Here is a 144,179-nt window from a genome sequence, read left to right on the forward strand (position 1 = left end):
CAACTTATATCAGCTTCACTACTCAGTGCAACCCCACTACCATCATATTACTCAGATCGTGCTAGTGAGTAAGATATTCCCTTGTCCACCTGGAGTAGGTCCTCGCCGACTAAGAAGTTGACCTGTTGCTTCTTCAAGTAGCAGGGGCCCATGTCTCGAAGCTACAAGTTACAATTTACAAGTGGTTGTCTGTCTAATATGACAAGTTGGAAAGAGACTTCCGCTTGTAACTTGTAGCATTCAGTTTCGAGAAATGGGTCCCAGGTCTCAGTAAAAAAACAACCTATATCGACTCGGCCACCAGTGGGCCTTGTCGTTTTTTTTTTCTTGTATGATATCTATTTCAGTTTATAACCTATATATGAGCTTCAGTACTCAGTGCAACCCCACTACCATAATATTACTCAGATCGTGCTAGTGAGTAAGATATTCCCTTGTCCACCTGGAGTAGGTCCTCGCCGACTAAGAAGTTGACCTTCTGGCGGCCCGGCCGCTGCGGGGGCACCGTGATGCTGTGCATCTTCTGAAGGTGCTTCTTCCAGTAGACCCGAGTAAAAACAATCTATATGAGTTTCTACTCAGTGCAACCCCACTACCATAATATTACTCAGATCGTGCTAGTGAGTAAGATATTCCCTTGTCCACCTGGAGTAGGTCCTCGCCGACTAAGAAGTTGACCTTCTGGCGGCCCGGCCGCTGCAGGGCACGGTGACGCTGTGCATCTTCTGAAGGTGCTTCTTCCAGTAGACCCGAGTAAAAACAATCTATATGAGTTTCTACTCAGTGCAACCCCACTACCATCATATTACTCAGATCGTGCTAGTGAGTAAGATATTCCCTTGTCCACCTGGAGTAGGTCCTCGCCGACTAAGAAGTTGACCTTCTGTAGCGGCCTCGGCTACGCAAGTGGTTGTCTGTCTAATATGACAAGGGGCACGCTTGTGATCAGTTTCGAGAAATGGGTGCATCTATTCGACTCGGCCACCAGTGGGCCTTGTCGTTTTTTTTTTTTCTTGTATGATATCCAGTAACCTATATATGAGCTTCAGTAGTCAGTGCAACCCCACTACCATAATATTACTCAGATCGTGCGAGTGAGTAAGATATTCCCTTGTCCACCTGGAGCAGGTCCTCGCCGACTAAGAAGTTGACCTTCTGGCGGCCCGGCCTCTGCGGGGGCACCGTGATGCTGTGCATCTTCTGAAGGTGCTTCTTCCAGTAACAGCGGCGAGTAAAGCAGGAGTGGCAGACTTCGCATTCGAACCTGGAACAGTTTCATGATTATTCCCTCTAGTCTTACCGCGTAGTTTTACCAGTTGAACGACTGGGAATTTTCTTCCTAATAGACTTACTGATAGTAAGGGCTAGGCAATAGGTAGGTTAGGTTTGTTAAGTACCTATAGACGCCCGAAGGGCAAACAATCTAGAAATAGGAGCCCCGGCGCCGCAGCGGGTCTCCGTCGAAACAGTTGTCGCGTCTGGTTTCGTACAAAAAAGCAAAGTCTTACAATCAGTAAGTCTATTGGGAAGAAAATTCCCAATGGTTCAACTGGTAGAACTTCGCGGTAAGACTACAGGGAATAGGTCTTCACTTCATGATGCTATTAGGTTTTGTCAGCGGCTTCGCTGACGTTGAATTCGAAAATTGCGTCAAATCGTCGCTCCGTCGTGCCGTGAAAGACGGACAAACGGACGGAGGAATAAGGATTAGCTCCCTTGTTCCACGGTAGAACCAAGTTTGAAAACTGGTTTTGTATGAGGAAAAATAATTCTTCTTAGCTAACTGGGTCATGAAATAGGATTTTTTTTCTTCGTAGAAAACCATTATTTTTTGCAGTTTTCTACGAAGAATATTTTTTCTTCTTTGCTTACCCGGTTATGAAATAGATTTTTTTTCCTCGTAGAAAACCATTATTGTATGCAGTTTTCTACGAAGATTTTTTTTTTACTTAGCTTTTACCCGATTATGAAATGGGTTTATTTTTTCTCATAGAAGCATATAAGTAATAGAGAATTTCATAAAGAAAAAAATTCGTAGAAAACTGCATACAATAATGGTCTCCTATGAGAAAAAAAAATCCCAGTTAACACCTGGTAAGCTGAAAAGAAAAAAATCTTCATAGAAAACTGCAATAAATAAAGGTTTACTACTAGGAAGAAAAATGCCATTTCATGACCCAGTTAGCTAAGAAGAATTATTTTTCCTCATACACAATCAGTTATCAAACTTGGTTATCTACGAGGAACAAGGGGATTAGCCAAATGCATTCAGGGCCGTCGCGAGGCAATGTGTTCTCGTGGTAAACTCCCAATGTGTTGCCTCGGCCGAGGCACGTCTACATAGCAAGTAATGTCGATGAATGTGAATGTAAGGTCAGGCTCCACACTTTTTTTCATTACGTTTTATAAATTAAATGGCCAATATCTCAAAAACCACCCCTTTTAATTTTGGCGTTGGTTTAAGACACCCTGTATACATATTGTGTTATGAAAATTACACAGTAAATAAAAATCATTTTTTTGAATTTACCGTTTAACATCGTTGTGGCTGTCCATATGTCTCCTAAGCTTCGTCTTGTCGAAGAACCGCCGTTGGCACTGACCGCACTGGTGCGGGCGCGCGCGGTCGTGCAGGCGACGCACATGTGACACCAGGTTTGAGGATGTGTGGAACGTTCGCGCGCATTGCGTGCATTGGTATTGCTTCACGCCTGAGGAAGAAAGACGAGTAGAGCAAGATTAAGGGCCAGTTGCATCAACCACATTTGACAGACGGTTCCCCTTTGGTTTGGCATAATTCTACAATCGAGAATTAATTTTGGCATAATCTATATTGGCATAATTCACCTTTCGCATAATCTTTTATGGCATAGTATAGTTACGCATAATTTGTCTAGGCATATTTTTGTTTGTCCTAATATATTTCATGCATAAAGGTTATTAGCCGAATGGTTTTTATGCATAAACAATTTCTGCATAACATGGTTTAGTCGAAATTTACCACGCAGAATTTTTATCATAGGTAATACTACTTATGGTAATGTTGCAGTTCTAACCTAACCAAACCGACTCTCTTGACAGCATTTAGTATGGGTGGATATTCTGATTTTAAGAAATATGCCAAATACAATTATGCGAATTAATTTTATTCATAAAAATAATCGGACAACACAACACAGAAAACAAACAGACGTGCGAACTTATTTTCGGACAAAGTAATATTCGTATTATTTTAGATTATGACAAATAAGTTTCCTGCCAAATTAGCATTAGGCGAAAATCGATTATGCGAAGTCTGTTATGCGAAAATCGCTTCGGACAATTAAAGTTATGCCAAATACAGGGAACCCTTGACAGACACATAATCGTCACGCATCAGACGACTATGGAACTTCCCATAAATTAAAATTTAACGAACGATTTAACGGTGACAGACAGTGATGCAACTGGCCCTAAGAGTTCCAGAACTCCCATAAAATTTTCATTACGGCTAAGACCATTAAAAACTCTGTATAAGGGTCACATGCACCATCGAAAATGGCTTCATAAAGGCTTTAAAAACGCTTTCATAAAGGTTTCGTTCGATTAACCGGTTTAGAACAAAATAAACCGGTTTATTCCGCAGCATGGATAGGTAATACTGTTCTGACCAAACAAAAAAAACGCTGCGTGAACGTAGGTATTTACGCGGCGCGGCGCCGGTGCGTTTCGCCACTCGTCGAAAAAACCGGTTTATTTCGGTTAAAATAAAGTTCTCATAACGGTCGCGTTCTTTACAAAGTTCGGAGTAAAATCGAAACAAACCGGTTTTAACCGGTAAAAAATAAACCGGTTCCGAGCCTTGTTAGTATGGTAATTTAGATTGACACGTGAGTAAAAGGGGGGAGGCGCGTGCCTATAGGGGGGGTTAGTACTCACCGGCATGTATACGCAGGTGTTTGACCAGGTCGTGTCGGTGCCAGGTCTTGTAGTCACAGTGAGCGCAGTGGTGGAGGGGGGGTAAATGTGATCGCACGTGGGTGTAATGCGAGCCGCGGTGGGCAAACACTTTGCCGCATATCTGTAAAGAAAAGCTGGATATGTAAAATGTTACTACGTAGTGCAAAATGTTTTTTCCTTCTTATTTTGACAGAATCACACACGATCATGCATTTATTTATTTTCCCCTCACTAGCTCGGAAACACGTGTTTTGTCCTTTAATACCAGCGGGTAAAAACGCATTTTATCCACTAGTGGGTAAAATAATTTGACCTTGAATAAAGTCAAATTAACTGCTTTAAAATTGATAAAAGTAGGTGAATCTAGTAATAAAGATGATTTACCACCTGTGAAACTACTGGAAGCAATGATAAACGCATTTTTTGCGTTGTAGTTTCCTCGCTGTAGTGAGGGGAAAAGTTTTGTGTTACACTCGGGGGCAAATGTATTTTACTTCTCGTGTGTTAACAAACTCGCAAGCTCAGGATTCTATTCTCGAACCACTCGCTTCGCTCGTGGTTCAACTATAGAATCCCTTCACTTGCTCGTTTTTCAATTCCACACTCGGCGTTAAAATATAACTTTGCCCCCTTGTATAACAAATAACTATTATTTATTTTTCCGGTCCCAGGTTCGAATCCCGGTAAGGGCATTTATTTGTCACAGATATTTGTTCCTGGGTCATGGATGTTTTCTATGTATACAGCGCGTAAACGTAATAAGGGCGATAAATGAAACCAGGCATATATGTAATTCAATATTGTTATCATTAATTAAGAGGTGTTTGTGAGTTACTCTTAATTCTCACCTCATAGAGAATTTTTGAAAAAATTCCCAGCAGCAATGTACTGTAAACGTGGTTGCGATGACAATCAATGACAACTGTCAACGAGCGTTTAACGTGAGTGTGTTTGCATTACGTTGCGGGCCGAATTAATTTGTATGGATAAAAAAAATATTTCAATTTTAAGTAAAAGTTATCCAATTCCATTGTTTATGTCCTATACTCACCACCCTTAAGAGGTTCGCCCGTATTAGGTTTACACCCTGTATAAGTATTTGTATATTATGTATATCGTTGTCTGAGTACCTGCAACACAAGCCTTCTTGAGCTTACCATGGGGCTCAGTCAATCTGTGTATGAATGTCCTATAATATTTATTTATTTATTTATCTATTTCTTACTACATTTGTATTCGAAATCCGCAAAATATGTGATACGCACACACTTATGACTCTACAAGTAAGTTCTACCTTCCTGCATATCCAGTAGAAAAAGCTGGTTAGTGGTGGTTTTGATTAAAATAATTAGGTCTGTGTCTGTAAATGCCCATACCGGGATTCGAACCCAGGACCGTCGGCTTAGCAGACAAGGTCATACAGTAGACCATACTGCCAAACTGGAATGAACTGTCGCCTGCGGTATTTTCAGACCGATACAACCTTCAGTGCTTCAAGAGGACACCCATTTTAAAGGCCGGCAACACATCTCCAACACTTAGTGTTTCGGGTGTTTATGGGCGGCAGTGATCGCTTACCATCAGAAGACCTGTCTGCTCGTTTGGATCCTATTTCATAAAAAGGGACTCCAGGCACTATTTTTAACCCCCGACGCAAAAACGACGGGGTGTTATAAGTTTGACGAGTCTGTCTGTCTGTGACATCGCAGCTCCCGAACGGTTGAACCGATTTGAATTTAGTTTTTTTGTCTGAAAGCTGAGTTAGTCGGGAGTGTTCTTAGCCATGTTTCATAAAAATCGGTCTACTATGTCGCAGTCAGGGTTCAAAATTTTAATTTTTTATCATCGCACCGCTCGCCATCGACAGGTCGCTCATCCACCTTGCAGCCTAAATGGTCGCGCACCGTGCGGTTTCAGAGGAATTTCCTACCGCGGACGGCGCGGACGCTTCGGCTGTGGAATGAGTTCCCTGCCGAGGTATCCCCAATGAACTACAGTAAAGGAGTGTACAAGTTTCTAATGCGTCGGCAACGAGCATGTGACACCCCTTAAGTTGTTACTATAGATTTCGCCTCACCTCGCACATCCAAGGGTCTTCCGGATGCTTCGCCAGCCTGTGAGTGTCGCTCTCCTCTTTCGAGTCGAACTTGATCTCGCAAGCGACACACCACAGCCGCCTGAACTTGAACTTCTTAGGTCTTCGTCCGACTGTTTTCTTGTATGTCCGCTTGCATTGCTTGAAGTCGAATTCAATAGGTGGAACAGGATCTGTAAATGCCTATACCGGGATTCGAACCCAGGACCGTCGGATTAGCAGGTCAGGAAGTCCACTTTTCATCATCGCGCCGCTCGCCATCGACAGGCCTCATCCACCTTGCAACCTAAATGGTCGCGCACCGTGCGGTTTCAGAGGAATTTCCTCCCGCGGACGCTTCGGCTGTGGAATGAGTTCCCTGCCGAGGTATTCCCGATGAACTACAGCAAAGGAGTGTACCTACAAGTTTCTAATGGGTCGGCAACGAGCATGTGACACCCCTTGAGTTGTTACTATAGATTTCGCCTCACCTCGCACATCCAAGGGTCTTCCGGATGCTTCGCCAACCTGTGAGCGTCGCTCTCCTCCTTCGAGTCAAACTTGATCTCGCAAGCGACACACCACAGACGCCAGAACTTGAACTTCTTAGGTCTTCGTCCGACTGTTTTCTTGTATGTCCGCTTGTATTGCTTGATGTCGAATTCAATAGGTGGAACAGGATCTGTAAATGCCTATACCGGGATTCGAACCCAGGACCGTCGGATTAGCAAAAAAAAAAAAAAAATCAAAAATCAAAATAATTTATTCAGCAAATAGGCCACAGGGGCACTTTTACACGTCACATGTACATAGGTATTTAAAAAAATATTTAAAATTGAGTTGAAATTACAATTGATACTATTATATACTAATTCTAAGTTCTAACTAAAGTTAACTCTATACAATTAATTAGAGATGTAGAAGGTCTCTAAATGTCGAATTACAACCAAGAACTACACTAAATTTTAATATAAAAAGTACAAATACAAAAAAAAAAAAAGTCTAAAATTACTTTAGAGGTGCAAATGATTCTAAATGTCACAACTAAAAATAAAATGTATATCTACTTAATCTAATTCTCCTTAGAGATGTATATGGTCTCCATGAGTCAAAATCATATATTTAAAATATTCACTAAAAGAAAGGAAACAAACGACAACCGAACAAAGTGTCCTAATTTAATAAAAATTAGAATTAAAGTTACTAAGTTATAACAGCCCCAGTAAGCTTAAACAGACCGGTCTTCACAGACGGCACCCGTTCACGAGTATGACGCGTATCTCAGCCATCGCCTCCCTCAACCTTTATTCGGGCAGGTCAGGAAGTCCACTTTTCATCATCGCACCGCTCGCCATCGACAGGTCGCTCATCCACCTTGCAACCTAAATGGTCGCGCACCGTGCGGTTTCAGAGGAATTTCCTCCCGCGGACGCTTCGGCTGTGGAATGAGTTCCCTGCCGAGGTATTCCCGATGAACTACTGTAAAGGAGTGTTACTGACCTACAAGTTTCTAATGGGTCTGCAACGCGCATGTGACACCCCTTGAGTTGTTACTATAGATTTCGCCTCACCTCGCACATCCAAGGGTCTTCCGGATGCTTCGCCAACCTGTGAGCGTCGCTCTCCTCCTTCGAGTCAAACTTGATCTCGCAAGCGACACACCACAGACGCCAGAACTTGAACTTCTTAGGTCTTCGTCCGACTGTTTTCTTGTATGTCCGCTTGTATTGCTTGATGTCGAATTCAATAGGTGGAACAGGATCTGTAAATGCCTATACCGGGATTCGAACCCAGGACCGTCGGATTAGCAGGTCAGGAAGTCCACTTTTCATCATCGCACCGCTCGCCATCGACAGGTCGCTCATCCACCTTGCAACCTAAATGGTCGCGCACCGTGCGGTTTCAGAGGAATTTCCTCCCGCGGACGCTTCGGAGGTATTCCCGATGAACTACAGTAAAGGACCTACAAATTTCTAATGGGTCGGCAGCGCGCATGTGACACCCCTTGAGTTAGTTACTTTGGATTTCGCCTCACCTCGCACATCCAAGGGTCTTCCGGGTGCTTCGCCAGCCTGTGAGCGTCGCTCTCCTCCTTCGAGTCGAACTTGATCTCGCAAGCGACGCACCACAGACGCCTGAACTTGAACTTCTTAGGTCTTCGACCGACTGTTTTCATCCACCTTGCAACCTAAATGGTCGCGCACCGTGCGGTTTCAGAAGAATTTCCTCCCGCGGGCGGACGCTTCGGCTGTGGAATGAGTTCCTGCCGAGGTATTCCCGATGAACTACTGTAAAGGAGTGTACCTACAAGTTTATAATGGGTCGGCAACGAGCATGTGACACCCCTTAAGTTGTTACTATAGATTTCGCCTCACCTCGCACATCCAAGGGTCTTCCGGATGCTTCGCCAGCCTGTGAGCGTCGCTCTCCTCCTTCGAGTCAAACTTGATCTCGCAAGCGACACACCACAGCCGCCTGAACTTGAACTTCTTAGGTCTTCGACCGACTGTTTTCTTGTATGTCCGCTTGCTGGGCTTGATTTCCGGTTCGCTGGGTGGGTCTGGATCTGGGTCAAAATCTGGGGCTGGGTCTGGGTCTAATTCTGGATCCGGACTGCAAGTGAAGAGATTTCTTATATTGCATATTGAGAGTCAGAGTATGGTACGCCAAATTCTGGCTGATTGTAATGTTACAAAATATAGGTCCAGAAATATATTACTACGCGCCACGTATCATGTGTAACACGTAGTGTTGTGAATTTAAGCTTCGAGATCGAGACGTAAACTACCAAACTCGAGTCGCGACTTCTGATTCTTGAAGCCTCGAACCTTAAAGCCTCGACCATAATTATAAGCCTCAACTTATTAAGTTCGCGTTTACGAGCACAGAAGCCTCGAGTCTTTAGGCCTCAAGCTTTAAAGCTTCCTAAGCTTTGAAGGTTTAAGTCTATGGATGGTTTTAGTGTCACGGACGGATGTTGTCGTCCGCGCGGACCCCTCCGCGTCGAAAAGCTCCCTGAAAAACATTAGTCCAGTGCGCGGATCGCTCCGTTGGACGGTCCACGTGACACTAAAACCAGCCTATAAGGTTTGTAACTTAAGTCTTTATAGTTTTTAAGCCTGAGGTCGACAGAAGTAAAAAACAGGCCAAGAGCGAGATGAACTCGCCCACTGCGGATTTTGTACTTTTTAGTATCCTGGTGCCGTAGCCGAATCGCATTTATGCGACGCGAAACGAAAACGAATCGACGAGCGTTTCGTTTCGCGAGCGTTTGTGCCATTTGGCTACGTACCCTGATATACATGAGATACAACTCATACAACCTGGTGACGTGACCGGATGGATGAACATCGGAGTCTTAGTAATAAAGTCGCGTTTTTACACTTTGTGTACGGAGCCCTAAAAACTACCACACCGGACACCGTCAAATTAAGGGTTTATAAATAAACACATAATAAGGTACAGAGGGGCAAATCTCGACTGGGGGGCCAATTCAACTGGTCAATTTTTTCCATGTTTTACAATGTTTGCATTATTAAAGTGTCCACCGATTATATATAATAGGCTTGTTCAGTGGATACATGTAGAACTCAACATCATAGTCTAATAGTGGGAAAAATAGATCAGTCACAATTGCCTCCCAGTCGAGATTTGCCTATAACGCTCGTTGTTTGAGCTCTTAACGCTTGACTCAGGCCTTCGAGGTTCGGGAGCTTAAGCTCTCTATGCAGCCCGAGTCAACCTCCTGCCTGCGCGTATTTTTATTTGGAACTATATTTTTACCCCATACATACCGCCGGTTTATGTCCTATGGGTAGGCCAAATGTAGGCACAAGGGTAAAGGCTTACTCTTAAGAGCTCATAAAAAGCTTAACCGCCTTATTCATAAACGTACTCTAAAGTTATCAAGCCGATAAAGTTCGTTTGTCCTGATCTATCACACCAATACGTCGGAAAGGGACAAACGAACTTTATCGGCTTGATAACTTTAAAATACGTTTATGAATAAGGGGGTAAGTCGTTAGGTTCTGAAGCGTTTTTGAGGTCTAACCTTTGACGCTTGAGTCTTCAAAGCTTGAACCTTCAAGGTTTGCAAGTCTAAAAAAAGGTTTAAAAGTCTTCAAGGCTAGTCTTTTAACAACACTTTGATATAGTCAAGTTGTGAAATCCTTTGGTTCTGTTAATCTGTTCTGTAGGTGAAAAACATAAGAAAGTCACTTGTTGTATGTGTGAGTGACGTGTTCGAATAGAGAAAAAATTAAAAAAAATTTAAAAAAATTACAAAAAAATTAAAAATTGTTTATTCAGTTTCAGTAATCTTTTACAATGTACAAAGGTCGGTGTCTCTTTTTAAGGTATCAAATACCTGTGTTAAGAGGCACCGCTCTTCCTTAGTTGGTTATAGATATATTAGTAACAATAGGTATAGAATTTATTACAAAACTTTATAGCATAATAAGAAATAGATAGAATTAACAACTTTAGTTAACAACAAAAAGTTACTTCCTTAGTTTAAGCTTAAAACAGTAGGTACAATGAGAAAAATGAACATAAAAATTGAACATAAAATTATATATGCAGTGTGTGTGTGTGGCTGTGTGTGTGTGTGTGTGTGTGTGTGGTGCGTGCGTGCGTGCGTGCGTGTGTGTGTGTGTGTGTGTGCAAGAGAACAGGTATTTAAAATTACTAACACAAACAAAACAAACGCTCCTTTTTGCTGTGTACTTATACTTAACACAGCAAGGGGGAGTGTACAAGTTTCTAATGGGGTGGCAACGCGCATGTGACACTCTTTGAGTTGCAGGCGTTCATAGGTTACGGTGACCGCTTTCCATCAGGCGGACCGTATGCTTGTTTGCCACCGACGTAGTATATAAAAAAAAACGCCTATTCGAACACATCACTCACACATACAACAGGTGACTTTCTTAAGTTTTCACCTATAAAGTGCTTTATTTTTTGTCTGGCAAAGGCATGACATTCACCTCTCATTGTTCACTAGCCTAACCGAAGTGAGGATCGTTTATGCTCCGTGGCAAATGAAACTTAACTGGATCTGTTGCACCGATACGAAAGAGCGATAGAGACCACTATAATACGCCACCACAGTATGATAAAGAGTACTATCGTACCGTATAGCCACTCCCGCTTCCTGCTAAAAGTGCCGCCCACCCGCTCTCGGTTATCTCACAGTTAGTGATGTCAAGAACGCGACCAGTCGACCAAAAAACTTATCTTGAAACATTTACGAAAGTTTCATGGTACGCGTTTAAATTTATGAAACGAGATTAAACAATTGTGTACAAAGTATGGAACGCGCCTTTTCATTACATGTGAAAATTTGATTTCAGATTCAGATTCAGATTCAATAGTTTATTCATGGTAAAACATAAATTATTTACACGAGCTTAATTGCGTAGGAACGCGCCTCTTACATAAAAAAATCGCCATTTTCCGAGGTGTGACGCCACGGAACGAGGACGATTATCATCACTTCGGTAAGGTTGGCTATAGGTACATTTTTTCACCTTATTACAATTTGAAAAAGGGCAGCTCTTTTTCAGAATTTCAGAAATTGGGACCCAAGATTAGTGACAGTTGTTAACAAAATTAACTCGATGTCAGTTTTGTGACGACAATTAAGAATAAAATTTGTCTAAAAACCAACTTTTTTCATGTTCTAAATGTAGATTCTTGCTTATAGTTTACGTAATTAACACAAAAGCAACATTTTTATTGAAATTTAATGTTTAATTGTCGTCACAAAACTGACATCGAGTTAATTTTTGTTAATCACTAATTTTAGATCCCAATTTTTGAAAATGCCCTTATTATATAAATTTAAAAGGGATGGATAATCTACCTAGGGCACGAAATACTGCTTACTTTTGCTCCCAGCAGGAAAATGGAAAAATTCACAACTCCGGCAGGACTCAAACCTGCGACCTATGGCTGTTAATGCTGGAGGTGTGAATTTTTCCATTTTTCCTTTAATTTAAAAATATATCGCTCGTAGACGTTTCTGCACGAAAAAAATAAAACTAAAGACAGAGGATAAGGTAAACAACAAATCAGAATTAGAATATAATTTAATAAATATTTACATTCATTTACATTCATTACAATAGTCAAGTCAATATGACACAATTAACTGTTAGTCATATCGATGGAGTGATCTAACATTTAGATGAATTGAAGATATATTATATAAACAAAGTCAATTATACATATAGGAAGATTTTATTAATACATGTATCATACACATAGATATGTTATATTATTGGGTATAGAGACCTTATTATCGATGGCGCTTACGTCCCGTGGCGTCATACCTCTTTGTACCTACACGAACATCGCTTATAATGCCGTAAAGGCGCCATCGATAATGTCCCTTTACCCAGATAATTCATACTAATATCAAGGACGATTATAAAGGACCAGCAGAGTCCATACTAAACACCGTACCCCGTTGGCAGCCGTAAATAAATCTTATTGGTAGTTGTCGAAAACCCGCTTTATCCATAAAGTGTTGGCGCGACGTCAAGTGGGTGATAGGCGTACGAGCAAGTACGCGTTGGATGGTCGACTACTATGCGCGGCGGTTTTTACGCGTACTTAGACCGTTTTCACATTATCCGATCCGATATCGGATGTCGGAAGGATTTCAATAGAAACAATCCAAGATGGCGCCTGTAATGTATGGATTATCGGTCCGATATCCGATATCGGATCGGATAATGTGAAAACGCACTTACGGTGACACATAATCGAAAAAGGTCGTCGAGCCATAAGTACGCATACTTGCTCGTATCGTACGTCTATCGCCCACTTCAGACTGCGTTTCGATCGGCGTTTAGCGTCAATGATTATCAGCTCGGCTTCATGGCTTTACGAACCTTAAGCTCGGACCATCGAATATGAAACTTATAAACTTCTTTGTACACAAGGATATAAAGAAGTTTATAACCAGGTGCTCCATGAAACCATTGCACCAATCTGTCGCCAGCACCGCTACACTTCAACGGCCAAGTCACGTCAAGTATAAAATTATAAATGGGAAAGTGTGTGTGTCTGTTTGTTTGTCCATCTTTCACGGCAAAACGGAGCGACGTATTGACGTGATTTTTTAAGTGGAGATAGTTGAAGGGATGGAAAGTGACATAGGCTACTTTTTGTCTCTTTTTATATCCCCCACTTCCTTATAATGGAGGATGGAAGTTTGTGGAGAGATTTTCGAATTTAACGCGATCGAAGCCGCGGGCAAAGGCTAGTTAACTATAATAATAAAGAAATCGCAGTAAGGAACTTTATGTAGATTTCATTACTTTTTAGAGATAAACAAGCAGCTCCATCGAGACGGCTATTTTTTACAGAATGTTTTTGGTGGGATATACATAGGCATAGGTATATAACACTAACAAGGTATCTATTGTCTTAGTCCGTTTTCACATTATCCGATCCGATATCGGATGTCGGAAGGATTTCATTGGAAAAAATCCAAGATAGCGCCTGTAATGTATGGGGTATCAGTCCTACATCCGATATCGGATCGGATAATGTGAAAACGCATTAAATTTAGTCTCATTAATTATTAATTATGTCAGAGTTTAGGTTTATACGAGTACCAAACGAGTAGTATACGAGTAGAAAATATATTACCAAAACAATACAAACTATCATTAATTTATTATAAAAACGTAATCCAAAGTGCCACACCTAGTCGGCCAGTGCATGGCCTACGCTGCCGATGGTCAGGGTGCTCGGAGTGACATACAAGAAACGATGAACAATTGAGATGCATGGGCGCAGTCGAAACCAGCTCGCCCCTTCAGCCGTGTCCCGTTGAAAATCGGAAAGATTCTTTTCCTTAGCACATTTAATGTTTACAAATTGGATTCGCCTTCTGTCACCTAAACTGGTAAATTTATGTATGAGGTCATTGGTCATACAATTATTAATTTATACCGTTATTAATTCTGTATCTCTACTCGCATTGCTACTGCGATTCTAAAATATTTAATATCCATATTATGAATATTCAATAAATCATACAATGACATTTGTGATGTGACATGGATGTCAGATGTAACATCTGTTGGCACCAAGAATCTTATATACCATGGATATTGCGTGCCGAACATTACGTTGAAGCCAGAAAATTTGACCTTGAATTACGTCACGCCGGTCTTGCATCTCTTTCTTTAGGGTGTCCATGATTAAGCATACATTAGGGATATCCCGCGGAATTTGACGTATTACGTTTATACGACTGATTAATTTTGTAACTTATTAAATTCAAATCCGATCAATCGTTTTATCACGAAAGTGAACATCCATCCTCACAAACTCAAAAAGTAAGGTACATTAGGGCAATTCCGAAAGTCGTCTAATTAGGAAAGTCGCATAGAAATCACCATTATTTCCGTCATATCAAGATTCCCCTTTCGGAATTATCTGAACATTTCTGTCATTCGGAATTACTCTAATGCACCTTACTAATTTGTCAACCGCCAATAAGGTCCATTTCTACACCACTCTGCAGTTACTTTGCCTTACGCCACAAAATACGGTACAGTTTTTACCAGTGGTAAACTACTGGGATTTTTTTTTCAGAACCGTTCCAGAATAAGAGCGTGGTGAGTGTTGCAATACGAGGCTTAAAATATAACTTTTCTTTTACTAACTGACACCTGTATTTATTAAAAAATGTTTCAGTCACTTTAAACCATCACAACAATATTTTGGTAGAACTACTGGGAAAACTAATTTAACTAGTCAACTACCAAACCAGGTGGTTTGGTAGTTAACAATGTGGGAAAAATCCCCGTAGTTAGGGCTGGTAAAACTTGGTGGTAACTAGTGGGAATAGTCCCAGAAATATAAGGGAAGTATTTCGTCACTACTTTTCAAAAATCTCGTATCTCATGCTTCTCCTCAAAGTTAAAACACAGTAAGTCTATATGCATTCCATACATACTACTACATTTTCTTTTAATTGACAGAAGAAGATACAAGTTTTTTTCAAAGTAATAATTTTTTCATTGGGGAAATAATGAAATACTAGGACGTTTTACAACAGTATCTTTATTTTTAAGCGCCGCCCGTGTTTTGTATGTTTATTCCACGATATCTCCGTCGTCACTGGACCGATTTTAAAAATTTCTTTCTTCCTTTCAGTGCCATAATCTTCAGGCTTAAAGTGCAAAGCTGCAAATTGTCGAACGCTCTGAAATCTTTCCCTTTATCGGCAAAATTGACAGCCAAAGCTGTCTCCTTGCTTCATCTTTTGGAACACTGAAATGTTTAATATTATTCATGTTAATTTGTAAAGACACGAACAATAAATTTGGTATTATATACTGTGATATGAATTATGAACATAGAAACCGTACCAAGTTGATAGATTTAGCTCCATGCATGAAAAAAGATTGGTCACCCTAGTCGTAAAACCACACATAGCATTATTTTTCTTTAAAGGTCATATTTATCGTTCTAAACCTATTCGCGGGAATTTTGATATCATTTGAGACAATGAAAACAATATAATGATTAGAACTAACCAAGATTACAAGCAAAATAGAAGAAAATTGATTACCAGTGAGGTTTATGAACATTTTAGTAAAATAAGTACTTACTTGTGAAATCTTATGTCGGATTTCGGTTTCCATTTACTTCCACAATGCTGCACTATGCAATACATTGCGCATAACTTAAGGAAACCGACGAAAAATGTTTATATCACAAAAGAAAACTCTGAATTGGTGAATTACTTTTGACAATTCTGACATATCGGGCATATTTCTTTATTATTAGTGTTCCCATAGTACGCAGGAGGTAAATACCGGAGAAATAAGGTTTTTGCTTGAGTGCTTTTTTGTATAATACAAAGAAAACTAAGTCAATTTGATTGAAGAATGTTTTATACGTTTCTTTTTAGTAACTAATCTGGCAATACATCACAGTGTCGGAAAGAGATAGAACATAGGAGTAAAGGTGAATGAACCTGGCTTCAACTTATTGGTCGGCACGCAATATCCATGGTATATAAGATTCTTGGTTGGCACAATGATTGCGTTTTGTTGAACGTATTTGAGCTCAACATATAGGTTTATTATCACTAAGTATAATATATTAATGAACAACGAAACGGATGTGACATTTTCCTAGTCCACCAACGTCATCTAGGCATTTTATTTGGCAATAATTAGACAACATGCGAACAAACTTAGCCAGCGAAGCGATCACAACTACGTCGAGGCCGACCAAAAAATATAATTTGTAAAAATTGTGTTTTGAGCCAATATTTTGATATTAAAATAAAGTTTTTTGATAGTTATTCATAGTATAATATAAAAACAAGTAAAAATATGTGTGAAAATATGTTTTTTTCCACTCCCGGGTTACGAAACAACGCCATCTAGTTTTAAAGCAAAAACTAAGCTTTTTTCAGGGGTACGCTTTTTTGTATGGGCTATATCAGTCTAGTATTAAATGGTCCTTGCTAATATTATAAATGGGAAAGTGTGTGTCTGTTTGTTCGACCGTCTTTCACGGCAAAACGGAGCGATGGATTGACGTGATTTTTTAAAGGGAGATAGTTGAATGGATGGAGAGTGACATATGCTACTTTTTGTCTCTTTCTAACGCGAGCGAAGCCGAAGGCAAAAGCTAGTATATTATTATAATACTAACTTTGAAACTATAATGTAATGCATGACCTCAATTAGACCTAACTCAATTAGAATCTAAATAATAATAGATTAACAGTTTTGTTTGTAAAATTCTATAAAAAATTACTGAAATAAACAGAAATAGACGCACTGAGAAAGGATTTTTCTAAATTCACCTTCTAAGGGGGTGAAATGGGGGTCCAAAGATTGAATTAGTTTAGCTAGTTAGGTATACATAGGGGCAGAAATACAAGAAACTTATGGTTGGTTATAAATGATTATAATTATATGTTACCTATGTTAGTATGTAAATATATGTGGTATTGCATTCTAAAGAGTCCTTAATTTCTGGTGTAATAAGGACGTTTTCATCTTAAATTTCAACTGAAATTCGTCCTTATTGCAAATGAACGACAAGGACTCTTCTGGCACAGAATATAATAATTGCGTCTTAGTTATCTGACAATAAATTATTCTTTATTTAATTTGATTAGTTAGACAACATTTGACATTTACTGTATACATCAATCTGTATTATTCATGGCCTGTTCACAAGCTTTTTCTAACCACCCTAGCACAGTCTTCTCCCCCACACTTAACGTATTCAAAAACATCTTCTTACATACCGGCCAGCACTCATTATTCACCTCCAAATTATACTTAATTGTCTTACTTCTCCTCGACTCTCCGTTAACCTTCTTACAGTTAGTAACATCAACTAGATCTACTATATATTGTTTTTTATCTGACCAATTTAAACCCCAGAATTTATTGAAGCAGTATTTTCTGTCTTTATCTTTGACTATATCGCATCGTCGCTTTGAGCTTTTTCTACATAAGCTTGAAGAACATGGCGGTCCCATTTTTCTTTCTTTTCTAGTTTCGAAGCCAACTTTTACGCCTTTTATACGTTTCTGACTTAAATACGCTCTACCGGATTCTCTAGCTTTCTTTTTTTTATTAGTTTCCCAGTTAGAAGCGTCTGCGGAGCCCTTTTTAGATCTCTTCTTTGGTGTTTTTTCTAAGACTGAGGCGCCAGGTATTCTGTCGGTTGAAGGTATACTTGGGGTGAAACTGTTCCCAATGTTGACGTACATAGTTTGATTGTTTTCTGTGTAGATATATTCGTGAGCTGTCTGGGGTGGTTTCCGATTTTTTGTTCTAAAAGAAAAATTGAAAACGTTTAAAATTTTAATCATCATGTAGGTAATTATAATTAAATATAATATAATATACAAAATTACAATGAAATGTACATCTAAAACCCTTTAACAGCCAAAGACGACATTTTGGTCACAGCTCAATATCAAATAACTTTCTCAATATGGACTAAGAGCCCAGAGCCCCCAGACCTTCCTCATTTTCTCAAGGATGAAATTTTGGGATAAAGTGGAGTTCGTATCGGCGTTTAATGTCTGCATATAGGCAACTTGACTGTACTTAAAATAAAGTATTTTATACCATCCACGAAATAAAGCATCAGATAATAATAAGAAAAACAGTGACAGGAGTTATTTTTAACTCCAATATATCCATACTAATATTATAAATGGGAAAGTGTGTGTGTCTGTTTGTTTGTCCGTCTTTCACGGCAAAACGGAGCGACGAATTGACGTGATTTTTTAAGTGGAGATAGTTGACGGGATGGAGAGTGGCATAGGCTATTTTTTGTGTCTTTCTAACGCTAGCGAAGCCGCTAGTATTTTATAAATTAGATAGAAATAAATAAAGTAAATCAGTTGACCGTGACGTCACTCAATTCGCAATCATATTAATTCCATATTAAAGCATAGTTAACATAGTATTGGCACGCGTTTAGCGACGAATAAAAAATATATTTAAAAATTAAAAAAACTGATAATCACATCTTAATTTTAATACGTTGATAACTTTATATTAGAAATTTGGTTGATGTAACTTTTTGCGTTTGTAAGTTATTGATGATGGACGTTGACCGGCGAAAATGCACTGTGAACAAATACGTGAAAAATCCCCTTGGTCTGGGTCAATGATTGCTAAATTGTTGAATTTCCAGAAAACTACTAGGCAATAATTATTGCCCAAATCATTATTTCATTAAAGGATAATTAAATAATAGTGGCAAAATACTCTCCTTGCGGTCCACACGGAATCAACAGACAAAAAAGATGGATGAAAATCTTGTTCAGAGGATGATGAATACTATTTTCAGAAAAGTCCGTAATTTTGTGCATAAACATACTGAATGATTGAAATATATGTGACACGCTATAAATTAATAAACGATCTTTTATATTCTGCAATAAAAAATATTGTTTACATTTTCTTTTCATTTAAAAATTAAATTCCTCCCATCGCGTACCTACCAATTCTAAATTAACTATGCTTTAGCAAGTCCTTCAAAATCGTTTTGACAGTTCTTAAAAAGAAGCTGATTTGAGCTAGGAGGAAAGTAGCCTATTACCTAGTTCGGCCCATCGGCCATTACCTCAAAGTTTCATCCTTGAGAATTTGAGGAAGGTCTGGCAGCAACGGTCAAGGTCTCTTAGTTAACAAGAGTGATATGAGTAGCGTACAAAGGTTTCATAAAATACAAATAACAAATCGGATGGAAACATGGACTTACCACTTAAAAATACGACTGGCAACTTCGCAAGATCGTATCTCTGCAAGTTATGCATTCGCATAAGCAACTTTAAGACACATGCAAATAGGTCTCAAAATTGTAACAAACGCAAAAGCTTAGTACGAGCTTGCGAGAGTTACCAGTCTGTATTATTCATTCCTCTTCAAGTTCACTTTTTTTTTAATTCATTTGATAATAATATTAAAATTAGACACCAATCTCTCCAATTTAAAAAATATTTTAACATAACTGCAGATATACGACCTTACGATAATAACAGATTTTTTTTAATTAAATAGGTATAGATTGTGGCATTAATTGGAAGGATGGAATTGACATGTAACAGGGTGTGCCCACGGAACGACAAATTTGCTCGGCGACTTTTTGTCGGTCACATCAAGTCTATGGGATAGTATGAAAGTGGACAGACCAGCAAGTGTGCGCACTCTCATACTAGCTCATAGACTAGATGTGAACGACAAAAAAGTCGCCGAGCAACTTTGTCGCCCGTGGGTGCGCACCCTAAGTCATTGTGAATCTGCTGTGTCCACACTGAGCGAGGCATGGTCGCAAGACAACTTCCTCGCGCGGTAAAAATGCTCTAAAGGCCGAGCAACCTGCCTCGACATGCCTCGCTATGTGTGGACATGGCTAATGACACAATCTACAGGAAAACTAAGTTTATGCAAGACACTACTGTATGTATAGTGATGAAAATATTTTTAACCCCCGACGCAAAAACGACGGAGGGTTATACTTTTGACGTGTCTGTCTGTCTGTGTGTGTCTGTCTCTGGCATCGTAGCTCCTGAACGGACGAATCAATTTAGATTTAGTTTTTTTTTGGCTGAAAGCTGAGTTAGTCGGGAGTGTTTTTAGCCATGTTTCATGAAAATTGGTCCACTATGTCGCGGTTGGGGGTTTTTTTCGAAATTTTAATGTTGTGGTTAGGTTATTCTCTTGGTAATTGTTTCAAAGGATGTTTACAATGCGAAGGTGCTGTACTCATGCGACAATTATATATGTCTTAACAAGTAATCAACAGTAAAGATAGCATTAAATATGTAAACATAATCAAATAAAGTATATATATTGTGAATATTGAATATTCTCCCAAGTTAATATATCCATATGTTTTTTGTTTTTATAGATTTTTGCTTTTTTATTGAGGAACGTACAACTTTATAAATCAGTCATGGATGGACTGTCAGCAGGACCAGCAATCAAAGGATGTGGGTTCATGTCTCACATGTCCCACGCTGGCCAGAGTCGATCACTGTTGATTTTTTCATTCCCAAGTCACAATTTTTTAAGTTTGAAGGACCTTATTTTGGAACAAACAGAACAAATAACAACAAAACCTCACCTATCTTCCTTCTCCTTCTTCATTTTAACCCTCCTACTCTTCCGTTCCTCCTTGACCCAATCATCGTCCCGCTCGACCTTCACGTCGGTGTTGACAAGCGTCTGAGCGTGCGGGTGGAGCGTGTGATGCGAGGACAGACAGGTGGATTTGAAGGAGTGGGCGATGGTGAGGTGCGTGAGGCAGGCCGGGCAGATGTGAGACGGGAGGGCTGGTTCGTTGAGTAACTGAAATAAGTATAGTTTTAAATACCAATGAACATGAAGTTTGTTATAATAAGATATGACGGGGTCAATTGCCAAACAGTGTATTGCCACTAAATTCATAAAATCACAATACAAAACAATCTTTTTTTAATGGAGAACCAAACAGTGCATTGCCGAAGCCAAAAATTCATAAAATCACAATACAAAACAATCTATTTGAGAGTTTTTTACTGGTCTATTTTGAGAATAGTATCCAATTTTATTATTTATTTATTATTATTTATTTTTTTTATCTTATTATTATTATTTATGAATGGGCTTACTCTTGTGTTTATTTTGACCACAGACTAGCAGGCAGGTATTAAAAGCTGGAAAGACTAGAGGCCTATGATGGAGTGAGCTCGCCCAGAAGATGCCTGTTCACCCTTGATTTGAAGGTTAAACATATCATAAAATATAATTATTATGGAAGACAATAGTGTTTTATATACTAACAAACAGTATAACTCTCTGGGTAATATCTGTAAAATAAATTACTTACTAAAGAAAAGAAAAGAAAAATAACTAACATTTTTCTAATTAGATAGAAAATTTTGATATAACAATCAGGAAAGGGAAAACTTAAGTCTTATTAGGATCCAATTAGTCAGGTATTGGCAATTCAAACATGTATATATTTAAAGGATGAATAATACCTGCCCGTGTGGTGACGGGTTAAGCATTTCACCACCCCCTTTCTTCCAGTGGGTGTCGTAGAAGGCGACTATGGGATATGGGTTAAATTGTGGCGTAGGCGAGAGGCTGGCAGCCTGTCACTGCAATGTCACAGTTTCGTTTTCTTTCAACCCCTTATTTGCCAAGAGTGGCACTGAAGTTTTAGTAGTTTCATGTGTTCTGCCTACCCTTTTATGGGATACAGGCGTGATTGTATGTGTGTATGAGTGATGTGAATAATAATTTGTTCTACTTACTCTTATGCCAGTACAATATTCTATTTGTTCAATGATACCAGTCCCTTCGACAAATAGGGCTTGCATGGATTCGCCTTGTGCTAAACATATTCTACAAGCCGTATCGTTTCTCAGAACATTTTCCATAGTTAATGCTAGGCTATTGTCCATTTTATCTTAGGAGTTAAGAATTAGTAGCTATTAAAGAGTAAATCATGAGTAATTATTTAAAAGCAATAAAAACATTGACAAATACGTGTTGAATTGAATGACATGTTGATATTGACAGTTAACCGGTGTTGTTAGTAAAAAAAAAGTTTTTTTTTAAACTCAGTTACATCTAATTCACACGATCCAACTTATTGTCCTATAAAATACTGCAAATGCTAAAGATTGCCGTTAGAAAAGAAAAGCAATATAGTAAGTGGTAGTAAATAGGTTGAATCGTCAAGTAACTTCACGACAAAAAATATGTATCTTATTTTCGCAAAAGTCGACCACACCTCAAACCACAAACTTGGCTTTGCTTCTCTGTCACACTTCAAAAGATCTACGTAAGTGCGACAGAGAGCAAACACTGCGTTTATATTCTGCCGTAAGCCCTCTGTTTCAGACAAACGAAAAACTAAGTAATTTTATTATGATTTTTTTGTGTTTTATAAGAATTTTTTCATACTTACATGCCTGTTTTTAATTTATTATTTGAATTACATGTCAGTATTGTCACTATTATATAATAATAATCAGTTAGTTGTCTATAATTACTCTTCTCGTTCCATACTTGTTCTGCTCTGTCATTGGTCATCTATTTTCAAGATGAGGTGATTAAGCCAATAACAAGCGTTTAAATTCAGATCTATGGTCAAACTGATCAAAGAGAACAAACCTCATTGGATTTTTAAACGAGAATATTCCACAGCACGCGCCATTTTACGTGTGGCAAGAATACTCGATGCCAGAAAAAATTAAAAAGGTTCTTTCATGAAGTTGCGTCACCCACATGTTCTGTCTGAAGTGAATTAAACCAGAAATAAATTGAATAGTTGCTAATAAATTACTAAAAATGTTGTGCGCTACGCGGGTGGTCGGCCGAAAGGCTTTGGAGTGTTCTGGCATTGGTACGGACTTCTACACACAGAGGAATTTCAGCACAATTCTGAAAAGTGTAAGTGACCATTTTTATTTCTAAAACGAAAGAAAGTCGCTTGTCATTACTCTTAAAATGTCAATTTAATATTCCCTAAAATATTTTTGTTGAGTTCTTTATTATTCCTTGTTATTTTCCATCGTATTTCAACCGGTCTACGGGGGGCACATGGAGTGCGTTTAAAAGTTCAATTTCAGTTAATATTTCCTTTATTTTCTATTATTTCAGAGCGCAGCCCCTACAGTGCCTATTTATCAGCGACATGTACAGTACAGAAACAAGTAAGTTCCCCTACTTTTATCTGTATCGTAATAATTTCATCATAACCTAACAAATTCCGTTCGACCTTTGTATACTAGTCATAAATCGAATTTATCGAATGCGGCTCACTTAATGCACTTAATTTCTTCAATTGCGCCATATTTTTGTAAACTTAACATGAAAGTACTTGAACCATTGCCAGGATTTTCAGGGTGGCAGATGTACTTCAAACCTAGAGATACCAGACAAGACTACACTATGTCTCTATTACTTTCTAAATAAGAATATTGGCAACATAGTAATATAAATTCACTTCATATGTATAGCATGTCACTATAAATAATAAGTGCTTGACTGTTGGTTGTGTGATGGATTGTCCAGTATTGAAATGGCCGATGCTCGAGTTTGTTTGGTTGCGACACAGCAAGTAATTGGCAACTGTATTTGTACAAACCAAACATCTGTTAAATGGATTGGTTCCTAGCTGGTTATGACTTTGAAAACAGTCAAAGTACATGAGCATCCTAAGAGGAACTGTCAGTCAGATATTTGAATTGGAAACTATTGCAGTCAACTGCAAATGATCAAAGGTTTTCTTTAAGTAAGGCTTCATTAGATATTTGTTTTTTTTTTGTACATTTAACACTTCAGTTCTTTGTACATGGAACAGTCTCAAAAAATACTGACCAGTGACATCATATTTTGGAATTTAGCTCATTTCCAATAAGAAAATACTTGTATTAGAATGTCGATATCTAACGGATTCAGTGTGGCACAGGTCATTTGACCATATACTGTACAGGTATGGCTAGACATGAGAATTTAATATTTTTATTACTTATTTTATTTATTTATAATTACAAGATAATTTTTATTATTTTTGAATGGTTAATTGGATAGTTTAGGGACCATTCTCACTCAAGAGACGCATGTCCTGAGGCGCGAAACGGACGTCCGCGCCACGCCGCCTCAGTACATTTTGTATAATGTCGCCTGGGGGTGCGTCTTATGTCTTTCCTATACAAAATGTACTGAGGAGACGTTTTTTAAATTACATTCAGGTGGCGTGGCGCGGACGTCCGTTCCGCGCCTCAGGACATGCGTCTCTTGTGTGGGGATGATCCCTTACATTGATAACTGACCAATCCTCAGTTAAAAAATATTCATGTCAAATTTAGATTTTATTGTCACAAAACTGACATTGAAATGAGTACATAAAACTAAGAGTTTTAGAGATCCAAAAAACAGAGGGATATTTCGTTTTATCCAAAAGTTTTTTGTAATTATAAGTCAAAATACACTACAGTTATTTATTGTTTAAGAAAGCTTAATATGTCTGAAACCCGCTAAAAGTGGAACTGTGAGAGCAGTTTCAAACTATGTCTGATCCAAATCTGATCCAAACCCGTAAAAATAAAATATAAGGTCCGTAGTAGCTGTTAAATTATTTATATGACAATTTAAGCATCAGATAAGTCAAATAGACCATATTTTCACAGGTTCTGATCGGACGTATTGCGAAATAAATAATAAATAAATAAATATTGGGTACACCTTACACAGATCAACTTAGCCCCAAACTAAGCAAAGCTTGTACTATGGGTGCTAAGCGAAAATATATATACTTAAATACATAAATACATACTTATATACATAGAAAACATCCATGACTCAGAAACAAATATCTGTGCTCATCACACAAATAAATGCCCTTACCGCGATTCGAGCCCAGGACCGCGGCTTAGCAGGCAGGGTCACTACCGACTAAGCCAGACCGGTCGTAAATATCCCTAAATCACATGTTCAAGTCACAATTTTATCCACAGATCCGATGGCGTCCGCGGCGCTGTTATTGGCATCGATCTGGGAACCACCAACTCTTGTGTGGCAGTCATGGAGGGCAAGACTCCCAAGGTATGTTCGCTTTTTATTTAAGGCAATTGCAAATAATTTGCATATTAGATATCTTCATATTGAGTCATCAACACCATCATATTGGTATAATGTTCTAAGAGTCAGGCGCATAACATATTAAGCCGCGTATCGACTGCGCGCGGCAGCCGCGCGAGCCATGTTCGACCGCGCCAAACCTGCGTTTTGGTGCGCGAGCCAATTTAAAGCTCAACATTTTCATATAGCGCGGCAGCGGCGCGCGGCAGGCGATCCGTGAACAAACATTCATTTAGGTCCGTCCCAATTGCGCACGCACAACACACTGACGCTCCTTTGCCGCGCCACCAAAAACCGACACGAACTGGTTCGCCGCGCGGCACGTTCGAGCGCGCCAATGTTCAAGCTGCCGCGCGCGGCGGACCCGTCCCCATATTGCGCGGCTGCCGCGCCAGCCAATGTTCGATGGTTTGCCGCGCGCAGTCGATACGCGGCTTTAGGCTTTATGGTGTCATTGAAAAAAATTGTGTTTAGTGTTTATAATTAAGTCAAAGACAATTAAAGCCGCCCAAGAGCGTCACTGGCCACGCTCAAGGTCGTCTGTCTAATTTGACTTATTGCAAACAGAATTTATTTTTTAAGAGAGCCTCCCTAAAAAAGGAATATCTAGTTTACGCGGTGTTATAAGTTTGACGTGTCTGTCTGTCTGTCTGTGTGTGTGTCTGTGGCATCGTAGCTCCCGGATAAACCGATTTAGATTTAGTTTTTTGTCTGAAAGCTGTGTTAGTGGGGAGTGTTCTTAGCCATGTTTCATGAAAATCGGTCTACTATGTCGCGGTCGGAGGTCTTTCAAAATTTTAATTTTGTGGTTAGGTTATTTTTAACAACTGCTGGCTTAACCGATTTATATAGCTTTTGCCCGCGGCTTCGCCCGCCTTAAATTCGAATACTGCGGAATGCTCCATAGAAACTTCCACCCCCCATTTTAGACAAGTGGGGGGTTAGAAAGAGACAAAAAGTAGCCTATGTGACTTTCCATCCCTTCAACTATTTCCACTTAAAAAATCAGGTCAAGCGTCGGAATCATGCCGTGAAAGACAGACAAAAAACAGACACACACTTTCCCCATTTATAATATTAGTATGGATACCAAATTTTATCATCATATCATTCTTTATTGCAACCCTGTTCATTTAACTTTAACTTTCTAGTGCTAGCAATCATGGATATAATAGGAATCAGCTATCAGCTGCTAGTGCATCAAATAATATAATAATATAATATAATAAATAATAGGTGAAACTATAGGAAGAGTTTTAAGGGTTCCTATAGTCCCTAAAATCAAAAACAATGCCTAAAAACAACCAGGGGCCTATTGCATAACAATTTACAACTCATATTACAAGCGGTAGTCCCCCTCCAATTCATTTTATAAGAAAGAGAGTTCCACTTGTAATACAAGTTGTAAATTGTTATGCAATAGGCCCCAGATTAATAAATAACCATATTTTAAACGCGAAAATACTAAAACATATTTATTTTTTGTATTTGTAAAAAAGCGCAGTTCCTGCCGGCGACTATTTAAATTTATTTTGACATTGGATTTGACCCACGTCATATCAACTGTCAAACAAGAAACTGGCGGCGCCACTGTACACGCAACCTAATACCATGTCTAATTTCGTCAGCCCTCTAACGTACTCCATGGCGCAGTGTAAACCATGGCGCGTAAAAAATCTCCAAGCGCTACCGATCCGAGTTCGATCCCCGCCGGCCGCTCGTCTTTTTCCATTTATTCCGCACCGACGATCAGCGTCCGCGCCTTGTGCGCGGTACGCTCTTGCAGCGGTGCTAGACAAACGCGCGGAACCAGCTAGTCGCGGCCCTGTGGTCGCAGGCTTTCCTAGATACCGTGCTACATTTTTTTTACTTAAAAAAAAAAAGGTTTTGTCACTTTAAAAAAAAACTTTCAAAGACATCAAGTTTGTTTTTATATTACTATAATTTATTGAAATTTTGTTTTCCTTTACTTTGTTACACAATTATTTAACATTTGTTTATAAATATTTAGTAAAAAATTTAATTCAAGGTTTTTTTTTTAATGTTAAAATAATGACGTAAATATTTATTCAGTTATTTTTCTTTTGATTAAATACTTTGTAATGCAAATATAAATTATTTTTTAAATATTTTGCCAATTTGTTTCAACGAGGTTTTTTTTTTGTTTTCCTTTTTACTTATATTCAACAGATTGTAGTACATAACATGAAATAAAACTGCAACCGCTTTTTTTTTCTTATTTCTAAATAAATGGTCGATATATCTCTTGTTCTTATTCTGATTATTTTAGCACTATTCAATAATAATAGTAGGCTATATTTTTATATTTTGGCAAAGTCACGCCCGATTAAATAAATTACGTGCTTTTTAATAAATTGTTCCTATCAGATGATATATTTTATTTTTTATCTCTTAAGTAACAGAGAGACCGATAAAATATTGCGTGTGACTGATGGATGTAGGTTACTATGCTATGTTATCTTTATCTGTAAAGTTGTAAAAAAAAACTTTGGACTTGGTAGTTTGTCGTGGGAATGTTTCCAAATATGATATTATGATTTTTTTATGGAGTCGAAATTGACCGTTTCCAAAAGTGAAAGTTTTTATTAACTTTCTAATTTTCTTTAACTTCATCAGTACTCATTTACATAAGACATATTGACCGGGATATAGACCGTGATTACCTTTTTGATTTTTGTCGAGCTCCCGATATTTCGACGCAGTTGCATGCATCATGATCACGGAAAACAAACAACACAAATCAACAAAAATGAAATAGGTAATCACGGTCTATATCCCGGTCAGTATAACTCTAATGAAAATAACCGTGAATCATTGAAAACTATCATTTACATAATTAAGTACAAGTTATACTGTTAACTCACGTATTTTGAACCTTGTGTAACTGTAGTTAATGTTACGAAAATTAACCGATTCAAGATATTAGTTACTGTTTTTTATTACTAATTTCATAAGTATTGGGTTGGTAAGAAAGTAATGAGCGATCGATTGAATTCCATATAAAATTTTTGAGAGAGTTCTAGAATCTTCTATGGTCGAAAGTATATAAAGGGCGAGTCGCACAGTTTCTCGTCAGTCATTCACTAGCTGTCGCCGAGCTAATATAAGGAAGAAAATGGACGAATTAAAAGTGCATGTAAGGCATTGCTTACTATATGAATTTCAGTCTGGCCATTCAGCCGCCGAAGCAGTGCGTAATATATGTCAGCGTGTTGATCCTGAAGTTGTGTCTGAGGCCACGGCGAAACGATGGTTCCAGCGGTTTCGTAGTGGCGACTTTTCATTATCAGATCAACCTAAGTCTGGTCGACCGGTGAAGATTGATGTAGCCATATTAAAAACCTTAATTGAAGGAGATCCGAGGCTAACGAGTCGTACTCTTATTACCGAGTTAGGCTGCTCTCATGTCACCATAGAAACACATTTACACGATTTGGGAAAAAACTACAAATACAGTGTTTGGATACCGCACGAACTTGATAGACATCAACTAAACCGCCGTGCCGATATCTGCATACAACTTCTGTCTTTTCGCCGCACATTCAACTGGTTGGACCATCTTATCACTGGAGATGAAAAATGGGTCTTATATATAAATCACACACGCAAACGTCAGTGGCTAGCTCCAAATGAAAAAGCCTCACCCGAAAAAAGTTATGCTGTCCGTTTGGTGGGATATTCATGGTATTATTCACTGGGAACTCCTACCAAGTGGAATGACTGTTACCGCATCAGTATACTGTAATCAGCTTGAAAATTTAAACCAAAAAATCTGTCAGAATCGTCCACAGCATGCTAAAGTTTTTTTCTTACACGACAATGCTCGCCCACACATTGCAAAAGTGACTCGGCTAAAGCTATTGGAGCTAGGTTGGAAAGTGATACCTCATCCACCGTACTCTCCAGACTTGGCACCTACGGATTACGCATTGTTCAGATCGCTAAGCAATGCCTTGAATGAAAAAAAGTTCGATGATCAAGTCCATCTACGACAGTACATAGCTGAGTTTTTTAAATCTAAACCTAAGAACTTCTTCGCCGATGCTATTCATTCTTTACCAGAACGATGGAGACAAGTAGTAGATAACGAAGGCCGTTATATTTTTGATAAATGATTAAAATAATAAATTAAATAATAATTACAATATTGGTTATGATTCGCTCATTACTTTCTTACCAACCCAATACCTACAATTGTGAGAAATTCTAAAAATTTGGTAACTCCACAAACATTTTGGGTAACGCCAGAGATGTGAAAAGCAAACAGACAACAACATTCCCTATAACAGTTTGAGTATTCTATTTGTAAGTAGAATTCAATTACAATTTAAAACCCCCTCCACAGGTGGTGGAGAACAGCGAAGGCTCGCGCACCACCCCCTCCCACGTGGCTTTCACCAAAGAAGGCGAGCGACTCGTTGGTATGCCCGCCAAACGTCAGGCCGTCACCAACAGCGGCAACACCTTCTACGCTACCAAACGTCTTATTGGCAGGCGGTTCGATGACCCCGAAGTCCAAAAAGATATGAAGAATCTGTCTTACAAGGTTGTGAAGGCATCTAATGGAGACGCGTGGGTCCAAGGTGGGTTTTATATGGTATTGTCTTATACTAGTAATGTTACAAGAGGTAACCAACAGTGGCAATACCTTCTACGCTACCAAACGTCTAATTGGCAGAAGGGTCGATGACCCTGAAGTCCAAAAAATATGAAGAATCTGTCTTACAAAGTTGTGAAGGCTTCCAATGGAGATGCGTGGGTCCAAGGTAAGGATAAACTTGGTGTATTTTCTTGCTAGGCCGTTTATCAGGCCGTCACCAACAGTGGCAACACCTACGCTACCAAATCTGATTGGCAGATGGTTTGATGACCCCAAAGTCCAAAAATATATGAAGAAACTGTCTTACAAAGTTGTGAGGGCTTCCCATGGAGACGCGTGGGTCCAAGGTGTAAAAGTGCCCCTGTGGCCTATTTGCTGAATAAATTATTTTGATTTTTGATTTTGATTCAAGGTAAGGGTAAACTTGGTTCATTTTCTTGCTAGCTAAGTATCAGGCCGTCACCAACAGCGGCAACACCTTCTACACTACCAAACGTCTAATTGGCAGAGGGTTTGATGACCCCAAGTCCAAAAAGATATGAAATAAATTATTTTTCTCAAACATGGTGTGAAATATTGATGTTATGTGCCTTATAATTGGCAGCGAAGTATGACGTTGCAGGTGCGGCTAGGACGATTGATAGATAATGGAATTTCATACAAACCTTGCAGGCCAAGGCCGGCAGTCTTCTTTTTTAATTTCCAAACACAGATAATTGTGACATAACATCCAGGTATTTAGCCAATTAAAAAAAAACTATAAGGGGCTTTATAGACGTGCCGACTGCAACTGGTACGGGCCCTAGACAATATTTGATTTTGGGTGCGTTTTCATACAAAAAAAAATTTTTTCGTTTTTTTTTTGAATTTTTTTTTTACTTTTTGTTTTTTTATAAGCGTATACGGGGCATCAAAGGGGAACGAAATTTTGCGCTACGACGCACCGTTTAGGAGATACAGCCATCCAAAGTTACTATTTTCAGTAGACTTTATTTCATACCATGTTTGAGAAAAGCACTATACATACCTCGGCGGGAAATGGGGTTGCCCGCCTCAGACCTATCCGGCCTCGCATCGCTCGGCCGTCTATATGTCTTCGGCCGGCAACCCCCTTTGTCCCGGCCTCTGTAGTAATGTACTATTACCAGGTTGTAAATGGAGATGATGGCTCTATAGATTTCAAGTTAAGTTTTGTCATGTTAATAGTGTATTATTTGTCATGGTTACCAAGGCTGGCTGGGGCTGGCTCCTATTGGTCAGCATTCAGGTCACGTCAGCATTATACAAAATACAAATTAAGTATAAGATTTTCATGAAACATTACTTCTATTTGCAGGAACCGACGGCAAAGTGTACTCTCCCAGCCAGATCGGTGCCTTCGTCCTTGTGAAGATGAAGGAAACCGCCGAAGCTTACCTGAACACTAGCGTCAAAAACGCCGTCATCACCGTACCAGCTTACTTCAACGATTCGCAACGACAGGCCACTAAAGACGCTGGTACGTTAACTGTATAGAAGACAAAACTATCGTTAGAGGTAGATAAATAGCCGAGTAATACCTCGGAAAATGACAAACAGCCGGGTCCATAACTCCATACAGAGAGCAATTTATTTGCGCGGCAAATGTTCAATGTAAACTCAAAACGGACGTGTGTTGCCTCGGCCGAGACACCTCTACACTCAATTTTTGGGCATTTTCAGCCCCCCCCCCCCCCCCCCCCCAATTAGCGTAAGTTGTTAACAAAAATTGACTCACTGTCAGTTTTGTGACGATAATTAAGCATGAAATTTCAATAAAAATATTGTTTTCGTGTGATTGTTCATTCAGTATGTGAAAAAGCATTTTGTATTTTGAAGTGGAAGAAAATGCAAAATACGTGTACTAAAAAGTATTTCAAATAAAATACAAAATTGTTTTTGATCAAAGTATTTAAAATACCAAATACAAAATAGGTATTTTGTATTTCTATTTGAAATGCTTTTATTTTAAAATTCTGAAAATGCCCGTGTACCTGAATGACATTAATTATAATAAAAATAGTCGTATGGAAATATGGCAAATACAACAAACGATTATCCGCCAAGACGAGTCAATTTACTTTGTCCAAAAATTACATTTGCATGATTTTTACGCTATCTAGCATCTTTTTACATGCTTCAAGTAAATTTAGTTGATTAATGAAAACATGGTTGGTTACAGGTCAGATCTCGGGCCTGAACGTGCTGCGAGTGATCAACGAGCCCACAGCGGCTGCGCTTGGCTTACGGCATGGACAAGACAGACGACAAAATGTAAGTGTACCATATCTGTGTAACATGATGTTCAATATAAATGAAATTATATATTTATTCGGAGACCATATTCTTAAATCCGTAACGCGGGCTTCGTCAGGTGGACACAAACCTCCAAACCTTCCAAAGTGAACCTTCAAATCAAGGGTGAACAGGCATCTTCTGGTCGAGCTCACTCCATCGCAGGCCACGTCTTTGCCTTTGGCTAGTCTGTGGCGCAGAGCAAGCCCATTTATAACAATAAAAAAAACACCCTGCAATGTCACCATCACCTTACATCATGTAAACAGTGATTTATGAAATAAATATTTTTTTTAATGTACAAGTTTCTAATGGGGTGGCAACGCGCATGTGACACTGTTTGAGTTGCAGGCGTCCATAGGTTACGGTGACCGCTTTCCATCAGGCGGATCGTATGCTTGTTTGCCACCGACGTAGTATAAATACCCTGCAAGTCGCCAGTGTCGCCACCAACAGGTGCAATGTTCATTATTTCAGGACATCTCTTTAAATTAGATGACATTTGATATAACTTTTCTTCTTCCTCATGTTAATTTTATTTGCCTCAACTTTATGAACCCTTGGATCTTCTTTGGCAACGAATCGTAGGATTTCACGTAGCCACTAGTTTTCGATAGCAACTGGTATCTGACCTTTTAAATAAATTTCAGCATTTTCATACTTAATAAATTAATTAATCAGTGTGAGAGATCCTTAAGAATAACATTCAAGTTAGTGTCAAGTAATTGACGGCACATGTCTAAACAAATAACATTAGGAAACGGTAAAGGCTCACGTGATGATGTGCAAGTTGCGGAAACTTTCCAAAAATATCTTAAATTTCTTGAAAAATTCACGAAACTTTCACGAAAAATAAAGAGTATTTAAATTTATGAAATGGAAAGTTTCCATCCATACAATTGTCCATACAAAGTATGGAAAGTTTCCGAAGTTTTCCTATTTGAAAATTTCAGAATTTTGGAAACTTTCCGTCGGTACTCGCACGTGTTCAGTAATTATTTTTATTTTTTTAATAACTGTAGAGTTAAGACGCTAGTTTCTTAGAGAAATTAATTGTATTTGACCCAAAGAACCTTCCCTTACAGTTAACGGAATTCAATAAAATCACCGTGTTGTTTTTCTATGTCCTAAGGCGCCCCATAGGTGCATAGGGCGTCCACAAGATCCTTCCACGCCTTTCTATCTTGAGCCACCGCCTTGGCCTCGTTCCAGCTCAATCCATATTCCCTCGTTCTCAACGCTCCGCCTCCAAGTGTGCGTTTGCGGGCTCGCTTTCACCACCGTGAAACCACCGTGTAGGCGTGTATTATACCCACAGACCAACCCCTATAGACATCTATTACAAGACGACTCGCGGTCGCCAGCCTTCCTCGTATTTGCACTGATATAAGCGCGGGCGCTCGCCGTGTCCGATCAGTATCGACCAAGTAACAGACCCGAAAGCAGCGCGTGTTTTTCGCACAAAAAAATTGGAAAAGGGTATTTTGATGCCTTAAAGATGTCCACCTGTAGTGTGAAATGGTGTGGAAAGGTAACAAGAAGCTCAAATTTAAAAACAGACGGCATTACATTCCACAAATAAGTCATATTTATAATTTATTCAGAGCCGGCATAGGTCAACTTACACTGGCCACTTACGCGTCAGTAGAGGGACAGTCATACTTCTGTCCCTTTTCATCTGGCGCGACTGCCCGCCGTCCTTGAAACGGCCAATCACAGCGCGCTTAACACATTCCCCGCCCGCTCCTCGCACCCCAAACACTGGTGACTCGTATCGCGAACCAAATATACAAGACTGCCACTCTATAGGAGGTTCTCTGTGATTATACCTAATTTATTTTATTTCTTTCCACAGTATCGCTGTATACGACTTGGGCGGTGGCACCTTCGATATCTCCGTACTGGAGATCCAGAAGGGAGTGTTCGAAGTGAAGTCCACCAACGGAGACACGCTCCTTGGCGGTGAAGATTTCGACAACGTCATCGTCAACTTCCTTGTTGACGAGTTCAAACGTGACGTAAGTTTTTTTTTTTTCTAAAAAAGAGAGGCCACATGCTTAATTAGCACAGATTCAGAATCACTATTAAATTTTGAAAAACCCCCGACCGCGACATAGTAGACCGATTTTCATGAAACATGGCTAAGAACACTCCCGACCAACTCGGCTTTCAAACAAAAGAAAACTAAATCTAAATCGGTTCATCCGTTCGGGAGCTACGATGGCACAGACAGACACGTCAAACTTATAACACCCCGTCGTTTTGGCGTCGAGGGTTAAAAACGGGACTTAATTGCGTAAAAATTACGTTTATATTTAACCCGACGTTTCCGTACGGGGGTAGTCTACCCTTTCGGGTGTCCCAAATTCTGAAAATGCCCTGATGATTCAGAGTAGAAACTAGGTTTTGAATTTTTTTCCTGCAAACGCCCTAGTGTTTTGTGTGGTAAAGAATACCTCTTTACCACTTTTAAGGCCATTATCTCTTTTTTTTCATTCCAAAACAACGAATACGTCAAAATGAATATCAGTTTCTGTTTCAAACAACAATAAATTTATTGAATGATAAACTTTCATAATCCTTACAGCAAGGCATCAACCTGCGGAAGGATGCAATGGCCATGCAGCGACTAAAGGAAGCCGCTGAGAAGGCCAAGATCGAACTGTCCGGATCTCTACAGACCGACATCAATCTGCCATACCTCACGATGGACGCCTCTGGACCTAAACACATGAACCTTAAAGTAAGTTTAGAAGGCTGGTTTTTTGGTGGCAAAGATTAAATCAAACTAATATGAAGGAAGCGGCTGAGAAAGCCAAGATCGAACTGTCCGGGTCTACAGACCGCCATACCTCACGATATACGCGTCCGGACCTAAACACATGAACCTTAAGGTAAGATAGCTAGAGTATAGATGAAAATTAATAAAGGAGGCAGCCAAGTAAGCTAAGTTCGAGCTGTCCGGGTCTCTACAGACCGACATCAACCTGCCGTACCTCACGGTGGACGCCTCCAGACCTAAACGCATGAACCTTAAGGTGAGTTCTGGGCAATGCACACCGGGTAGGCAGAGCACATGAACCTGCTCAAGATCAGTGTTAGTCTTCGCAATTAAAGGTTTGAAAGAAAACAAAATGAATGAGAGATAACAGAGAGAGAGAGTAAGGGCCCATGTAGACGGTACGAGAACTCGCATACGAGTTTTATTACATTGCGGTATTTGATGGCTGTGCAAAATTGTATATACCCTCAACAGAATGTAACTAAAATCGCATGCGAGTTCGCACACCGTCTAAATTAGGCTTATGGCATGCTTACAAAAATCTACCAAGGTAATCTCATGAAGGATTATGTTGTGGGTTCTCGGAAAACGATATATATGTACGCTTTAGATTTCAAGCTAGCTATGAATTAGCTCAGTCTTTTTCAATATGTCATTTTGTTTCTACTCTTTAACAAAATCTGTACTCAAACAAATGAATGCACTGTGTTTTAGGCTCTCAAACTGTCACCATACGTTTGATTGTTATGTAACAGTGCTATAGAAATACGGGACAAAACCATCTACTCAAGTATTTATATTTGAGTAGATCAAAAGATATTCGTAACAAATATAATAATAAATATATTTGGGGGAAGGTGCAATGCTCTTATCGTTCTGGAAACATCTTAAATCACTCTCAACTAATCTGATCTTGCTATTGAATGAAAAAAAAAATATTTGGGTGAATTTATAGAGAAAAGTAGTCGAAATAAATGGTGTTACATATTTGACTGCTATATTTGGATATTGGATTGTTAAACACTGCTGAGCGCCATCTATTTCAGCTGCCATACCTGGGGCCCGTTTCTCGAAAGGTACAAGCCTTGTATTACAAGTGTGTTTCCATGACAACCCATACGATTTGACAGTTCGCGCACTTGTAATATAAGGCTTGTACCAGTTGGGCCATTTTTTCAAAGTTGTCCACCCCACTTTTTTTTTGGATTTGGAATTTTTTATGTGGTTTCCACTCAGAATCGCGAGCTCTTTCAATTCTAATGGGAGAAAAAAAGTGTCCCAAGGTTTTTTTCCCATTCCGTTACCATTTTTCCATACATTTTGTATGGCGGTAACGGAATGGAAGGTTCGAAAAAATGTATGGAAATCTTGGGACATTTTTTTTTCCCCTATCAGGATCGAAAGAGCTCGCGATTCTGAGTATTAATCGCGTAAAAAATACCCATGTTACAAAAAAAGTGGGGTGGACAACTTTGAAAAAAATGCCCCAGTTGTACCTTTCGAGTAACGGGCCACAGGGGCCCATTTCTCAAAGCTACTAGTTACAATTTACAAGTGTTAGTCAATGTCTAATATGACAAGTTGGAAAGAGACTTGAGAAATGGGCCCTTGTCCTACCATTTTCTCTTCTAGTAGAGAATGATTTTCACAGACTAAAACCAAAGAGGATTATAGAGAGTTACTGTCAAAGTAAAATGTGTAATCACAGTGCATAGACTGCCATCTCTCGACACAGGCTTAAAACTTTTGAACCTCAGTTTTGACAATTTGGCCCATATTGTTAGCTTGATATGTGTTAAAATGTCAAATATTAATATTAGCGCCGTCTAGCCGAGCATTCTCCAAAGGTGTAACGCCATCTAGGCCACCGTACCTTTTTCTCTAGGGCTTTGAGGTACGTTTTTTTCTTACTATATCCGTCTATACGGAGTAACATATGTCTATGTTTGACGACCGGTCTGGCGCAGTCGGTAGTGACCCTGCCTGCTACGCCACGGTCCCGGGTTCGAATCCCGGTAAGGGCATTTATTTGTGTGATGAGCACAGATATTTGTTCCCGAGTCATGGTCGTCATGGATGTTTTCTATGTATATAAGTATTTATATATTATATATATCGTTGTCTGAGTACCCACAACACAAGCCTTCCTGAGCTTACCGTGGGCCTCAGTCAATCTGTGTAAGAATGTCCTTTTTTTTTTTATACTACGTCGGTGGCAATCAAGCATACGGTCCGCCTGATGGAAAGCGGTCACCGTAACCTATGAACGCATGCAACGCAAACAGTGTCACATGCGCGTTGCCACCCCATTAGAAACTTGTACATTCCCTTTTGCTGTGTTAAGTACACAGCAAAAAGGAGTGTACAAGTTCCAAGGAGGGTTCGGGTTGCCGACGACTCTAAAGGACAATATAGTGCTATTTGGCTGCGGTCTTCTATAAGGCGGAGGTACTACCCCAGTTGGGCTCTGCTCTAGATTCGAGCGAGACGATATCCGCTGTGCTGTGCCCTACCACACAAAGCGGAATATCATTCGCTATGCCCTACCTCCTACAGTAATAGTCCTATAATATTTATTTATTTATTATTTATATGTCTTTGCTAAAACTAAAAATATTAATTTTTCTTACAGATGACCCGGTCAAAGTTGGAGTCTCTAGTGGGTGACCTGATCAAGCGAACGATCGCGCCGTGCCAGAAGGCTCTGCAGGATGCTGAAGTACAGCGGTCCGATATCGGAGAAGTGCTGCTCGTCGGAGGCATGACTAGAATGCCCAAGGTATGGCCAAATAAGCTACTAAAATTACTTAATTCAGATAGAAATTGAAAGTTGGCAACTATTTCGATGTCTACAAGGTATATAAAACCTAGTATCTTCAAGATCATATAAAATCTCATAATGTCATAGGGCTCATCCATTAATTACATCACACCTAGACAGGGGGGGGGGAGGGGTTCCACAAAATGTGACGTATTGTGACAGAGGGGAGGAAGGAGTTCCATGTTTGTGAGTCACATACAAAATATTTGCAAAATGTCATTTAAAAAAAAATCCAAAACATAAAAGAGTGGAGTGGATCCAAAATTCTTGGACGGGGACAGAAAAAGTTTTAATTTTTTTTTAATATCGTTGATTTTCAAATTTGGCTTCTACGTTTTTACGCACACTAACATACTAAATAAGTAAGTTAGTTAATTAGTCAAATAAAATAAAAGCTTTTAAAAAGTTACTTTAAAAGTGTTTTTGTGATATTTACCTTCCTAAACTAAGAATCTGAATGTGACGTCACAATAGGGGGGGGGTGTAGTTTAGTAGGACGACGTGTGACAAGGGGGGAGGGAGGGGTAAAAAAATCATGAAATTGGTGTGACGTAATTAATGGATGAGCCCATGGAGGTTTGACATCTAAAATAACAATTGCACGGCGGGGCTGTCAAAGTCACTGCCATCAACGTAACCATGCTACAGAATAAGAGCGTATAGTCTGACCAAAAAAAATAGAAATTAAAAAGATTCAACTTCATAGTGTTGTCCCGTTTTCTCACACAGTCATATTGGTTTGAATGGGATGACACTAGGCACTTTCGCAATGAACTTCTCCATGATGGTCAGTGTCTATAAGCGATAGATATAGTTGTTGATTTGCACCAAATGCACAAAGCTGATGGCACTCCCACTTGGCTGTCTAGGCTGTCATTCAGACTGGTGCTAGAGTAACTTGGGATATATTCACCGGTCGCGCCTTTGTTCTTTCGGATTATTCTCCCCAATACAACCAATATGTACAGCTTTACTAAGGATATGAGTCCTCAAACCGAGAATTCTCAACTCTTGTTATGCATCTTAGTTTTCCTCTTTTTGAGCAAAAAAAGGCAGATTTTCGCTTTTCGTAGTTAGGTTTACAGCTTGCGACAAAGAGTGTTAAAAGACAATCTTGTGAGTGTGCACGAGAAAACGTCCACTTTGTCGATCGCTATAAAGCCGCTTTGTCAGTTTATATTTATAATATAAAGATACAAGTCAATCTTACCTTAATGGTAACCGACAAAGTGGGACGTTTTACTAAACACACTCACCTTTGTGTTTCTGTTACTTCCACACGACAATGACAGTTACCTTTAGAAGTAGATGATTGGCCTTTTGCTACGGTTGCTTAGGTCATTATTTTGACCTATTAATGTCATTTTAAAGAAGAATAGATAGCAATTTCGGTTTGAAACTGTCTTTTTTTACTACAGTACTAACAATCTCTTTCACTGGCAGGTGCAATCAACAGTGCAAGAGATCTTCGGTCGCGCGCCCTCCCGCGCCGTCAACCCCGACGAGGCGGTCGCCGTCGGCGCCGCCGTGCAGGGCGGAGTGTTGGCCGGTGACGTCACCGACATCCTCCTGCTGGATGTTACCCCGCTGTCGCTCGGCATTGAGACCCTCGGAGGAGTCTTCACCAAGCTTATCACTAGGAATACCACCATCCCCACTAAGAAGAGCCAAGTGTTCTCTACTGGTGAGTTACAACATGCGAGATAGCTTGTGTACTAGTCTGAAATGTCACCGACATCCTGCTGCTGAATATTACTCCATTGCTCGGCATTGAGACCCGCGGAGGAGTCTTCACCGAGCTTATCACTAGGAATACCACTATCCCGACTAAGAAGAGTCAAGTGTTCTCTACCGGTGAGTTACAACATGCTAGATAGGTTGTGTACTAGTCTGAGATGTCGCCAACATCCTGCTGCTGAATGTTACTCTGCTGTCGCTCGGCATTGAGACCCTCGGAGGAGTGTTCACTAAGCTGATCACTAGGAATACTACCATCCCGACTAAGAAGAGTAAAGTGTTCTCTACCGGTGAGTTACAACATGCTAGATAGGTTGTGTACTAGTCTGAGATGTCGCCAACATCCTGCTGCTGAATGTTACTCTGCTGTCGCTCGGCATTGAGACCCTCGGAGGAGTGTTCACTAAGCTGATCACTAGGAATACTACCATCCCGACTAAGAAGAGTCAAGTGTTCTCTACCGGTGAGTTACAACATGCTAGATAGGTTGTGTATTAGTAAGAAATGATACCGATATCCTGCTACTGGATGTTACCCCGCCACAGAGAACCTCCTATAGAGTAGCAGTCTTGTATATTTTGTTCGCGATACGAGTCACCAGTGTTTGGGGTGCGAGGAGCGGGCGGGGAATGTGTTAAGCGCGCTGTGATTGGCCGTTTCAAGGACGGCGGGCAGTCGCGCCAGATGAAAAGGGACAGAAGTATGACTGTCCCTCTACTGACGCGTAAGTGGCCAATGTAAGTTGACCTATGCCGGCTCTGAATAAATTATAAATATGACTTATTTGTGGAATGTAATGCCGTCTGTTTTTAAATTTGAGCTTCTTGTTACCTTTCCACACCATTTCACACTACAGGTGGACATCTTTAAGGCATCAAAATACCCTTTTCCAATTTTTTAGTGCGAAAAACACGCGCTGCTTTCGGGTCTGTTACTTGGTCGATACTGATCGGGCACGGCGAGCGCCCGCGCTTATATCAGTGAAAATACTAGGAAGGCTGGCGACCGCGAGTCGTCTTGTAATAGACTAGCTTTTACCCGCGGCTTCGCCCGCGTAATAAAAGTATTCTTATTGAAACGTTTACAAAAAATAAGATTTTCATTTGGATCCGTAGGTTTCTTTGTAGGTACATCTGTCCGCGATTATTTCGATTAAGGTAAAGCGGGGCAATTCTCGACTGGGGGGCCATAGTAACTGATCTATTTGCTGTACGGTCCGGTTTTGGACTGTACCTTACACCTATTGTTTTTAAAGAAATTTTTGCAATGATTGTAGAATTGTTACACAGCGACCACAGCGTAGGTAGTAGGTACGAATATGTATGTATTTTACCTATATTAATATTTTTACTGGGGAAACTTCATACAACCCACATAGCCAGTATCTCGACGCTATGGTCGGTAGGGTAAAAAGTACTTCCTTGCATTATCGCTTACAATTTTTTCCATTTTGCTTATACTTATTGCAAACGTAAACATATAAAAGGCAAGCAAACAACGATCTTCTTACAGCACATTGAATGTAATAGTTATTACGGATGCAGGATACTCGCCGAACTGAGCCACCTGCATTTTACACTGCCTCGATATCGATTGCCGACCGATTATTCCGACCCCAATCCCTATTCTTATCCCCGTCCCTATCTCTATCTTTGTCCCCGTCCCTATCTCTATCTTTGTCCCCGTCCCCGTTCCCGTCTCTGTCCCCGTCCCTCCCCTATCCCTATCCCCGTCCCCGTCCCCTATTTTTATCCCTATTTCTATCCCTATCCCTATCCCTATTTCTATCCCTATCCCTATCCATATCCCTATCCCTATCCCTGTGAAGTTTCGAATAAAATAGTCAAACTAATCTTGTTTCCCCATACAAACTTTGAACCCCCATTTCACCCTTTTAAGAGGAGAAATTTGAAAAATTCTTTCTTAGTGCTCCTCTACGCCATATAAGGAACCTATGTGCCAAATTTGAAATCTCTAGGACCAGCGGTTTCGGCTGTGTGTTGATATATCAATCAGTCAGTCAATATCTTCTTTTATATATTTAAACCCCATTGCACCACAACAGGGGAGAAGGTATTTCACTTCCGCCTCGTTAGATTTTAAAAACGTTGTATTTATCGTGATCAGCGACTCGATAAAGCATAAAAACGATACCCATATTGATTTTTTGACTTTATCACCCCCTTTTCACCCTTTTAGGGGTTAAATTTTCAAAAAACCTGAAACACGTATTCAGTCATATGTCTTAAGGAATCTTCCTGTGAAGTTTCGAATAAAATAGTCAAACTAATCTTGTTTCCCCATACAAACTTTGAACCCCCATTTGACCCCCTTAGGAGGTGAATTTTGGAAAATCCTTTCTTAGTGCTCCTCTACACCATATAAGGAACTTACGTGGCAAATTTGAAATCTCTAGAACCAGCGGTTTCGGCTGTGTGTTGATATGTCAGTCAGTCAGTCAATATCTTCTTTTATATATTTTTTTGATATTTAAACTAGGGCTCTGGATATTCGGTACTACCCGCCGATCCGTGCGCCCGGCCCCTTAGCCCCGGCGGTGCTAAGCGTCCGAACTACCCGAACCCGCCGAAGTCCGTTCCCGTGTAGTGCCGTTCGCGCGTGTAGTGCCGAATCGGCGTTCGGGGCCGGACGGCCGGACGCACGGACTTCGGCACCGTTCGGGTATTGAACACACGAGGCGGCCGGCGGACCGATCGACTTATTGCCGTGCCGGTTTGTATTTAAAAAATAGGTGAAATTTAATAATTTAGCGAACGAATACGAATTGGTTTTATACATACTCGTTTTATTTGAATCAATAACGTGTTAACTATATTTTTTGCACTTGTTCCCGTTACGTTATAGGCTACTCGTACAGATTAGATAATAATTATGATGATATGTATTCAATACAAATATTACAAACGTATTCCATATAGGTCCATAATTCGCCAGGAACACTAGTCTACTGTTTTATTTCAATAAAGTTGCTTAAGACAATTGCGAAAAGTAGAGTTTAATGGACTTTATTTGTCTCTAGGTTAACTAATAGAAGTCTAAACAGGGTATTGGTTTGTGTGAAAAATACTATATTAGTTCTATTACTTACTTGATTGTTTTATGATATTCATGGTGCTTTACTAACTATCTATAGGGACCATACCACCTATAGGTACTTACTACATATATGTACACATGTTGACAAATATACTTCAAAATATTGTCTTCGGTTACCGCGACAGTTACTCATGCAATTTATTATAGTTATATCTATGTCTCATAGTTTTAAAATAAATAAATAAATATTGGGGACATTACACAGATCGACTTAGCCCCAAACTAAGCAAAGCGTGTACTATAGGTGCTAAGCGACGATATACATACATACTTAAATAGATAAATACATAACTATGGAAACGGATTATATCACGTATACTGAATTTACAATTCACCCCGACGTTTCGAACACTTTACAGCGTCCGTGGTCAACGGGTGACACCCATAATTAATTGTAAATTCATTACTTATAGGCGATATAATCCATTTTATTTCATAAATATCCTTCAAATTAAGGAAATTTATTTGAACTATCGAGTTATTAGTTTTTATCTAAAAAGTTAGTAGAATTAACGTCGCATGAGAAGACAAAGGTAATAATGACTTGTGGGCGGCACAATAACCAATACCCGTGGTGATTTTTTTTTACTGATAATAATGACACTCAAACCTCACACCCGGCATCCCTTTGACATGGACAAACCTTTTGTTTGAAAAGTTCTAGATGTAGCCGCGCTGTTTTACAAATACCTAGTTAAGAATGGTATTTTTTTTTGTTATTTTGGAGTGAACTACTTTGAAGTGAATATGTATCCATAGTCCTGGTTCTTAACTTGAGCTAGTCGGATAGGGTGTGACAAAAAGCATGAGACTTGACATGTATATAGATAACTTGCAAACACTTAACAGAAAAAAATAAAAGTACGCAGACGCCGAGGTGTCAATGTTTCCCCTCTTTTCCCTCATTTTTATATCACTATTTTCAGTTTTTTTATATTGTCATGAAAACCGTGAAAGCTATAATCACAATATTTAGGAAAAATATATTCTCCATAAAATTCCCTTCAATACTGTCTGTTAAGGTATAGCTTTAACTCATCATTTTAAAATTATGCTTAAGTCCCCCGCATAATATTTGTGTTTAACTACTAGTGGGATGAGTATTGGTAGCACTACCGTCTGTTAGTAATATACTTTAAATGGAAATATTGTAGAGAATTTCATGGTACTTCTCCTAAACATCTTTCTGGTAAGTACCTACTCGTAATATTTACATACCAAAACCTTTAATACCTACCTTTAATAGTTTTCGTGAAAATTTAAAAAGCTAAAAATGGGAGATAATAGTGGGGGAAGAGATTGACTCCTCAGCGTGTTTCTACTTCTATTTATCCTTATGAACGTCAAAGCTATGTGCATACCAACTTTCATGCTTTCTAATATATATAATTAATAATGCCGAAAATGGAAAACATGGAAAAAATCGAGTAGTTAAAATTTGTCCCCCAGTCACAATTGCTCCGCTGTCCCTTTCTCATTTTAGTTATTAAGGTTTTATCATTTTTGGTTCTCATATTCGCTTGAACCAAGAACGCGAACGATCATCAAGCATCACCATAGGTCGAGAACGGATCGGACCCGCGGGTTTTTAGAGTCCGTCGATCCGGACGCACGGACTACACGGGTACCCGGACCTTAATTACACGGTCCCTAATTACCCGTTCCAAACGGGCCAGAAATCCGGATTCGTGTAACACGGGAACGGATACCCGGCAACGGGTACACGAAACACGGACGCGACCGGGAGCCCTAATTTAAACCCCATTGCACCACAACAGGGGAGAAGGTATTTCACTTCCGCCTCGTTAGATTTTAAAAACGTTGTATTTATCGTGATCAGCGACCCGATAAACCATAAAAACGATACCCATATTGATTTTTTGACTTTATCACCCCCTTTTCACCCTTTTAGGGGTTACATTTTCAAAAAACCTGAAACACGTATTCAGTCATATGTCTTAAGGAATCTTCCTGTGAAGTTTCGAATAAAATAGTCAAACTAATCTTGTTTCCCCATACAAACTTTGAACCCCCATTTGACCCCCTTAGGAGGTGAATTTTGAAAAATCCTTTCTTAGTGCTCCTCTACACTATATAAGGAACCTACGTGCCAAATTTGAAATCTCTAGGACCAGCGGTTTCGGCTGTGCGTTGATATGTCAGTCAGTCAGTCAGCTTCTTCTTTTATATATTTAGATGTATATAGGGGTTGGTCTGTGTACCCTGTTGTCGCTTGGCATTGAGACCCTCGGAGGAGTGTTCACCGAGCTTATCACTAGGAATACCACCATCCTGACTAAAAAGATTCAAGTTTTCTCCACTGGTGAGGTTCTGGATACGTGTATAGTATAGTGTGATATTGATATCACAGACTTCCAATGTTGTGATATTATGATAGTAGAAAATATTTGATATAAATAAATAAAAATTAAAGACATGTTGAAAATTACGGCTGAATTTATATGCTTCGATATCTCGCATAGTGTAAACTCCTTTTGGACTTTATGCCATTTTTTTTTTTCAAAGTTGTCTACCCCACTTTCGTTTGGATTTGTAATTTTTTATGTGGTTTTCACTCAGAATCGTGAGCTCTTTCAATCCTAAAAGGAGAAAAAAAGGGTCCCAAGGTTTTTTCCATTCCGTTACCATTTTTTCATACATTTTGTATGGCGGTAACGGAATGGAAGGTTTGAAAAATGTATGGAAATCTTGGGACATTTTTTTTCTCCTATCAGGATCTCGATTCTGAGTATGAAGCGCGAAAAAAAACCCACGTTACAAAAAAAGTGGGGTGGACAACTTTGAAAAAAATGGCCCATATAATAAAATTCTAACACAATATTCCCTTTTCCAGCGGCCGACGGTCAAACCCAAGTGGAGATCAAGGTACACCAGGGCGAGCGCGAGATGGCGGCCGACAACAAGCTGCTCGGGCAGTTCTCGCTCGTCGGCATCCCGCCCGCGCCCAGGGGCGTGCCCCAGGTCGAGGTCACCTTCGACATCGACGCCAACGGCATCGTGCACGTCTCCGCCAGGGACAAGGGCACCGGCAAGGAGCAACAGAGTATGTACTGGCTTATCTATTTGTTGTAGTCCTAAGCGACAACCCACACTCAGGCGACGCATGTCTTAAGACGCGGAACGGACGTCAGCTCCACGCCGCCCGAATGTAATATAAAAAACGAAGGAAGGACGAAAACGGGCCTCCAGGCGACGCGTCGCTTGGTGCCTGTGTGTGGATAGTCCCCTAAGGCATCCCCAGAGGTGCAAAGGGCCTTCACCAGCTCGCGCCACACCTTCCTATCTCAGCCGCTCGTAGCTCATTTTCGAAGGATCGCTTCCATGAGTGAACCAGGCGCCCAGAGCCACGGCTTGCATTTTGCAGACAAAAGCAATGCTTGCGTTATTTCTTTCTTACAACAACAACAACTTACATACAATACAGTTCTGTCGCGTGTAGCTTAGTTTTTTTTATATTCAAAAGTATTGAAAACGACCAAGGACTGACTCTGCTCTGCACGTCCGGCCCATTTCTCGAAGCTACAAGTTACAATTTACAAGCAGTAGTCAATGGGCCCGTTTCTCGAAAGATACAAGCCTTGTATTACAAGTGCGCGAACTGTCAAATCGTATGGGTTGTCATGGAAACACACTTGTAATACAAGGCTTGTACCTCTCGAGAAATGGGCCCAATGTCTAATATGACAAGTTGGAAATAGACTTTCGCTTGTAACTTGTAACTTTCAGTTTTGAGAAATGGGCCCAAAAAGTAATTGTGGTGAATAGGCATAGCCAACGTGACAATGACAAGCGTTTACGTTGTGTCACAGACCAACCCCTATAGACATCTATTACAAGACGACTCGCGGTCGCCAGCCTTCCTAGTATTTGCACTGATATAAGCGCGGGCGCTCGCCGTGCCCGATCAGTATCGACCAAGTAACAGACCCGAAAGCAGCGCGTGTTTTTCGCACAAAAAAATTGGAAAAGGGTATTTTGATGCCTTAAAGATGTCCACCTGTAGTGTGAAATGGTGTGGAAAGGTAACAAGAAGCTCAAATTTAAAAACAGACGGCATTACATTCCACAAATAAGTCATATTTATAATTTATTCAGAGCCGGCATAGGTCAACTTACATTGGCCACTTACGCGTCAGTAGAGGGACAGTCATACTTCTGTCCCTTTTCATCTGGCGCGACTGCCCGCCGTCCTTGAAACGGCCAATCACAGCGCGCTTAACACATTCCCCGCCCGCTCCTCGCACCCCAAACACTGGTGACTCGTATCGCGAACCAAATATACAAGACTGCCACTCTATAGGAGGTTCTCTGTGCGTTGTGTAGAGAACAAAACGCAACTGACTCATCGTATAGGGGGTAATGTGGTCTTGCATGCAGCCAAAGCAAAGAAAAACATTGAGACAAAACCGAGGGGTTACTGGTGAAACCCGATAAATTGAGATAATTTGTCCTTGAAATAACAACATCATACACATAGTTCGAATTTCAAAAACCAGTTTGTTCAACTTATCCGGTTTCACCAGTAAACCCTCGAATCTCTCCATATTTTTAATCATATACCGAAACAGTTGCACTGAGCAAACCAATGTCTGTCTCATCTGGCAGTCTAGGTTGTCAAAGACTGGTGCTAGAGTAACTTGGGATATATTCACCGGTTGAGCTTGTGTTCTTCTGGATTATTCTCCCCAATACAAACATTAAATTTCAATTATTTAGGTCCAAACAAAAAAGTCGCGAGGCAATTTCCTCGTAATTCTTAAGATTGCGTTTTCACTTAGTGTTCTGAACAGTTCTGAGCGAGCATTCGTTCTTTCGTGCACCTATAAAAGTATAGAAGAAAAGTGATTTCATCTGCGCCCTGGAAGGCGATTTTTGAATCTAATACGGCATTATGTCACTAAAATACCGGTTCAAAACGGTGACTTGCTTATTATTTTCAGTGACAATTTTCTGAATTTGGCTTTAAAGTGCGATTATTTTTACACTTCGGCCGGTTCAACATATCTCATGTGTATTACTCGACTTTCCAAATTTTTTTTTAAATCTGTAACATAACCACAGAACTATATTTAGATAGAAGAAACAAGTTCATCTATTTGTATAGGGGCCGAGCGTGTCAAATTTTGTACTGAAGTTGTTTCTTGCCTGTAATTTTAAATATGTCTCAGGCTCTTGATTGTTCATAATTTTTGTGTTGTTGCAATTGAATATCACGTAACGAGGCATTTTTTATGTTTTGATTGACTTCAACTTACAAAAATTGACGCCCGAAAGCTGCAAGCTGCGATTAAAGACGGACAACTCAGTGGATTTCACTGAGTTCATTTGACACGCTAAGTAGATACGTTTGCTTGATCTATGGTATATATGACATCTGTGATTTGGGGCCGTCCATAAATTACGTCATTCTAAATTAGGGGGGGGTTTGGTCTGCGGATGACGGTAAATGATTGATGGGGGGGTGTTTCGAAATTGACGTCATTCTTATTTATAGTTTATTTTTCACGTACAAAAAGATTATTTCTAAAAAGAAATTTCTTCCAGCACACCTAGTAAGTGAGACTGCAAATGTGAGAGGCGGCTAAGGCGCATACAATACTAAAATAACTCATAATAAACATACATAAGTAATGCAACATAGATGTACACAAATACAGTAATAACTACAGATAAAATACTCTAACAATAATATTACATATAATACTAGCTGCCCGCCCCGGCTTCGCCCGTGGTACTTAAATGTATTATACATATAAACCTTCTTTAAGAATCAGTCTATCTATTTAAAAAAACCGCATCGAAATCCGTTGCGTAGTTTTAAAGATCTAAGCATACATAGGGACAGACAGCGAAAGCGACTTTGTTTTATACTATGTATTTATATTATATTATAAGTAGTTATATTATATCAATAATTATTGCCAAAGTAAAAATAATCAAAGATGATTCTATAACCAAGTGTTTTAATCATATAATACCCTATTTTTCTCAAATCTGCAATGTTTTATTTAGTCAAACTGGTAATGACGTCAATTTTGGGAGAAGGGGGGGGTCATTAAGATATGACGATAGGATGATTATAGGGGGGGTCTAAAATCTGAAAAAATCGATGACGTAATTTATGGACAGCCCCTTTTAACATTAATTTTCCCACCAGTCGTGATCCAGTCATCGGGCGGTCTCTCCAAGGACGAGATCGAGAACATGGTGAAGGCCGCCGAGCAGTTCGCGGCCGCGGACAAGGGCCGCCGCGAGCGCGTGGAGGCCGCCAACCAGGCCGAGGGCGTGCTCCACGACACCGAGACCAAGATGGACGAGTACAAGAGCCAGCTGCCTCAGGACGAGGTGAGTGCTGCAGCAGTAACTCAGCGGGCTGTCTGTACGAGGACGAGCGCGTGGAGGCCGCCAACCAGGCCGAGGGCGTGCTCCACGACACCGAGACCAAGATGGACGAGTACAAGAGCCAGCTGCCCCAGGACGAGGTGAGTGCTGCAGCAGTAACTCAGCGGGCTGTCTGTACGAGGACGAGCGCGTGGAGGCCGCCAACCAGGCCGAGGGCGTGCTCCACGACACCGAGACCAAGATGGACGAGTACAAGAGCCAGCTGCCCCAGGACGAGGTGAGTGCTGCAGCAGTAACTCAGCGGGCTGTCTGTACGAGGACGAGCGCGTGGAGGCCGCCAACCAGGCCGAGGGCGTGCTCCACGACACCGAGACCAAGATGGACGAGTACAAGAGCCAGCTGCCCCAGGACGAGGTGAGTGCTGCAGCAGTAACTCAGCGGGCTGTCTGTACGAGGACGAGCGCGTGGAGGCCGCCAACCAGGCCGAGGGCGTGCTCCACGACACCGAGACCAAGATGGACGAGTACAAGAGCCAGCTGCCCCAGGACGAGGTGAGTGCTGCAGCAGTAACTCAGCGGGCTGTCTGTACGAGGACGAGCGCGTGGAGGCCGCCAACCAGGCCGAGGGCGTGCTCCACGACACCGAGACCAAGATGGACGAGTACAAGAGCCAGCTGCCCCAGGACGAGGTGAGTGCTGCAGCAGTAACTCAGCGGGCTGTCTGTACGAGGACGAGCGCGTGGAGGCCGCCAACCAGGCCGAGGGCGTGCTCCACGACACCGAGACCAAGATGGACGAGTACAAGAGCCAGCTGCCCCAGGACGAGGTGAGTGCTGCAGCAGTAACTCAGCGGGCTGTCTGTACGAGGACGAGCGCGTGGAGGCCGCCAACCAGGCCGAGGGCGTGCTCCACGACACCGAGACCAAGATGGACGAGTACAAGAGCCAGCTGCCCCAGGACGAGGTGAGTGCTGCAGCAGTAACTCAGCGGGCTGTCTGTACGAGGACGAGCGCGTGGAGGCCGCCAACCAGGCCGAGGGCGTGCTCCACGACACCGAGACCAAGATGGACGAGTACAAGAGCCAGCTGCCCCAGGACGAGGTGAGTGCTGCAGCAGTAACTCAGCGGGCTGTCTGTACGAGGACGAGCGCGTGGAGGCCGCCAACCAGGCCGAGGGCGTGCTCCACGACACCGAGACCAAGATGGACGAGTACAAGAGCCAGCTGCCCCAGGACGAGGTGAGTGCTGCAGCAGTAACTCAGCGGGCTGTCTGTACGAGGACGAGCGCGTGGAGGCCGCCAACCAGGCCGAGGGCGTGCTCCACGACACCGAGACCAAGATGGACGAGTACAAGAGCCAGCTGCCCCAGGACGAGGTGAGTGCTGCAGCAGTAACTCAGCGGGCTGTCTGTACGAGGACGAGCGCGTGGAGGCCGCCAACCAGGCCGAGGGCGTGCTCCACGACACCGAGACCAAGATGGACGAGTACAAGAGCCAGCTGCCCCAGGACGAGGTGAGTGCTGCAGCAGTAACTCAGCGGGCTGTCTGTACGAGGACGAGCGCGTGGAGGCCGCCAACCAGGCCGAGGGCGTGCTCCACGACACCGAGACCAAGATGGACGAGTACAAGAGCCAGCTGCCCCAGGACGAGGTGAGTGCTGCAGCAGTAACTCAGCGGGCTGTCTGTACGAGGACGAGCGCGTGGAGGCCGCCAACCAGGCCGAGGGCGTGCTCCACGACACCGAGACCAAGATGGACGAGTACAAGAGCCAGCTGCCCCAGGACGAGGTGAGTGCTGCAGCAGTAACTCAGCGGGCTGTCTGTACGAGGACGAGCGCGTGGAGGCCGCCAACCAGGCCGAGGGCGTGCTCCACGACACCGAGACCAAGATGGACGAGTACAAGAGCCAGCTGCCCCAGGACGAGGTGAGTGCTGCAGCAGTAACTCAGCGGGCTGTCTGTACGAGGACGAGCGCGTGGAGGCCGCCAACCAGGCCGAGGGCGTGCTCCACGACACCGAGACCAAGATGGACGAGTACAAGAGCCAGCTGCCCCAGGACGAGGTGAGTGCTGCAGCAGTAACTCAGCGGGCTGTCTGTACGAGGACGAGCGCGTGGAGGCCGCCAACCAGGCCGAGGGCGTGCTCCACGACACCGAGACCAAGATGGACGAGTACAAGAGCCAGCTGCCCCAGGACGAGGTGAGTGCTGCAGCAGTAACTCAGCGGGCTGTCTGTACGAGGACGAGCGCGTGGAGGCCGCCAACCAGGCCGAGGGCGTGCTCCACGACACCGAGACCAAGATGGACGAGTACAAGAGCCAGCTGCCCCAGGACGAGGTGAGTGCTGCAGCAGTAACTCAGCGGGCTGTCTGTACGAGGACGAGCGCGTGGAGGCCGCCAACCAGGCCGAGGGCGTGCTCCACGACACCGAGACCAAGATGGACGAGTACAAGAGCCAGCTGCCTCAGGACGAAGTGAGTGTTATGAAATAACGTAAACACTTCACCCTTTTGATTATCATAAATAGGGTTGCACCAAAAACGGTTTTTTTTCTGGCTTTGAAAAAAAACCGTGAAAAAAAAAGTTTTTTTTTCTGGAGTATGTTTTTTTCTAAAGTACGAAATCTCAAAGCAATTATCTTTTATACGGTTTTTTAGACTTAATGTTAACTATTAAACGAATTTAATGAAATAATTTTAATTTCTGGTCTTAAAATGTATGTCAACTCAAAAACGTAACGATCAAAGTTAACATTTTATTGCAAAATGCATGTAGGATAACACATTATTGCGTATCAGCATCCTTTATTTAACATGAACGACAAATGCACACGTCTAAGCCGTCTGTACGCATTCGTACTGGCGGTAAAGCTGTGTGCTAGAACATGTGGAGTATACAATAAACTCACTATGCTTGTGCATTGTGGGGAAACCAACACCTACAAATGTCAACTATATTTAATGATGTCTATGGAATTTGTATTTATCATTTTCATAAAATTGTGCACAAGTTCCGTTGCCGACGACACAAAGTACAATAGACGGAACGTTGTGACGAAGGGACCTGTTGTCGATGGCGCTTACGGCGTTATGAACGATGTTCGTATACAAATGCGACGCCGCGGGACGTAAGCGCCACCGACAATAAGGTCCCTTTACCCATATAACGTCACATTTAGTCCCTTATTTGTTTAAAGTCCACACAGCACAAGAAAACAAGAAAATTGTCGCTATACGCATTTCCAATAAAAAAATATGACCATAGACATCAGCATTTGACAAAATGCTGAGGGGAGACCTTTTCAGTGACGTTAATATCAATACCTATTATTGTGCATCATAGACATAAGGAATTTTGTTAACGTCCTGAATAAAATTATTTTCTTTCTTCTTTCTTTCTTTCTTTTGCCTCGAAAGTTGCATATCTTTACGAGCAATTTTCTCTCTAACACTTTACAGCATTCGTGGTCAACGGGTGACTTGTAAATTCATTATACGCGATTTATTTCATGAGTAACTGTCGCGGTAACCGAAGACAATGTCGTCGCTACTTTTAAAAAAACTTGTATCTTCGTCTGTCAATGAAAAGAAAATTGTAGTAAGTATGTATGGAATGCATATAGACTTACTGCGTTTTAAATTTGAGGAGCAGCGTGAGATACGAGATTTTTTCAAAGTAGATACGATATTCTGCTGGAAAACATTAACAAAATGTCAGTAACCATCGAAATGTTCTCAATATGAATGATGTGTCTATAATTCCAGTGCGACAAGCTCCGTGAAGAGATCGCCAAGCTGCGTGAGCTCCTAGCCAACAAGGACAGCGCAGACCCTGAAGCTATCCGCACCGCCACCGGAACCCTGCAGCAAGCCAGTCTGAAACTCTTCGAGCAGGCCTACAAGAAGGTATGTGTCCGCTATTCACTCCAGTGTATCCATACTACACCAGTACAATGTGATGAGGAGACAAGCTGTGTGAGCTAGCCAACAAGGACAGCGCTGACCCTGAAGCTATCCGCACCGCCACCGGAACCCTGCAGCAAGCCAGTCTGAAACTCTTCGAGCAGGCCTACAAGAAGGTACATCAATCATATCCTCGAAGCATTATGTGAACTTTTTTCGAAAATAGGTAAATTTGATGTTTTTCCTACTCATTATCACGAGCCCTTGCGATCCTACTAGGTAAAAAAATGTGACAGACAGACAGACAGAGCGTCGTCATAAGCAGTGATCGGTTTTTTGGATTCACCCTCGCGGGATATCAAGTAGAAAAGTTAATATTGATACGACGAAATTATCTCTAAGGAACTTTTTACTCTTACATGGCAACCAGTTGAGACAAAAACTTCTATTCTTTTCCTAATCTCTACACTCTATTAAGCAAAATATATTACGACCATTCCATGACCGTTGTGTGACTTGTGTGGCGGGACCAGGACTTCGTGTCCAGTCTCCTCGTCGTCGCGTCCAACGTCGGCAAGGCCACGCCCGGTGTCCGTGACGCGAACAATCTCCCAGCTGCAACGTCAAACTTACAACTTGCCAATTTCGTTTATTCGAAAAAAAAGATTTATTTTCAAAATCTCCTGATATATGAGTCTATTTAGTAGATATTAGAAATGTAACTTAGTCCACACTGCACATATTCTTTTTTATTTGCAATAAGCACCAATCCGTAACTTTCGATTTAGTCTCTGTAATCTTTTCACTTTCACTATATGATACTCATATATTTGATATATTAGTCCCATAACACCAATCCGTAAGTTCTATTTATTCTCTTGAAACTTTTCACTGTCACTATAAATATATAATAGTCCTTTTCATTCACTTAGAGTTCCAAATATTTATTTACGAAAGTTCACGGTCAGTAATACTGGCTGGCGCAGCGCGCCGCCAGTGCAGCTCGAGGCCGCACTGGCAGGATCGCCATGTGATGTGGAGCGTAAATGATAACTACTTCGTATGGAGTATACGTTTAATGTGTCTTAAATAACAAGTACATGCCAATATATACTAAGCTATGCACATGTGTGGGTAAGGTGTGGTACACACACTACAAGAACCTCCACAAAGTATTACCTTACATCTATCATGATATTTATACAAACCGAACATTAAATTTAAATTGTTTTTCTAAATTTTATTGTAAGAATATCAAAGCTAAAGAGTTCACATTTTTAAATTGTTGGAAAGATTTATAGTGGTTATGAAATCGCATGTTAGTAAGGCCTATTACGTTATGTACTATTTTTAGTTTAAGTTTATAATGTTACTGTTGTTGCGTTATATTTTTGGTTGAGCAATAAAACCATTTGGCATTGTGGACATTGTACATATATTTTTGCCTTTTCTAACAACATAAAGCCCGGATTCCCGGGGCATATCCATACTAACATAATGATTGAGGTCGTTCACCCCATGTCGAATCCAAAAAACCGATCACTGGTCATAAGGGTTCCTTTTGTACCTTTTTGGTACGGAACCCTAAAATGCGTCCCAAATTTAATCTTTCCACTTCTTTACCATTACCATACAGCTACAGTACAAATTGGAAAACATTTTTGCACCATTTTTGCACTAGATCGAAAGGGTTCGTGATTCTGAGTAGGAAAAACATAAAATTTACCTACCTTGGAAAAAATATTTTTGGTGATTGTTCCTGCGAAAATGCCCTAATCTAATACTAGAGACGTCCTGTCTCCTGTGTCCTGTCCTTCGGTATCCCAGTTATCATTGAGAATACAGTTGTAGTTGTGCGTGATAACACCACTCGCTGGTCGTTCATGTACAGGCAACCAATTGGAACCCTAGGCCACTCTACAACCATGTCACAATGACAAACAGTAAGAGATTTCTTACAATCTGATTTACGTGACTATGACATAGTTCTACAGTGACCTAGCGTTCCAATTGGTTGGCTGTACACATACACCAATAATGCGCGTGTATTGCGCAATAGCCCAACAGCCGGCATAGCCGAATGACAATCGTTGACGCCAGACGCCAGTCGAAACGCATTCTGGCTCTGTCGCGCCAATACGGAAGAACGATAGAGACAACTAGCTGCGATATCGACAGTCTATTGAATAATGTAAGTTGTGCACACATTTGAGCCGTCGCGTCGTCTCGAGCGCGCGGCGGTCAAGCAGCTGTGCTAGATTGACGGAGGCAAATTATCAGCCAGCCACGCTGCCATAGTTTACTGGACGATTCGTGCTTCCTACACTTATAATTAGAGAGCGGATTTCTGGTAGCGATTTAAATATTAATATGGATATGACTGGCATAATTTATTATTTTTCTACACAAAAAAATTAATCGGAACATAAAAGTAAAACCCTTTTCTGAGTGCTTTTGTGAATTTTGGGCAAAAATTATGATGAAAACAAATTAAAAAATGTTTGTTATTTTTTTAAATAGTTTATTTATTTAAGTTCTTCTTCTTTAACATTCATTGCACAGTAAAAACTTCTATTACGACTCAAAGAATAGAAAAATGAAAATAGTTCGCTTTCTGTATACAAACTCCTTTATTTAGACTAAAATACTTTTCTTTAAATGTAGTTTGTTGCAAAAATTACATTAATAATAGTGCAGCGGTTTGTGGTGCGATGTAATAATAATAGATTATTACCATAGCCCAGTATTTAGTCCATCACTTTCATCAAAATAGACCAGTTCATTTTAGATTCCATTAACTCTCAAATAGTCCTTACACCCTGGCGGGTGTTGCCTCTGCGTGTGTCCCATGATACGGGCAAGGGCAACATCCGCTCGGTGTACCCCTTACATTTCATTAAAGTGTCGAAAGGGCCTCTACGCGTTGGCTTCGGCCCCGCGCACGCCTCCCAAAGGTCCGGAACACCATTGTTCCGTGATGGGAAAGACATAGATTATTAGACCTTATTATAAACCACGTCACATGTACTTAAAAAAATGCACTAGTCATATCCATATTAATATTTAAATCGCTACATGAAATCCGCTCTCTACTTATAATATACTGTCAAAGAATTTTAATGCTTTAAAATCAGTAAGATCCTTCCTATCTGAAATTGTGATAAAATATTCTCATTGCTCTTGAAATTTAAGGGCCCTTTAGGAATGAAATGCCACATGAACATAACATTACAGTTAGATCATGTGAACTAGTGATGAGATAATTTGCAGTGACAAAATTTGGAAAGGTTGTCTTTAATAAGAAGAGATCCCATTACCATCCCATCCCATTTAGAGGATAATTTCGCCTTTAATTTTAATTAATTTTATAAATAATAATATTATAAATGGGAAAGTGTGTGTGTCTGTTTGTTTGTCTGTCTTTCACGGCAAAATGGAGCGACAAATCTACGTGACGTGACGTGACGTTTTTAAATGGAGATAGTTGAAGGGATGGAGCGTGACACAGGCTACTTTTTGTCTCTTTCTAATGCGAGCGAAGCGAAATCATGTGAACTAGTGATGAGATAATTTGCAGTGACAAAATTTGGAAAGGTTGTCTTTAATAAGAAGAGATCCCATTACCATCCCATCCCATTTAGAGGATAATTTCGCCTTTAATTTTAATTAATTTTATAAATAATAATATTATAAATGGGAAAGTGTGTGTGTCTGTTTGTTTGTCTGTCTTTCACGGCAAAATGGAGCGACAAATCTACGTGACGTGACGTGACGTTTTTAAATGGAGATAGTTGAAGGGATGGAGCGTGACACAGGCTACTTTTTGTCTCCTTCTAACGCGAGCGAAGCCGCGGGCAAAAGCTAGTGAACTTATACATATATCAGGTAGCTTAGATGGACTATGTTTTAACCCCCGACGCAAAAACGACGGGGTGTTAAGTTTGACGTGTCTGTTTGTCTGTCTGTGTGTGTGTCTGTCTGTGGCATCGTAGCTCCCGAACGGATGAACCGATTTAGTTTTTTTTTTGTTTGAAAGCTGTATTGATCGGGAGTATTCTTAGCCATGTTTCTTGAAAATCGGTCCACTATATGTCGCGGTCGGAGTTTTTTCAAAATTTTAGTTTTGTGGTTAGGTTATAATCTATAGTCTACTGTCATCATCATAAACTTAAGAGTTAATCTCTTGTCGGTGGAGTATTTTCCAGCTTTTTCTATCCTGTGTCAGCTCTTTGACACTTTGATACGACACGGCCCCTACTTTTTCTTTTATTTGGTCCATGTAGCTGCGTCTGGGCTTTGCTCGACCTCTCTTACGTCCAATCCGTCCCTCCAGAATAGTAATAAAAAAGTGGTCGTGTCGCATCAAATGTCCGATCATTTTTCCGCGTCTATTTTCAATCGTTTTCAGGATGGTCTACTGTGATACCATAATATTGTGTACACATATTTTGGCACAATTATATTTGTGGCTTTCCTTCGTATAATTCTAATTAACAAATTTAGTAAAGCGATAGACAAAGAAAGGAATCAATTATTTTTACATTTACTTGATAGGAAAATTGTAAAACATTGTTTACAGATGGCGGCAGAGCGTGAAGGGCAACAGCCCGCGGGAGAGAGCCAGCAGCAGCAGGAGGAGAAACAGGAAGAGAAGAAGAACTAAACAGTTAGTTTACTTTACACTCTGCCACTTATATCCGTTGAGACACAGACCATCGACAAAATGGTATACGCGTTAGGTCGACGCGTTCGTTCTTCGTCACGTTTCTCAATTCACGGTGTTTGCAGTCAAAGGAAATAGTAAATCTGATGTACTTAGGATATGTTTATGAAACTCAACGATAGAGGTGAAAAACAATTATATACCGTAGTGCAAGTTGTTCGCTAGATGCCACTGTTACCCCCGCATACTGGGTAACGACTTGTCGTAAAATGTATAAGTATTTTTTTATGTCCAAATTTTTCGCTAGAAGTCGCTGTACTACATACAAACTTGCGAACGAAATTCTATGGTTAATTATATTGTAACTGAACTGAACAGCGAACATGCCGAAAGTAGATTATGACGTGTATATAACGGTTAAGATAAAGATGAACAACGAAAATGACCGCAGTTGAGAAAGACTATCGACGACCGTGACGAATAAAGAATGGCTGACGAAAGGAATCGCATATATTTAGGAACGTGACGAAAAACGAACGGGATGACTTAAAGTATATCGACAAAATATAAAAACTCTAGATAACGTCTATAGATACAAGTGCGAGACGGAAGAAATTTGAACGAGTGTCGATAAAAAGGGAAAAGGGAGCCTTTTAATCGACATAGGTTGCGAATTACCTGTTCGCACGTGTATTTCACTTACAATATAAATTGAACTGTATACTACCACCTGTCTCAGAAGACATACCACCAAAATTTTAATGGCAGAGGTGTTATGTATAAATAAATATAACATAAGCTCATTATAGTTATTTGTGGCATTCTCATATAAAAGTTTCCACTTTTCTAGTTGATAAGTTCCTTACGTTCAATGATACTGGAACCTTTTATGTGAGTCAGTCACATTTTATTCATTAACTATATAAGAAGTTACAGCAAATTAATTTCTGTTCACCCGTCATTAGAAACAAATTTTGTTAGGTTTATAATTACAATGTTATATTTTCAATCGAACTGTAGTATGAAATATTTAATACTCTCTTTAGAAAAACTTAAATTAAAACCATATTATTTATATGTATTTATTTATAAATATGTATGTATGACATCTACTTAGTATTCAACTACGCATAATAAAATCCCTCGCTTAGTTTTAAACTAGGTATTTTTTTAAAGTATTTATAATCAATATTTTGCTTACAGACTTGTGTCGCCAGTACAAGTCGAATGCGGCCTTCGGGCGCTTTTGTTGAAGAGTTATGGAGCATATTGGAATCCGCCTCCTGTATTCGTTATAATAAAATATGTCCAAATATTGTCTAGTTTTTCTTTGGAGAGTATTTCAGATTCGAAAATGCATAATTTGTGAGCCATGATTGTAGTGAAAATCATGTAGATACTCCACTTCTAGATTTTCAAAAATTGGGACCAGAAATTAGTGAAAGTTGTTAACAAAAATTAACTCGATGTCAGTTTTGTGACGACAGTTAAGCATGAAGTTTCAATTAAAATATCGCTTTTGTGTTAATTACGTAAACTATAAGTAATAATCTGCATTTATAACATGAAAAATGTTGGTTTTTAGGCATATTTTATTTTTAATTAGTCACAAAAGTGACAGAATTCATTTTTGTTAACAATATCACTAATTATGGGTCTCAATTTCTGAAAATACCCATACATATAGGCGTATTTTTGTGGTACTGGAGTACAAGGTTATGTTTAACGAGTGTCAATTTTACATGAAAAAATTAACCTTAATTTTTTCCTACCAGTGGCGTATTTTCAATAACCTGCTATGGCTTGATTTCATGCATTTTTCTTCACTGTAGTGAGAAATTGTTATTTAGTGCGAGGACTGGTATTTCCTAGTGTTGCGAATGTAATATATTTTTTAATTGTATGTATGTATGGTTTTTAGTTTTTCTACATATGTCTCGTCAGGTGGGATTTTCGTTTAGCATTTCTGATGACTGATGTTTAATTCTTTGTTTTTATAGCATGAAATATTAATACTGGCTATGGAAGTATCTATACATATCTTATGGAATGTGTATGTACTATAGCCATAATGGTTGGTAAAGCAAACATTGTAGTAAAGTTGAATATTGCTAACGAGAGTAAGTTAACCGCAACGGCTTGCCAGAGCGATTTAGAGACTCAAGTTTGCAATATTCTTACACCCCGAGTCACACTTGCAATATAAAAAGACAAAAAAAAAAACATAACACCCTAGGAGAATGATTTTTCTATAAGTCGCGCCCAACCTCCGTGCAATATTTTAGTGTGCAAGTGTGATGAAAAATCAAACCTTTTTTATCACACAGGTGGCGTTTGCTATACTTACCAGTTTTTAAAATACGGTCACAACAAAAACCAGTGATTTCTATGTTATGTTAAATAAATTAGATTTGAAATATCACCGCAGTCATTGGAGATGCGAAACGTAACTTGATGGCATTTATTTTTTTGTTTTATTACGGAAGCCGAGAGATATGTCGAAAAACTGTATTTTTGTTGTTTTTTTTTCTACATTCACAAAAAGGCATGTGGTTCTATACATATATTTCACCCTATTAGTTATAGCTTTAAAAAGAAATATATGTATTGAAAATACTTGCCATGATATGTATTTGTATACCACAATTATTTGGAATTGTTTGTATGGAAAGTAAGAGCGGCGGTGTCGCAAAATAGTATGTATGTGCGTTGAATTAGAATAGTGAAATATATTATTTCGAAAAAATATTTTCTTTCATTTATCTTTCCCGTCCATTCTAAAACTATTAAAAATCATTTTCCATCATATTATTAAAAAAAACTGCGTGGAGTTCCTCCGTGCAGAAGAAGTGAAACTTCCTATAATAACCTCAAATTTTAGTCAAGGGACCAGGGGCCCGTTTCTCGAAAGGTACAAGCCTTGTATTACAAGTGCGCGAACTGTGAAATCGTATGGGTTGTCATGGAAACACTTGTAATACAAGGCTTGTACCTTTCGAGAAACGGGCCCCTGTTGGGGCGTTGGCGACTAATAGGTATGGCAAGAACAGCAAGGGCCTATTTCTCGAAAGTTATTAGTCTAATAATATTAGAGAGAGAAATGGGTCTATTGGTTCTATTTTATTATCACGTCCAAAGATCACGTCTTTAGATAAAAAAAAACTCTTATACTTAAATTTAAAAAAAAAGAGCCTGAGCTATGCGGAGCCGATGCGCGGTCGGCGAAATTAACGACCATACTTTGAGCAATTCCCGTTTAGTTTGTACATTTGGATCACGTCTCCGATTTGGATAAAAATTGGTAGGCTGATAGAGTCCGTGATGCTGAGCAAGATCCACTAGGTTTCCCAAAATGTCCTATGTAGTTTGTATGAAACCTTCCTTTTTTGTTACCAGATTTCTATACATTTGCGGTAACAAAAAAGGAAAGTTTCATACAATCAACCTAGGACATTTTGGGAAACCTAGTGGATCTTGCTCAGCATCATGGACTCTATCAGCCTACCAATTTTTATCCAAATCGGAGACGTGATCCAAATGTACAAACTAAATGGGATTTGCTGCTTTACGTTTACTAAAGAACGGAATTCAATAAATTCGATATCACCATATGAAATTGTTCACGGCCGCTTGCCGCTTGCAATATGTGATTTGCATATTATTCAAGAATGATCCTATTAGTCCTATTACAAAAAAATCACAGTTTTAACTTATCCGCTGTTTTGACTCGGTAAATTTCTTAATTGTGATAGGGTAAAGGCACCAGTAGTGTCTAATCTCATCTCCAATGGACCGATTTGAATGATTAATGTTTTTATAGTTAAAGAATTTAATTAAGTTTAATTTTCGAAAAGAATAAACTTATTGGTTGTTTTAGAAATATTTCGTTATGAAAATGAAATATTTATTTTTCAAGTAGGCATATTACAATGCACACATGAACGTCAAATAAAGCTATGCCGGCTCTAAGGCTGTGCGCACACGGAGGCGACAGTTGCACGGCGACATTTTTTGTCTCTGTCTTGGACGCATGTAGTAACGACTGAGACAAAAAATGTCGCCGTGCAACTGTCGCCTCCGTGTGCGCCCAGGATAACCCTTACGCCTCAGCCTCGAGAAGATTTCAGTCTCTCCTCAGTTGGGAGGGGGGTATCCACTATGGGACCGGCGGGCAACTTATTTTCAAAACATTACATCTTATAATAATTAACATGCATTAAATAACAAGATACAATTTAACCTATTCATCACCAAAAGTATTCATCAAAGAATATGAACAGACTAGGTACTCTATGGAAATTAATTTCAATAAATTATATCATTGCTTAATAATACTATTTATTTTTTACTTTTTCCTTCAATAAACATTTTTTTTCCACAACCAAAAAATTATAATAAATAGTTTTGATATGTACAGTTTGAGCTCTTTCTAACGATACCCGACTTGACCTAGTTACTTGAAATTTACAGTTTGCCCCCCTTTCATTTTGGCCCTTTTCTGTATTAATAAATAAATAAATTAATAAATTAATAATATTAGTTTTATTATAACACTGTATTTTTAGATAAAATGTAAACAAAATCTGTATGTTATTTAATAAAAATTATAACATCTTTTTAATAAATAAATTAATAATATAAATAAATTAAGTATTAGTAATATTAATAAATTAAAAAAAAATACTTTCAATTTGTAGAGGTTATCGATGTTCTATAAAATATTTTATTTTAAGAACAGTCAAGTTCCCTATTCTTGAAATCAATTGAAAATATTGAAATATTTTACAATTACCTTTTAATCAATCTATGATTTTATATAATTTTACAGCCCGAAATGTACAAAAAAGGCTGACCACTAGCGCACGGCTGGGAACTGGTGCTTTTACCCTATGACTGAACGAATTAAGTTAATCGGTTATCTTTAGCCATTGTTTCATGTCCTATAAAGACGGCTGTGGTTACAGAGAGTTACTATTAGATTTTGGCTGCTCGTTATCAGTCTAAATTAGTTCTCATGTCGCTCATACACTCACTGCTCGTGGGCATAGCACTAGTTGCTGTCGTCCGCGGCAATATGAGCAGTTGCATCATGAAGGATCTCGGTGAGTATGTGCGTTTTCACGTTAATCCGACATCGGATGTTGGACCGATATCATAATCATAATATCGTTTTCCCCTCACTAGCTCGGAAACACGTGTTTTGTCCTTCAATACCAGCGGGTAAAAACGAATTTTATCCACTAGTGGATAAAGTAATTTGACCTTGAATATAGTAATTTTTACTGCTTTTAAATTGATAAAAATGAGTGAATCTAGTGATGACGATGTTTTACCACCTGTGGAACTACTGAAAGCAGTGATAAACGCGTTTTTTTGCGTTTTACTTTCCTCGCTATAGTGAGGAGAAAAGATTATTGCACCATGGTTTAAAAGTTGTTACAAAGCATACAAAGTTTTTCATGGACCCTAGTAGGGAGTTGCAAACATTTTCTTAAACTAGGTAAGTTTGTCAAAACTTACACACTATAAGATAACTTACATACTATAATAAGCAAGCAATCCTATAATAAAATATAACTATAATGAAAAGCTAACAGGTACAAACTAGGTAGGTACTTAAAATTATCATGAAGAAATTCTGTCACTGTATCCCGTACATTACAGGCGCCACCTTGGATTTTTTCCATTGAAATCCTTCCGATATAGGATCGGATAATGTGAAAACGGACTAAACATCTGCAGACTGACTACAACGTCGTAGAAAGGACTGTAAAGCCTGGCGTCCACTAGGCTCGCAGAGTCGAGCCTCTTTAATTCGCTTTGTGCGTTTCTTTCTCATTGTGAGACTGCGTCCATGAATCGAGCCGCGTCGAATCGCATTCAAAATGTATGAGAATGAGAACTCGATTCCGCTTTAGTGAACGCCAGGCTTTAGGAATTGATAACCATCATTTCCTGACCATTTCCAGAAATAAAAGGCCTCTTCCTCACTTATTAAATTGTAATATTGTTTTTTAATTCAGGAAATTAGGAAGGTCTGGCGGTTCTGCATGGGCTCTTCCTCTATATCTGTAAAGTGAGTGATAGACGTACGAGCAAGTACGCGTACTTATGGCTGAGACGACCTTTTTAGATTGTGGGTCACCGTAAGTAGGTACGCGTACCCGGCGTACCTACTTTAAAACCGCCGCCCACAGTCGTCGACGATTCAACCGGTTTGAAATCTTTAAGTACGCGTACTTGCTCGCACGTCTATCACCCAAAGGATCTTCTTATTTGCAGGGCACCATGGTCCCTTCTTAATTGACTATGCTGACAGGCTTCCCAGCGGGACAACCACGAACGTGAAAATACCAGTAAGGCTAAGTTTTGTGTTATCCACTGTTTTACGACTGACCATGACCCCAAATTTTAGATAAATACAAATCACTTAATATGAGTAGCCAAGTTAGTTTAGCGTGATAAAATTATGATAATTTATTACGATAATTATACGATATACATAAACATATTATAGGTCTACCTAGTAACATAGGTCTAGTAGTAGTACAACGAAAATATATAACAGTTATTTGTTATACAAGAGGGCAAAGTTGTATTTTAACGCCGAGTGTGTAATTGAAAAACGAGCAAGCGAAAGGATTCTATGATTGAACCACGAGCGAAGCGAGTGGTTCGATATTAGAATCCTGAACTTGCAAGTTTTTAAAAAAAAAGTAAAAAGTATTTATTAAGCAAACACAAAATAAACATATTGGTACATCTGGCGGACCCCAAACTAGGCTGAGCCTGTATCTTGGGACCCTGGAGTGCGAACAAAATTAGAATTATTAGATTATTACTTAGGTTTATGAAGACTGGAAGAGCCAAGGTAACATTATTTACTACTTGCTACTTATAGTATTATTTTTATTTACAATATATACAAGAGTGCGTGCGAATGCGTGTGTGTGTGTGTGCGTGTGTGCGTGCGTGCGCGTGTATGTGTGTGTGTGTGTGTGTGTGTGTGTGTTTAACACACGAGAAGTAAAATACATTTGCACCCGAGTGTAAGGCCCCCCACAGACGGGAGACAAAACTGTTTTGTCTCCGTCGCTCGGTCTATGGGCTAGTACGAAGGTGTACAAATACGAAAGTCGCCGAGCAACTTTGTCGCCCGTGTGCGCGGAGCCTACACAAAACTTTTCCCCTCACTATAGCGAGGAAACTACAACGCAAAAAATGCGTTTATCACTACTTCCAGTGGTTCCACAGGTGGTAAATCATCTTTATTACTAGATTCACTAACTTTTATCAATTTTAAAGTAGTTAATCTGACTTTATCAAAGTCAAAGTTACTTTACCCACTAATGGATAAAGTTAGTGGATAGTTGGTATTAAAGGACAAAACACGTGTTTCCGAGCTAGTGAGGTGAAAACATATTTAGGTCGAGTCTTTGATTAAAGTTTAATCAAAGGGTCGAGTACTTCGTTACTGGGTAGCCGGGTCCACACTGTCCGCCTCGCGAGAAAAACGGCCGTGCTCATGCGCGCACGTTTGCTTAACTATTTTAAACAGCTGACCGAGGGCCGCCATCTTGCTCGAATCAAATCAAATTAGGTATTAGCAAAGAGGATCAAGTATTAAAGAACGTTACTGTCAAAGTTAAATGTGTAATCACCACACAGTGCATACGCCGTGGCTTGCATGGGCGACTGTGGCGCGATGGTCGCGCGACGGCGATGCGACGCATACGAAATCAAACCTTATCGATATGGAAGTATGAAACGCGACGGCGACGGTCGCGCGACCGTCGCCCACGCAAGACACGGCGTAAGTGTGGACCCGGCTATTCCCGCACGCATGTGCAGAAAAGTATCGACACTTTCTATTAATAGAATTAATAATAATAACCCTTATATAATACCCTTATAATTTTTGGCAAGAAATACCCCACGTAGTATATGTTGTATGAATTTCAGACGAACATCTGCTCGCCACCAATGAAGACTGTCGGTGTGATAATTAATGTGTGCAACAATAACTTTAACAACACGCACTCAGCCATGATCGACGGACCGTCGGAGGACACTTTCTCTCCTGTGGACATCACCTGTCGGGACCCGACCGGCTGCTCGCTTTTCGTTAATATATTTTGCGGGAAATAATAATATAGAATGTTTAACGAAAAAGAAGACGAACATGTAATCACCGATAATTATAAAAGTGCACGTAACACGACATTTATTTACCTTATAATAGTTATTTGTTATACATGGGTGCAAACTTGTATTTTAACGCCGAGTGTGGAATTAACACACGAAAAGTAAAATACATTTGCACCCGAGTGTAACACAAAACTTTTCCCCTCACTATAGCGAGTAAAGTAAAACATGGTAAAACGCAAAAAAAACGCGTTTAAGGCCGGCAACAGACAGTCTTAAATTTCATGATCTGAATTTGGATTTTGTATACAACCTAGCTGACATCTGTCAATTTGAACTGACAGATCTGTCAGTGTCAGATTGCATACAAAATCCAAATTCAGATTATGAAATTTAAGACTGTCTGTTGCCGGCCTATCACTGCTTTCAGTAGTTCCACAGGTGGTAAAACATCGTCATCACTAGATTCACTAATTTTTATTAATTTTAAAGCAGTAAAAATTACTTTATTCAAGGTCAAATTACTTTATCCACTAGTGGATAAAGTATTTTGATGAATTTGGAGTGGTTTTTACCCGCTGGTATTGAAGGACAAAACACGTGTTTCCGAGCTAGTGAGGGGAAATAGTTATTTGTTATACAAGGGTGCAAAGTTGTATTTAGAGAGAATAGGTAGAATCCTGAACTTGGAGAGTTTTTCAACACACGAGAAGTAAAAAATACATTTGCACCCATGTGTAACACAAAACTTTTCCCCACACTATAGCGAGGAAATCACAACGCAAAAAACGCGTTTATGGCCGGCGTCAGACAGTTTTCATAATCTTAAAAAATCAATAATCTTGTAAAATCAGATCGACTGCCTTGCCACACACATTCTTGAAATTCAGATTATTCGCAATCTGTCAGATCAATCTGAAAAAAAAAAAAAATCTTAAAAAATAAGACTGTGTGTGGACAGTTGCGAAATCGTGCACTCGATCTGATTTCATAAGATTATGAAAATTAAGACTGTCTGTTGCCGGCCTCACTGCTTCCAGTAATTCCACGACAGGTGGTAAATCATCTTCATCACTAAATACATCGACTTTTATCAATTTTAAAGCAGAAAATTTTACAATATTCAAGGTTAAATTACTTTATCCACTAGTGGATAAAATGCGTTTTTACCCGCTGGTATTAAAGGACAAAACGCGTGTTTCCGAGCTAGTGAGGGGAAATATTCTGTATTATACTAGACGAACTCCATTGCATCGGGGCTAGTAGTATATCATTCGATATCACCATATGAAATTGTTCACGGCCGCTTCAAATCATATATTATTCAAATATAATATGACCTATTAAAATAATTTCACAGTTTCAACTTATCTGGTGTTTTGACTCGGTAAATTTACAAAAGAATTAAAGTTAATCGGTTATCTTTAGCCATTGTTTCATATCCTATAAAGACCGCTGTGGTTACAGAGAGCTTTCCTAGTAGGTTTTGGCTGTTGGTTGTCAAAGTCTAGTCTCAAAAGTTACCTTTCCGTTACCATGTCGCTCATACACTCACTGCTCGTGGGCATAGCACTAGTTGCTGTCGTTCGCGGTGATATGAGCAGTTGCATTAAGGATCTCGGTGAGTAAGCTGGGTCTACAGTGTCTACACTACACCGGCCGCGCTGCCTCGGTCCGCTGTTCAAAATAGTTTTGCACGATTGCATATTTTATTGACGTGAATCGTGAATTATTTACTTTGTTTTTAATCCTTATTCAAAAGAAAACGCGAAAACCACGCATTACGTGCCACCACGGAAGTAAATATGTGCAGAACTATTTTGAACAACTGACCGAGGGTCGATACTGTAGCTCATTCTACAACCGGAGCGTCCGCGGGAAGAAACTCCTTTGAAACCGTTGAAATGTCCCAAGATTTCCATACATTTTTCAAACCTTCCATTCCATTACCGCCATACAAAATTGATTAAAAAATGGTAACGGAATGGGAAAAAACTTTCGGACACTTTTTTCTCCTATTAGGATTGAAAGAGCTCGCAATTCTGAGTGGAAACCACATAAAAATGTCTAAATCCAAAAAAAGTGGTGTATGGGCTGCTAGTGCTCCGCTAGACCAATTATATTATGTTGGTCTCACTCACTATTGCCGAAACACTTTATTGTCACTGAGGCGCACAGCACACGAAGGCGACAGTTGCACGGCGACATTTTTTGTCTCTGTCTTGGACGCATAAAGTGACGACAGAGACAAAAAATTTCGCCGTGCAACTGTCGCCCCCGTGTGCGCACAGCCTAAAATACCTTAAGCAAGAAGTATATAACAAAAAATAAAACCGCCTTCAAAAATAAGCGCGTTACAAAACACGGAGAAACTAAAAAGCCAAAAATAATAAACCTTTCAATTCAAATTTATTATCGTATTGCAATAAGCTAAACATCCAAATTATAAACAAATCAATTATTTTTGTAGTCGGTACCAGACCTGTTCGTCGCCTTGCTATTGCCTGTTTGCCCCACCCAACCATACACAGGCTGGTACCGACTCCAAAAATAATTGATTTGTTTATAATTTGGATGTTTAGCTTATTGCAATACGATAATAAATTTGAATTGAAAGGTTTATTATTTTTGGCTTTTTAGTTTCTCCGTGTTTTGTAACGCGCTTATTTTTGAAGGCGGTTTTATTTTTTGTTAAAAAGTTTATTTATTTGTTGATTTTTAGTGGTTCCTAGTGATATTATATGTATCAGTCCGAATACATGTACAGTAGTGAAAGAATTATCCTTTAACTCCTAACCATTGAGGAGTTGACCTTCCATCATCAGCTCAGCCACATAAAATTATTACCATCAGACGTAAATACTGGTGTACCTTTGAAAAATAGACTAAAAACATTACATGTGCCTATAACATTTGAAGAGTTCCCTCGATTTCTCCAGGATCCCATCATCAGACCCTGACTTGGTGCCAATGGGACCATCTCGGGGTTATACCGGTTCGATCAAAAAAAAAATTTTGAAAATCGGTCCACGATTCTCGGAGATATCGAATAACATACATACAAAAAAAAAAAAAAAAACATTCAGTCGAATTGAGAACCTCCTCCTTTTTTGAAGTCGGTTAAAAACACGCGTGATGGGCGCTAATTATGCACGTGAACGGCGAACGACTGATTCTCGCATAGGTACGGGATTTTGTCACTAAAACTAAAATACCGATTGAAAACGGTAACTTGCTTATTATTTTCAGTGACAATTTTCTGAATTCGAACGCATGAGATTCAAAAATCGGCACGCTGGTTCACGTGAATAATTAGCGCCCGTATACAATTGGGGTGGGTGGACAACTTTGAAAAAAAAAATGGCCGATTTAGGTTCCCTGTTTTTTACCATTAATCTTTATATTCGAGGCCATGAGAACTGCACGTCCCACCACCTGGGGAACCCCAGCCTCCCCAGCCGAGAGGGTCTGCTGCCGGACATGGCCGGATCTTACAGAGTGCTGCTCACAGGTATCTACGTTATTAACCTATTGCCTCTCGCGTAGCAATGCACCGAAGAGAAGTTTCCAAAATTGAGAATGTTCTCATGAAAAGTTCTTCGCACATTTATTTTATTAAATTTGGGTTAATTTCTGTGGCATTTGATGAGTTGCCAGTATGTAACTCAAGCATCAAATTAAGCATCGTCAACTGTTGAGAATATAGCGAAATAAAATCATAATAAAGAGAATGTTCTCAACGGCAACTTTCATGAGAACTTTCTCATGTAAATTTCCACTAATTTATGGAAATTTTGAGAATGTTCTGCAACTGCAACATTGCTACTCTCACGTCAAATAAAATTGTGGCCTACACGCCACCTCATAGAGTATAATGAATAGTATGGTTTCAAGTATGGTATAGAGTTATCAGTCAAGATTTTCGACTCAATCAAATAGAAAATTGTTTCAGGTTTAGGAGAAGACCCAGACAGGCAGGGCCTGCTGAAGACTCCCGAGAGGGCCGCCAAAGCCATGCTCTTCTTCACTAAGGGCTACGACCAGACCCTTGAAGGTAAGGCTAGGTACTTTATATATTTATCTTATACTTTTAAACGATCAATTCTTGTATAATATTTATTTATATATGTCGCAGGGAAATGGCCAAAACAGAGATTTGATCAAATCTCTAAGGGATATGATCAAATCACGCAGGATGTCAAAATGGCGAATCCATTTTATCATTTCTCTAGAAAATTTCAGTTATTTGACCAAATCCCTGACTCTGTTTAGTGAAATCACAAAATCGGCCAATAGACACGCCACATTTTGTCATTTCACTAGATTTGTTTAGGGATTTGATAAAATCCCTAAACCATGACAGTAATTTGACGAAACGAACTCAAAAAGTCAACTAGTTTTAACATTTCGCTAAACAAATTTAGTGAAATGATAAAGATTCATTTGGTATATGGTGATATCATTAAATCTCTGAACTGGTTTTGTGAATTGACGAAGGCAAGAATCTAATATATCCAATCTAATTTATTAGATTCTTGCCTTTGTCACTTGATTTGATTAAATCCCTAACTAGAACTAACTTAGTGAAATGGTAAAATAAAATGTCAAAATAGGTATTAAAAGTCAGTGGGCGAATTCTTTACAGCACTATTTTACGCCGCTATCTCATGAAGACATTTTAAGCAATTGAATCATCGATCTAAACTAAGTTTAAATCGATGAATTGAATCCGTTTTAAGAGTTTCGATAAATAAGAAACAAAAATAGAAAAAGTGAAGAAACAATGCTAAAACTGTTTCATTTTAAATTATTTTCTTATTTATTAAAATATTTTGTCTTTTCACTGAACTTGTTTAGCGAAATGATAAAACTAGTTGACCTAGCTTACAAGCTAGTTTCGTCAACTCACTCTCGTGGTTCAGGGATTTTATCAAATTCCTAAACAAATCCAGTGAAATGACAAAACGTGGCGTGCCTGTTGGCCGATTTTGTGATTTCACTAAACAGAGTCAGGGATTTGGTCAAAGGACTGAAATTTTCTAGAGAAATGATAAAATGGATTCGCCATTTTGACATCCTGCGTGATTTGATCATATCCCTTAGAGATTTGATCAAATCTCTGTTTTGGCCATTTCCCTGCGACATATATACCGATGATTTCGGAAACCGCTCTAACGATTTCGCTGAAATTTGTTATGTGGGGGTTTTCGGGGGGTGAAAAATCGATCTAGCGTAGCTTTAGATCCCGGAAAACGCGAATTTTCGAGTTTTCGTGAGTTTTTCTTTCGCGTTAGTAAACGTACAATATGATCGTTAATTTTGCCATGCGCGTCCGCTCCGCTTAGCTCAGTCGCACGAGGTCGGTCTAATGTTTGCAGATAGATCGCAGGTGTCAGGGTTTCGAATCCCGGCCAGTAATTAAGATTTTGTTTTTTATTTTTGTATGTGAAATGAAATGAAATGAAACCTAACCCACTTTTTGGTAGCAGTTCTTCTGTGTGGGGGTCGCAGTTCTAACCTAACCTAACCCACTTTTTGGTAGCAGTTCGTCTGTGTGGGGGTCGCAGTTCTAACCTTTTTTTTTGACGCAGGGGAATGCATTTACGCATCTCACCCCCGGGCTGAGGAGGCCCATTGGGGTCGCAGTTCTAACCTAACCTAACCCACTTTTTGGTAGCAGTTCGTATGTATGCGGGTCGCAGTTCCAACCTAACCTAACCACTTTGTGGTAGCAGTTCGTTTGTATGCTGGTCGCAGTTCTAACCTAACCTAACCCACTATTTAGTAGCAGTTCGTCTGTTTGTGGATCGCTTCGCTGTCTCATGAGACTGGTCAACAGCGCTGTGCATGAGGACACCGCACCTCATGCACAGCACAGGGGGGTTTCGTGAGGGGCTACTAAATTTGGTGTTATTATATTCGGTAATATACCTATATGCATATTTTTCGGTAATCCATTATTTATTTAGGTTACAAAAGTGCATTAATTTGGGGCTCAAAATCTGGTGCTCATTTACTATTTTTGGTGCTACTTTACAATTTTATGTAAACGGTTTACTAAAACTGGTGGCAGTTGTATAATTTTAAGTAACATTATTTTGGTGCTCAACTACTTTTTTTGGTTGCAATGGTTGGGGTACCAAAACTTTGCTGTGTGCTCATTTAAATAGTTGCCTTCTTTTAATAGGTACCGTTTTTAGGGTTCCGTAGTGAACTAGGAACCCTTATAGTTTCGCCATGTCTGTCTGTCCGTCCGTCCGTCCGTCCGCGGATAATCTCAGTAACCGTTAGCACTATAAAGCTGAAATTTGGTACCAATATGTATATGAATCACGCCGACAAAGTGCAAAAATAAAAAATGGAAAAAAATGTTTTATTAGGGTACCCCCCCTACATGTAAAGTGGGGGCTGAATTTTTTTTTCATTCCAACCCTAACGTGTGATATATTGTTGGATAGGTATTTAAAAATTAATAAGTGTTTGCTAAGATCGTTTTTTGATAATTTTTATATTTTCGGAAATAATCGCTCCTAAAGGAAAAAAAAGTGCGTCCCCCCCCTTTAACTTTTGAACCATATGTTTAAAAAATATGAAAAAAATCACAAAAGTAGAACTTTATAAAGACTTTCTAGGAAAATTGTTTTGAACTTGATAGGTTCGTTGTTTTTGAGAAAAATACGGAAAACTACGGAACCCTACACTGAGCGTGGCCCGACACGCTCTTGGCCGGTTTTTGCTAAACCATCACAATTATTCACAGAGGTCCTAAATGGTGCGGTTTTTGACGAAGACACAGACGAGATGGTGGTAGTAAAGGACATTGAGATGTTCTCTATGTGTGAGCACCATCTGGTACCGTTTTACGGCAAGGTCTCCATTGGGTACCTGCCGCAACAAGGGAAGATCCTTGGACTCAGCAAGTTGGCCAGGTATGTCATCATAGTGCAATCAAGATAATTATTATTTACTAGCTTTTGCCCGCGGCGGTTGCGTTAGAAAGAGACAAAAAGTAGCCTATATCACTCTCCATCCCTTCAACTATCTCCACTTAAAAAATCACGTCAATTCGTCGCTTTGTTTTGCCGTGAAAGACGGACAAACAAACAAGACACACACACTTTCCCATTTATACTATTAGTATGGATATCATGAACAACGTCCCCTTATTCATTTCCAGGATAGTTGAGATGTACTCTCGCCGCCTGCAGGTCCAAGAGAGACTGACCAAACAGATCGCCATTGCCGTCACCCAGGCTGTAAGACCGGCGGGCGTTGCCGTGGTTGTCGAAGGAGTGTAAGTATCTTATAGAATTATAAATTTAAATAGATATCATACACGAAAGAAAAAACGACAGGGCCCACTGGTGGCCGAGCCGGGAATCGAACCCGGGTCTTCAGCTTACGCGGCTGTCGTTTTTTCTTTCGTGTATGATATCTATTTAAATTTATAATTTATATATAGTAGTGTGACTACTTGAAAAAAGAACAAATCGAAAAATATTCAATAAAAATAATTTGATTTATTCCCTAGTTGTATCTTATAGAAGTCAGTCCAAGTGTAAAGTCACATCTCGGACACTGGCGATCAAATATATGAAAGAGGCGCGTTCCTAGCACACAGTCTAAGCTCGTGTAGGTGAACGCGTACCATGCTTGTATGAGTGAGATATGACAGGTTCAATGTTAGCGTTTTTGATAGGCGGTAAAACTGTGAGGCAACCGAGAGGGAGTGGGCAGCGCTTTCAGCGGGGAGCGAGAGTGACCATTCTGTACGATAGTACTCTTTATTATACTGTGGTAAAGTTTCTGTTCAGGCCCCGTAGCCGAATGGCATTTCTCCGACGCCAAACGAAAGCGATACGCCGCTGGCTCTGTCGCGCCTATACGCAAGCGCGATAGAGATAGATATCTACTAGCGCTTCGTTTCGTGAGCGATTGTGCCATTCGGCTAGCCACCCTGTAACTGACTGCGTGAATAAGTGAATGAATGGAATGAGTCAGTCGCGTTGAGATAAAATGTTACGCGCTGAGTGAGCGGCATTCCACGCAAAGTAACAATGACTGAGTGTTAGGCGCTGGTCCTAGTAAGCTATGAGCTATCGGCTATAAAAACGAACAAAAGATAATCACTCCCGTGCAAACAAAAGAGACACGGCGATGTTTCTAGCCTCCTCGCCCAGCGGTGAGCTATTAAAATCGCCGTGTCTCTTTTATTTGCACGGGACTGCTTATCTTTTGTTCGTTTATATAGCCGATAGCTCATAGTTTACTAGCTTGCGGTGGGACCAGTGCCTTACGCGCTGTCAGTTGGAAGTCGCATTAGGGTGCGCGCTCTCTATTTGTATGAAAAGTTGCGTCGCTTCGTGTGCGCACTTTCATACTAGGCCATGGTCGCGACAAAAAAGTCGCTGCCAAAAGTCGCCCGTGCGCGCGCCCTCTTAGAGGGTGCACGAAGCGACGCAACTTTTCATACAAATAAGTAAGTCGCCTAACAACTTTGTTGCCCGTGGGCGCGCACCCTTAGAAGTTTCACTTCAAAAAAAGTGTTTTGCGTGGGAGCACTGTCTATCCTTTTATAAAATGAATCTCCATGTTTCTCCCACAGTCACATGTGTATGATGATGCGTGGAGTCCAGAAGATAAACAGCAAGACTGTCACCTCCACCATGCTTGGCGTCTTCCGTGACGACCCTAAGATCCGGGAGGAGTTCCTCAATATCGTGCACTCCAAGTGAGACCGTCTACACCGTTCGTTCGAGCCTTAAAGTCTAAAGCCGCCATTCACGGTACGATATATCTGTACGATCCGTCGCAACAGGTCAATCGAAGCGACCGATCGACAGTTTATGTCAACATCGTAAACGATTTACTCGATCGCATACGATATCGCACATCGCAACAAAATCCCGTGCGATCGAAAAGTGTGTGGCCCCTTGTCTACTGATTTTATTATTCCGTCTCGTGCGAGTAACGGGGGCGGGCTAGCCTCTGAAATAATATGGATGAAAAATGCTAAGTACTTTAATCAGCTAAATAAAGCTATTTTCAGTACAGATGGTCGTTTTTTACGCACTAGTTCGAGAAGTGGTTCATTATATAACAGGTCGAAACTTCGGAGGCTCATCTGTACTGAAAAACGTCGTACGACACACGTGCAAGAAGGAAATTCGTAACTCGTGTCGATTTAAAACACTCCCTTCGGTCGTGTTTTAATTTATCGCCACTCGTTTCGAACTTCCTTTTTTACGCACTTGTATCGTATAAAAAAAAATTTAAACGTTAAGCAAATCTTTATAAAATAGTAAATTTTTATAAAGATTTGCTAAACGACTAAATTTTTTTTATAAAATCAAGCTTTAGAATTATACATATCGTCATTTCATTACTTTTAAAAAATCTTGTATCTTCTTCTGTCAATTAAAAGAATATTGTAGTAAGTATGTATGGAATGCATAGAGACTTACTGCGTTTTAACTTTTTTAGTGTACTGTCAGTACTGACGATATAATGCACGAAATCACTAGGCTTTGATCCGTACAAAAACTTCATTTTTAACGGTTTTCTTACAATGTATAATAAATAAATACCTACAGTACACAAAACAGTAATTTGGTGCATTATTTTGTTTTTATTTTTTATTAAAAAGCGTTGTTACTTCTGTTTTAAATTAATTTCAATCCGGATGCACAACTGGTATTATTTTTGAAATACATTTTGTTGATTTGTATTCCGTTTCATATTCCTTTGGTTACTTTTGTATTTTTTCTCTAATTAATGTTACCTTTCCAGTATTTAGGTAATTTTGTAACGAGATTTTATAACGGCCTTAGTTTTAGGTATATTAGTTCGCTTCGCTTGTGAGAATCGTTATAAATATATTTTTGTAATTGAAATTTACTTCTTAGGTAACCTTATACAAAATGAGCAAAAATTTACATGACAATAAAATAGGATTGTATGAGAAATATGGTAAAATATGTATATTGCCCAATTACCCCTTTTCTCATTGATTAATTGAAGTTTAGCCATTTTTATAATAATTTATTTATATTTATGTTGTTGTAAAATTGGAAATAATTTTAGTTTAAACAAAAATCTCAAGTGAGTCATGGCTGATACTTGACATTTTTGAGAAATAATAGTTATTTGTTTTACAAGGGCGGCAAAGTTGTTGTTTAACCGCATGTGCCATGATACCCGAGCAAGCGAAAGTCCCAATATTGAGGGGTAGCGAGTGGTTCAAAAAGTGGAATCTAGAGCGTTGCGAGGGCTCCGACGCACGTAGGTTAAATAAACTTTGCTACAGAGTGAAACACAAAATTTGTCACCACACCAACACGAACCAAATACTGACTATAAAACATCAAACTAAATCAAATCCTGCAATCTATTCAATGTTTATGATTTAAAATAATTATTTGTAGGTAAATTCTACGAGCCAACTCAAAGCATTAAGTTAATATTTGTATGAAATTACTTTGCACACTTGTGGATAAAATGCAATTATGCTATCCGTTTTCGAATAGTAAATAAAAATAGTAAAATTGATCTTTACCAGTTGATGTGGTGAATACATATTTTTGATGTATAATTTAATTATAAATTTTATATTTGTGCCAATGATGACGTTGCCTTAAAATTAAGAATGTAATAATTTTTGATGTTTTAAATTATACAAATAATGTAAATTAATTGTATTCTCATTTACAGACGATAAAGGTTTTATTTTAAGTTGAATCTGTGCTTTTATTAAAAATCCCTTTCTCAAATGAACTTACAGGTTTTCTATCTGATCATCTATTGGAAGATGTTTGTGAATAGTTATAAAATAATTTAATAAAGGGTAAGGGGGGGGGCTCGGTATTTTATAGCCCGATAGCATAAGTAGTTCTCGAGATATTTAGGAATGTGACAGACGGACAGAGCGGCACCATAAGGGTTCCTTTTGTACCTTTTTGGTACGGAACCCTAAAATGCTGTTGGGTAAGCCATGGTTCCAAGAGACGAAAAACACAACAAAACTCAACATATTAGATCGATAACGTAACATTTATTTGAAGAACTTAACAAATTAACAAAGCTTTAAAAACTAAATTCGTTATATGATGTCACTGACACTATTGACATCACCATCATCGCTGTCACCACTCTCGTCGTCCGGCAGTTGTTCATCGCAGTCATCCACAGACTCCTCCCCCTGGCTCGCTTGCGTGGCGATCACTTCACCGTGTATATCCTTATTCTTCAGATTCCCCATCCAAAACGCCTCCGAACAATTATTCGCCGCAAGCACAGCCTTCACTTTATACACCAAAGTTTCCAACATCTGCCGCATATAAGGTACTTTACTCATCAACGCCATGTCCTTTTTCATCCGCGCGTGACAGCACAGCGACTGCAGAAATCTAGTCGATTGCTGCAAAATCTTTAGCACCTCCAACACTTCCTGTGTTCTCGTTTTGAAATTCAACTCCAACATTGGAACGGCTTGGGAAATGAAGAGTTTCAAAATCGGTAAGGATTTCTTGAAGAACGCGAGCAAGTTGTTTCTGTTCTCCAGAGTTTTGGCCACGTCCGACATATACTTTAGGACGGTGGCAACTTCCTTCCACAGATCCAAGTGCTCAGCGTTTGTGAGTCCTTGGCTCAGACGCATTTTCGCGGCCTCGTGCACCGCCGTCCCTAAATTCCTATACAGGATAGGAAAGTTGCTCTTGTTTATGCACTTGAACGTATCTAGGGTGTCATTCCTACCTTTGAGATTCTGAATTTCTGTATTCAATTGGAGAGCTAGATTTTTCAAGGAAATAACTTCGTTATTTGTGAAATAAATTTGGAACAACTTATCGACACTTTGATTGAAAACTAAACCCTTTTCTGGTACGCCGTCGAAGGTTTTCCATTGTTGAGAAAGGAAATTTTTTGCCATGTCTCTCAGTATCTTTATTAGAATACTACTGCTGGAGTACTCTTGGAAGGTTTTCATCAAATCTATCAAAGATACTGCAGTGGATAATTGTAAACAGTATTTCTCGTGTTTTTGAAGATATTTAGATACACCTAGAAGCAGTTCTTTTAGAGATACTGCATCAGGATTGTCCTTTGACAAAGTTCTCAAAGAGACCTTAAATAAGGCGACATGGTGACTCCGAAATCCGATCCATTTGAAATATGTAGTTAAGAAAATGTAAATGTATTCCAAGCATGTCAGATATTCCTCAAGGTCTGGTGGGTACATGAAGCCACTATCGTTTTGGGAATTTTCAGCAGAGTTTCTCTGTATATACGCCGTTACCGTTTCCAAATGAGACATCACTTTTGGCAGAACTTCGTTCACTGCCTTCGCGCACTCTTCTGCCTTTTTTGCATCGTAAGTAACGCAGTCTTCTGGTTTAGAAAGGAAGGTGATTCTCTTTACTTTTGAGATGAGAATCTTTTCCAAAATAGCGTTTAGACACATTAGTAAGAATTTTAAAGATTTCATATTAAGATTCTCCATTCCGTCGGCTAAGTCGTTGTTCAGTAGATTGATCAGGTCTACGCTTAGTTCGCGGAGTGGTAACATATGGATAGTTTCCAGTTTGTTCTTTATCGGCGCATTTGGTGTCGGTTGTGTTTTAGCTGTCTCTGGTAATACAGTATCGTTATGGGCGGGTTTCTTTGGAGGCTTTTGCTTGGGCGCTGCTTTGACTACCGCTCTGTCAGCCGGATTCCCTGTATACCCACTAACATTAAAAGTACACACGGGAGGTTTGTAAGTGATATTCGCTTTGATTAAAACATTTGATATTAGCGTCTCCATTTCTTGGACTTGGTGAACTCTGCTAAGAATTTTCGGAGTTAAATTCATATCATTTTGAATCGCGAAAGCGTTCAATAATTCCCTGAACCAATTTGTGCAATGGATCAAGCAATCGAGGATTCCACTGACGGCGGTGTTGTCCAGTTCTTCCAGTTCGTCGATGTCAAACTCTGGCATGACAACAGGGCATCCCAGCAAAGCGTCAATGGTGGATAGATCCCCCTCATGCTGGCGGGAATGAAGCGTCGCCACCAACCGGAAGAGAGGAGACAGTATAGCTACATTGACGTCTTTCTCTTCCAAGGCTAGTCCAGCAATATTAATAGCTATAACTTCGTCCATCTCTCCTTCAGTATTGAGACAATATTGCATCGTCAGCTTCAAGTTATTAATGCGAGTTTTGCTAATGTTATCAACAATGAAATTCTGCTGCAGGTCATTTGTGGCGGCATCTGTGAGCCAAGCCAGAAAATTCTTGTTCATATTTGTAGCTGACGATACAACAGCAGACATTTCGTCGTAAAACAAAGCTGTCATATCAGGGTGGTTAGACGCACTTCTGCTGATAAATTCTATGATTTCTGCTGCTTCTCTAAGATCTCCTGTGGAGAGAAGTGCAGTAGATCCGTAACTGACATCATCAGGTAACTCTATCGTGGGTTCATCGTCGTCCTTAGCTATAAGATATTTGATGGCATGTATACCGGATATGATGCCATGGATTTTAATTTTAAGTCTCGATGTACCGAGTTGTTTTCTTATGATCATGTGCATGTCGTCTCTTATTACTGAGTTGTCGTAGCTGTATGCAAGTCCACATACGATATTGACAACGGCTTTAAACTCGTTTAGCGTCATTTTGTCGGTGTAGTCTAGAAGGTTCAGCATTTGTAGACTCTGAGGCTTTAAGAGACCCATGTCTTTGGTTGCCACATTGTTTAATATTGTTAAAGTGTTCATGAGACACTCCTTGTTGTATAGGCCGACATGCAGCAACTCTGCGACTATAGTCTGTCTGTCAGGGGCAATGGAGAACATCAGAACGTAAATATGTGACGCTAAAGATATCACTAAAGGCTCTGAATGAATTCGCATTAAAGAGTTGGTGAGTCTGATTAATGTATCGAACTTATCTTTCAAAATTGGCTCGAAATTTTCAAACACATCATTGATCAAGGGCTCCTTAAGGATATTAAGTTTCACTTGTTTTTTTATCAATGTTTCAACAATCTTTTCTTTGTCTTCTGCTGTTGAATAAAGAATTAAGAGTATGATGAAGTCTATAGGTTTATGGTCAGTGTCAATTTTACAGTTTGAAACAACTTTTAGCCAAGCATTGGCAATGGCTTTGGATCCTACCATGGAGTTTCTTATAGCTGTGGCAGTTAGTACCTGGCTTGTTGCTATTTCTTGGGGTGACGCCAAGATGTGGGCCAGCCTAGGGCATCTCTTAGACCTTGGACAATTTCCATACATGAGCCTTCATTGGCTCTTCCGTTGAGAAGGAATCTGACAAAATTCGGATAGTACATACACTTGGGGATGTTTTTGACTATAGCCAGAGTCTTTTGCTGCAGCTGACTGTATTGTTCATCGGAGAGGCTGAGGTATGAGAAGCAGTCCAATATGGCAGGAACTAGATCCAGGTCCTCACGGAGAATCCTGCTTAGCTCAGTTACTACATTATCAACTTCCTGATCGCCTATGATGTCGGGGATTGCTGAAACAATTGTAAAATATTTGTTTTGAAAATAATTATTACAAGTATATTGCATTATTTCATAAATATAAAAATAAAAATCATATAAGCAACTAAACATCAATACTAATATTATAAATGGGAAAGTGTGTGTGTGTATGTTTGTTTGTCTGTCTTTCGTGGCAAAACGGAGCGACGAATTGACGTGATTTTTTAAGTGAAGATATTTGAAGGGATGGAGAGTGACATAGGCTACTGTTTGTCTCTTTCTAACGCGAGCGAAGCCGCGAGCACAATCTATTTTCATATAAATGTCATATATAAAAATAAGATAAATGAAGTGTAAATCCTTAGATTTATAATATACCTTTATACAGTTAGGTATAAAATAAGATTTTTTGTCAAAAACTTAATTTTTAATGCATTTTTTTGCTGCCTGTACTTTTCTTTCAACTGGTAACTAATACTCATAAGAACTGAAACACTAATATTTATTTATTTATAATCGATTTATGACATAATTCCCATGACTATTCACTTTGTTTCCATTTAGAAAATATATCTTTTGACCCTTTAACCATTTTGACATTTGTTCTAGTCATTCGATTTTGAACTGTAATTCTCATTGTAGAGATAGATCTAGAGATGCGTTTTAGTAGTATTTTGCCACTACTGATTAAAGACTTAAACACCTATAATAACATTATTAAATTTAATTTGTCTTACCTCAAAAAGTCAATAAAAATATACACCATGTTTTTATTGTTTTCCGTTAAATTCGACACGCAGTTAGGTTCATCATCAGGAACCACCTTGTAGATCTCTTTTCATTAAATAAAAAAAATCCTTTCCAACCATACTAATATTATAAATGGGAAAGTGTGTGTGTCTGTTTGTTTGTCAGTCTTTCACGGCAAAACTGAGCGACAAATTCACATGATTTTTTAAGTGGAGATAGTTGAAGGGATGGAGAGTGACATAGGCTACTTTTGTCTCTTTCTAACGCGAGCGAAGCCGCGGGCAAAAGCTAGTATATAAATGAATTAAATAGTTCGAGAGGACCTTAGTCATAACATTAAAGTCAAAGTGTCAAGTGTCTGATGGCACATGTCAAAACAAATAACATAAGGAAATGGTAAGGGATGACACACACATTTAGTAATAAAATTTCTTTTTTTAATAATTTGATAACCGTAAGAATTAGGAAGCTGGTTTCTTAGAGAAATTAATTTTATTTGAGCTAAAGAACCTTCCCTTAAAGTTGACAGAATTCAATAAAAACATGGTGTATAAATACATGAAAAGATGATAGATGGAATTATAAGTTTGTTACTCAGGTAGACTAGTGGTTGAACAGAAAAGTGGCACTTGAATTGCTCCTAACATGAAAGAAAAGTCCCCTTTCCGAATAAGTGACGTGAAAATACAATAACTTACCTGTAATGATCTCCAACTTCACCGGCTTCTCCGATGCAATTTCCAGTAAATTTATCAAGTATGTCGAGATTTTCTGCAAATCCACAACCTGATCTAAACCCGAGAAACACTTCAGAATCTTCTGGATCCACGGCCCGCAAGTATTTGATGCGGCCAAATCTATTGCCTTGTTAAATATATAGTCTGTCAGCTTTTTCTGCAAGGCAGGAATACTTAGTAATATTTTAACCACACTCTGGCTGACTCTGGGACTACCTTCACAGATATCATCAGATATCCTAATGATGTTAGGGAATACGTAATGTTGTAAGACATCATGGTCTTTGCACTCATTTTCAAAGTCTGTAAGCAACTCGGACACATTCCGCGGATAGTTTATATGGTTCTTGACGGATTTCTCTAAATTCCTCACTATTTTCACTGTATCTTCGGACGCTTCGCACTTTTCTGGAGGATGTTTTAATATCAAACCGCTATCTTTGAAGCATTTGTGCAAATAGGATTCAGAAACGCAGAGCTTCTTTCGCTGACTGCTCAGACCATTACCAGAGCGTTTTAAACTCATATTTTATGTGATGACTTAAAATCGATACAAGTCAACGAAGTTTATAGAAACTAACAGGTTACAACTTGTTTCTCACAAAATAAAAACAAGCCCGCCATTTATTTCGTTTACCGTTGTCAGTGTCACTGTCAAAAGTCAAGTCTTGAGTGACGCTATTTCAGATACTAGTTTATCTGCTGAAGGCTAGAAAATTTGAATTTCGCGTCGTTTCTTTAGTGACAAGATTGGACTAAAACGTAGTGATTCAATGCTTTTTGGACTGGATAAGACTTGCATGACCGCTTAACCGTCTTTAAAGATCAGGTGGCAATGTCTGTGTCGCCGATAAACGATGAAAACGTCAGACCGTCCCTATCGCACCCCCATCGTGCAGCGTAGGGAAGGGGATATTTTATCGTCTATCGCGCGACCATGCTACCCGTGCAGAACGAAGGGGTGTCGAATGAAAACTCACTCACCGCTGTCTGTGGGGGCGCGCTCCCATAAGGTGGGTGTGGTAATGGTTAAAGATCAGGCCCCGTAGCCGAATGGCATTTCTGCGACGCGAAACGAATACGAAACGCCGCGAAAGGTAGTCTGGCTCTGTCGCGCCAATACGCATGAGCGATAGACAGTTACGAAAGAGATATTATCGTGAGCGTTTGTGCATTCAGCTACGCATACAGGTTTTGTAACAATGCTTTTAAGGTTGTTTTAAGGTGAAGGAAAAGAGGGGAGAGAGAGGCATGATTGTTACCTACCCACGCCACTCGCCTTTTTTGACCTGTTAAACGCCAGTTATACTATTGAAAAGTTTCTTTTTCGTTAAACATTATATTCTTTTTTCGCGCATTCTTCTTTAACAAAAAGTGAGCAGCCAGTTGGGTCCCGACAGGTAATGTTCACGGGAGACAAACTGTCCCTTGGGGGTCCGTCGATTACGGCTGTGTGCGTGTTGCTACGGTTATTATTGCACACATGCATTTGCACACCGACACACTTCAATGATCTTTCGCTGCAGATGAAAGTCTGAAATCCATACAAAATAAAGTAACAGAGAAGCATTTCTGAAGTTCCAAAAATGAACATTATTGGGGTAATTCTATTCATAGAAAGAGATAGGTAGTTTTCTACACATGTGGAATGACTACAAAGTACTTTTCTGCACAGTTAGGACTATGGTTAATAATTATGTTTATACATAGTTCGTGGTATAATCCTAATGTTATCACGCAACCAGTTTTTATCTAAAATCAATTGTCATTCGTAAAAAAACCGGCCAAGAGCGTGTCGGGCCACGCTCAGTGTAGGGTTCCGTAGTTTTCCGTATTTTTCTCAAAAACTACTGAACCTATCAAGTTAAAAACAATTTTTCTAGAAAGTCTTTATAAAGTTCTACTTTTGTGATTTTTTTCATATTTTTTAAACTTATGGTTCAAAAGTTAGAGGGGGGGAGACGCACTTTTTTTTCCTTTAGGAGCGATTATTTCCGAAAATATTAATATTATCAAAAACAATCTTTGTAAACCCTTATTCATTTTTAAATACCTATCCAACAATATATCACACGTTGGGGTTGGAATGAAAAAAAATATTTGCCCCCACTTTACATGTAGGGGGGGTACCCTAATAAAACATTTTTTTCCATTTTTTATTTTTGCACTTTGTTGGCGTGATTGATATACATATTGGTACCAAATTTCAGCTCTCTAGTGCTAACGGTTACTGATATTATCCGCGGACGGACGGACGGACAGACAGACATGGCGAAACTATAAGGGTTCCTAGTTGACTACGGAACCCTAAAAATGTGGATAAACACAAAACTAAAAGTCTTACTGCCATTTCCACGTCTCTGGTTGTCCCGGTAGAAAGCTTTACAGCATATTCAGAGTAGAAGCTACCATCATGTGTACCTGTAAATGAGAAGATCCTAGAGCAAGCGCCCAGAGCCGCCTTCCTAATTTTCTCAAGGATGAATCAAATGGGTGTCCGGAACTGTAATTCCGTAGAGCAAGTGTCATAATAAGATGTTTAACAAATGTCACGAGAGATGTCACTGTATCAACTGTCACAATTTCTACATCGCGCCATTGAAATGTTTATTGGGAATGTATATAAAGCAAAGAAGATTAAGTAATACAGAGGGTTACTGTCAGAGTAAAATGTGTAACCACAGTGCATAGACTGCCATCTCTCGACACAAGCTTAAAACTTTTGAACCTCAGTTTAGACAATTTGGCCCATATTCTTAGCTTGATATGTGTTAAAATGTCAAATATTAATATTAGCGCCATCTAGCCGAGCGGCCCCCAAAGGTGTAACGCCATCTAGGCCACCGTACCTTTTTCTATATTGCTCTGAGGTACGTTTTTTATTAAACTGTAGCTGTCTATACGGAGTTACATATGTCTTTGGTCTTTGGTCATACTAAGATGTTTAACAAATGTCACGAGAGATGTCGCTGTACCAACTGTCACAATTTCTACATCGCGCTATTGAAATGTTTATCGGGAATGTATATAAAGATTTGAGATTTTTCATAATAAGTAGCTGTATATGACTGGTAGTTTAATTCGTAGTCGTTCCTTCACTAGGTGAAGTGCGCTCTTTTTGAAGGAATTAAGCTAGGAACATACTACGCGGCCGCCGTCGAGCGACCGATCAGTGTGCACGGTCTTCGGGACGTGGCTTTGGCTGACCAAAACATCCAGCGAGCCAGATTTCGATCGGACGTCCGTGCGCTCAAGGCCACGACCGTCGACCGATAGTTTGCACCGATACCGATATTCATTGTCCAGATCCGCGTCCGCTGTCGCGGGACGACGGACGTACGCGGATTTTACTCCTAGTTTTATTTGGGTTAAAGAAAACACTTTCCTGACATTGTCAAGGTTGATTTTTATTATGTAAAATCCTATTAGGAATTGACAATCATCATTTTTCGATCATTTCCGCCTGCCGTAACTTTTACCAGACGCTTGAAAGCACTTAAAAGTCTCTAAAGCCTGCCTTCCACCAAATACTATATACTATAATACGTGCAGCTTCTGACGTTTCCCATACAATTGAGCGGCAACAATTTTACTAGCGCCATCTAGCGGTTCGAGTTGATCAAAGTAGTTGTTCAGACTTTTATTTGAGTAAATTAAAATAGAAAATGCTATTATTTGATCTACTTTAACATTTTTAGACGGAATAAAACAAAAAAATAAGAATTTGTAATTTTTTTAATTTTATGCTGTATGAAACTAAACTATTTTGATCAACTCATGCCGCTAGGAGCGCTAGTGTGCCTGTTGCCAACTTTGGCACCGAGCTGCACGTATTAACTCGTAGAGTTTACATAGTATTTGCTTCCACTAAGTACGTTTTCACATTATCCGATTCGATATCGGATGTCAAAAGGGTTTCAATGGAAAAAATCCAAGATAGCGCTTGTAATGTATGGGATATCGGTCCGACATCCGATATCGGATCAATCGCACTAAGGTGGAAACGAGCCGCGTCGAATCGAGTCCTCGTACATTTGATTTTGAATGCCACTAGTGGACGCCAGGCATTAAGTTACCTTAATTTCTCAAGCTACGACCGGCGGAAATAGTCAGGAAATGATAATTGTTGTCATCGTGTCGAAATGTCTATACTCACCAATATCCTTCATAATGCAACTGCTCATATCACCGCGAACGATAGCAACTAGTGCTATACCCATGAGCAGTGAGCATATGAGCGACATGGTAACAGAGACTTTGATAATCAGCAGCCAAAACCTAATAGGATAGATCTCTGTACACAGTCGTCCTTTATAACAAAACAATGACTATATTCAAGCAATTCACTCAATTTGTTCAGCCATATTACAATTGATCAAAATACCGAGTCAAAAAAGAAAAACAGATAAGTTAACAAAGTTACAACTGTGAAATTAGTTTATACGTAATAGGCATTGTAGTTTTTATTGCGCGGTAAGACGTTAGCGAGATATGGAGTCGGCATTAGACATATTCAATACTCTTAACGAATTAGGTCCAAATCCGCGAAAATAGAATCCATCATGGGCGTAGAACTATTGGTATGGGAGTTTACGCACTAAGTAGATCCGAAAAATGACGGAAAGATATCTACATTCTACGGCTATGACGGATCTTAATTTCACGGATTCGGATTTGACCGTCGGATTCCGACAAAATGCAAGAGTAAAAATATTGCGCATTGAAAATGTTTTTATTTTCTTGGACATTTTCGACCTCACACAATCCTTTAAACGAAGCTCGGCATAGCACAATACTCTTAAGTTACAGCTTAATTTTTTTTAGACAAATTCGATCTGTCTAACATTATTTTCTGCATAACGAGTATACTCGTTTTTCGCAAAATTTATTCCTGCGTCAGAAAACTTGAGTCTTATTTTTAAAGTCCGATAATATACCTATATATTTTGTAAGTTAATCGTTAATCTCACTAGCAAATTCTATGTGAAGTTCCATATGTTTAAATAAATCTTCTTTATCAACCCATTGACAGCAAAAGTAACAGGAACGCATTACTCCGTCTTGATCAATTTCATGGCTTCTGCAGCTGTTAAGCTCATGTTTTGTGTGTATAGCAAACCTGTGCCTTGTGAGACTCTCCATCGAATCAAATGTTTTAAGACATGGTTTACATGCATATAACACTTTATCATGATATTCAGGGAGAGCATGGTTGTCCAAAATATGCTCTTCAAGACACTTTTGCAGGACAAAAGTTTCTTGACATTCTTTACACGTGTATGGTTTTTTGAAACGGTCTTTGACTTCTGTGAAATGTGCCGTATTGTATTCATTATCAGGTTCCATTGAAATAGTTTTTCTGGGCTGAATACATTAAGTTTCTTGTCAAAAATAACATTTTCTTGAAGTTTATTGGATTCTCTAAAGTGAATCTTCAAGTGTTCAGTCAAACCATTTTTAGATAGAAACATTTGGCAACAAAACATGCAGATGTGCATTTTTTTCATTTTAGTTTTAGGGATTTCATATTTAGCATGAATTGCGAACACATGCCTTCTTAAACTGTCTTCTTGGTAAAAGGTTTTCTGACATGATTGACACGTAAAAATTACATTTTTTGTGGATTTAGGCCAAATCGGTTCTGTAGGGCTTGTTGCTGCACGGTATTCTGAAAGAAAATCAATTTTTTTTTTATTTAGTAGGTTTCTGTGTTATTCAAATAATACCACTATTTATATTACATATTACAGGCTTACAGTACATACATACTATAAAATAAGCTTTTTTGCAAAAAAAAACATTTTTGGAACAAGCTTTTATCGCCGTTTGTACATTTCTTTCAACAGTCATCTGCTGTTTTCTGATCATCTGACGTTTCATAATAGAGTTCCCATGACCACCTTTCTGCTCCATCATGAGATCAGCTCCATGATACCATAATATTGCATTGTCACGTGATTTACATATGAGCGCAAAATTTCAGATCAATCGGAAACTGGGAAGGGCGTCAAATTTAGCTTGTACGTTTTGACCCAAACTAACAAGGAAAGTTAAATAAAGCTAAAAATACATACTAAACCGTGCAACTTTGCATGTACCGTTCTATCAGGCGTTTTATAATATATCACGTTACAACCGACTGACGGTTTTTTTTTTCTAAATTATCACCTGCGGAGTTTCCATCGTGCATGCGCGGATCCAAGGGGGGGGTCATGGGGGTACGGCCTAGGTTGGCCATACAAATAGACCACGTGACCCCCCCTCTGGGGCCTGGGCCTTTACTACGTGACCCCCCCCTGGGCACGAAGCTGGATCCGCGCTTGCCATCGTGATCAACACCGGCTGATTTCTTAAAATTCATGATATTAGAATCTAAACTAACTAAAGTAACTAACATATGTAAGGAATTAAATATCAAATATACCAGGAGGAGACCCACTGCCTAAATTTTTCGGTTAGTATAGGGTTAGTTGTAGAACAAACCAACCTGGGTAAGGCATTGCTACTTTAGGCTGCTGTATCACCTCAGGTCCGAGCGCAACCTCTTCCTTAATAATGTGGTCAGCGTACAGGCCTGCCTGCGCAACACTCTCGTCAAACTCTTTGTCCTCGATTGCCCAATCAGGCTCAGGCTTCATCTTATATGAATGACTGGTCTGGGAGTTCACTTTCTCTACTTCATGGTCCGTGATGGTAGCTTCGATCTCTACGGAATTGGGTTCTATTTTAATCCAAACAAATTTTTTGTCTTCCTGCGACATTGGTAGAAACTTTTAAACACCGAATAACGTAATTTCCATATTGTGTAAGATGAACACAGCTCAAATCCAAAACCACCTTTCGAAAAATAATGAATATTTGAAAAAAATATCCACTTCTACCCACTTTTTGAGATTCTGCGTACAGATTATACAATATTTGTAATAAGGAAATCTATTCATTATCATGCAACTTTCCACGACTTTCGTACAACTCGTCGTGTATACCCGGTGAAATGGCTTGTCGCTTTGAATTTTGAATTAAAAAAAAGCTAACATACATTATGGTTTGATTGATATTACCACTACAATAGGGTAAAATATAATAGGACAAAATACAAATTAAATTATAGATAACTACTTTTGAGTATACGAATAAATAGAACATATTTTTTGATGTACTTCAACTTCTTAATAATTTGTAATACATTAAATGTATTGTTTGTTAGGTGATTGAATATGAAAACTCGGTAAAATATTAATTTTACGCCTGCCTTACTAAAACCATAGACAAGCGTCAAACTAATCATATGATCACTTTTCACATGACCGATGGTCTATCGTCATCGCCCATTTTCTGTCGTTTTATGACAATTCTGGGCTAAATACTTACTTTTAGTCCGCAAACGTCCACTAGCTTTAGTAATAAGCCTTCAAAATGGCGTTTAGCTTAGTGTTCACGTTGTTAGCCCTTAGCGCGGTAAGTTACGCGACCAATGTGCCAGTGTACCTATGGGGCGATCTGGCCAAGACTTCGCTGAAAGCCAGCCCCTTATACACCGTGGAACCCGAAGAATTCAGTGGTATTCTGAACGAGGAGCTGTCCAGGGACCCTTTCACGGTGATATTCATCGAAGAAACGTTGTCTGTTGAAGATTTTTCACGTAAGAACGCGGAAGGTAAAACGTCGTTCCCATATCTGAGGGCCAACATTCGTAACTCTGCTTATTTGCCGTCAGTGGAGAACGCACTGGGCGCGCTGAACAAACTCGCCGATCCCGAAAAAGTGAATCACGTGAAGTTGACTGAGAATGGTCTATCGGCTGAAATTGAGCCAGAAAGTGGAAAATTCTTGTTTATCAACCTTAAGGATGCTAAGGAAGGTGAATCGCGTTTCGATCTGCTTCGCCGCCACAATGACTTCATGGAAGATATGTTCAGCAAGCTCCAGGAGCGTTATGAGACTGTTGTGGCTATTTACACCGCTCACTTCCCGTCCTGGACTGTCAGCCACTCGCGCGTCCGTCGCCAGGCTGCGAACAATGAGACCCAGAGCGATAGCTCAACCTTGATGTTCGACGGCCTGCTCCTGGCCTACAAAAGCGTTAGGCTTATTGATGATAACGCTGAGACCGTGTTGACGGCCATAACTGGGTCTTCCGTCATTGATGCCAATGCAACGGTGCCAACACAGAACTCAACCCTTACTTCGGGAGAGAACAAAATTGTGCTGTACTTCACACAGGAGCCAGGATATTGGATTTTGCGTAAGTACCTCTCAATTTCATTTGAATGATATATTATAAGAAGTCATACATACATACAACATACATACAATCACGCCTGTTTCCCAGAGGGGTAGGCAGAGATCACGGATTTCCATTTACTACGATCCTGACAAACCACTTTCGCTTCACACACTTTCATAACGCTTTTTATTTCTTACTTTCTTTCTTTTTTTATAAGAAGTCAAATATTGGGAAACTCAAAATTATGACAATGATACAAGTCTCAAACAGCATAAAATAGATTTTGTTTAGAGTGGCATCTTCACAGATCAATTTATCTTAGTCGAGCAATTATCTAAGTTGCTTCCCCTCCAAATAGCGTAAACATGAACTGTCAGTTTTGTGATGACAATTAAGCGTAAAATCTGTCTAAAAATTTACTTTTTCACATTCTGAATGTAGATTATCACTTAAAGTTTATGTAATTAACACAAAAACATTGCACTCCGCTGACGCTACGCTATCGAAACACTTTATGTGTGGCGGAGGCTTTATTGTATGTCAAAAAAATCATATAATTTTCAGTATGTAAATAAAAAAAAATCTTCAGATCCATGATGATATAAAAAGATACAAGCAAATTTGTTGGTATGTAATGTTATCCTTTGTTCTCAAAATAATATTAGAAAAAAAAAAGCAAATTTTGTCCCTGAAATATGCTCATATCTTTTTACATTCCTTGTTTACCTGTTATTTTCATTCACGACGACCGATCTGGGTCAGTCGGTAGTGACCCTGCCTGCTAAGCCGCGTCCTGGGTTCGAATCCCGGTAAGGGCATTTATTTGTATGAGCACAGATATTTGTTCCTGAGTCATGGATGTTTTCTATGTATATAAGTATGTATTTATCTATGAAAGTATGTATATCGTCGCTTAGCACCCATAGTACAAGCTTTGCTTAATTTGGGGCTAAGTTGATCTGTGTAAGGTGTCCCCAATATTTTTTTTTTATAATGCCACATATAATTCATAATTGGTCATTTTGTAGTAAGTACAGGTTTGTAACTTGTCCACAGAAAAAGCCTCCTGGTCCAACAGCACTGAGTCCAAGGACCTGACTCCGTCCCAGGACCTGACGGTGCCGTTTGGCTTCAGCTACCGATGCGCGCAAAATGTCTCCTTTTCGCATGTTAACGACTCCAGGCATTTCACCCTGACCTTCACCGACCTGAAGGTATGTATACAAGCATTTTTTTTATTGTATCTTACTATACACCGTGGGCCTGAATAATCCAAAAGAAATTTAAAAAACCATGCATGATTGAAAAACAAATAAAATCGATGGGTGGTGTGATTGGTGTGAAGAACTTTATAGGTCAAGATATTTTATTACTGAAATTTGAACTTAGAATATATTATCAAGTCTTAGTTTTGTTCCGCCCTTGCGACGGATTTATCAAGTTTATGTTATATGACTTTTGTAATATTTGGAGAATTGTTTTTTGTACTTTTTTTTAGATTAACATACATGGTCTTTAATGCGTCATAACCATAAAATATATTTTTTTTTCATATTATTTGAGTAAGAGGTTTTATGCAAAGTTTTTTTTCTAATATCAGTCAATTAGTAGGAATGACAAGACTAAAATAAAATAAAATAGAATTGTGTCAAAATGTATTTCAATAAAGTTTTTTTTTTCGATCTACATTGTATTCTAAATCGATTTACCCATTGTAGCCGGATTTTCGACGGGATTACGTACGTGCCGCGAAAATAGAGGATGCTGGTTCAATTCCAGCCCATAGCACTTTAGGGGCTTTAGTCATTTTTTAAAACTTTTATTTAACTTGCCTTGTTAGTATGGGACAAATCTTGTTCATTATTAGATAACCTATTAAAATTCAATTCCCTTTTTTCAGATCCAACCATTCTTCATCAACAACTCAACCGGCCTGACCTTCGGAGACTCTCTCAACTGTGTTGGTTTCTTCAGTGCTCCCATCTGGGCCTCCCTCTTCGTCACTTTCATTCTGCTCTTCATCATGTTCTTCGGTATAATGATGATGATGGACATTCGCACCATGGACCGATTTGATGACCCGAAAGGCAAGACCATCACTATCAATGCTGCTGAGTAAGTTATTGACCGGGTTTGAGACAATCATACATTTTTTTTTAGAATTTTGTTCTTAACTCCATTTTTTTAAGGACATTTATTAGTAGTTTAAGTATTAAATCGCGATTTATTTGAATGTATGTACTGAGTTTTTTAAACAGCATTTTTGTGTGTTAGTATTCAACCGGCCTAATGAATCAAAAAATTGTCTTAAACCCATAGTGTAAGCATACTAAAGAGTTAAGTATAACCTCTATAGAGCTCAAAAAATTTCCAACTATTTATTATAACTCGTTGAAAAATATATGGCTAAATTCGTGCAGTTCTTTATGATAAGAAGATAGCCTAGTTCCTAGTAAAATACGGATATGTATGAAAATTGGTGCCTCTTTCACAATACTAGTGTTAACATATTTCTAACGCTTTTAAATTCGACGAAATATATTCAGTATTGCTTAAATTATTTAGCTTGTGTTGGGTATAGCGTGTTATATTAAAACTGTTTATATAAATAAAATAAAAGTATGTCCAGATTGTACCTACATTCTGTCAAACACCTCAATCGGTGTAAAAAATTAGGGCTGCCTCCTTATATTTCATCTTTGATTAACGATGAAATCTATAACCTGTTGTATGTATTTTTATTTATTTTCACGCCTGTGACTACAGTTTACAAGTGCCCAAAGTCAACCAATTAAGTCATGTCTCATTTTGAATTTTTTTTTGTAAACCAGTAAAATATAGATTTAAAACCGATCATGTGCCTACGATCTACATAATTATAGTAGTTTATAAAATTAGGTACATGTTTGAAAGCAAAAAATCTAATTTAATTTTCGACAATGGAAATAGCCGGGGTCTCTGACCACACGCCTCGGAAAACGTCCGTGCACATGACATTTACCTCGCCCGAGCAAAGCAAGATGGCGGTCCTCTGTCAGCTGTTCAACACGGCCAATTTTTTTCAAAGTTGTCCACCCTACTTTTTTTTGTAACATGGATATTTTTTACGAGATTCATACTCGGAATCGCGAGGTCTTTCGATCCTGATAGGAGAAAAAACATGTCCCAAGATTTCCATACATTTTTCAAACCTTCCATTCCGTTACCGTTATACAAAATGTATGAAAAAATGGTAACGGAATGGAAAAAACCTTGGACACTTTTTTTCCTTTTTTTTTTTGAAATAGCTCACGATTCTGAGTGGAAACCTCATAAAAATTTCCAAATCCAAAAAAAAGTGGGGTGGACAACTTTGAGAAAAAATGGCCCAAATAGAGCGACCAGTGTGGACACGGCTATTTTGTTAACTATAACAACATATTGTTTCTGATTTTTTGCTTTTAAAACATGTACTAGTAGATTGTTATGGCTTATTAGATATATTAGAAGGTGCGTATAGAAAACAATGTTAAAGGACTATTTTTTATTGTTAAGCAACACCGATAGCGTAGAACGATAATAAATGATAATACGAATTGAATAAATTTCAAGTTAAGTGCTAAGTAAAAATTAAAAAAATCAGAATAACTAAAAATCTGTGTAGACAAATGGCCTTAGTATATCAAGTCTGAAATCAACAACGACTATAATTCTGAGCTTCTGAATGTAGCGTAAAGGTAAAATGTGTCGCTGTCACGCAAAAGGCCTCGGTACGTAGCCGAATGGCACAAACGCTCACGAAACTCTTCAAAGTTAAAACGCAGTAAGTCTGTATGCATTCCATACATACTTACTACAATTTTTTTTTCATTGACGAAGACGAAGATACAAGTTTTTTTAAAAGTAGTGACGATATGTCTTTGCCTTAATGTACAGGCAATAAAGTTCTGTATACAATTTTTTGGCACTATTATTATATGCTAAGCCTTTTGCGTGAGAACGACATAAATGGTCTGAAAAGTCCCTCCAGTCTAGTGCCAATGTCATTCCATAATGAAAAAATGTGAACTTAAATGTTGTTAAGCTGTTCGCGACCCAAATGTTAGAAAAGGAAGGCATGTGTTAGACAGAGACAAAGCTGTGCTAGTTTTCGTCAACTCGACATATTTGAATTAACAAATGTGAACTTATTGCAATCTAAATAATAACTATGTGTATAAAAATAATATAAAAATTACAATTCGCGAGCAGCAAATTGAGTATTAAATATATTTGCTACTCCATCAAGTGAACGAAAAGTAAATCATGATAATTTATAGCGATTAAGTCGCGTGATTGATTCATGCGAACTTATTCGTAAAAATCGCTGTAATTTGGGAAGCGAATAGCAAACTTTAGAAATTTATAAGGCCTTTGAGGGCCATTTTTTTTCAAAGTTGTCCACCCCACTTTTTTTGTAACATGGGTATTTTTTACGCGATTAATACTCAGAATCGCGAAGTCTTTCGATCCTGATAGGAGAAAAAAAATGTCCCATGGTTTCCATACATTTTTTCGAACTTTCCATTCCGTTACCGCCATACAAAATGTATGAAAAAATGGTAACAGAATGGGGAAAAAACCTCAGGACACTTTTTTTCTACTATTAGAATTGAAAGAGCTTGCGATTCTGAGTGGAAACCACATAAATATTGCCAAATCCAAAAAAAGTGGGGTGGACAACTTTAAAAAAAATGGTCTATGAAATAAAGTGTTTTGACACTTATTAAAGGTCTGTAGATGTAAGTGTAACTGCAATCAAGTATCAATTCATTTCTGTAAATAATTTCAGCTTTTTCTGTATAATTGTTTTGTTTTTTGAGAAGTATTAAATCGTGAGACCAATAGTTGTGTATTTTTTTAACTTACCTCTTAGTTTTAAAATTAATTCTACTAGATATAGTATTACAGATTTTTATAACCGGCAATATTTTATGGGCACAGTAGGCTCGCTAAGTAAAAAAACATCAAATATGATATATCGTTCAGTTTTACCTATACTTTACCCCATTTGTCGCCACACAGCGGTAAAGTCATGTGTGTGGGGATAGGATCGGACGCTATGTAACATCCATTAGGTATAAAAAAGTTGGAAAATTTGAAGTACACTTTTTTACTGCTTTGGGTTCTGTATCACTTATAGGGAACCTCAGTAAATATTGCCGGTTATAAAAAACACCCTGTATATAACAAGACTCACTACAAAAACAAGTTTAATTTAAATTCTCTACAAGACAATGACATTAATAAGATTTGCCGTTTGTTTAGAGATGGAAACGGCTTGGCTTGCTAATAAAGCTACTTGCTATAGACTATACACCGTGTTTTTTCTGTTTTACGTTAAATTCGACACGCAGGTTCGTCACAAGGAATCACTTGTATATCGCTTTTCGTGAAATTAAAAAAAAAACTCACAAAAGTACCTACTGAGCACAAATAATGTATCAAATATTATATGTTGCCGCCAAAATGAAACGTAAACTTTATTTAATAGTTGATGCCAGATAAGCAATTACTTTTCCCCTCACTAGCGTGGAAACACGTGTTTTGTCCTTTAATACCAGTGAGTAAAAACGCATTTTATTCACTAGTGAGTAAAGTAATTTGACCTTGAATAAAGTCAAATTAACTGCTTTAACACTTTCGCTACCAAGAACCCGACTGTCGGGCACACCGCTCGTAGAAGCGTAGCCGATTACATGGGGAAACCCGTATGTAGCGAAAATGTCGTAGCGCCGCGTAGAGCCCGGTTTCGAAAGTGTTAAAATTGATAAAAGTAGTTGAATCTAGTAATAAAGATGATTTACCATCTGTGAAACTACTGGAAGCAGTGATAAACGCAGTTTTTGCGTTGTAGTTTCCTCGCTATAGTGAGGGGAAAAGTTTTGTGTTACACTCGGGTGCAAATGTATTTTTCTCAAACATGCAATGAAATATTGTCTTTACGTTCCTTAAAATGGGCTGGGAAGTATCGCTTTTTGGGCGCAACAACTCGAGAGGCCTGTAAAGGGATTTTATATTATTTTTCAGGCCTAGGCCTGCAAAGTAACTTTTTTTATAAAATATTGTCCTTTAGAGCATTTTTTTTTATTTCATTGTATGTTTGAGAAAAGCACTATACATGCCTCGGCGTGAAAACGGATTCCCGACCTCGTATCCCTATCCGGCCTCGCTCGCACGCTCGCTCGGCCGTATATACCCACTTGGCCGGAAATCCTCATTTTCCCGGCCTCTGATGTAATGTACTATTACTTCTCGTGTGTTAAAAAACTCGCAAGTTCAGGATTCTATTCTCGAACCGCTCGCTTCGCTCGTGGTTCAACTATAGAATCCTTTCACTTGCTCGTTTTTCAATTCCACACTCGGCGTTAAAATACAACTTTGGCCCCTTGTATAACAAATAACTATTATCCAATTGATTATTTATAAATCAGATATTGGGGAAAATTGGCCCGTCGGAACTAGCCTTACCTTAAACGCAATTCTTATGAAATAATATGAGCCCGTCGCCGCCGCCGAATGGCACAAACGCTCACGAATCGCTCGTAGATATATCTATCTCTATCGCTCTTGCGTACTGGCGTGACAGAGCCAGACTACCTTTTGCGGCGTTTCGTTTTCGTTTCGCGTCGTAGAAATGCCATTCGTCTACGGGGCCAGGCATCTTTATTATGTAGCGTATCTTTATGGGAACAGCCTATGGATTTAATTTACTTAGGTTTTATAACTGTATCGCACGAAATATTCATTCAGTGCTAAAATGTTAACTAATTTGATTAGAGCCCCTTAGTTTCTAGGTTAGACAACTAAATCGGTTAGACGATTGGACAACTAAACGGTAGGTAGATAACAATAAAACGACGGAATAAGGGACAAACTTATAATATACACCGTGTTTCACTTAACACTAAAAACCTGAAAACAGTTTGTTCAGAATCGAGAGTAGAATCGATTGAGCTATATCTTGATGGGGGTAATATTTTTATTTAAATTAGTATTATTAATTATTTTTTACGTGCCCATTCTATTGTACTCGTAATACAACATTGTGTATATCGCATTGCTAGAGGTTGTTTACCTTTTTTCAGTATTTAGGGGTATTAATACTGGCCGGTTACTTGGACGATTATTTTTTCCGCTACTAGTTTGACGTTGTTTGTCAGTTTAATCTTAATGTTTATCATAAGTCATAACAAATTGAACTCGTACCTAATTACAACCTTGTCATTTTGAATATTGAATTTATTTGCTTACTGCGATTACCTGTCCAATTAGAAGTTTACTGTGACAAAGCTTTAAAGTGTTTTACAGTGACATCTTAGCTGTCTATTGGTAAACCTTATGTCGTTGCAGTAACGTACACAAATAAATAGTGTTATGGTTTATGATGGTAGTTAGCAATTATTTTATTGAGTGTAGAGCTAAAAGTCAAGTAGAGCTGTACAGAAAATTAAAAATTCAATTAAAAAAAAAGTAACGATCAGATTAAAAAATGAATACTCTAGATGAGTTTAAAAAAATAAAAATCAGTTGGGGTGTCTGAGGTTTTGAGTGATACCGGAAACACCGTGTAGAAGAGCATTTCCCGAAAAGTTTGTACATTTGGATCACTGATTTAAACTTTCACGATTATTACACACAATTATTTTTAAAATCGGGACTTAATCGCGTATGACTACATATTAAACTGACCTCCAACGTTTCAGGGACAGCGTTGTCCCCGTGGTCTCGGAGAAGACTCCGAGACCACGGGGACAACGCTGTCCCTGAAACCCTCGCCGCCGCTTGGAGGTCAGTTTAGTATGTAGTCATACGCGATTAAGTCCCCATTTGGATCACGTCTCCGATTTTGATAAAAATTGGTAAGTAGGCTGATAGAGTCCATGATGCTGAGCAAGATCCACTACTTAGGTTTCCCAAAATGTCCTAGGTTGTTTGTATGAAACTTTCCTTTTTTTTTAACCCCCGACGCAAAAACGACGGGGTGTTATAAGTTTGACGTGTCTGTCTGTCTGTTTGTGTGTCTGTCTGTGGCATCGTAGCTCTCGAACGGATGAACCGATTCAAATTTCGTTTTTTTTTTGTCTGAAAGCTGAGTTAATCGGGAGTGTTCTTAGCCATGTTTTTGTTACCGAAAATGTAGGTAGAAATCTGGTAACAAAAAAGGAAGGTGGTCCGAATGTACAAACTGTTCGGGAATTGCTGAGAAATAAACTTAGCTGCTAAAGTAAACTTAAAATTAAGGGTCGGTTACACCGAACCGTCTGTCACCGTTAAATACAGTAGGTACAGTAGGTATGGTCACTCCCGCTCCCCGCTGAAAGCTGAAAGTGCCGCCCACGGGTGCGCCAAAGTTCATATAAAATTGTTATATAGATTATTGGTAGTCCGAAAATGTTTCTCGTACAATTTTACATTATAACGATCATTATTTATAACAATTTTATGTTAATAACTATCGTAACTTCGAATGACTTATGTTCATAATGTCATTCATCATAAATACATTTTATACTAATGTTTATGTTTATATACTTATTGATCATAACGATTGCGAGTAATATAATTTATCGTTATATTATTTTTAACAGAACAGACATCACATGTGACAGTCCAGTTAGGTGCGACGACGAGCGTAGCGAACCAGAAACGAATTTTTAATGTAAATTGTATATGTCACTGTAAAAGCTTCAAGCGCGCTTCTATAAATGGCACAAGTTTTTCATAGAACTTCCCCAAAACTTTTTAAATAATTTTATGATGAATGATTTTCTTAAACACAAAATTATGAATGTTATTAAATATTTGTTTAGAATTTATGATTAAAAATTTTCGACTAAATGATTATTATGAACAGTGATAGTAGTAATATTGATAATAATGAAACAAAATTATGATAAGTAAAATTATGAGAAATGATAATTCGGAGCACAAATCGGTATAAACAATAATTTTATAACAAATAATTTTATATGAGCCAATATGGACCCGCCGCCCACCCTGGTCGGTTACCGCCTGTCATATCTCACTCACAAGCATGGTACGCGTTCACTTACACGAGCTTAGACTGTGTGCTAGGAACGCGCCTCTTTCATATATTTGATCGCCAGTGTCCGAGATGTGCTAATAGGGTGGCGCCATCTGTCATAACCTTGTGAGTGTGTCTCCTCATTTTAGCAGGGGCGGCTCACTCCTCAATTCTATCGCCGCGCTACAAGTACATGTCAGCGGCCGCGAGTTCGCGGCCCATTCATTGGCAACGACCTTCGTGCAGCGCAATAAAATTCAATGTTGGCTGCTCGCGTGCGGTCCGTTTGTTAATGTAGGTAAGAATTTAGAATGGCGGCATTTTGTGAACATCAAAGGAGTGAGCCTTCTGTACTTGTACTATTATATATTCTGTGATTTTAGTACAATACTGTTAATATCGTTGGCGTCCCCATATAATAATTAATAAGTTATAACCGCCATAAAATAGTAATCCATACTAATATTATAAATGGGAAAGTGTGTGTCTGTTTGTCCGTCTTTCACGGCAAAACGGAGCGACGAATTGTCGTGATTTTTTAAGTGGAGATAGTTGAAGAGATGGAAAGAGACATAGGCTACTTTTTGTCTCTTTCTAACCCCCCACTTCTCTAAAATGGGGGGTGGAAGTTTGTATAGAGCATTCCGCAATTAAACAAACAGACAAACAAGAATATATAAAACAAACAGACAAACTATGAAAGAAACAAACTTACATACATATTCTTAATTAACTAATCGAATGAGTCAATAGCAATTTATCATAATTATTAAGTTAATACTATAATTAATCTTTAAACGTGTTTAATCGGCTAGCTTTGCATATACTACTTGTTTACTAGTTAGTTGCACCGCCGTGCCGCGCCGCGACAGAGGGTCGTATGTTATCACTATTCCTTAGTGACATGCGTCCTTCTGCCTCGTCGTGAGCCTTTCGTTACTTTTAAGTTGTTATTATTTTGTATTTAACTTTAATTTACCCACAAATTTAACAGTAAAATCAGTGTACTTTGTATTTCTATAACATTAATTAACATTAGTTAAAGAATAATGTAAACAATGACAAGGGGAATCCTGTTCCACCGTGATACAGTTTTTACTAGTAGGTACGGGGATCAGATGCCGCTTACTCAAAGTTTCATTCCAGTTACCATAAAGTTATAATTATAACTTATGTAACCGTTAAATCACGATATTTATAAGTTTACTATTAACTGTAAGCATATATGTACTACACAATGCTAAATAAAGTTATTTTATTTATTTATTTATTTTATAATTTTCAAATTTAACGCGGACGAAGCCGCGGGCGAAAGCTAGTAGTAGGCTTGTGCCGTTTCGTTCGTTGATCGGAGCGCTCCGATCTCGTTCAATCGCTCCCACGAACTAGTTCGCTCTTTTAGGTCTTTTGCTCATTTAGTTCAGCCAGACCAGCGACCACTGCGGTCGGAAAGATCAGAACGAATGGGACCGAATAACTTAGAGTCAAAATGATACGAATAGTCCACAGATAGTAACATTCCGGGCCCAAAGGTTGTAAGTAACCGAACTTTAACAATTATGAAAATTTGAAGTTCTTTTGTTGCTCTGCTAAATAGCTCTCGCTCTCAGTCGGCGCAGTCACACATTCGTTCTCGATCGAAACCGCTCGCGCTCGCCGATTATATGCTGAACTAAATGAGCAAAGACCGAATCTTTTAGCCTGGAAAGATTCAGTTCATTTCGGTCATCATTGATGGGATTTTATTCCTAACAGTTCATAGTTCGTGAACGATACAAGCCTAGCTAGTAGCTTATAAATGCTTCCATAAATACGACGGACATAAAAGTTTGCCTATCCCTATTTATCCACCAGGCAAGCAAGATGTTTTAGGGCTCATTTAGGCGGTACGAGAACTCGCATACGAGTTTTATTACATTGCGGTATTTGATGGCTGTGCAAAATTGTATGTAACCTCAACAGCCCGCAATGTAACTTAAATCGCATGCGAGTTCGCACGCCGTCGTTCGTAAAACCAAGTAAAACTTACCGAAAATATACAACGACCACCTCCTAAAATGTGTTTGATTAATTTTTATGTGTTTGATTATTAAGTGAAACAACAACTTTTAACTATACATTTATTGTATAAAAATACAAATTCAGTTGATATTTAAAAAGAAAACATTTTTGTTTGCTTTGTAAATTTTTAAACATTTGCACTGGCTAACTAATTAATCCAATATTTTCTAACCTAATGAGATAATTAAAGTAAGTAATATTCACTACTTAATTTCTGTATTTATTTATATAGATAGGTATACAGCCAAAGTATTAATAATTTGAAATAGTTTTTTTAGTTAAGCCACCAAAATTTGTGTGATTACTTTAATTTATGACCTTTATAACACATTAAGAAACCACCTATTTTTGTGAATGATACTTCGTAGTAGCAAAAAGCGGACTAATTAAATCAGTTATGACACAAGCAATAAAAGGACAAGTGAAGTTATGGTTGTTTTGTATATACATTATATGTTGAAACACTATGAAAACTTAAGACGGATGTTCAATATTTTACTAGCACAAATCGGAGAAATGCCATTCGGCTACGGGGCCTGATGTCGTGGGTTCGATCCCCGGCAGTCGAAATGAACTTTTTTTGGTTTTTATTTTTATTTTATTTTTCTTTTACCGCCTTTTTACCCCCTTTATTTAAAATATTGTTTTTTTTTTGTTGTATATAACATTTTATTTAATGCTGTGAGTGATTTAGGTACAGTCAAGATATTTAATTCCCTAGCCATTTTAAAATGTTATTAGACACATGTAATGCAATAAGGTCGAAAACTGTATTTCAGTATTAGTATTGATTGAAGGTAACCTAAGGTTCAACATCGTTCCTCCCCGCAACCGCAATACTCTGTCTTAGCTAACCATCGCTAGACGTTATGCCCTTGTAATAAGGATTACAAATGTACAGTGACAGTTGTCCGGTATGACTCATAGATTTATATATTATTAAGCTAGATTGAGTTGTTAGGCCAAAAAGTGTGTCCACATGAGAGGGTAAAGTTGAGGCTGGTGTCCCTCTCGCACTTATTGCCACTGTCAAAATTATTTGAATGACGTCATCACTGTCATTATTTGGGGATACCAGTCCATATTCAAAGTTACTACCAAATCTACTAATACCGAATTAAAGGTTTTTTTTAATTGCGCAAATCTTTGGTTTTATGGCTTCATAATAATGACTTACCAATTCGCTACAAGGTATTAATATCCTTGCCTCGATATAATACAAAAATCGGTGTCCTGCCGTTTCGCCAAAAAACGTTTCGTCAAATTTCATTTCCCAATAATCATATCGCAATAGTTTCATTTCCCAAAGTATTGTTTGGCAAAGATATGTTTCGCAATGAATTTGTTTGGTCAAATTATCATTTGGCACAATTTTACTTTGTCAAATTTTATTTAGACAAAACTTTATTTCGCAAACGTTTTTAATGGCAAAACTTATATCCCAAAAACATGTTTGGTCAAAATTTCACATCGCAAAGTTCGAAAATATTTAGGCATATGCATTTCCATTTCTACGGGATCGTATTTTACCGAAGATTTTTTTGCCAAATTTAACTTAAAATCTGTCAAATGATAATTTCAGTTTTATTCCCAAGTGCTTCAGTTGGACAAAAAAAGGTTACTCATCTTTATTTTTGTCAAATTAATTACTAGACAAAATTATTTTGTCAACTATTTTTTTTTGTCAAAAAATGTTTCTACAAATTACACCATGCAAAGCCACGTTTGACAATAAATATTACAAGGCATAAATGTAATGTAATAATTTTATTAGTATTATAACAGAAAAGTCGTATGTGACAAAGTCAGTTTACGTGCGACGACGAGCGAAGCGAGGAGGAGCGTGTTAGGTTGACAATGAGCAAACCGGAAATTATTTTTTAAAGTAATTGAAAATTAATAGAACATAATGGTCTTGAAAACATCAGGTTTCTTTTTAATAAAATTTATCCGGACATGTAAGTGAAAATGTCGTCCTTGACATTTGCAGCAGGAGGAAAAAAAGTACGACATACAAATTATTTCACACAAATCTTGGACACAAAGTATAAAATCAACCAACAAATTTCCAGTGCGCCACTTAATTACAATATATTGGGAAATGGAAAGTTTGCCTAACAATACCTTTGACTAAATAATATTTGGTAAAATGAAATTTGGCCAAGTAAATATTTTGGGAAACAAATACTTGCCAAAAAAAGTTTTGCTAAATGTCAATTTGCGATAAGTTGTTTTGCCAAACGTTTATTTGGGAAATGATAATTTGGGAATAATAGTTTGGGATGTGAAACTTTGGGAAACATTTTTTGGCGAATCGTCAGTAAACCACAAAAATCATTTAAGAAGTTTATTAACTTAGTTATCATACAGGTAAAAACAACACTACTATACTAATCTCTTTAACACTGGTCACACGTGCGAGAGGGACACCAGCCCCAACTTTGACCCTCTCATGTGGATACACTTTTACTATCCTAATAAGAACGTTTTTCTGCACCGGTGATAAAGTTCAATTTATTATGGCAAAAAAAGTGTGAGCTCAGTCCCTATTGAAAGTCCATGGTATGACTCAATGAAAAATTGGCTAAATAGTAATCGGAAAACAAGCAAAAAGGGTAGAATATATTTCTATAAGTTATTTCGTTGGATTACATTACAAAATGAATGTATAATACATTATAATACTCGTTGTAATTGTATAGATTTAAATAAATAATTTTATTAGTTCAAATTAATGACCGTCAAGGAACAAAAACTAATTGAGTCGCTATTAGACCGTTTTCACATTATCCGATCCGATAACGGATGTCGGAAGGATATCAATAGATGAATCCAAGATTCCGCCTGTAATGTATGGGATATCGGTCCGACATCCGATATCGGATCGGATAATGCGAAAACGCACTTAGGTCTACACTTTACACTTTTGAAAACCAAGATTAATTAGAGTCTGTTGTATGGTCGGTATGTAGTGTAAATAAAAGGTCGAAAAGTAGTAGGTTCTTTCTATACTTTTTGCTATGTATTTTATATTTCAATAGGCAGGCTTCTGTACCCATATTACAGTACTTTCAATATGTGCTATCCTATAATTAAATTCGGACACTCGCGTAGACACTTTTAATATTATTTGAATGGCATTACCAACATTAAATCTCCTTTTGAAAATAAATTTTAAAGAATATCCCACTATCAGATCAGAGCTACTGGTATTTAATTTAAAACAAATGCCTATAATAAATAAATCCGATTAACCTTTGGATTGTCTGCTGTCGAATTTAATTATTGGGTTGGTAAGAAAGTAATGAGCGATCGATTGAATTCCACATAAATTTTTTGAGAGAGTTCTAGAATCTTCTATGGTCGAAAGTATATAAAGGGCGAGTCGCACAGTTTCTCGTCAGTCATTCACTAGCTGTCGCCGAGCTAATATAAGGAAGAAAATGGACGAATTAAAAGTGCATGTAAGGCATTGCTTACTATATGAATTTCAGTCTGGCCATTCAGCCGCCGAAGCAGTGCGTAATATATGTCAGCGTGTTGCTCCTGAAGTTGTGTCTGAGGCCACGGCGAAACGATGGTTCCAGCGTTTTCGTAGTGGCGACTTTTCATTATCAGATCAACCTAAGTCTGGTCGACCGGTGAAGATTGATGTAGCCAAATTAAAAACCTTAATTGAAGGAGATCCGAGGCTAACGAGTCGTACTCTTGCTACCGAGTTAGGCTGCTCTCATGTCACCATAGAAACACATTTACACGAGTTGGGAAAAAACTACAAATACAGTATTTGGATACCGCACGAACTTGATAGAGATCAACTAAACCGCCGTGCCGATATCTGCATACAACTTCTGTCTTTTCGCCGCACATTCAACTGGTTGGACCATCTTATCACTGGAGATGAAAAATGGGTCTTATATATAAATCACACACGCAAACTTCAGTGGCTAGCTCCAAACGAAAAAGGAATAGAGGCACCAAAAACAGAGCCTCACCCGAAAAAAGTTATGCTGTCCGTTTGGTGGGATATTCATGGTATTATTCACTGGGAACTCCTACCAAGTGGAATGACTGTTACCGCATCAGTATACTGTAATCAGCTTGAAAATTTACACCAAAAAATCTGTCAGAATCGTCCACAGCATGCTAAAGTTTTTTTCTTACACGACAATGCTCGCCCACACATTGCAAAAGTGACTCGGCTAAAGCTATTGGAGCTAGGTTGGAAAGTGATACCTCATCCACCGTACTCTCCAGACTTGGCACCTACGGATTACCTATTGTTCAGATCGCTAAGCAATGCCTTGAATGAAAAAAAGTTCGATGATCAAGCCCATCTACGACAGTACATAGCTGAGTTTTTTGAATCTAAACCTAAGAACTTCTTCGCCGATGCTATTCATTCTTTACCAGAACGATGGAGACAAGTAGTAGATAACGAAGGCCGTTATATTTTTGATAAATGATTAAAATAATAAATTAAATAAAAATTACAATATTGGTTATGATCCGCTCATTACTTTCTTACCAACCCAATATTTTCATAGAAAATATTTTAATTTGTATCCTTCCAGCTCGAGATTCTTGGAAGCCCTGTAAATTTTTCTTTGTGACAACAAGATTTGACATGTCAGGAAATTTACACATACATGACATTACATACATTTATTGTAATAAACGTAGTACAAGTGACCAAGATAAAGATGATACAGTAGGGTATTTTTAAAGTTTATGTAATAAAGAAATAAAATTGCGGCCTTTTTTAGGTATTTCTATTTATGGAATAAATTGGAAATATCTAATACCTACACACTTATTATATATTGGTAGCGGCTCCATTCGTTCAATATTCGTTCGCAATCCATTTTGACATTTAAGTCATTTGAGCATATTATGACAAAAGGTATTTTGTTTGATAAAGAGTTTTTAGTGTGTCGCAGTTCCATTTGCAATTTTGATACTTAGGTCTTTATACACTAAGTTGGTTATGGCATGAACGTTTTTTTCCTAAGCAGATAAGAAGTTAACGTTATTAGCATCAACAAGAATGTTATAAATGCAATTTAGACCCAGATTTTTAAAACATTTTTGTTATGAATTGTGCGTCCTTGTATTTAATGTCATTGCAGTAGCTTGAACTTATCAACTTATAATATAAATAAAACATTAAAAAAATTAATTAAAAAAGCTGTAATATCTACGACCTACGTATGCGACGACTGAGATTTGAACCCGTGACCTGTGGCTTGTAAGTCTAACGATAATCGCCGGGGCTATACCTGGCCGTGACATATGGGTCGAAATTAGACTTTGCATAGCTTTCGCGTGTTTGTAACAAGCGTTGCTTCAACGATTCTGAAGAATGGAAGAATACATTTCACAAGATGACGGAGATCTGTCAAATGGTAGAAGAGAAAAACATGAGATAGATGTATGTACTGACAAGTATATACTCTTTTCGACGACTGTCAAATCGCATGCCTAAAATAAATATGTAATTTTTTAAATTACTTTGGACTTTATTATCGGTGGGAAACGTCTGTTTTTAATCTACCTAAAATATTACTTATGTAGAAATAGGCATGTAATGAGGAAGAACACTCAAAGGATACGACAGATGGCGCCACCCTATTAGTCCGTGAAACGTGAGAGTGTGAAGCTGATAATTGTGTGTGATGTTTTTTTCTCTCTCTCTCACATATGAATGACAGTGACATGCCTAGACTCTTGCATAGGCGCCGCCTGGCGGGGTAAAATGTCAGTGTTCCTCCTCATTTACGTTAATGTGTAATAGAAGAACAGAATAAAAAGCATGCGACACGGCTCATCACCTACTCTCGGCCCAGCTCCACTGGCGTGGTGGTTTGCCATATGGATTCCTAAATGTAAGACACTAAGGTCCAAACCAAACCACGCAAAAAATGTAAATATATTATTAAATTAAAGTATTAAATAAAGGTCAAACTTATTGGGTGGATTATCATGCTGTTAATATTGTTAAATAGGGACAGTAAAAAAGTCCAATGTAATTACCCACAACCTTAAGATATTTTTTTCAAAGTTGTCCACCCCACTTTTTTTTTGGGTTTTGGAATTTTTTATGTGGTGTCCACTCAGAATCGCGAGTTATTTCAATCCTAATAGGAGAAAAAAAGGTTCCCAAGGTTTTCTTCCCCTTTTCGTTACCATTTTTTCATACATTTTGTATGGCGGTAACGGAATGGAAGGTTTGAAAAATATATGGAAATCTTGGGACATTTTTTTTCAGACAGACAGATTCTGAGTATGAATCGCGTAAAAATACCCATGTTACAAAAAAAGTGGGGTGGACAACTTTGAAAAAAAAATGCCCCATAAGCAAAAAAGTGAATGCACATTTTTGACACTTTGACCGCATCTAAATGTATTATTAATACCATGACTGTAGGTGTATGTACACACCTATTTGTGTATATTCATATTTTTTAAACATCATAGATGAGACTTGAACTCACGGCTTCTGGAGTGGTACTCCAGCGCTCTGCCATCTGAGCTACTAAGTCTTCATCCATAGCGAAAATTTCCACCTCATAGATCGATGGGAGCTGTAGCGACATCTACCGTAAAAGTTTTGAATGGTTCACGGTTATTTTCATTAGACTTATATCGACAGCGATATAGACCATGATCCATGATTACCTTTTTGACCTTTTGATTCTTGTCGAGCTCTCGATCTTTCGCTTCAGTTGCATGCATCATGATCCATGTGTATATCAGAGATTATAATGAACCCCCTTACTTATTCATAAACGTTTACTAAAGTTGAAAAGTCGATAAATTTCGGTTATTCCTATGTCATCTACCTATCTATCTATGTCATACCAATTCGCTGGAAAGGGACAATCGATTATAAACGGCTTATTAACTTTAGTAAATAAAGTTTACGAAAAAGGGTAAGCATATATACCTACATATAGGCTGTCAAATTTTCTAGTTATAGAACTAGAAAGTATGACAGCTGTGAATGTGACCAGCGGCACACCAGTGGTAACGCTGAAAGTGAACGCAGCCGACGCGTGCGAAGGAGGGTAGATCGCGCGCTGTCTACGCAACTTTGACATCCACCCGCCTTCGTCAGTTTTCCGTGATCATGATGCATGCAACTGCGTCAAAATATCGAGAGCTCGACAAAAATCGAAAGGTAATCACGGTCAATATAAGTATAATGAAAATAACCGTCAATCATTCAAAACTGTCATTACAACAGCTGGTATATAGAAATACCTTTCTCCAATCTAGTCGTAGAACAGTGGCACATTGACGTAGACGCCTGGTACCGAGTCACCGCAGTCGATGTACTTAGTTAACAACTTGATAATTATGAGACTAGCCTATTATTTGAAGGTATAAGAGCTGGTACCGAACCCTTCGGCGGCCATCTTCTCTCCAACCCAGTCGTAAAATTGTGGCATATTGACGTACACGCCGGGGACAGCGTCACCGCAGCCGATACCCCACGCCACCATACCGTAGATCGCTAAACGAAGGGACTCCTGACTTGGGTCCACGTTCTGAAACAGAATGATATCTATGGTCACCACTGTATGTGTATAATAAAGATAAAGTAACTAGGTCAGAGGATCGCAGGTCAATGAAACCACTAAATTACTTAAATAAATATACTGGGTGTGGGTCTACACTGGTGACTAAATCCAGCAGCGAGGCGGTCTGGCACCAAAAGATCAGCTCCACGTCATAACCTGCGAGCTCCGTGGGGCACGGCAGCTCCTGGCCACGCCCGCGAGGGTTCTATACTGTGGGTCCTAGGGGCGCTACTCCGCGATTCTATCGCCGCGCTACAAGTACATGCTGGCGGCCGCGGGTTCGCGGCCTAATCAGGTTCGCACTTTCTATTGTTACTTTACGTTGCGAGTTTTTTTTAAGGTTCATATGCGTTGTCCCCGTGTGAATGGCTAATAATGCTTAGTTAAATAGACATCATGAATAAAATAGGTAGTACACTCTTTATAGTATAACATAACATTTTATCTGAGTATTAATTCGTTTTAATCCATAGGCAACCCTAACGCCGACGCTGCGCACGTGCGGCTCGTTTGTTTGTTAGAATTTTGTAGGCATTTAAAAGGCGGCATCTCGTGAACATCAAAGCAGTGGGCCTTCTGTACTTGTACTATTATATATTCTGTGGTATAACTCAAATTGACTCGGTGAAAAAGGGCATTTGACGCGTGATTGTAGCTAGATGTCACTACAAATAACCCGCATTAACTGATGTATGGCGTTACAACTCTTGTCTTGACTTGTTCCTCTATGCCCCATACGACATTTAGTTCTACTAAATATATGTATAGCACAGTACCTAAGGGCGTTCCTGAATAAAGAGCCTATAGGATACACGAGATCCTTACCCGCCATGCGCACATCCGCGAATGGTGCATGAAGTCTGAGCCAAGTCTTCCTCAGTTACTATTACGGCTCAGCCACGACATTGGTCTAAGCGCGACAGCGGTGAGCGGCGGCCATACGTTGGAGCGAGACACAGCGATGGGACTTTCCATTCGCACGTATGGCTGCCGCTCACCGCTGTCGCGCTTAGACCAATATCGTGGCTGGGCCGTTAATACTTCTGGACCCAGAGGAGTTCCTGCACGAAGAGTGTTTCAACTTACCCCTATAGGACACACGAGGGACGACCCCCCGTCGCCCGCGCAGGTATTATTCCCCGCCTCACCCCCCGCACAGGTTAGCGAGGGGTGTAGCACGAAGTGGAAGCCGAGCTTATTCAGTCCCTTCTGGACTAAAGAGACCTCGTGCAGGAAGAGTGTCTCAACTTACCCCTATAGGACACACGAGGGACGACCCCCCGTCGCCCGCGCAGGTATCTTTCCCCGCCTCACCCCCCGCACAGGTTAGCGAGGGGTGGAGCACGAAGTGCGAGCCAAGACGAGTCTTCCGCAACTCCTTCTGACATTTGTCACGAGGGACCCATGGAAGTTCCACCTGTAAATGTTAGTAAAAGAATAAGTTTTTTGAGTTTTTTCGCAAGAATCATAGAGGAACATAAAAGGGTCATTATTTCAATGCATGAAACTGTGTTCAGACTTGATGTACAGAAAAGTATACGTAGTAAACGATATTTTATTAACTTTACGTGTTTATTTTGTTAATACTATTATCGTCCAATAATGTTTTTTAGAATATTGTAAGATATTTTTCTGAAATTGCCGATTTACGTAATAAACATCACGCTACGTGGTCAGTTCGAATGAGACATCGTCTACTGCTCACTACTGTTAAAAATACATATTTATCAAAAACGCAATGTTAACTGTATATACTTATGTGGAAGTATGTTGGCTATATGTAAAACAAAAGCACAAAAAATACAGCAATGATGAATATCAATATTGACATGATTTAATTTGTTCCTAAAACCATCATCACTCTCGTGGTCACTCATATTTAGTAATAACTTTGGCAAAAAAACTGGTCACATCGTAGTATTTATACGTTTTAAATACATTAGCAACACTGATACTCTGCGTCAAAAGTTTGGTAAATAGTTGGACACCGATGACGGACATCATTTATGATTAATAAAATGATCTTGTATCTTGTCAAGTCTGTGTCAAAGATCGTGCGTCACTTTTGTTGACTTAAGTTTAGGTAAGTGTTTAATTATTAAATTATATTAATATGCTTAATTCATGCTTTCTGGGGTTAATTTACACGTCGACCATGTAAGTCCGTTATAACTTAAAAACTATTCAGTATAAATCCGTTAAAGCAGACTATCGTCACTTTCGTGGTCGTCACTTTTTCGTGATCCGTCACTTTCGTGGTCAAAAGTCACTTTCGTGGTCGGACACGAAAGTGACTTTTGACCACGAAAATGATGCATCGGGAGATGAATTTGTTAAATTTAATTATTAAATTAAAGTTCTTTGTAAGATATATGCTTATAATACTTTGACATGTGTGACACCTATATGTAGAAATAGTACGAAGTGGTAAATACTAATTATTTTGGTGATAATTTATAAAATAAGTTTTACAGTTCAATTATGCCAAAATGTCTGAAAAAATTTAAACGGATGCCAATGTCATTCATAGCAGAAGTAAGGTAGTAAGCTAGAGAAAGGTATTAAATAAGAAAAGAAAATGGATTATTATTTAAAAAAAATACTGTTTAAATACCATAGCTGTGTTCACGAGAAGATACTTACTTCTCGTGAACAAAGCTACGCGAAAAAAAAACTGGAGGGATCGAGCTAAACGTTACGGGGATAGAATAAAGCAAAACAAACCAAATATACTAAAAGAGTTATAAGAGAAGAAACGCCACCTTCAAGTGAAATATCAGAATATAACCCGTCCACTTCGCGCGCGTCTGCGGGTAAAAAAGCTACTCTTAAAAATCGCAGAAAATTAAAACACGATTATGTAGATTATTTAAGGTGGCTCGCTTTCCATACAAAAAACATCTACCATTTATTTAGTCACCGCACACTACAACTAAATAAAACTATGCGCATACATCTACTATACATTATCCGTCGTCGCGGTAGTGAATGAAATACATTGTTTCATACAGAAATCATGGACAAATCCATGTGAATTTTTTATTAATTTTACGTAAATGTGCGTGCCAAATTTTGTGTACAGACACAGAGCCGTCATATTTCGCGCATTTTTAGTTGACATTGTCATCAGTGACATTTGGCTCTTGACAAGTAATTATTTAAAGATATTGGTTTAGTTAACTCAAGCAGACTCAGAAATAATGACGCATTTTGTCAACAAAGATACATATCGTGTATTTCGTCACTGCTAATGTAAATCGAAATGGCGTCTCGGTCAAACGACCGACTATGATGCAGAAGATCGTGGGTTCGAGTCCGTTTTTCGTCCGAAGTTTTTTTTAATCATTTGAACATTTTGAACTTTTATGGATTTATTAAGTATTTTTCATTTTTTTAATGGAATATTTGACTATATACTATATATTGCTTTACTATTTTTTATTTTCATACAAAAATACAATACAATCCTTTATTATGTCTATTGTTGATAAAATAAAATATTACACGTCTGGTATAATACATTATGTACATAGGTCATAGTGTGGGCATAGTATTAGTAAAGTATTGCATTTACTGAGCTGGTTGACCTATGTTATTGTTGTGTGAATATTTTTCTTCAACAACTAAATGGTTATATACAAGAATATGGGTAGCTTTTGCACATTGTAATTTTTCCTCAGTGACCCGTTGACCACGAACGCTGTAAAGTGTTTGAAACATCGGGATGAATTTTAAACTCATACTCATTATACGCGATTTAATCCGTTTTCATAGTTTTTATTTCATGAGTAACTATCGCGGTAACTGAAGACAATATTAACTAAATGGTTACAAATAATAATTATCATCAATATATCTGTCACGCTTTGGCAAGTATGTCAGGTCCAGGTCAGTTGTCTTATCCACGTGGATAAGTGATAAAATTGGAAGCATGATCGCGTGATAAATGATAAAAAATCTGGCCGTCCCTATAATCGCACTTACTAATAGTTCGACAGGGACGGCCTGATATTTTATCGTCTATCGCGCGACCATGCTACCCGTGCTGTACTAGCTTTTGCCCGCGGCTTCGCTTGCGTTAGAAAGAGACAAAAGTAGCATATGTCACTCTCTATCCCTTCAACTATCTCCACTTAAAAAACATGTCAATCCGTCGCTCCGTTTGGCCGTGAAAGACGGACAAACAAACAAACACACATTATCTTTGGTGAAACAACGAATTCTTCCACTTCAGATTATAGAGTAACCAGCTTTTCCCATTTATAATAAACTAGCTTTTGACCGCGGCTTCGCTCGCGTAAGAAAGAGACAAAAAGTAGCCTATGTCACTCTCCATCCCTTCAACTAAATCCCCTTAAATAATCACGTCAATTCGTCGCTCTGGTTTTGCCGTGAAAGACGGACAAACAAACAGACACACACCCTTTCCCATTTGTAATATTAGTATGGATTTGACATTATTATTTATATTTAAATAATTATATATGTATAGCCCAATTTCGTCGGTAACAGCGTGTTATGTAATGGCGTCGTTGGAGAACAGTCGTCTGTCACGCCGTGAAGGTGCGTTCGATTCCCAGGATTCTATAAACTTTTTGTATTTTTTTGGATATAAATTTCGTATTTTTTACTGACCGAGCAAGAATGGAGAGCCGAAGGTATCAATTTTATCTCAGAGAACATATTGATTTTTTTATTGTCATTTTGATTTTCTATTTATTAAGTTGAGATATAAAACACAACTTTTAATACCCTCGCTAAATATAATATTTTATCGAAATTAGTCCTTAGATAAAAAAAGTCCACTTGAGTTTTTAAAGCATTACGTTACTCAGTTAACTATTGCATTTTCATTTACTAATTTAAGATTTCAAAAGCGATTTGAATACCCTTGCTCCATCGAAAATAAACAATTAGAAAAAAAAATCATTCGAATCGTAGTTTAGAAACTAAAATTTATCTATACTTTTTGGAATTTTTTAAAATATCAGATTAGGATAATTATGTTAGAAATTCTGAGTTCGACGAACCCAAAAATTATTACCATGTAAGAGAATAGGTTTTTAATCTTTTTTGTGGAAAACGCTCAGTAACTACTGTACGAGTACATATACATTTATGTATAATAATAAAACAAAAAATAGTGTCTCATAGTGTTGTGTTCCTGCCAGTGAGTAAGGCTGCCAGAGCTCAACGAGGGTGTGGGGTGCTGACGACGGGAGGACTTACGGAACTAATTTGTTCCGTCTATTGTCCTTTGAGTCGTCGGCAACCCAAACCCTCCTTTGAACTTGTACACTCCTTTTTGCTGTGCACACGCAGTAAAGGGGAGTGTACAAGTTTCTAATGGGGCGGCAACGCGCATGCGACACTCTTTGAGTTGCAGGCGTCCATAGGTTACGGTGACCGCTTTCCATCAGGCGGACCGTATGCTTGTTTACCACCGACGTAGTATTAAAAAAAAAACAGAGAAAAAGTCCTGGATTCGAACCCAGTACTTCCATGCAAATCATGCGATGGCACGTATTTACCGCAAGGCTATTTAAACAAGCTGTCGCCGCGTGAAATTATCGACTAGAAGGAATACAAAAACACTGTTTGTATGTGTGAGTGGTACTTAAAAATAGTGTAAAATAGTAAATTTATCTACATTAAGGGGATTAACGTTACAATGAGAAGTTGAATGTTTGTTGTAATACGTCAATTTTAATATTAAATGTTCGCGAAGCATAATTGAAAGTATATAAATGCCTGTACGACTCCACAAAAAAATAAGACTGGTAATTTGCAGATTAACGCCATCTAACGCAGCCTGAGCTTCGGGTAACCTAAGCGAGCCACCTTAAGAAGAAAGGTGGACTCTTAAAAATCGCAGAAAATTAAAACACGATTATGTCGATTATTTAAGAAGAAAGGTGGAAATATTAGACACTAGATTGGCAAATTTAAATGACAGATAAGAGAAAAACAACAAAAAACAATTTGAAAGAGCAAAGAAAATCTTAAAAAAGGAAATAATATGAAGATCAAAACAAGATACCCAAGGAAAAACGAAATCGATTAGTAAACTTGGATTAAATAAGACATGGTTAAGATTTATTTAGAAGACATCGATATCTGTAGATATCTGCTGGCAAAAAAGAGAAAATAAGCTTATTAAACAAATACACCGTAACGTTCTGGAACAACCCGATCACAGGAAAACCTTTACTCGGAAAAACCTTATTCGAAAATCATCTAAGTGACAATTCAACTGAAAGTCGGGATGTTTGATATGAAAGTGTACAACATGCATACCATACCGATCTAAAAATAATAGGTATCACAATTAAAACAATATTTGATTCAATTACAGTGATTAAATTCAGACGTTAAGGCGTAGACTAAGTTGGGTAACTAAAGTGATGATTTGAATTCGTCACTTTCGTGAGCAAGTTATTTTTATTTTTTTTAATGAACGTGCAATGTTTATGTCAAGTTCATTGCTACCTGACTGATTGCAATCGATGGTTCCTAAATCATGTTATAACTGTAATTTCTATTATATATGTAAAAGGCTTAAAATCTGATTAAGTGTTATTTTTCGTGGTCATCATGGTCACTTTCGTTACCACCAAATATAGTTTTTTTGAGTTTTTTTTACTTAAATAATTATTTTTGATCTCTAACACCATTAAAACTTTGATTTGTATATCTGACTACATGCATAATAAACAAAAAACTAATCAAAAAGAGCATTTTTGTTTTTGAACATTTTTAGAACCCCTTGAAATAATGACCCAAAAAGGTTTTGATTACCGGTCAGTGAGTTGGTGAGTGTTAAAATTAGCTATTTTTACGGGGTCATATTTCAGGATCTACTGAAGAATTATCTATGAAATTTGGCATACTGCTTTAGTACTACATAGTATATGATTACGTAGCTAAAATTTTATCTCTCTGTACTTGCAATAGGCACTGAGCAGCAGGGGTAGGGTTGCAAATAGAAAAAAAAACAAATGTTTTTTTTTCAGAAATTTGAAAAAAAACCGAGCACCATGGTTTTTTTTCTAAATATGTTTTTTTTTTCAGATAACAAATAATTCGACAATAACGGTTTTTCGTGAGTTATAATGTGTTTCAATCAATAACGTACATTTTAATTCGATTAACATTTAGTATACAAACGTTTATTGGGGAATCCCCGATGCGGCGTGCAGCGTGGAGAGGCGGTGGTGTTGCCAACAGTAAGTAGTGATAACTACAAACTACAGATTTCGTAAATGTTACTTTTAGAAGACCAGAAATTAAAGTTATTTGATTAAATTCGTTTAATAGTTAACGTTAAGTCTAAAAAACCGTATAAAAGTATAAACTGGTTTGCAAATTTTGAGATTTCGTACATTAGAAAAAAAAATACTCCAGAAAAAAAACCGTTTTTTTTAATGTTTTTTTTTTCAAGCCAGAAAAAACCGTTTTTTTTTGCAACCCTAAGCAGGGGGGTCAAAAGTGGGCCTGCGCACTGCCCATAGATCGTGTACATATTGGAAACTGACATAGGCATGATTTTGAAGACAAGAACCTCCCAGTTGGTTCTAAGGTTAAAGAAGAATAAAAGTTGATTTGATTCGTCGTCTCTTCTTGAGCACCACAGCATATTTGTCCTTGTCGTTAAACTAATGCCCCAGCCTATACTCTAGCAGCGGGCGCGGGCGGGGGAAGGCAGGCTACATCAATATACCTGTCTCTTACCTTCTTGAGCAGCTCAGCATATTTCGTCCTTGTCAATGAACTCTTTGGCTGCAATTGGAAGTAGCGTGTGCACAGACCAACCCCTATAGACATCCATTACAAGACGACTCGCGGTCGCCAGCCTTCCTAGTATTTGCACTGATATAAGCGCGGGCGCTCGCCGTGCCCGATCAGTAGCGACCAAGTAACAGACCCGAAAGCAGCGCGTGTTTTTCGCAGTAAAAAAATTTAAGAAGGGTATTTTGATGTCTTAAAGATGTCCACCTGTAGTGTGGAAAGGTAACAAGAAGCTCAAATTTAAAAACAGACGTCATTACATTCCACATAAAAGTCATGTATAATTTATTCAGAGCCGGCATAGGTCAACTTACATTGGCCACTTACGCGTCAGTAGAGGAACAGTCCCTTTCATCTGGCGCGACTGCCCGCCGTCCTTGAAACGGCCAATCACAGCGCGCTTAACACATTCCCCGCCCGCTCCTCGCACCCCTGGCACTGGTGACTCGTATCGCGAACAAAATATACAAGAATGCTACTCTATAGGAGGTTCTCTGTGAGCGTGTGGCAGGTTACATCTATACCCGTCTCTTACCTTCTTAAGCACCACAGCATATTTGTCCTTGTCGCCGGCGGGGGGAGGCAGGCTACACCAACATACCTGTCTCTTACCTTCTTGAGCACCACAGCATATTTGTCCTTGTCGTTAAACTCCTTGCCCCAGCCCATACTCTGGCAGCGGGCGCCGGCGGGGGAGAGTGCGGGGTGAGGCAGGCCACGCCAATATGTGGTGCGTTGCCGAGCTCATACGGCGAGTCAAGAATAAGGAGGGCCACGCTATTGTACACTGACGCTGAGGAGAAATAGTTCAAATTAATATCCTACAATATAATAGGGATGACAACTACATAATAACCTAACCACAAAATTAAAATTTTGAAAAAACCCCCGACTGCGACATAGTAGACCGATTTTCATGAAACATGGCTAAGAACACTCCCGACTAAGGCACGCCACAGACAGTCTTAAAAATTCATAATCTTAGAAAAGATTTGTATGCAAACTGACAGTTCAAACTGACACTGACAGATCTGTCAGTGTCAGTTTGCATACAAATCTTTTCTAAGATTATGAATTTTTAAGACTGTCTGTGGCGTGCCTAACTCAGCTTTCAAACAAAAAAAACTAAATCTAAATCGGTTCATCCGTTCGGGAGCTACGATGCCACAGACAGACACACACACACAGACAGACAGACAAACAGATAGACAGACAGACAGATGGACAGACAGACAGACAGACACGTCAAACTTATAACACCCCGTCGTTTTTGCGTCGGGGGTTAAAAAAATGGCATTCTGTTTAGTCCGTCAGTTAGATCATCCAAAAATACTGAACACATATTTTTCGTTTTTTCTAATTAAGAATACCGAAGAGCTGGCGACTTCCTCGCACAACGTATCAGCATTGCGATACAGCGAGGAAATGTCGCCAGTGTCGTTGGTACAATGCCTCAAGGGCCTATTTTAGACATTAGCTAGTTTTTAACCCTCGACGCAAAAACGACGGGGTGTTATAAGTTTGACCTGTCTGTCTGTCTGTCTGTTTGTCTGTCTGTGTGTGTGTCTGTCTGTGGCATCGTAGCTCCCGAACGGATGAACCGATTTCGATTTAGTTTTTTTTTATTTGAAAGCTGTGTTAGTCGGGAGTGTTCTTAGCCATGTTTCATGAAAATCGGTCCACTAGGTCGCGGTCGAGGGTTTTTCAAAATTTTAATTTTGTGGTTATTAAGTTTAGTCTTAGTTTCTTATATAACTATGTAAATATGTTCATGTAAATAAAGTTCATTTCATTAATGAAAAAAATACAAAAATATAGAGCATCAAAGTTCCGGAGTGGGGGCTTGTGACGTCACTTCTAAGTAAAAATTGGCGTCACAAACCACCCTGTGCACAAGTTTCAACCAAGTTAAGTGATTGTGCTGAAAGTAACTTAAAATTGGAGTGGCGGACACTTCGTACTTCTAGACAAAGAATTTGCTATGAAAATACCCTCGCATACTTCGCTGGCATAAACAACAAAATCTCCCGCGACATTAATGGGAACTTTTACAAAAATTTCACTTCGCGAAGGTAACTCAATGAATGATTGTTCGTTACTGCTATGTGTAGAGTAAACGCGTACCGGTATAAAGGATGTGCGGTTACCGTTTTTCAATTTCAAAACGTCCGTTTCAAAATCTATATTGCCTCTATATTTTTTTAAGAAATCCTGACCCAGGATCCCGTCCGCGTCAACCGGTAAATTTTCAAAAACATGAAATTTGTGACTAAATGATTCATTTGTCTCATAAAATAAATCGAGATAGCTGTAACCAACAGATGTAATTACACCGCCTAGCCCATTTACGTTTGTTGTGTGTGGGTGAATCATCGGAGCTGTTGGTCTTATCGAACCATATTTGACTGCACTCAATGACGCTCCGGTGTCCAATAGCCATGTCAACGACTTTCCATTTACGTGAAGCTGAACTGAATTCACGTTACCGAAGGCCATAATATAAGGTAAGGTGTTAGTTACGAAAAAACTGAAGATCAGACGATCTGGCTGGTGACTCGTTCGTGTCATTGCACTCACGAGCCGTGTTTACGTACTGCTTATTATGGGGCTTACGGGGTCCGAAACCGTTACCATTATGCCCGTAGCTCTTACGATATCCATGGCCGCGTAAACCACCCCTGAAAGCGCCACCGCCTCTGCCTCTGGGCAAGTAGGAAGCGCGTCCTTCGGTTTTCCTGTACTCGTACTGCGGGTGTCTCGCTGCACCTACCCTACTGTTGAAATATACATTTCCACGACCCGAAGCTATTTGGGCTCTTGCACCCCTACCGCGCACCGCGAACACCTGCTCTGAGGGTGTTGGTGTCATCGCAATCTCTTCATCCTTAGCACCCTGTATTGCGTCTTTAAGAGACGTGTAATTGCGAGCCGATATTACCGTACTTAACCGGTCATTTCGCAAACCACTGGTAAACCTGTGAATAGCCTGCCTTTCATTAAGGGGTTTTAGAACACTGTAAGCACTCGAATCACCATTGGCTTGTGAAATTGTCAGCTTGACAAAAATATCCTCTAAATCTCTACCGAACTGCTCTATACTCTTTCCCGCCTGCCTAGCCGTCTGCAACTGTTTCTGCAAAGCGGTATCCGACCTCCGAGTTAGCAGATGAAGTTTCATATCTGCAATTAAACTCGCTACTGTGGTATAGGTACCTGTTAACCGCAGTTTTGCATTGTAAGACAAACGTGTTTTCAAAACGAAATTTATCAACACCGGGATGTCAGCTTCGACTATCATTGTCCCATACAACTCTATGGCGTCGATTAATTGCAAAGAAACCTTTTCAGTATCATCCATGACGGGCAAAAGAGAGACTGCCGTCTTCAAGTCGAAATTCGATTTGGAACCCATGTTTGAATTAATTAATTGTTGCGATTCCCCGAACAGTTGCAATATTTTAGCATATGCTCTTTCGACTTCCGCAATATACTGTTGTACCTTATTGTCGAGGGGCACTTCCCCCTTTTCTACCTTTGAAATATAAATCTCTAAATAGGCATTATACTCGTTATAAACCGACTTTGCTTCCGAAAATTTTTCCTGCCCTAACTTCTCGCTTCTTCTAACTGGCCCAAGCTTAAGCAAATATTCCTTAAAATAATTAATGCGCTTATAAAATTCTAAAACATCTGGCATAACTATAACGAGCCTTAAGCTAATATAACGCCACACGATAAGGTCTACAGTCCATAGGAAAATAATTCACTACACTTACATGATTTCCCGGCAGGCCGATGAAAGTCTTTGTCACTTCACTACACTTACATGATTTTTCCGGTAGTCCGATGAAAGTCTTTGTCACTTAGTTCGTGGTAGGACACTCACACTGCTTTGCCGATCCGCAGCGCTCCAGGAATCCCCACGACAGCCGCTGCCCGCCACCTTAGACGGACGCACGCCTGCGCATCACCATAGCAGCCGCCTGGCGCTCGATCTTCTGCGTCAGACACTTGTGGATCCTTTTCCAGACGAGATAGACGAAGATAACGGTGATCATCACTCCCATAGCCATCGTTATGTATGATTGCCCATCCGCGTGGCTGATGTCCTGACTCGTCCTGGCGCTATTGCCCTGACCGGCCTGAGCTATGATGACCTCTTCCTTCTCCACTCTAGACACAGTTTTCCCCATCTTGAAAATAGCAAACCGACGAAATGCTGCAGAGAAGCCTTAGTGGTCGTAGTTCCTCAACACGCTGACACATCCTGGCAAGGTCGCCATGTATTGGTCGAAGCTATTGGTGCATGTTCTATTCGGTAGGGATGTAGTAGAGTTTAATAAATGAAACACATGTTGACTCTCCAAGGCATCAATATGTAATGTCGATTAGAATACAGATAGAATAAGCTGATCATTATGAGTAATACAGTTTCCATATATAAAGCATCTAGCCTACTTAATCTAATTAGGTATGCTTACACATCACACTTCGAGCTATCGAAGAAGGTGTCCCGGCCGGCCCCTCTTTTAGATCTGGCTCGATATGAATAAATGACCAGGGGGGTTACCATGACGTACTAAAGACGTTCAGTTTAGGTTGAGAGAAAGGGACACAGCTATAGCAGTTACACAGCTCCGTCCCTCTTTCTCAACCTAAACTGAACGGCTTTAGCACGTCATGGTAACCCCCCAGAAAACTTACGTCTGTAGTAGTCGGAGTGCTTGATGATCTTGTTGACGTTACGCTCCTGGTGAGGGTAGATCTCCTTGTTTGTCTGCGTGTCCCATTCACCAGCACGGCATTTTACCTAAACACATGAACATTCATGAAATAAAACTATGGAAACGGATTAAATCGCGTATAATGAATTTAAATTCATCCCGACGTTTCGAACTCTTTACAGCGTTCGTGGTCAACGGGTGACTGAGGAAAAATTACAATGTGCAAAAGCTACCCACATACAAGAAATATTAACGAACCATGACCACAAATAATATAGATTTCTAGGGCAGGTTCACACACTATTAATAAAGCTAGTTATACAATATTCAAAAAAATTACCATTACTATGTTAAAAAATAATTAACCAATTAATCTACACAAAATTGACAAAGAACAAATTGCAAATGTCCAACACCATACAACACAAATGCCTCACAGCCTTCTTCGTGCTTGTTCCATTATCAGATGTACTGTAAAGAGTTCGAAACGTCGGGATGAATTTAAATTCATTATACGCGATTTAATCCGTTTCCATAGTTTTATTTCATGAGTAACTATGGCGGTAACCGAAGACATTACATGAACATTCATTAAGAATGGTCTGCAAATCGACCATTGTAACTATTTTGGGTGACGACACAGACCAACCCCTATAGACATCTATTACAAGACGACTCGCGGTGGCCAGCCTTCCTAGTATTTGCACTGATATAAGCGCGGGCGCTCGCCGTGCCCGATCAGTATCGACCAAGTAACAGACCCGAAAGCAGCGCGTGTTTTTCGCACAAAAAAATTGGAAAAGGGTATTTTGATGCCTTAAAGATGTCCACCTGTAGTGTGAAATGGTGTGGAAAGGTAACAAGAAGCTCAAATTTAAAAACAGACGGCATTACATTCCACAAATAAGTCATATTTATAATTTATTCAGAGCCGGCATAGGTCAACTTACATTGGCCACTTACGCGTCAGTAGAGGGACAGTCATACTTCTGTCCCTTTTCATCTGGCGCGACTGCCCGCCGTCCTTGAAACGGCCAATCACAGCGCGCTTAACACATTCCCCGCCCGCTCCTCGCACCCCAAACAGTGGTGACTCGTATCGCGAACCAAATATACAAGACTGCCACTCTATAGGAGGTTCTCTGTGGGTGACGAATATCACCAACCAACCCGCTTATTATCCATTAAACCGTGCATCCATATCCAGTGAATAAACTTTCCTTGGCTTAAGTAAGCATAGAGGAATCAGTAACGGCCCAGCCACGACATTGGGCTAAGCGCGGCAGCGGTGAGCGGCGGCCATACATTGGAGCGAGACACAGCGATGGGACTTTTCATTCGCACGTATGGCTGCCGCTCACCGCTGTCGCGCTTAGACCAATGTCGTGGCTGGGCCGTAAGGGAAGAGTTGTAAATTCATACATCAGTAAATGAGGGTTATTTGTAGTGACATCTAGCGACAATCACGCGTCAAATAGCGTAAATTATCAGTACTGCTACTTGTCAATAGATGTCGCGACGAACGAAGAGTCTAATGCTCACCAATCTTTAGCCAATATTACAATAAGTAGTATTAATCAGTATTCGGTTTTTCATTCCTTCTGCTTGTAATATAAGTTTTAAACTGTTCTAATATTAAATCTTTGACAGAGGACGACTGTTGACACCTAGTATCGAGTAGTGGTACTGATAATTTAGGCTATTTGACGCGTGATTGTCGCTAGATGTCACTACAAATAACCCTCATTTACTGATGCACTTATGCAGTTACAACTCTTCCCATACTTATTCCTCTATGGCTTAAGTAATTGTGCCTTCTACACGTTGTAACGTAAACCCTACACCTGTTACTGTATACTTCTATCTCAGTGGAAAGGTTTTATCGTGTTTTACGAGTTACCTATGTATTTTCTCAGGCAAGCGCGGATCCGTGGTAAAGGCCCGGGGCCCCAGGAAGGGTCACGACCCCCCCCCCCCCCCCCCGGATCCGCGCATGTTCTCAGGTCATGAAGAATATTTTAGAATGGAAATGGAATTCATTTATAAACTAATTGAACTAACATAAGTACCTCATTGGCTTCTTTCCCGTCAACTTTATGCGCGCCCGTGAGAACGACTTGCGGATGGATAATGGAGCCGCCTCCCATGTAATCGGTCTGAGACCAGGCCGTGTTGCCATCAGATCGTCTGAAAATAAAACTCTGAAGATAAAAATAAAACTCTTATAAAATAGAATGGTGGAGGATGATAAAGCTTATCCCGACGTACGGTCACGGAATTTAAACGTTGAGTCCATCCAGATGTCATATATACCATAGATCAAGCAAACGTATCTACTTAGCGTGTCAAATGAACTCAGTGAAATCCACTGAGTTGTCCGTTTTTACTCGCAGCTTACAGCTTTCGGGCGTCAATTTTTGTAAGTTGAAGTCAACCAAAACATAAAAAATGCCTCGTTACGTGATATTCAATTGCAACAACACAAAAATTATGAACAATCAAGAGCCTGAGACATATTTAAAATTACAGGCAAGAATCAACTTCAGTACAAAATTTGACACGCTCGGCCCCTATACAAATATATGAATTTGTTTCTCCTATCTAAATTAAGTTCTGTGGTTGAGTCAATGTCAGTCAGTACATCTTGTACTGAGACTGACTGAAATAGGTCATGTCATCGTTCGTACGTTTCCGTAACAATACGAAGGCAAACCTTTTCGCACTACCCCTGTGCACCCTAACTAGACTGAAGTACTCCATCGTTGAAGATGCAGAAGGAACCTTCGGAGATAGCTAACCTTCGGTCTCTACGGTCTCTACTTAATGTCTCTAAACTTTCCAACTAGATCCTCATGGTCCTGATCAGAGGTCCTGTGTTGGATCAGATGCACTCTTCTCCCACTCGGGTTGTGTTTTAGTTGCTCCTACTAGAGAGAGGAGAGATACTGACAGTATACGTACTTGAGTATGGCCACCATCCAGGGGTACTCTCCAAACTCTGCTGAAGCTCCATCGTTGACGATACGGAAGGCCTGTGCTGTGCCCCAGGATTGCTCCAGCCACACTCGGTCTGCTCCATCAGGGGGGGCGGCGGCTTGTACTGCCTCTGTTCAAAAAATACAGCAAACCCCAGGAAACAAGGGTTGATGACAAATTGGAAGCAGTTCTAAACACAACCATTCTAAAGAGCTCCCAATTTCTCATTCAGTTATAGAGATAGATAGTTACTTGAGTATGGCCACCATCCAGGGGTACTCTCCAAACTCCGCTGAAGTTCCATCGTTGACGATACGGAAGGCCTGTGCCCCAGGGTTGCTCCAGCCACACTCGGTTTGCTCCACCACTGGGGGTGGCGGTTTTTCCTGCTTCTGGTTCAAAAGACAGCACACTTCCAGGTAGTGGGGGCACTCGCGTTGTCTGAAAAAATAGGTTATAGGTTAGTCAATATCATAAAGTTACATAGACTGTGTTCTTATTGAATTCCAACTTTATAAGGAAGGTTCTTTAGGCCAAATACAATCAATTTCTATTTGTAACTCGTGTCGATTTAAAACACTCCCTTCGGTTGTGTTTAAAACATCGCCACTCGTGTTGAACTTCCTTTTTTACGCACTTGTGTCGTAAAGTACATTAATATTCATAAATTAAGTATTCGTACCTTATTGCCCATTATGGAGTTGCCATCCGTGTTGACGGCAGACAGCCAGCACTGTCAGGTCAGCACCGTATAATAAAGAGTTCTTTTGTACAGTTTGGCCACTCTCGCTCCCTACTAAAAGTGCCGCCCACCCCCGCTCGGTTACCTCAAAGTTACCGCCTGTCAAAAACGCGAACAGTCGACCTGTCATATCTCACTCATACAATACAAGCATGGTACGCGTTCACCTACACGAGCTTAGACTGTGTGCTAGGAACGCTCTTTCATATATTTGATCGCCAGTGTCCGAGGTGTGGTGCCAGTCTCCGGTTACACTGATAGTGTAGAACACAGACGCCACCTTACCGTCTTTTGTCTCACTATTTATACTGTTTTCTGATAAACTATTTATTGTAAGTGCGTTTCACATTATCCGATCGATTTCTAAGGCAAAAATCCAAGATGGCGGCTTAAATGTATGGGATATCGGTCCTACATCTAATATCGGATCGGATAATGTGAAAACGCACTATTATAAGGATGAGAGGTATGAGGCCAATTTTTTTTTTCAAAGTTGTCCACCCCACTTTTTTTGTAACATGTGTATTTTTTACGCGATTCATACTCAGAATCGCGAGGTCTTTGGATCCTGATAGGAGAAAAAAAATGTCCCAAGATTTCCATACATTTTTTAGATCTTCCATTCCGTTACCGCCAAACAAAAAGTATGAAAAAATGGTAACGGAATGGGGAAAACCTTGGGACACTTTCTCCTATTAGGATTGAAAGAGCTCGCGATTCTGAGTGGAATCCCACATAAAAATTTACAAATCCAAAATAAAGTGGGGTGGACAACTTTGAAAAAAATCGCCCATGAGAGATGCTACTATAATACCTTATGTCAATTATGGAGTTGCCATCTGTGTTGACGGTACCAGACTCTGGGTTACATTGATAGTGTAGAACGCAGACGCCCGCCTTGCCATCTTTCGTGTCACATTCCGTGGCATTGTCTGGGAACGAATGAATAATAACAGATAAATTGGAATTATTGGATTAAATTAAGTGCGTTGACACATGATCCGTCCGTAGGCCGGATATCTTATATAGTACTGGCACTTTTGACATTTGCCTTTTCGATATCGGATCGGAGTGTGAAAACGCATTAGGAGATAAGTCGCAAAAGAGCCCAGTCTGCGTAGCCGAATGCACAAACGCTCGATAATATCTCTTTCGCAATTATCTATCTCTATCGCTCTTGCGTATTGGCGCGACAGGGCCAGACTACATTTCTGTGGCGCTTCGCGTCGCAGAAATGCCATTCGGCTACGGGGCCAGGAATACGATCTACCTACATTGTTTTAGATTACGACTAGCTAGTACTCTAACTAGGATTGCAAATAGAAAAAAAAACAAATGTTTTTTTTTTCAGAATTATGAAAAAAAAACTTGAAAAAAAAAACCAAGCATGCATCATGGTTTTTTTTCTAAATATGGTTTTTTTTTAGATGAACAAATAATACGACAATAACGGTTTTTCTTGATTTGTAACGTGTCAATAACAATAACGTACATTTTAATTCGATAAAGATTCAGTATACAAACCATGGACTTTCAATAGGGACTGAGCTCACACTTTTTTGCCATACTAAATTGAACTTTATCACTGGTGCAGAAAGGCTTATCAGAATAGTAAAAGTGTGTCCACATGAGAGGGTCAAAGTTGGGGCTGGTGTCCCTCTCGCACGTGTGACCAGTGTTAAAGAGATTACTATAGTAGTAGTATTTTTACCTGTATGATAACTAAGTTTATAAACTTCTTAAATCATTTAATGATTTACTATTTGTTACTTATAATAGTAATATACATCAGAAAAAAAAAACACAAAACAATGACTTATATATAACTTAAACTAAACAATTTAATATAATTATACACAACTTAAAACTACACAAATTCTTAAATTATTTTTGTATTATATCGAGGCAAGGATATTAATACCTTGTAACGAATTGGTAAGTCATTATTATGAAGCCATAAAACCAAAGATTTGCGCAATTAAAAAAACCTTTAATTCGGTATTAGTAGATTTGGTAGTAACTTTAAATATTGACTGGTATCCCCAAATAATGACAGTGATGACGTCATTCAAATAATTTTGACAGTGGCAATAAGTGCGAGAGGGACACCAGCCCCAACTTTACCCTCACATGTGGACACACTTTTTGGCCTAACAACTCAATCTAGCTTAATAATATATAAATCTATGATACAAACATTTATTGGGGAATCCCCGATGCAGCGTGGAGAGGCGGTGGTGTTGCCAACAGTAAATAGCGATATTATTAGCCTGACAAGTTTTTATTTGACCCTCGCCGCGTTGCGGATTTTCAGCTGAACTAATTTCTTTTACTGGCAATGATTATTTTGACACCCGTCATCGAAAGTCATCGAATGTCAGTGATGTAAACTAGACGTAAATATTTGAAAATTTCTAACGGTTTCATAGCAAATATGCCCAAAATAATACTTAAAAAAGTTAAAATAATTATACTGAACGAGATAAATTACGCACAACAAAAAAGGATGAAGGATTTCACAGCATTTCGATAACAATGTTCCGAGATTGATTGTTGACATGTCCGGTACTGACGGTTTATAGTGCGGTTCTCCTGTATTGATTAGTTCGTTTCGATTTAGCTTAATATATTTTTTGTTCTTAGTGATGGTGTCTGTAGCTCTGCCGTAAAATATATTTAAAGAAATAAGGAGGCCGTTCCATCATTGCCATCAGTACAAAACAAGGTCCCACGCAAAAAGAAAACAAACATCGACGACTTCGATAAAGGTACAAGATTCATAGATTTTAGGCTGTGCGGAAACAAGTAGCAAGTCTTAAAACCTAGCTTATTAAATTTTGACTCTCTAAAACCATGTTTTAATTTTCTACAAATATTAACACGAAACCAGTACACGCTGTCCCCATTATACATGACGTCCGCACATTATTGCCATATGAAAACGATTTGTAGCGACACTCTTTCAGGGTCAAATAAGAACTTGTCAGGCTTTTAACTACTAACTACAGATTGTGTAAATGTTAGTTTTATAAAACCAGAAAGTAAAGCTATGAAATTAAATTTGTTTATATAGTTAATATAAAGTCTAAAAAACCATAAAAGACCAAGCAACCAATAAAAGTATTAAGTGTTCTGCAAGTTTTGAGATTTCGACCTTTAGAAAAAAAAACATACCTACTCCAGAAAAAAAACTGTTTTTTTTTCATGTTTTTTTTTCAAGCCAGAAAAAAACCGTTTTTTTGCAACACTAACTCTAACTTTGCAAACTCTTGGAAAGCATTACATAGACATGTCGACAAGCTCTAAAGCCCGCTCCAGACTATGCACGCGAATCACGGCGCGACGTCGCGAACGCGAGTGAGGAACTTTCTGTGTATCGAAACCACACTCGCATTCGCGGCGTCGTGCGACTCGTGCGTCGCGCGACCGCGTTGCTTGACGTAGCACGACAAGCGTTTAATAACATTTTATACATTCTATTAAGTATGTGCATGTATTTCTTCTTTTGATGAGCGACCGGCATCACAGTGCCATATATTTTGTTTGAAATTAAAAAAAAACCTAAATCTTGGTATGTACATAGCCATTTAAGTTAGCACTGCGTGATTTACTAAGTAATTAGATAGTTATTAGCACGATAGATATAATCCAACCACCTTACGAAAACATTTTTAAAACTTCGCATATTAGTTTTCTAATACCTAATCCATGCGTTGGAAATTGCAAGCCAAATCCACTTATAAAAAAATATGTAGTTAAGTGTTACGAGAAGGTTATTAGTTATTACATATTCACGAGAAGAAAACACTGATTATATTTGTGCCTGAGCTTTTACCGATTATACAATTTAGTCACGCCAAAAACAGTCTTAAAAATTCATAATCTTAAATAGTATTTTATACAATCGTGATTATAATACAAAGCTTTTCAGTCGAGGCTTGCTGAGTGGCCTAATAGTACGGTACGAGAGTGAAAAGCTTAATTATATCACTATTGTATACAATACTTTTTCTACGAGTCATCATCTTCATCATCAATGGACGGAAATATCATCATTCATGCAAGTTAAAATTAATGTTAATAGAGTCGTTCACCGTTGTATCAACATCGAATTACCTAGCAACCAATTGTTTGTAATAACCGTCTCTGATTGGCCGATAACGCGACAGATAAAAAAAATCTTTTTGTATGCAACCTGCCAGTTCAAAATGACTGATGGCGACTGGCTGGTGCGCGACCTCCTTAATAGTTCAAAATAATGTCACTTTTATATTGTTTGAAATATGATTGATTAGTAGTCAGTCTGCCTTCTGTCACGGAACTATAAATATTTTTGTTTACCAATATCAATTTAAATTACTTTTAATGACGCTGGTGCCTTGGAGTATGGGTCGGCCGCTTGTCTGGGATGCTACTTGTGTAGATACCCTGGCGCCGTCCCATGTTCCAGGCACCAAAGTTGGTGCTGGGGCGGCTGCATCATTGGCTGAAGACCTCAAGCGTCGCAAGTATGTCACCCTCGGCAGTAGTTACATATTTGCGGCGTTTGGGGTCGAAACCATGGGGCCGTGGGGGCCAAGTGCGCGTTGCCTCTACAAGGAGCTATCTAAGCGCCTTATAGACGCTTCTGGTGACCAGAGGGCTGGTCAATACCTTGCTCAGCGGATCAGCATTGCTATCCAGCGGGGCAATGCGGCCAGCCTTCTGGGCACCTTACCCAACGAGCAAGACCTGGGCCAAATATTTTATTTATAAGTTTTATTGTAAGTTTTAATTTAAGTGTTTATTGTATTATTTTTATGTTGTTTATAAATAAATGAAAATTTAAATTACTTAATTAAAATAAGTGTTTTTAATAAGAATAACAGGCCACAACCCCGCTAGCTATCACTGTCAGTATTTTCAGATTGAACTGACAGATTGCATAGTTTAGTTTAGTTTAGTTTTATTTATTTCATAATGATAAATTACGTTTACATTATGATCGTCAATATAATTATAATTATTTCACACGCATTCATTCAATTATATAATGTCAATAATACAACAAAACAAAAACTAAATTAAGGTAACGGCGGCTATCAACGCGGGTATCGAAATCGACGTCCATTACCGCCGCATTTGCAAATACGCATTTTATAGGCAAACCGACCAATTTCTTAAAAAAAGTTACTCACACAAAGGAAGCCTGTTTAGTTGACTAACGCACATATAGGCGATAGAGAGTGTGAATGAAAGAAGACGCTCGCTATTTGACAGTTTTTGCCACGGGGCCGCGAGAAGAGGTTGTGTCATACTGACGTGTGATGTGACGCTAAACCTAAGTGAACTCCAATCTCATTTAGTAGTTTACGTAATAATTATGGCAAACAGGTGAAAGTTATGCATTTCAAATTATTGTTTATAGTTTTCTACATGACTTCTGAGTACTTTTTACGTATTGTTTAGCCTGGAAATGTGTTTAAAGTGGAAATTAAAAGACAGCGGTGAAAGGCGCCATTTCGTGAGTAGATTCTATTACTGTGGTATACCACAGTAATAGTTAAAGTAGTGATATTAGTTCTTTTTGCTTTATTTTAAGTATATGTGATCAGTTATATAATGTCTTAGAGTTGTTTCAATCTTGATCTATTCACGCTATCAAAGAACTATTTACGCGGTATGAAAATTATTCAACAAAACCTTAATTTTTAGCAAAAACTTCATGACTGATTTCGTAGTTTCTATGAAAACCGTTAATTTGTCATTTTTTTTAAACATTGACATAAAGTCTGATGCTTACTTACCAGTTATGTAAACTTGGTTTTAATATAAGGTTGCAATATTTTATTTTGATTTGTAATGAAAATACATCTGTATGACTTTGTTTTTATGGGTCGGAATTAGATTTTATAATACTCCAATTTATGCCTATTACCGATGGTACGATCAGATAACCCTCGGTAATAGAATATATAAGAATCTATTACCGATCCATGCAATATTTGTTTGGGTCGGTAATGGGTTCGTATAGAAGTATCTATTACCGAGCGACATATTAGTCTTGCATCAAAATATGACATTTAGTGTACCGTAAGTACAGATTTCTTAGGTGAAACTGAGTCTTCTGTGGGTATTCATAAAGGAGGATAGTATAGGTATATGTATTTGTCATAATTTGTATATTCAACCGTCGGTATTAAGCTCCGAATTTTGAGATGGGTTTCTATTTACCGATGGCAGAAAAACACTGTCATTCATACCCTCGGTAATGAAATCTCAATTCGCGTTAATAGAACTGCAGCCTGTTCATTACAACGGTAATAGAAAATTTAGGTATGTTGGCTTCAATAATCATTTTATGACATATAATAAACTAAAATGATCCTAAAACTCTTCAAAACTAATAGTTCAATAAATACTCTTCCATAAAAAAAATATTTGTGGTCGTTAATGAGCTTTGATACCCTTAATTTTTTGGTATCTTTTGAAATCTTCCTTAAGTACCACGTTAATAGGCGCCATTACCTTAAAACGAAAACTGTCAATTTACTCGATCAACTTCATTTACGAATAGGGAAACTAAAAAATAAATACAAATCTTTTTTAAGATTATGATTTTTTAAGACTGTCTGTGGCGTGCCTAACATGGTGGTTCAAGACTTTGGGCCGATTTTAAAAATTTGCACAACGAAGCAAAAATATCAAAATTTTAATAAGCTATCTTGGCAATGGATTGCTTCATTGTAGAGTCGGCTGCAGAGAAAAGGAGACTGTATGCAAGGGGGGTACTGATTTGCCGACGGAAAGTTTCCAAAATTCTGAAATTTTCACATAGGAAAACTTCGGAAACTTTCCGTACCTACTTTATATGGGCAATTGTATGGATGGAAACTTTCCATTTCATTTTAAATTCCCTTTATGAGCATTCCTTTTTTTTTGCCAATATTTTTTTTTTATTGTTTTAGGGAATTTTAGGTCAATTGTACTCAGAATCACGAGTACTTTCGGTCTCACTGGGAGACAAAAAGTGTCCCATAATTTCCATACATTTTTGTTACTTTCCTTTTTTGGTTACCCCATACAACATGTACGGAAAATGGTAACAAAATAAGAAAAAATCGTATGGGACAATTTTTTTAACTACTAGGATTGAAAAATCTAGTAATTCTGAGTAGTAATAGCATTTTTTTTCTCAAAAATATCACACTTCATAGAAGTGGCAAAAAAAAAGAATTGCTCTTATTTTCGTGAATTTTTCAAGACATTTAAGATTTTTTGGAAAGTTTCCGCAACTTGCACATCACTACAAGGGGGTCTACTTTTCTCTGCAACTGTACATTCTTATGTTTTAAGGTGACAGTACACTGAAGGACGCGATTATTCTCACCATTAGAAGTATCCGGCTTGCCATAAAGGACTTCCAGACGTTCCCTCTCGGACAGACTGATTTCCGGCCCTCTGGATGGTGTGGAAGGTACTGGAGAAATATACTTCATGTACAGAGGGGCTAGGGTATGCAATTTCTGTGTTCAGTACCTAAGTATATTCAGAAAATTGCAAGCCCTAAAAAACCAGACAGCAGAGACTTCTCCTGACACATGTTTTTATATTTTAATGAATTTTACGACAGTTTATGCACAGTTGAAAGGATTGGATAGTTGAACCACGAGCGAAGCGAGTGGTTCAAGAATAGAATCCTGAACTTAGCGAGTTTTTCAATACACGAGATGTAAAATACATTTTGCACCCGTGTGTAACACAAAACTTTTCCCCTCACTATAGCGAGGAAACTACCTATGGAAACTACAACGCAAAAAATGCGTTTATCACAGCTTCCAGTAGTTCCACAGGTGGTAAATCATCTTTATTACTAGATTCACCTACTTTTATCAATTTTAAAGCAGTTAATTTGACTTTATTCAAGGTCAAATTACTTTACCCACTAGTGGATAAAATGCGTTTTAACCCTGTAAATGAAACGTAGATATAATACCTGAGTAGTGATTTTATCACACAGGTTAATACTGATACAGGTTAGAAGGAAACACTTGGGCACCTACCCTACAGGTGTTTTTCCATTTTATTTCCACGTGATTTTCACGGAAACACGCGAACGAGTCATGCCGATTCAGTCTCAGTACAAGAAACTGACGTCGACTGAAGTAGCAATACTAATACGAAATTACGAACGCTTCCGTGAAAATACAAAAGAAAACTGTGTCGCTTAACTTCTAACTCAGGTATAAAAATATATATAATCTGAATAACCTAACCACAAAATTAAAATTTTGCAAACCCCCGACCGCGATATAGTGGGCCGATTTTCATGAAACATGGCTAAGAACACTCCCGACTAACTCAGCTTTCAAACAAAAAAAAACTAAATTGAAATCGGTTCATCCGTCCAGGAGCTACGATGTCACAGACAGACACACACACAGACAGACAGACAGACACGTCAATCTTATAACACCCCGTCGTTTTTGCGTGTGGGGTTAAAAAGAATCAACCTTACAGCAGAATGGATTAAGTACCCGAGTTTGAAGTTAAGCGACACAACTATAATATATGCATTACATCTGTATTTGGATTTGGACGACCGGTCTCGCCTAGCGCGTAGTGACCCTGCCTGCTAAGCCGCGGTCCCGGGTTCGAATCTCGGTAACGGCATTTATTTGTGTGATGAACACAGATATTTGTTCCTGAGTCATGGATGTATATAAGTATGTATTTATCTATATATGTAAGTATATCGTCGCCTAGCACCCATAGTACAAGCTTTGCTTAGTTTGGGGCTAGGTTGATCTGTGTAAGGTATTTATTTATTTTTATTTACAAAGTATACAGAAAACAACCCATGAATTATTATTCGGACCTAATCCTCTCTGCTGATTCATACATTATTATTTCCTCATTAATGATAATTTTTCCTTCTTTACTAAATAACTTACTTTTTAGAGTCACATACAGGTCGAACGCGATGTGACTTTAAATATGGTGTACAACTTAAAGTATTAACTTACTTTTGCCCGGCGTGAGGTCAATATCGTCATCCTTCCCGAAGAGTTCTTCAAATCGCTTCCTCTCTTCATCGCTTACGTTCTGATCCTGACCCCTCGCCCAAGACAGGCACAGAAGCACCAAAATAAATGAGTACCTGTAAGTTAAAATAAGGTACCGTAAAACGGGAGAAGTTGGGACATACACCGTGCTTTTTTTAGGGTTCCGTAGTCAACTAGGAACCCTTATAGTTTCGCCATGTCTGTCTGTCCGTCCGTCCGTCCGTCCGTCCGTCCGTCCGTCCGTCCACGGATAATCTCAGTAACCGTTAGCACTAGAAAGCCGAAATTTGGTACCAATATGTATATCAATCACGCCGACAAAGTGCAAAAATAAAAAATGGAAAAAAATGTTTTATTAGGGTACCCCCCTACATGTAAAGTGGGGGCTGATATTTTTTTTCATTCCAACCCCAACGTGTGATATATTGTTGGATCAGGTATTTAAAAATGAATAAGGGTTTACTAAGATCGTTTTTTGATAATATTAATATTTTTGGAAATAATCGCTCCTAAAGGAAAAAAAGTGCTCCCCCCCCCCTCTAACTTTTGAACCATATGTTTAAATAATTTTTAAGAAAAAAAAAACCGTCGCCTTTCGGGTTCTGGTGAAAGCTACTTGCGAATGTTGGATTATGTAGAAATGTGTAAGTATTTTTTAAAACTGCTTTTAATGCTTTAATTATTAGATGGCAACGCAAATTAATATACGTATAACGTTAAGGTTTGAGGAGTTTCCTCAATTCCTCATGAATCCGATTATATTATAAGAAATCGAAGCTTGACAAACTTTGACTTGAAAACTCAATATGCTTAACAAACATAACTAATAAATAAATGTCACTGTTCTGAACTTAAATGCATGCTTTTCTTACAAAAATACCAAAGTCACTATGAGTGTGCCGTTCAGATTTGAGGAGTTCGGTTCTGACTATCCTCAGCAGTTCCACTACACCAAATGTTACTGTTCTGGACGTAAGTGCATACTGTTCTTATAAAAATACCAAAGTCACTATAAGCGTGCCGTTCAGATTTGAGGAGTTCGGTTCTGACCATCATCAGCAGTTCCACTGTACCAAATGTCACTGTTCTAGACGTAAGCGCATGCTGTTCTTATAAAAATGGCAAAGTCACTATAAGCGTGCCGTTCAGATTTGAGGAGTTTGGTTATGGCCATCATCAGCAGTTCCACTGCACCAAATATCACTGTTCTGGACGAAAGTGCATGCTGTTCTTATAAAAATACCAAAGTCACTATAAGCGTGCCGTTCAGATTTGAGGAGTTTGGTTCTGGCCATCATCAGCAGTTCCACTGCACCAAATGTCACAGTTCTGGACGAAAGTGCATGCTGTTCTTATAAAAATACCAAAGTCACTATAAGCGTGCCGTTCAGATTTGAGGAGTTCGGTTCTGACCATCATCAGCAATTCCACTGCACCAAATGTCACTGTTCTGGACGAAAGTGCATGCTGTTCTTATAAAAATACCGAAGTCACTATAAGCGTGCCGTTCAGATTTAAAGAGTTCCGTTCTGGCCATCATCAGCAGTTCCACTGCACCAAATGTCACTGTTCCGTACCTAAATGCATGCTGTTCCTTTAAAAACACAAAAATCAGCATATGTATGCCTTTCAGATTCGAGGAGTTCCCTCGATTTCTCCAGGATCCCATCATCAGAACTGGGTTCTGAGAAAAATGGGACCAATCTGTATGCATATACATTCAATAAAAAATAAAATTCAAAATCGGTCCAGTAACGACGGAGATATCGAGGAACAAACATTAAAAAAAAATAAAAATAAAAATAAACATTAAAAAAAATAATAAAAAAAAAACATACAGACGACTTGATAACCCCTTCCTTTAAGATTTGGAAGGCGGTTAAAAAATAAAAACATACAGACGACTTGATAACCGTCCTTCTTGAGAGATATGAGGCGACGGTTAAAAATATGAAAAAAATCACAAAAGTAGAACTTTATAAAGACTTTCTAGGAAAATTGTTTTGAACTTGATAAGTTCAGTAGTTTTTGAGAAAAATACGTAAAACTACGGAACCCTACACTGAGTGAATGATTCACGGTTAGACTTATATTAACCGGGATTAGCCTAGGAACCATCCGGTCTTGCTACTACTGGGAAAATAACTTAATTCTATAACAGTACTTTTTATGTCACCAAAAATTAAGTTTGGTAATTTGAAATAGTTTTTTTAGTTAAGCCACCAAAATTTGTGACAAAAAACGTATAATAGAATAAAAAATATTATTTTAATTCACTAAAAATCAGGCGAAAATGGAATCAGGACTTTTGTTTTAAATTCGACTACTTTAATTTATGACCTTTATAACACATTAAGAAACCACCTATTTTTGTGAATGATACTTCGTAGTAGCAAAAAGCGGACTAATTAAATCAGTTATGACACAAGCAATAAAAGGACAAGTGAAGTTATGGTTGTTTTGTATATACATTATGTGTTGAAACACTATGAAAACTGAAACCACCCCAAAAACAAGACGGATGTTCAATATTTTACTAGCTCGGAATAACATTCACGGCAAAAATTACATAAGCAAAAAAATTGGAACAGACTTTTCGTTAGGATCATAATAAAGAAGAATAAAAATTAATCCACCTTTAAATGCTCGCCAAGAAGCGCTAAAACCACATACGTACGTACTGAAATAAGTATTTTCATATTCTTCTTACCTACAAACTCTCTACCATTGACGATGTAATTTCCTGCATTATTTCAAAAGTGACTCATGTGTTCAACCGCATTTTCATTACATCATGGTATAATAATATATTTCGTCGCCACTACTATCGCTTAAATAGCTCAGGTTGTACTAGCGTAACGTAAAATGACGGACGGTCCTGATGTCGTGGTTTCGATCCCCGGCAGTCAAAATGAACTTTTTTTGGTTTTTATTTTTATTTTATTTTTCTTTTACCGCCTTTTTACCCCCTTTATTTAAAATATAGTTTTTTTTTTTGTTGTATATAACATTTTATTTAATGCTGTGAGTAATTTAGGTACAGTCAAGATATTTAATTCCCTAGCCATTTTAGAATGTTATTAGACACATGTAATGCAATAAGGTCGAAAACTGTATTTCAGTATTAGTATTGATTGAAGGTAACCTAAGGTTCAACATCGTTCCTCCCCGCAACCGCAATACTCTGTCTTAGCTAACCATCGCTAGACGTTATGCCCTTGTAATAAGGATTACAAATGTACAGTGACAGTTGTCCGGTATGACTCATAGATTTATATATTATTAAGCTAGATTGAGTTGTTAGGCCCAAAAGTGTGTCCACGTGAGAGGGTAAAGTTGGGGCTGGTGTCCCTCTCGCACTTATTGCCACTGTCAAAATTATTTAAATGACATCATCACTGTCATTATTTGGGGATACCAGTCAATATTCAAAGTTACTACCAAATCTACTAATACCGACTTAAAGGTTTTTTTAATTGCGCAAATCTTTGGTTTTATGGCTTCATAATAATGACTTACCAATTCGCTACAAGGTATTAATATCCTTGCCTCGATATAATACAAATAGTTATTTGTTATACAAGGGGGCAAAGTTGTATTTTAACGCCGAGTGTGGAATTGAAAAACGAGCAAGAAAAAGGATTCTATAGTTGAACCACGAGCGAAGCGAGTGGTTCTAGAATAGAATCCTGAACTTGCGAGTTTTTTAACACACGAGAAGTAAAATACATTTGCACCCGAGTGTAACACAAAACTTTTCCCCTCACTATAGCGAGGAAACTACAACGCAAGAAAATGCGTTTATCACTGCTTCCAGTAGTTCCACAGGTGGTAAATCATCTTAATTACTAGATTCACCTACTTTTATCAATTTTAAAGCAGTTAATTTGACTTTATTCAAGGTCAAATTACTTTACCCACTAGTGGATAAAATGCGTTTTTACCCGCTGGTATTAAAGGACAAAACACGTGTTTCCGAGCTAGTGAGGGGAAAAATCATTTAAGAAGTTTATTAACTTAGTTATCATACAGGTAAAAACACTACTACTATAGTAATCTCTTTAACACTGGTCACACGTGCGAGAGGGACACCAGCCCCAACTTTGACCCTCTCATGTGGATACACTTTTACTATCCTAATAAGAACGTTTTTCTGCACCGGTGATAAAGTTCAATTTATTATGGCAAAAAAAGTGTGAGCTCAGTCCCTATTGAAAGTCCATGGTATGACTCAATGAAAAATTGGCTAAATAGTAATCGGAAAACAAGCAAAAAGGGTAGAATATATTTCTATAAGTTATTTCGTTGGATTACATTACAAAATGAATGTATAATACATTATAATACTCGTTGTAATTGTATAGATTTAAATAAATAATTTTATTAGTTCAAATTAATGACCGTCAAGGAACAAAAACTAATTGAGTCGCTATTAGACCGTTTTCACATTATCCGATCCGATAACGGATGTCGGAAGGATATCAATAGATGAATCCAAGATTCCGCCTGTAATGTATGGGATATCGGTCCGACATCCGATATCGGATCGGATAATGCGAAAAAGCACTTAGGTCTACATTTTACACGTTTGAAAACCAAGATTAATTAGAGTCAGTTGTATGGTCGGTATGTAGTGTACCTAAATAAAAAGTCGAAAAGTAGTAGGTTCTTTCTATACTTTTTGCTATGTATTTTATATTTCAATAGGCAGGCTTCTGTACCCATATTACAGTACTTTCAATATGTGCTATCCTATAATTAAATTCGAACACTCGCGTAGACACTTCTAATATTATTTGAATGGCATTACCAACATTAAATCTCCTTTTGAAAATAAATTTTAAAGAATATCCCACTATCAGATCAGAGCCACTGGTATTTAATTTAAAACAAATGCCTATAATAAATAAATCCGATGAACCTTTGGGTTGTCTGCTGTCGAATTTAATTATTTTCATAGAATAATAATAATAGAATAATAATAGAATATAATAGAATTTGTATCCTTCCAGCTCGAGATTCTTGGAAGCCCTGTAAATTTTTCTTTGTGACAACAAGATATGACATGTCAGGAAATTTACACATACATACATTACATACATTTATTGTAATAAATGGAGTACAAGTGACCAAGATAAAGATGATACAGTAGGGTATTTTTAAAGTTTATGTAATGAAGAAGTAAAATTGCGGCCTTTTTTAGGTATTTCTATTTATGGAATAAATTGGAAATATCTAATACCTACATACTTATTATATATTGGTAGCGGCTCCATTCGTTCAATATTCGTTCGCAATTCATTTTGACATTTAAGTCATTTGAGCATATTATGACAAAAGGTATTTTGATAAAGAGTTTTTAATGTGTCGCAGTTCCATTTGCAATTTTGATACTTAGGTCTTTATACACTAAGTTGGTTATGGCATGAACGATTTTTTTCCTAAGCAGATAAGAAGTTAACGTTATTAGCATCAACAAGAATGTTATAAATGCAATTTAGACCCAGATTTTTAAAACATTTTTGTTATGAATTGTGCGTCCTTGTATTTAACGTCATTGCAGTAGCTTGTACTCATCAACTTATAATATAAATAAAACATAAAAAAAAAATTAATTAAAAAAGCTGTAATATCTACATTCTACGTATGCGACGACTGAGATTTGAACCCGTGACCTGTGGCTTGTAAGTCTAACGATAATCGCCGGGGCTATACCTGGCCGTGACATATGGGTCGAAATTAGACTTTGCATAGCTTTCGCGTGTTTGTAACAAGCGTTGCTTCAACGATTCTGAAGAATGGAAGAATACATTTCACAAGATGACGGAGATCTGTCAAATGGTAGAAGAGAAAAACGTGAGATAGATGTATGTACTGACAAGTATATACTCTTTTCGACGACTGTCAAATCCTGCCTGCCTCCACGCATGCCTAAAATAAATATGTAATTTTTTAAATTACTTTGGACTTTATTATCGGTGGGAAACGTCTGTTTTTAATCTACCTAAAATATTACTTATGTAGAAATAGGCATGTAATGAGGAGGAACACTCAAAGGATACGACAGATGGCGCCACCCTATTAGTCCGTGAAACGTGAGAGCGAGAAGCTGATAATTATGTTTTTTTCTCTCTCTCACATATGAATGACAGTAACATGCCTAGACTCTTGCATAGGCGCCGCCTGGCGGGGTAAAATGTCAGTGTGCCTCCTCATGTGTAATAGAAGAACAGAATAAAAAGCATGCGACACGGCTCATCACCTACTCTCGGCCCAGCTCCACTGGCGTGGTGGTTTGCCATATGGATTCCTAAATGTAAGACACTAAGGTCCAAACCAAACCACGCAAAAAATGTAAATATATTATTAAAGTATTAAATAAAGGTCAAACTTATTGGGTGGATTATCATGCTGTTAATATTGTTAAATAGGGACAGTAAAAGTCAACCTCGTACTATTATCTGTTCCTAATTTGCCCGGTCAAATATTTAGATTTTTTTATTTCCATATAAATATATTGGTGGTTTTTTTATGCTAAATATCTGAAATATTATGTGCTATTCATTTCTGCTTAAAAATATCTGTTGTTATATTTGCTCTAGAGCACGTTAGAAAAAATTCAAAAATTCTATATCATTAAAAAAAGTCTTATTTCCCGTCATATATTTAGGTGGCTTCGGGTTGTAAACCTTAAAACTGATTTTTTTTTACATGTGTCCACCATTAAATTACTGTGAGGTATTTTGCTGAAAGAAAACGCTTATTTTTTGGGCGTAGTTTTTTTTAATATCTTCCATTCCAAACTATTGGTGGATTCGAAAATATAGGTTTTTTAAATTGCGATTAAACGCTGTATATGAAAAAAAACTACTGTTGTAGAATTATTTTCAAAAATATCGCACCGTTCTTAGGCTAGATATCAAAAAGGTAATCACGGTCTATATCTCGGTCGATTTGATATAAGTCTAATGAGCACTGATATTTTACCCCGCCAGGCGGCGCCTGTGCAAGTGTCTAGGCATGTCACTGTCATTCATATGTGTGTGGGAGAAAAGTCATATCATCTTCTCGCTCTCACGTATGGACTAATAGGGTGGTGCCATCTGTCAACCTTTGAGTGTGCCTCCTCATGAGGTATATTGTGCCTTTTGTAAAAAAAAAAAAAAAAAAAAAAATAAGTAATTGACCTACGTAGTTGACAGAAGTCAATAAAAACAGGTTGTATACAATATTTTAAAGACTAAGTATACTCTGTCAAACAAGTCTGTCAGTAAATAAGAACAAAGAAAACTATATGCATCCTTTTCTTTAGGGTGCTAGAGAAAAGGATACCTATAGTTTTCTTTGTTCTTATTTACTGACAAACTTGTTTGACAGAGTATAAGTATCTATCTTTCATATTTCATTCAACAAACAACCCTGTTCCATATTTTATACGCCTCGTTCGTAACACCAACTCTCCCCACTCATGACCCAACTCGCCCCGTATCCGTCCCAACTCGCCCCATAAAAATACCCAAATAGTATCGTGCACATTAAAAAACCCTTTTTTTATTAACCCACGACGCAAAAACGACGGGGTGTTATAAGTTTGACGTGTCTGTCTGTCTGTTTGTCTGTCTGTCTGTCTGTGGCATCGTAGCTCCCGAACGGATGAACCGATTTAGATTTAGTTTTTTTTGTCTGAAAGATGAGGTAGTCGGGAGTGTTCTTAGCCATGTTTCATGAAAATCGGTCTACTATGTCGCGGTTGGAGGTTTTTTCAAAATGTTAATTTTGTGGTTAGGTTATAGCAAACCTCTTGCCATTGTACGGTATTTAACCAAACCAACACAATAGTCATCATGACGATTAAAAACATTCATAAAGTCACTCTACGTCTTTTCCGGGTAAGAATAGCTTTATTTTAATTTTATACGTGTTTTATACACATGTAAGAATATTGAATTGCTTAATAATAAAGAATAGGTTAAATAAGCCTGACATTGTGATAATAGATCGACCGCAACGCCGGGCCGTGCTCGTTGACATCACCATCCCCCATGATGAGAATCTCGTGAAAGCCGAGAAGGACAAGTCCAGTAAGTACCTAGACTTGGCTCACGAGATAACCACCATGTGGGATGTTGATTCAACGATCATTGTCCCGATAGTCGTTTCAGCGAACGGTCTCATAGCGAAGAGTCTCGACCAACATCTTAAGAGACTCTCGCTCGGTGGTTGGATCAAGGGCCAGATGCAGAAGGCGGTGATTTTGGACACAGCGCGGATAGTCCGACGGTTCCTCTCTCTGCAGCCCTAAGCACCGGCAGCTTGGGCCCTGCCCCGCTGCTGGCGGCACCCTAGGTTAGGTTTTTTATAATGTGTTTATATGTTTTATATTGTTTTGTAAGTGTTTTATTTTATTTTACTTTTATACTCATATTGTAAAAAACCTAATCTAAGAAAAGAAATAAATAAAGAATAGGTTATCTAACAATTACTTAAGGTCATTCTGAGACGATAATCGATTTAATGACTTCTAGTTCATCAACATTTTACGAGGAAATATCCTATGTTAAAAAAAATAGTTAAGTATGTATACCTACTGAAATTCTTCTAAAATAAGATCTACAATTTAAATAATTATATTTTTGTATTGTAGCGAATAAAAAAAAATTCTACCTATATTTCTTGTTACCATTACCATTTCATTCATAGAAATCATAGATGATAACCTAACCACAAAATCAAAATTTTGAAAAATCCCCCGACCGCGACACAGTGCACCGATTTTCATGAAACATGGCTAAGAATACTCCCGACTAACTCTGCTTTCAAACAAAAAAACTAAATCGAAATAGGTTCATCCGTTCGGGAGCTACGATGCCACAGAGACAAACAAACAAACACGTCAAACGTATAACACCCCGTCGTTTTTGCGTCGGGGGTTAAAAACCAAAACCCGGAGATGGTAGGTACTACCTACATATAACTAGCGCAATTCTTGTTTTGTATACACAAATCTCAAACTTAACAAATAGGTACAAAATGCAATCAAAAGTTCAAGTTTATATGGGACTTTATTGAAGACGTCACAAACTTGACCAACAGGTCCAACCAGCGATAATAAATAAATTAAAAACCAATTCCACTCTGTATATCTACAATCTATTATACGGAGTATACCTAAAGAAATTATAAAAACATGTTAAGTTATTTTACGAAAGTTCACTCACCTCATGTCAGTTAAAAGTAAATGTTTTGACTAGATTTTTGTAATTCAAAATGGCGGGTGGCGCGGCGACGGACAACGCTCGACTGCCTGCTTTGAGGAAAACAAACGTGTTTACTTGGAGTCGTTAACGAACGAGACGATATACTTTGATTATTTTGATATTTTATTATAACTTAATGTTTATGGCAAAGGAAAATGGCATATAAGGTCGTTTTGGTAATTTAGCATGTTTTAGAAAGTTACGTAAAGTTTATAAACTGGTAACCAGTTTTTAAACTTTTTTAGGGTTCCGTAGTCAACTAGGAACCCTTATAGTTTCGCCATGTCTGTCTGTCCGTCCGTCCGTCCGTCCGTCCGTCCGCGGATAACCTCAGTAACCGTTAGCACTAAAAAGCTGAAATTTGGTACCAATATGTAAATCAATCACGCCAACAAAATAAAAAACCGGCCAAGAGCGTGTCGGACCACGCTCAGTGTAGGGTTCCGTAGTTTTTCGTATTTTTCTCAAAAACTACTGAACCTATCAAGTTCAAAATAATTTTCCTAGAAAGTCTTTATAAAGTTCTACTTTTGCGATTTTTTTCATATTTTTTAAACATATGGTTCAAAAGTTAGAGGGGGGGGACGCACTTTTTTTTCCTTTAGGAGCGATTATTTCCGAAAATATCAATATTATCAAAAAACGATCTTAGTAAACCCTTATTCATTTTTAAATACCTATCCAACAATATATCACACGTTGGGGTCGGAATGAAAAAAAAAATCATCCCCCACTTTACATGTAGGGGGACCCTACACTGTACCCTAATTAAACATTTTTTTCCATTTTTTATTTTTGCACTTTGTTGGCGTAATTGATCTACATATTGGTACCAAATTTCAGCTTTCTAGTGCTAACGGTTACTGAGATTATCCGCGGACGGACGGACGGACGGACAGACAGACATGGCGAAACTATAAGGGTTCCTAGTTGACTACGGAACCCTAAAAATGGAAAAAAATGTTTTATTAGGGTACCCCCCCTTACATGTACCTAAAGTGGGGGCTGATATTTTATTTCATTCCAACCCCAACGAGTGATATATTGTTGGATAGGTATTTAAAAATGAATAAGGGTTTACTTAGATCGTTTTTTGATAATATTTATGTTTTCGGAAATAATCGCTCCTAA

General features: G+C 38.8%; 7 protein-coding genes and 1 long non-coding RNA gene across 9 annotated transcripts; 4 read left to right on the forward strand and 4 right to left on the reverse strand.

Moving 5' to 3' along the window:
- Window positions 1-1,062: 1,062 nt before the first annotated feature.
- Window positions 1,063-22,298, reverse strand: LOC125239944 (zinc finger protein 660-like). Of its 2 annotated transcripts, XM_048147726.1 has the most exons (6): window positions 21,828-22,298; window positions 20,654-20,877; window positions 8,389-8,626; window positions 3,919-4,060; window positions 2,531-2,711; window positions 1,063-1,264 (listed from the first exon to the last, which is right to left on the reverse strand). In XM_048147726.1, the coding sequence occupies exons 1-6, from the start codon at window positions 21,975-21,977 to the stop codon at window positions 1,078-1,080; spliced, it is 1,122 nt and encodes a 373-aa protein (XP_048003683.1). In that variant the 5' UTR covers window positions 21,978-22,298; the 3' UTR covers window positions 1,063-1,077. The 2 variants fall into 2 exon arrangements, with proteins under 2 accessions (XP_048003683.1, XP_048003685.1); XM_048147728.1 differs by lacking the exons at window positions 1,063-1,264; window positions 2,531-2,711; window positions 3,919-4,060; window positions 8,389-8,626 and adding an exon at window positions 16,599-17,844.
- Window positions 22,299-22,735: 437 nt separating this feature from the next.
- LOC125239943 (heat shock 70 kDa protein cognate 5) lies at window positions 22,736-58,793 on the forward strand. Its single transcript, XM_048147725.1, is given in 16 exon segments — window positions 22,736-22,971; window positions 23,182-23,234; window positions 25,041-25,128; window positions 29,531-29,768; window positions 31,122-31,283; window positions 31,986-32,041; window positions 32,043-32,077; window positions 33,954-34,116; window positions 34,686-34,841; window positions 37,513-37,659; window positions 39,145-39,385; window positions 45,410-45,619; window positions 48,734-48,921; window positions 52,678-52,818; window positions 57,395-57,481; window positions 58,682-58,793. Coding segments are annotated over 15 exon segments (2,064 nt in total). The 5' UTR covers window positions 22,736-22,869; the 3' UTR covers window positions 57,479-57,481; window positions 58,682-58,793.
- A 3,655-nt stretch (window positions 58,794-62,448) lies between these two features.
- LOC125239640 lies at window positions 62,449-65,694 on the forward strand. The gene is made up of 3 exons (XM_048147284.1): window positions 62,449-62,580; window positions 63,761-63,834; window positions 65,441-65,694. Exons 1-3 carry the CDS (start codon window positions 62,493-62,495, stop codon window positions 65,624-65,626), a joined length of 348 nt encoding a protein of 115 aa, XP_048003241.1. The 5' UTR covers window positions 62,449-62,492; the 3' UTR covers window positions 65,627-65,694.
- Window positions 65,695-68,914: 3,220 nt separating this feature from the next.
- On the forward strand, window positions 68,915-74,776 carry LOC125239951 (GTP cyclohydrolase 1-like). The gene is made up of 5 exons (XM_048147736.1): window positions 68,915-69,134; window positions 69,576-69,677; window positions 72,384-72,552; window positions 72,801-72,917; window positions 74,229-74,776. Exons 1-5 carry the CDS (start codon window positions 68,984-68,986, stop codon window positions 74,356-74,358), a joined length of 669 nt encoding a protein of 222 aa, XP_048003693.1. The 5' UTR covers window positions 68,915-68,983; the 3' UTR covers window positions 74,359-74,776.
- A 1,883-nt stretch (window positions 74,777-76,659) lies between these two features.
- On the reverse strand, window positions 76,660-82,214 carry LOC125240033 (Fanconi anemia group D2 protein). Its single transcript, XM_048147857.1, is given in 3 exon segments — window positions 76,660-79,852; window positions 79,855-80,145; window positions 81,562-82,214. Coding segments are annotated over 3 exon segments (3,987 nt in total). The 5' UTR covers window positions 82,127-82,214; the 3' UTR covers window positions 76,660-76,721.
- A 709-nt stretch (window positions 82,215-82,923) lies between these two features.
- Window positions 82,924-88,478, reverse strand: LOC125239991. Its single transcript, XR_007178579.1, has 4 exons — window positions 88,088-88,478; window positions 85,757-87,268; window positions 83,945-84,021; window positions 82,924-83,134 (listed from the first exon to the last, which is right to left on the reverse strand). It is a non-coding gene; the product is annotated as an uncharacterized LOC125239991 (long non-coding RNA).
- A 423-nt stretch (window positions 88,479-88,901) lies between these two features.
- Window positions 88,902-92,761, forward strand: LOC125239771 (V-type proton ATPase subunit S1). The gene is made up of 3 exons (XM_048147444.1): window positions 88,902-89,845; window positions 90,884-91,041; window positions 91,728-92,761. The coding sequence occupies exons 1-3, from the start codon at window positions 89,017-89,019 to the stop codon at window positions 91,944-91,946; spliced, it is 1,206 nt and encodes a 401-aa protein (XP_048003401.1). The 5' UTR covers window positions 88,902-89,016; the 3' UTR covers window positions 91,947-92,761.
- Window positions 92,762-107,351: 14,590 nt separating this feature from the next.
- Window positions 107,352-143,129, reverse strand: LOC125239841 (phenoloxidase-activating factor 2-like). The gene is given in 11 exon segments (XM_048147560.1): window positions 107,352-108,484; window positions 109,770-109,934; window positions 116,918-117,003; window positions 117,006-117,098; window positions 121,010-121,115; window positions 123,099-123,216; window positions 124,258-124,446; window positions 125,562-125,679; window positions 132,117-132,206; window positions 133,753-133,886; window positions 143,010-143,129. Coding segments are annotated over 11 exon segments (1,281 nt in total). The 5' UTR covers window positions 143,015-143,129; the 3' UTR covers window positions 107,352-108,307.
- Window positions 143,130-144,179: the final 1,050 nt, after the last annotated feature.

Source organism: Leguminivora glycinivorella, chromosome 26, assembly GCF_023078275.1.
Source record: "Leguminivora glycinivorella isolate SPB_JAAS2020 chromosome 26, LegGlyc_1.1, whole genome shotgun sequence".
Lineage (NCBI taxonomy): Eukaryota > Metazoa > Arthropoda > Insecta > Lepidoptera > Tortricidae > Leguminivora > Leguminivora glycinivorella.

What these genes read in the sequence shown, in the direction of transcription:
- LOC125239944 (XM_048147726.1), bottom strand. Translation starts at nt 21,977, where the DNA reads ATGGACAATAGCCTAGCATTAACTATGGAAAATGTTCTGAGAAACGAT. An exon ending in AATATTGTACTGGCATAAGA is followed by an intron (nt 20,878 to 21,827) that starts GTAAGTAGAACA and finishes TACTTATTTCAG; the next exon opens with TTACTCAACGAACCAGCCCT. An exon ending in AAGACCCTTGGATGTGCGAG is followed by an intron (nt 4,061 to 8,388) that starts GTGAGGCGAAAT and finishes TTTTCTTTACAG; the next exon opens with ATATGCGGCAAAGTGTTTGC.
- LOC125239640 (XM_048147284.1), top strand. Translation starts at nt 62,493, where the DNA reads ATGTCGCTCATACACTCACTGCTCGTGGGCATAGCACTAGTTGCTGTC. An exon ending in TTGCATCATGAAGGATCTCG is followed by an intron (nt 62,581 to 63,760) that starts GTGAGTATGTGC and finishes TCTTATTTGCAG; the next exon opens with GGCACCATGGTCCCTTCTTA. An exon ending in CCACGAACGTGAAAATACCA is followed by an intron (nt 63,835 to 65,440) that starts GTAAGGCTAAGT and finishes TATGAATTTCAG; the next exon opens with ACGAACATCTGCTCGCCACC.
- LOC125239951 (XM_048147736.1), top strand. Translation starts at nt 68,984, where the DNA reads ATGGCCGATTTAGGTTCCCTGTTTTTTACCATTAATCTTTATATTCGA. An exon ending in CTACGACCAGACCCTTGAAG is followed by an intron (nt 69,678 to 72,383) that starts GTAAGGCTAGGT and finishes AATTATTCACAG; the next exon opens with AGGTCCTAAATGGTGCGGTT. An exon ending in GGACTCAGCAAGTTGGCCAG is followed by an intron (nt 72,553 to 72,800) that starts GTATGTCATCAT and finishes ATTCATTTCCAG; the next exon opens with GATAGTTGAGATGTACTCTC.
- LOC125239771 (XM_048147444.1), top strand. Translation starts at nt 89,017, where the DNA reads ATGGCGTTTAGCTTAGTGTTCACGTTGTTAGCCCTTAGCGCGGTAAGT. An exon ending in GCCAGGATATTGGATTTTGC is followed by an intron (nt 89,846 to 90,883) that starts GTAAGTACCTCT and finishes ACTTGTCCACAG; the next exon opens with AAAAAGCCTCCTGGTCCAAC. An exon ending in TGACCTTCACCGACCTGAAG is followed by an intron (nt 91,042 to 91,727) that starts GTATGTATACAA and finishes CCCTTTTTTCAG; the next exon opens with ATCCAACCATTCTTCATCAA.